This window comes from Vipera berus, assembly GCF_964194415.1.
Source record: "Vipera berus genome assembly, chromosome: Z".
Lineage (NCBI taxonomy): Eukaryota > Metazoa > Chordata > Lepidosauria > Squamata > Viperidae > Vipera > Vipera berus.
Window position 1 is genome coordinate 108,700,427 of NC_138205.1, and position 107,680 is coordinate 108,808,106.

The window sequence follows — 107,680 nt, forward strand, 5'->3', positions numbered from 1 at the left end:
TCATATTTCTTCCACTCCTTCAAAATACAAGTGTTAGTTTTCAAGCTCTAGATATACATTTAAAACCAGAAGTATGTCATTTTGCATTGTATGGTCACAAAGGAAACTTCTTGATCCATCACTTCATAGGGAAGATGATGGTGATAAAATTCTTGAAGTCATCACGCAAATACAGCTGTCAAGATTATAAAGTGCTCAGTTTAGCCAGCTGAAGGTAATAAGCAAAGAGAGCTGGAATGCAGAACCTGACTCAAAACAGATGTTTAATGTTAGTGATCCTTCTTAGGAAGTTAGCCTATCCTGTTTAATGTAAGAATGTGAATAGCATCTTCTGTACTTGCTAGTTCCTGCAAATACTGGTTGGGATGCTACTGGAGATAGCATGATAAAACAGATTGGCTCCACGCTGGCAAAGGAGTGAGAAAAAACTGTATCCTTCCCTTATTTATTGAACTGATCTGTGGAACATACTATATATTGCAGGAAGCTGGGAAAATAGTAAGAGGATTGCAACTTCTCACTTTTAGGATTGTTTCTCAACAATAAAGGAACCAGCAGCTAAGAAATACTTCTTAGCTAGCATTTGCTAGAGTAGCAATGAAGTCCTGAGAAAAGATGTGTATATCTAAATAATTAGAAATCTACAGACCATATTTTCTCTATAACACTCTATGGATGTGAAAGTTAGACTTTGAAGAAGCAAGAAGAAAATACTGTTGATGTTTTTGAACTTTGGTATTGGAGAAAATTCCTGAGAATATCATGATTAGGAAAAAAAATGGATCATGAAACTGATCAACATGGAATTCTTTCTCAAGGCACAAATAAATGATCAGGTTCAAATATCATACTTTGGGAACATTATATAAAAAACTTGTTCTCTGAAAAGGTCTATAAGGCTGGGAAAGGTAGAAGGAAGGAAGGGGATGGTGGTGGAATGTAGTCTAGATTCCCAGAAAGGAGGGGCTGCATTCCAGAAGGCAGAGAGTCAGCAAAGCACGGGAAGTTTGGTCAGGAGGAAGAGTTAAAACAGTTCCTCTCTAGCAATTCCCATGGTATATGCATGGTATGTAAATATTTGCTTCACTTTGGTAAGGTTTCTGCTTATAGGTGAGGCACAATAAAGGAAACTACTCAGAAGTTACTCCATGTATCTTTCTTGATCCTTGAGGACCTGACAAGGGCAACCAGCAGCAATCAAGATGTTTTCAGTTGCTGTGGCAATTAATGCACCTATGGAAGACCTGAAGGACTAAATTGGGGACAGATCATCCTGGTGAAAATCTATCTGTATGGTCGTTAACAGTCAGCCTAACTTAATGCCACATAACCCATCAATCAAATTAATTCAAGTAAGGTTCACTTTCGTATTTATACATGAGCTGTTCCTGCCTGTACATTGACTAGTGAATAATAAATTCCTTTTTCAGCCAGTAGTTGCTGATGTGTTCCTTGTTCCATGATTTTCCCTTTGTGGATTACAGCTATACTGTCAGCATTCTGCACTGTTGATAAGCGATGAGCTATTATAATGCAAGTACGACCTTCTCTGGCTTTATCCAAAGCCTCCTGGACAATCTATTGAAAAGAAAAAAAATGTATTTTAATATATGAAAAAAAAATCCTCTTCTATTCTCTAAGAACATGTACATTGTGACTAGGAGCTTAATGTACATCTAACTCTGAAACAGCTTCCTGCTTTAATTTGAGCTATTGTTAATTTTCTAGTTGTGAATCCTTTTGGAGACCTAGTAGCTTAGTTATTAGGGGGCTAGATGCCCAAGAATTCAAATCCTTTTACACTGAAGCAAACTATTAGTTCATTTGGCAGGATTGTCCATGCTAGCTAAAATTGGTTCTTGATATCTGTCTGTCCCAATAAGTCTGATAGGATAGATATTTTTTCGTCCCTGTTCCTTAAATGTTGCTGCAGTCAGTGTGCTTTTTCTCCAGCCATTCCACACCTATGCAATAGACTCCCACCAGAGATTGAAGAGGTCCATATCCTTTTAGCCTTCTGAAAGGCTGTGAAGATCTGCCTCTTCTGCCAAGCATTGAGTTAGGATGGGGGTTGAGTCAGGAGGCTAATAGTGTGGTTGCTGGGCACCAGATGAGATGGTTGTTTAGTTTTTATTATTTTTGCTGGTTGTTATGAATTGCCTAGCTTCCTTATATAAGATAGGCAGCCATATAATATATACATATGTAGATATAGGTATGGGTGTAGGTGTATGTATGTGTGTGTATACACATACACATGTATATAGCATGTATATATGTGTGTTATGTCTGCGTATTGGCAGATATATACATTCTTTTGAGAGCAGACAACAGATTTTCATTTTTAATGTGTGCCAGTGTACTCACATTAAAAAATGATAATAAAGATTATCTTGTCCGTCCTGTCCTGTCCTGTCCTGTCCTGTCGTGTCCTGTCCTATCCTATCCTATCCTATCCTATCCTATCCTACCCTAAGTTCTTTAAATAACATCAACAACAACTAGAAAAAGAAACATTTCCAGTTGAATAAAAATAGCCAGGGACTGAAATGGAGAGTTTTTTCCATGTACTTATACTATTTACGTATGGTCTGCCTCATATGATATCCTGTATTGTAAAATCTTCCCAATTGGAAGCTTATGTTTTCTGCATTGATAAAATAATTACCTTTTCACTTTCTGTGTCAAGGGCAGAAGTTGCTTCATCCAACAGCAGAATTTTTGGCTGGCGGAGGAGAGCACGGGCAATAGCGATGCGCTGCTTTTGGCCCCCAGAGAGTTGAGTTCCTTTGTCACCAACAGCAGTATTGTATTTCTATAAGTAATCGACATTATTTCAATAAATATTGGTGTAACAATTAATTTGATCATTTATGCCAATGCCCCCCAACCTTTTGGGCACCAGAGACTGATTCTGTGGAGAAAGGTTTCTCCGTGGAATGGAGGGGGCATGGTTTTGTGTGCTGCCTACATCGTGCAGATAAGGCTTTGCTTGTTTGGGTGGACCAGTTGCTGGCATGCCACAAACCGGTGCCAGTTCATGGGCTCCTGATCTATACCAATCAACAAGCTAGATTCTTTGGATGTAAAATTCCTTCTGTCTCTCTCTGTCTGTCTCTGTCTCTGTCTGTCTCTGTCTCTGTCTCTCTCTCTCTCATACTGTTCTTTCCTTTGGGGAGCATTTCAGTTAAAGTACAATCTCTTAGTAGACTGTCAATGCTCCAGGTTGAGCAAAATTGGAATTTATCAAGAGGTTAAAAGCTTAATTAATTAATTAATTAACCCTACTAATGTCATATAAACAGCCATATACCAAGGATACCATGTTTTCCCCCAAATAAGACCCACCCAGAAAATAACCCTTAGCCTGATTCTTTGGCCTGCGACTATAAGTCGTACCCCAAAAGTAAGCCCTAGTCCCACCATCTGGTTTCTCACTGCCACAATGGGGCATGAGTGCGTGCATCGCAACGGAGCTGCTGTCATTAGTTGAGATGAGGCAGGTGGGAGGATAGAGCTGCTCTACGTGTCCCGCACCTGCTTGCCTCAGGGCCCCCATAGCCAGGCCATTCCCCTCAGCAACCTCTCTCGCCTTACCCGGTCCCTCTCTGCTATTTCGGAGCCAGGGGAAGTGATGGCAAAAGACTCCACCACTGCTGCACTACAGTCGTGTCTGCCGCTATAGGGGCTTTCTTCAGTCCTGGTCACCCAGTTTCCCCCCACAGATCAACTGCCTGGCGGCACCTGCCGCCTCCTTCTCCCCCAACTCTCCTTTGGTTTGTGCCCTGACCAGGCAGTACAAGCTTCCCCTGCCAATCTCCTTCTGCCTGCCAGACATCCACTGAACCTGCCTGCCCGCTCACTCCCACCACCTGCTTGCCTGTGACTGCAACAGCTTACAGGGCTTCCTAAGGCAGATACCGCTGGAATGTGCCTTCAGAAGGGAGGTGGCAGAGTGAGCAGCTGGGTCACTGAACGGGTGGGAGGAGGTCACCTAGTGTGGAGTGGCCTGGCTGTGGGAGTCCTAAAATAAGCGGGTATGGGCGCATGTGGCAGCTCCACCCTCCCACCTGCCTCGCCTCATCTCGTGGCAGCAATGTGACACCTGCTCTTCTGCCCCGTTGCATCCGTGAGCAACCAGATGGTGGGATGGTGGGCTGCAAAGTCAGGCATTCCCCTGAAAAGAAGCCCTAATGGGCCTTTTGTTCCAAAAATGATGTTATTTTTGGGGAAACATGGTATATACCTCAATATCCAAGGCTATGTAGGTAGTGAGGGGACATTTCAATCATTTTATGGCAGTTGAAGAAAATGAAAGAATACTCCCAATTCAGCAGGCTGTTGTTAGTTGTAGTTCATAATAACCTTCTGCATATATTAAGTTCAAAGAACTCTAGATAAAATAGATTACAGATAATCCTTGACTTACAACAGATTGTTTAACAACCTTTTGAAGTTATGATGGCCTTGGGAAGCATTTCTGGCGTAAAATGCCCTCCCCCCCACCCAGGTACATGGTTACATGACTGCATTTCAGGTGTATGGCAATTGTCTTGCATTTATGACTTCTTGTAACATCCCTGGTGACATTTCTGAATATGCAACTTTTTGTAAGTTTCCAGTGGTTTTTGCCAGTTTCAGGCAAAAACACCCATTTGGGAGAATAGATGTGTTTAACAACCATTGTAAAATTGGGTGCCTTAACTTACAAATGCAATGACTTACTATTGAAATTCCTATCCCAGTTGAGGTTGTTAGTCAAGGACTATCTGTACAAGAATTCCTTTTGATTGGGGCTCAGGCTTAAGCATGAAATGAAAACTGCACTAGTTGCTGACATAGATGACTTATGACAGGACTTGTATGGGAGATATTTCTAAGATTTTTCAGAACTATAGTATCCTTGTATATTGCTTCCTAGTTGGGAATCAATAACACTATTCTGTAGTGGTTCTATTCCTTCTATTCCAATAAGTGTTGGTGGGGATGGACAGGCTGTCCCATTGTTATTTCCATGTGGGGTGCCTAGAATTTTTCATATTTTTATGGTAGGCGTGACCAGGGACATGTTCAGTCAACTGTGCAGTTGTGACCTTTCTTAAATCAGGAACCTGAACTTTTCATTATCTTTCAGATTACTGCAACTTGCCCTGCTACGTTACTGACCAGGGATAATTGGTACAGCAGGCATAGATGGAACTTTTAGCTTCAATTCAATTCCTTAAAATGAGGAACTGAAAACAGTTTCTAGGATGACCCAATAGGTTGGGCTGATTCAGATTTGAGTAAACAGCCCTGCAAGTACTTAAGTGCCAAGTATTAATGAATTGTTTTAGAATTGTAAGTTGTCTAGAACTTAAGTAGAAATATATTAACATTTGTGTAGAAATATTTAGGGAAAATATTAGTGTATATTAGTCCTTGACTTACAACCTTTTGTTTAGTGAACATTCAAAATTATAACAACACTGAAAAAGTGACTTGTGGTATTTTTCACACTTACAACCATTGCAGCATCCTATGGTCAGATGATCAAAATTTAACCACTTAACAACTGGCTTATATTTATAACAGTTGCAGTGTCCAAGGGTCACGTAATCAACTTTTGTGATGTTCTGACAAGCAAAATCAATGGGGAACTTAGATTCACTTTACAACCACGTTACTAACTTAACAACTGCAAAGATTCACTTAAACCTGTGGTAAGAAAAGCTGTAAAATTGACTAAAACTCACTTAACAAATGTTCGCTTAGCAACAGAAATTTTGGGCTCATAAGTCGAAGACTATCTCTATGCATATATAATTGCACATAAGGATTTAGAAGAGTGAACCAACCCTAGAGGGCTCCTCCACTATTAGGATGCAGATTTAATAGTGTGAAAATTCTTGTAGTAGAAACAATAATAAGTAATCTTAGGAATCACTTAGGCGAGATGAGTGATATAGAAATGTGATGAATAAATAAATTGCACATAAGAAATCATACAATTTAATTAGTATAATAAGAGATAATTCTAACCCTCTAATTTTAATTTGCTAAAAGTTTTTTAAACATAATTAATTAAGTGCTATCATGGATATGCAACCTGTTATTCTTTATGGCAACATTTTGTTTAATTTCCACATCAAGAAAAACTCCTTAACATTATACCATCAAGAAGAGTCTCTTTGCTACTGAGAAAGCACACCTAGGAATTCAATGAAAGACATGTTAGAAAAGGAACTTACTTCTGGTAAAGATTCAATGAAGGAATGTATATTGGCTGCTTTAGCTACTTCACGTATCTCATCAAATGATACCTCTCTACTGTTATCACCATAGGCAATATTTTCTGCAATACTGCAGCCAAATAGAGTTGGTTCTTGAGAAACAATTCCAATCTGAGACCGCAACCACTGAATATTTAACTGCTTTTCATTTTCACCATCCAAAAGCTGAAAAAAATAGTTATTGCAGTTTAGAGGCCGAGAATTTTGTGATGTACAATGCATATCATCAGTACGCTGATGATACCCAGCTTTTTATTTCAACCCCAAACCAACCCAGTGATGCCCTCGACGTGATGTCCCATTGCCTGGAGGCGGTTCGGGTCTGGATGGGGAGGAACAGGCTTCGACTCAACCCTGACAAGACTGAGTGGCTGTACGTGCCGGCATCTCAGGATATTCAGAATATTCCATCTCTTTCTATGGGGGTGAGCTATTACCCCCCGTAGATAGGGCTCGCAACTTGGGGGTCCTTCTAGATTCACGGCTCTCCTTAGAAGATCATATAGGAGCTGTGACTAGGGGGGCCTTCGCCCAGGTTCGCCTGGTGTGCCAGTTGCGGCCCTATCTAGACCGGGATGCCTTGCATACAGTCACTCATGCGCTCGTGACCTCTCGTTTGGACTACTGCAACGCTCTCTACATGGGGCTGCCCTTGAGGACCACCCGGAGGCTTCAACTGGTGCAGAATGCAGCCGCGCGAGTTGTGTTGGGGGTCTCCCGATACTCCCATGTTACACCTCTGCTCCGCGAGCTGCATTGGCTTCCAGTTGCCCTCCGGGTGAGATTCAAGGTGCTGGTTATGACCTACAAAGCCCTACGGCAGCACCTGCTGCCAGCATCAACTTCCCTCCGTCCAGTGCGCTCCCACAGAGTGGGCCTCCTCAGGGTGCCTCCAATCAGAGAATGTCGATTGGTGGCCCCCAGGGGGAGGACGTTCTCTGTGGGCGCGCCAGACCTGTGGAACCGCTTGCCGGTGGAGCTCCGGATGGCTCCCGACCTTCGCTCCTTCCAGCGCGATTTAAAAACTTATTTATTTGAACAATCTGGCCTGGTCTGATGGGTTTGGGGTTGGATTTAGTTTTAACACACTTTTAGTATTGTATTATATTGGGCATAATTATTTAATTCTTTTTAACTCTTTTTTAACTTTTGTATTTACATTTTGATATTTATTGCCCTGTACACCGCCCTGAGTCCTTCGGGAGAAGGGCGGTATAAAAATTTAATAAATAAATAAATAAATAAATAAATAAATAAATATTAGCCTTCAAAAATGTTATCAGACATACTTACAAAGAAGGAAGACGACAACCAGCTGGAAAGTGGCTGAACTCATTTATGGTGGCATTGAGTATATTGTAAGGATATTTGAAAGAATAGGCTAGGGATAGAGAAAAATCTATGTCTACAGTTGCTAAGAGTTGAAAATGGCTTGATGGCATCTAATCAATCAATCAGGCATTACAAAAAAAATGACAAAAAATCCCACAAGAAAGAAGATGAAAATATGATCAATTTAATGCATAATTTCAATGGAATGAATGAATGAATGAAATAGAAATGAAATGTTTAGATCGAATTTTACCTCATCCCAAGATGAGTTTATATCAAAAATGTTGCTGGATTAAGTTCCAGGCACATAATCAATATAAAGAAGAGGATGGAAGCTACAGTCCAACAACACCCAAAGGTTACAAGTTCCCCATTTCTTAAATTGCCCTAAATTATTCTTGACATGGAGGTAGCTCCTGAAGGACAATGATCCAGAGTAAGACATGGGACCTCACTTTTCATTTATATACCACAGCATGAATTCCAATAAGATCATTTTTTTCTAAAGGTGTTCAAAATTCCCAAAGAGGGAAAACAAAAAAAATATTTTTAAAAATAAAATGGTACCAGATTTTGGCAGCTAGGGTTCAATTCTGAGTAGGAATATTTTATTATCTAGCATTATATTATATTTTGAATTTTGAAAACAATATAAGCAAAATCCAAATGAGTTTACCACTTCTCCACTGAGGGGATCATAGAATCTTTCAAGCAACTGGACTAGCGTGCTTTTTCCACAGCCACTGCTTCCCACAAGCGCCACGGTTTGTCCCTTTTCTATAGCAATATTCAGACCTTGAAGCACTGGAACATCTGGCCGGGTTGGATAGTTGAAAACTACTTCCTTAAATGCTATATTGCTACTAAATGTTTCCTAGAATCCAAGCAACATCCATACAGTTAAGAAAAATGGTTGACAAATTCATAAAAGAGACATATCAAAAGTAAAGCAAGTAGTAGTGGTATTAGCCATCCAAATTATTTTGTAACTTTCCTTTGCTAAATCTAAAAGGTATCATTCTAATTAAAAAGCTATTTTAATGCCTTCTAAGACTGAAAGAGCTGTAATTTAATATTATAGCCTCAGAAGGCAGAAGGCACCGAGGAATGACTTCCAAATGAACATACTATTCTTGCACAACAAAGATGTGCTAAGTTTACAAGTCTAGATTTCTAGCTAGGAATTCTGATAATTGAACAATTTTAACAAAACCTGGACTAAACAAATCAACAAATTACAGAAATTAGTACAATAATGTGAACAATGCAGTATCTTGATTTTTGCACCATAATTGCTGAATCAATAGCACAATTCCATATGCCATTATTTACAATGAAATAGATAGTTGGGATTACCTGTGCCTGTGAAAAGAAAGGCTGATAATTTATTAGGTTGCATGTGTTGGAATAATATGGCACACATTAACCTTGTGAATCTACCAATCAATAGCTCATAAATTATAGTCCTCACAGTAGGTAAGTCAAGTGTTGAAAATATGTCCAAAAATCAACTTACAGGCTTCTTTCCTTCTTCACTGTAATTATCTATAGATGGGACTCTTTCAAATAACATGAACATATGAGCAGCAGATACTTTGGCTTTAGCATAATCTGGTGTGAATGAAAAGGTCTGCCCTACGGCCATGGCACCAAATACAATGCAGGAAAATACTCTGGAACAACAAAGTAACAAAACAGGACAACACATGTTACATTGCAGAAGAGCTGGGTACATGAACATTTTATTATTTTCTTTGTGGTTAATGAGAAATTATCATAATGACTGGGAAATCAGGGAATAACATTGCAAATGCATTTGGAAGAGACCAGTTTGTGAAAGATTGACAGTGCAGTAATGGCAAAACCTTTTGACTCACCATGTTAAAAATTCGGAAAATGCCTATCTTGACTTAGCTGGTGTGTCACTGCCCGCCCCCAACAAGAGAACAATTTTTAAATATTCGTTTTAAAAAATGCAGTCAATTATGTGTAGTGTTACGTATTATATAATAATTAATGGAATAAACTACGGTAAGTAAAACAAAATCATTTCCGGAGGGTCTGAAAGTTGCACAAGAGCACACCCCAGTCTCACACCCCATTCTCATGCAGCGTCTAAAAATCACACAAGAATAGGGAGTACTTTAGAAAATAATTGTTTTGGGGTGTTGGTAAATGCTGGCATCTACCCAAATTTTATAGAATGTCATCAGTTCATCATCACTGTCCTAATACTATAGATGCTTTACTATAGTATTCTATTCTGGAAAAAGCTGCATGTACAAAAATGTCAAATCAATCATGCAAAAAGAAATTTTAATATTGCGGTAGTTATCTGCCTTTTTATCACTGGAATTCATGAACTGTATGTATTTCCTATTTTAATTAAATGCTTAAACAATTGCTCTTTTGGAAAAAGCAATTAGTGCTACTTCTAGAGACATGGCTCACCAACTTTTAGATCACCATCTTAGTCAGACATGCCAAAGATTAATTTAAATTGATCAATATTGCTTTTCATCTCATGCTAACTCATTATTCGAGATGTCCAAATTTTATTTCTTATGTAGTAATGCTAATTTTTTTTTACTCTTAATCTTTGCTCTACTTAAGTAGTCAGTCAAGGTTAAGAAGACAAGAGTCTAGATCTTCATTTATTGTAAGAACTAAGTTAATTTTTGCTGCACATGGTTGCAGAATTTTTCTAAAATGCCTGGCAGATCATTCCTTCCACATAAATATTACTCTTCCTCCTGAAACTTTAACTGTCCTACCAGGCCACCCATTCTAGCATTTAGTTAATCACAATTTCTAGTATACTATGATGTAATTGGAGTAGTTTTTTAAAATATTGTAGTGTTACATACAAGAATACAGACTTAAAATCCATATATCCATTTGCAATAAGGTAGGCACCAAAACGAAAACAGGCTGCATAGCAGAAGTACAACATTGCTTGGGAAATGCCAAAAGTTAGTCCGTGAAGATGTGCTTTTTTTACAGAATTTCTGTAACAAAAATGGAAAAAAGTTGGGTTTTTTCATACTGATACATTCCTTGCATATTTATTAATAAAATAAAATCCATCAGAATTCTATATGGATAATTTATGCTAATCTTTCTTAATATAGTACAAATCTATATTTAGGGAACTCTAGAGGAAGGGGACGACAGAGAATGAGGTGGCTGGATGGAGTCAATGAAGCAGTAGGTGTGAGCTTAAATGGACTCCAGAAGATGGTAGAGGACAGGAAGGCCTGGAAGAACGTTGTCCATAGGGTTGTGATGGGTCGGACACGACTTCGCAGCTAACAACAACAACAAGAGGTTGATAAAAGTTGTAATTTGGTACAAGTAGAGGGCACTATACTGGAAAAGACTGTGATAAAATCTTCAATTTCTAATTCATTGTTTCCAAATGTTGCCAAAACATATTAATATTTCTTACTTGTAAGGTCCATTCAAATTTTCCCCATACATTTGTTCAAATTTTCTTTCTTCAGTGAGGGAAACTACAGTTCGAATATTTCCAATAGCTTCTGTTGCAATCTGTAAAATACAAAAAATGCAATCTGTAAAATGCAAAAAATACAGTAGTAACAGAAAATAATGAACTCTCCAAATTGAATTTTGCTTCAAAAAGCAAGATTTAGGTCAGCATTTACCAAATTGGCATTTTCTAATCCTAATACATTAGGATGATATTTTAAGACCATTACTCTTGAGGAAAAAATAACTTGGCAAAAGGTATAAAAACACTATATTCTGTCACTATGGCAAAATAGTTTTACATATTTGCCACCAAATTTTAATTTTGGAAACAGAGCATAGTTACTTCTTGTTATCTGCTGTAAGCATTGACAGAAGCACTACTTATCATACTAATTCATGGAAAAATAGGTATGCTTTATTGAATAAGCCACAAATATCATGTTTTCATTTATAACACTAAGCCAAAATTAAATATATCAGGTGTGGAGGTTTTTGAGGTGCAGGAAACTGCATTTTGATTTCCTGATCTTTTGAAGGGCTACAGGACAAAATCTGATATTGTTCTGATATCATCAATAGTTTTTATGGGCAGGATTGGGAGTCAGAAGAAAACTCATTTTCATTCTAATCCTGTGAAACCAGCCAGAATCACTAAAATCATTATGATGAAGGGAGAGATGTTAGTTGCAGCATTAAGTTCTAACATCAGCAACTGCAATATCTTTTGAAGTGGAAAACAATCTGGGAGAGAGGATGGATTTAATAACTGTCTTGAAGGTTTTCTTCCCAAATACAAGAAAAATGGAAACAACAGGTACTCAAATTAAATAAGATCTGATGCAAGATGCAATGTGCATTCCCAAACAGGAGTTTGCCAACTAATTAGTCCTCTGTTAGGATTCAATCTTCCCCAACTGACACCTTGATTTGTACTGGGACTCCAAGAACTCCTAGAAGCAAGCTTGGATTCTCGGAAGATGTAATCCTGAAATATCTGGAGAACAGCAAATTGAAAGAGGCTACTATAAATTGTAAGAGAATCAAGAAAAAAAATAGTTGTTGTCTTTTATATCTCACTGTGTTTCTTTCTTAGTTTCAATACAGCTTGTTCACCAGTATTTGGATTTGCTATTCGAGAGAATGATTGATCAAAAACGTACCTTCCCTGCACCTTGAAGTTCCTTTTTATCTTTCTCAGCATGTCCAGATAGCATTCTGATTTCAATGAGTCCTGCTACTGCAATGATTGGCATGAGAGCCAGAAGTAGAAGGGTCAACTGCCAGCCATACACAAATGATACAACAATTGCAGTCCCAAGATTAGCAATGTTTTGGGCAATCATACCTAACCTTTCCCCTGTAGCCTGAGAAAGGAGGGGAGAAAAAGAATATTAAAACCATTTAGTAGATGAACTCTTCATATAGAGACAAGAGTGGAAAACTACAGTGGAAGGCATTCAGAAGCATTTATTTTCTGCTTCCTGTCATTTCTCACCGATACAATCTAAAACAAAATCGCTGCATTCATTAGGAACTTCATATTTGCATGTTTGCTATAGTAAATAATTAATCCATGGTTGAATTTCTATTTTGGATAATACAGAAAAGCTCTTGGGAATAGATTAGAAATGTGTCATTACTTACACCTTTTACTTCAGAAGCATCGTTTGCAAGTCTTGTAGTTAGGGCTCCAGTACTGTTTTGGGGATTATCAAACCAACTGATATCCTATAAAAAACATTTCAAGTAACAATTTATGTTCAAAGAAAACTTTTCAAATCAGATTAAATAAAAGGTCAGAATTTAGACAGAATCTACGCTGCATTATAATTATCATAATTCCTTTTCATGAAATTATGAGGGTTCTTTTTTTGGGTAGACTTCTATTGAAAGATTAGGGTTTTTTAAAATAAACTATGTAAGATTTCTTCTTCTTTTCCCAATTACATACTTACGGATTTAAAGCAATAGCATCAATTTTCCATTTTTTTCTTTGTACCCTTTATTTCAAGTAATTAACATGATTTAGCTTTAGAACATATTAAACCTTTTGCTATGATAATGGTTTCACATGAGATTTTTTTTTCCCAGGAAGGAAGAAAACCATAAGAATAGAAATACCCCAAATGATGAAAAATGAATAAAAAAGTGGATTGTTATTAGCAAGAATTAAAAAGCAATTTTTAAAAATTATTGGAACACAGCATTAAATGTTTCAGAGAAGTAAGCTCCCTCCTATGGGGAACGTTTACAAAAAAATTACCAAACTGAATTAATTTTCTATTCCCCCTTCAAAAGATCTTTCAATACGCCCACTGAATGACATCAAAAGATGATTTTGCTGATTTGCATTGTTCATTTGTATATTCATTCAGTGTTTGTTATTTAGATTTATACATCATATTTCCTTGTAGGATTCAATACAAATTATATAATACTACCATTGTCACGATTCTGGCTGATGATCCCAACAAAGCAAGCACACCTGAGACAATGCAATCTCTAATGCCAGATTTATTTGGGAAATGCATACTAGCATCAATGAACAAAAAGTTAGTCCTGATTAAATAGGCACAAAAGCAGTATATTAAAAGTGTAGCAACTCCTCTCCCTGCCCCCCACAGTGCAGGTCACATTATCCAATTAAGCTCCAGACAACTATGAGAAAGACTGTTTTGGAAAGAGTTTTCCACAACAAACTTGTAGATGACCTTGCTGCACCAGCTTGCACTACACATTCCATTCTCCCCACTCTTTCCCTCCCCACTTCTCTAGACAAGCCCAGGGGAAAAAATATACGAAGTAGCATGAAGTTTTCCAGGCTTGCCAACCATAATTTTCCCCACAGCAAGAGTTTTACGAGATAGACTCAAATTTGCTGATGATTTTAAATCATCTAGGTTTAGATTTAAACTTGAATCTTTCCAAACCTAATCCAGCACCTAACCAATATTACGCACTGCTTCAATAACTGCTGTAGATTAGAAGTCCTATATAATAGTTAATTTCTAAAATCATGATAATAATAATTAATAACTGCTTGTAAGCTGCCCAGAACTTCTGTGAGTGGGTGGCCATATAAATTTCTCAAATAAAATGAAAATAAAACAAATACGAAACTTTCTAACTGTGGTGAATTTTGAGACTGTTTTAAACCAGAAGGTTGACATTTAAACTATTGTTTAACTTGCCTTTAGAAAAAACAAAGTGCATACTGTGGGATCTCTTACTTTAAAAATGATTTATTATACCATTATACCATAAGGAAAAGCATTGTTTAAGAAATACAATCTACATTACTCCTTGGATACATGTTTTGTATATTTGCATACATTTCGGAATGTACAACAAGCCATGACCAATTGAGCTGAAATGGTATAAAAGCAACAAAACAAATAGGGCACATTTCTTCTGCATACCTGTCTAAGTATTGCTTTGAATCCCATGTAACGTAGCTTCATTGTAAGAATCTCTCCAGATCTGCCAAAACTGAAACCCTAAAAGAGAAGATTATTGTAAATAATTGCCACAAATATAAAAGCAACACAAAGCCAAATGGAAGAGCACCACAGTGTTCTTTTCATAGGACAGAAAATAAAACACCTAGAAAACAAACATTCAGAGGGAATAGTAAAAAGAAAATCTAGATAATAGTCACAATGTTTTTTTATGTTCTGCTGGTTTTTATGAGCACCACATATAAAAAAAATAGGTGAAGATCCAATAGTACTATTGTGGCCACCATCTTGCTTTTCTGAACACATTCTGTGGTAAAGTATTATTACGGTTTATAAAACCCTAGTAAGGCCACACCTGGAATACTGCAGCCAATTTTGGTCACCATATCACAAAAAAGATGTTGAGAGTTTGGGAAAAATTCAGAGAAGAGCAACTAAGATGATCAAAGGCTTGGAGACTAAAACTAGAACGGCTAAGGGACTTGGGTTTGGCTAGTCTAAAGAAAAGAAGAAATAGGGGAGATATGATAGCAGTATTCCAGTATCTGAGGGGCTGCCACAAGGCAGAGGGGGCCAGGTTGTTCACCAAAGCACCAGATGGAAGGACAAGAAACAATGGTCGGAAACTGTTCAAAGAGAGAAGCAACCTGGAATTAAGGAGAAACTTCCTGACAGTGAAGACAATCAACCAGTGAAACAGCTTACCCCCAGAAATTGTGGGTGCTCCATCACTGGAGATTTTTAAGAAGAGACTAGATATTCACCTATCTGAGACAGTGTAGGTTCTCCTGTTTGAGCAGGGGGCTAGACTAAAGACCACCAAGGTCCCTTCCAGCTCTATTCTATTCTATTCTATTCTATTCTATTCTATTCTATTCTATTCTATTCTATTCTATTCTATTCTATTCTATTCTATTCTACTCTACTCTACTCTACTCTACTCTACTCTACTCTACTCTACTCTACCCATGCAAACAGTTGCTCCATCAAAGTCCAACACACTTTATATTTAGCTCTTTCCCTTTTGGACCATTTACTTTCTCTCTTAAATTGGTTTTCTAAAGTAAATATGATTAGAGACCATTAGTAGAATCTACATTTTAATTAGACTAATAGTGTGCCACATGGTTCAATTATTGTTAAATTATCATAAAGAATAATAATTTAAAATGTCAGTAGAATCATTTAAAATACACTACATTAAGACACAGGCATGATGTTTTCCTTTCCATAATTAAAGCATTAATTTTCCAAATAGCCACACAACCTCATGAGAAAAAATTTGTTTTTCCTGATTTAATAATAGCTCTAGAATGCCATAGCTCTGGAGATCATAGATGTCTGGAGCTGCCTATAAATTCGTAGAAATTCCTTGAGTTTTCTTCTTCCTAAATATTTTCAGAATCCATCTAAAAATGATAATAAAACAATGGAACTTACTTGAAGAAAAAAGGTAATGAAGGAAACAATGCCAATCCCTAAGAATAGCAGTGAATAGAGATTGCTCTTTTCACGCACAACTTTGGAATCTTGTATTGCAAAAACCTATGGAAACAATAATTTCAGCCTTAGTTTTATTTCATTTACTTCCAATGTGGTATTATACATTGTTTATATAATATAACTTTTTATGTTCCATACATCACAAAATCAAAATCTCTCTTAATAGTTTTTAAAAAGTTTCTCTTGTCTCAATTCTAGTCACTCTCAAGGCAACTTATACTAGTATTAACTCTGTTTTAGTTTTAAAGTAAAGCTAAATCTCTGTGGAGATTCTCAGTCACCCAGGTCATGGTTGTCCCAAAGATGCTTTTTCACAAGGCAATTGGACTTTTTTGTTTTTCTTTGAAACTCATCCAAAAAGAAGCTGAAGAAGCTTCCTGGATGAGAAGCGAAATATCTTCAAAGAAAAACAAGAAAGTCTTGAAAAAGCACCCTTGGGACAAGCATGACCTGAATGACTGAGAATCTCCATAGACTTTTAAAGTAAAGCTTTCTTTCTCCTCCCAATGTAATAATCCATAACACTTCACTGAAAATATTGGCTCAGTGGCTGAAATGTACCCAATTCTTCACGGTCATTTTCTCCTATGGCAGGCACATTGCTCTCCAGAGGCATTTTGGCAGATATTACAGGAAAGAACGAGATGCCTGTCCTTTATTTGCTTGCCTAATGCCTGCCTGGTGTTTTGGAAGGTACCGGGCAATCATTATGTGGGCTGTCTAAATACATGGGTGTTGGCCAGAAAGAAAAAAATTGGCTAATATGTGACCTTTGTTTTTTGGAGTGTTTTTATTTTTATTACAGGAGGTTCCACAACTATTTCTGCTCCGTAAGTGGCTAATCAAACATTCCCTCATCTCACAAGCCTTTATTAAAGTCTTTGACCAGCATTAAAGAAGATCATCATTGCCATAGAAAATAAAAATATGATCGAGAATAAATGGGTTTTACGTATAAAAGGTAAATTTTTGAAGAAAATGATTTAAAATAAAAAGTTCAGCTACCAACATTATAGCTAACAATTTAATAATAGTTACATTAAGAGAATACAATTTTATATTCATAGTACAACCCCAAGGAGGAATTAATATGTACTGGTAACCAACAAATCTCACATGCTGCTCTGCACAAAATTCTCTTATAAAAAATTACCATCTCTGTGAGTATATTTGTTTATATATGTGTGTGTTTGGGACTGGAAACTCCATTGTTAAGTGACACAATTGTTCAATCAAATTTGACCACACTGCTTAACAACAGCAGTTCTAGGAGTCCTAGTCACCATCATTAAACTAGGACCTCACAAGACCATGACTTGCAACTTCCTCATTGACACTGTGGGAAGCCAGCAGGGTGGGTCACAAATTGTAAGCACATGACTGCAGGGACACTGCAACAACTGTAAGATAGGTTGTAACTACCACTCATTTAATAATGTTGTAAGTTTGAACAGTCATTGAGTGAGTGGTCATTAAATAAGCACTAAAGCATGTGTATTCTTGTATATACAGATAATTTATATATAACTATACATCTACGTGTGTGTGTGTGTGTGTGTGTGTGTGTGTGTGTGTGTGTGTGTGTGTGTGTGATGTTATTAGGGTACATGTTAATCTGTATTTTATCCTCCATGCTTCTTGTCCTATTTGACAAGCCACTGACTTATAGAAGGACTGGTTTGAAGAAATGAAGGCTGGGCAATTCTTCTTCCACCATATGATTGTTGGACAATCTTCCAGAGGAAGACTAAATCCATGTTCAGAAATAGCCTGGAACTACCTTTGTGCTGGCAACTTTTCACCTGGATAAATTGAAGGTTAAGCTTATTTCAGACACAATAATTTCAGACTGCTTTGGCACACACAAAGGAGAATGATTGGTAACTTTTTCCTACCAGCAGATTCCTATCAGGAGAATCTCCAACTGTTGTATTAGTTGTGTAAAGATGTATAGACATTAGTAGTCCCTAGATTTGCAACTGAGGAACAAAATGGCTCAGCAGTTGAGGCAGTACTGATGCCTATATACATCTTTATACAACAAAGACAACAAAGACAAAATCTTGAAGGAGGGCATATTAGAGTAAGGTACTCTAATATGGCCACTCAGCTGTGCGTATAGTGAAACTCTTTATGATAATCATAACATGTTCAATGAAAAACGATTAAATCTTTCATCATTCATGTACAGGTAGGCCTCAGGTTACAATGGACAATGGGGGCAAAGTTTTCATCATTAAGTAATGCAGCTGTAGAGCGTAATGTCATGATATCAAATCACTTAGCAATGGCAATCTCATCCATCCTGGTTGCTGTAACCCAGGGGTGTCAAACTCAATTTCATTGAGGGATGCATCAGCATTGCAGTTGCCCTCAGGGGGCTGGGTGGGTGTGACCAGGGTGGGCATGGCCTACTGGGTGGGCATGGCTAGAGTGCATATGGCCTACTGGGTGGGCATGGCCAGCTCGACATCGTTCGCATCAAGGGTGCCTATGGGGGCCTGGGCAGGAGTGGGACAGATCTGAGGGCCTCTGGCAGAAGGAGATGGGACCGCAGCAAGTGCCAAGGCAGTGGGGGCCATTCCCTCACTGTTTCCAGGATGACTTTGCGGGCCACATGAAACCACTTCGCGGGCCGCATCCGGCCCCCGGGCCTTGTGTTTGACATGTCTGCTGTAACCTAATGTAAAACCAAACAGGTTGTTAAGTGGGCAGGAATCTCAAGCAAGAAGCACTGGGCAATGTGTGCATACACCAGGTGGTGGAGGTTACCAGGGGCAGGCACTATGGAATGCTGCGACACAAGTGCTGCAGAGAGAAAGGGTACCACAGATAGGCCTTGTGGAATGCAGGGTAGGGTTGCTGTGGGCAGGCAGTAGGGAAGATAAGCCTGCCAGCAGGAAAAACGGTCAAGTCAGCAGTGGCTAAGGGTACTGCAAGTTGGTGGGAGCTATGGGCAGGTGGTAAAGAGCTGGGGGCAGGTGCACAGTAAAGGACGCACGTGGGTGCTACCGGGTATGAGAAAGTGGGACTTCTTGGGAGAAGAAGCACTGGAAACAGGAGAAACTTGTAGAAGAAACTTGGAACCGTCTGCTTGCTCTTCCCTATTGACTTTGTTTGTGGAAAACTGGCATGGAAGGTTGAAAATTGAAATATAAACCACATACAATTTATTCTTAGTAATCCTGTGACATTGGCTTATGTCCATTGTATTTAGAAGCTCTCCTGAAGAAACAATGAAATTCTTTCTCTACAGATGGCTTTGTAGAACAAAGGTTTGCCACTGGCAACTGCTTGCTAATCTTAATTACAAAAAGGGCTAAGCAGGATTGGACTGATTTAGTACTTGCATGAGAGGCCAATAGGAAATCCAGTTTTTACAGGGAAAGATCTTGAAGGAGGACAATGGCAAGTTACTTCTGTAGCTTGATGCCAAGAACATTTTATAGATCTAGTCACATAGGAGCCGTGGTGGCGGAGTGGTTAGAATGTAGTACTGCAGGCTACTTCAGCTGACTGCCAGCTGCCAGAAGTTCGGCAGTTCGATTCTCATTGATTCAAGATTGAGTCAGCCTTCCATCCTTTCAAGGTCAGTAAAAAGAGTACCCAGATTTCTAGGGGCAAGATGCTGACTCTGTAAATGGAATATAACTCTAAGTGCTAGTGCTATAATTGCCAAAAGTCAAGCTCAATTTGAGGGAGACTTTATGAGTAAACCACTGGGACATATATTTTATATTAGCCAGCAGGCTATATGCATTTTATAAAGCTATTAATTCAATTTTAGGCACTTTCTCTCAAGAATTATCCCATATTTTTAAAGATTGAAATTTTTACTGATTGAAATCATGGGGTAGGAATGAATATTGAAAGCAGAACCTATCATATGATGACATGGGAATATTATAAAAAAATTGTTAAATATATGAAATACTCACACCTATGACTTCTGAGAATATTATTGCAAATGCAGGCTGCAATGCTCCATTGATCACAGCAGCAAATGTTCCCACTAAAAAGAAAGGCCATTCGGATAGATTTAACTTCATAATCTTAAAAAATGAAACTTTGGGAATATTTTCATCCTAGAATATGAAAAGAGATGAAACGTAATCCAGCATATTGTTCTCTGGTTTCTATACATGCATATACATATGTAAGCAAGTGCATATGTGCTGTCAGACACATAGATACAATTTTTAAAAATTAATATTATAGCGCTGATTCCTACCTCCCAAATTTCAAAGGTTTGTATGTGCCTAACAGTCTTTTGTCAGTGCCACCAGAATTTCTTGAAGACAAACTTGCAGCCTGCAGGCCTCATACTATTCTTTAGGTCATTTTGTGTGGCATGCATCACTGACATGCATATGTTTGGCTAAAAATGAAAGTAAAACTCCCTGTTTGGCTGGGATAAGACTATACTCTTAGCCCTGCATTGAGGCCCTGTCCCCTGTCACAGTACGGGACAGACAAAGCAGCAACACCATGCACAATGTCTACAAGAAATGCATCAAAAATTGTAAAAAGAAAAAAATATATCCATGAACGATGCTGATAAGCTAAGCATGCTTATTTGGAATGGCCATATGGGAAGACCAATGGTTTGATGGGAAAACCAGGCAGAGTACCTCAACTACTTGTTCTGTTGACTAACTGGAACATTAATAGGAATGTTCTTTAGTAGAACAATTTGTTGCAGATCCCAGCTGTAGAAACAAAATACAATTAATAACTTGTCCCCGAGATGCAAATCTCTAATCCCAAAAGACTTACAGGCTGAACTGTCTGGACCTCAAGGTTTTTTTCCTCCATTTCTGACTTTTTAATACTGCTGCGAGTAGAACGTCTCCTCAGCTTGTTTGAAAAAGCATCTTTGCTTATCTCTTCTGGGTTGTTTTTCAGATGGGATTCTTCTGCTGCTAAGTCTTCTGAGTCTTCAACCTCAGTGGAAACTGCCTGAACAAACATGTGTTTGTTGATGTGATAAAAAAGATTTCAGATCTCCAAATAATGCTCGGGATATAGAGTCCAGTTGAAATGCATTAATGCTATTTGTGATCATATCTGACTTTTGTGATAGAGGTAGGAATGATCACTGACAATATAAAATATGGAATGGGTCACTAGATTTATATATAGTTAATTGTATTTATGTTTGCTTTATTCTCAGAAATGCAGTAATGGATGATGATACTGTAAAACATTAATTATCCCTCCCCTCTCTGTCCCGCCCTCTCATTTACTTGTAATAAGTTCTGTCTCATTTTATTCTGCTATCTGTGAATAATATATCCTGTATTTCTGGGGAGACTTTCTTGAGACTACAGAAGGACCCTGGCTGTAAAATAGAACTACCATCACAGTAGGAAGCCAGCAACATCAAACTTTTGCCTGATTGATCAATTGCTGTTTGAAATCCTATGTGGAACCTATAATATTTTTTTGTAAATGAAAATGGTGGGTGGATTCAGCCCTGGATTACGTATGTTTCAAAGGGAGCCCACTCTTTCAGGAAAAACAAACAAAATTATAATGGAGTGCTTGAGCCCTAGAAAAGGCACTCAGGACTTTTTACAGTTTGCTTCTGATAAACATTATTTGAAACTTTCCCTATCACTGAATTAAAGAGGTAGCCATTCATCCTTGATCCAGAAGAAAAATAAATGGACCCAAAAATTCCTGCCTCATTATCCAGACTTAATTATATTAGCTCTGACCTGCTTTTGAATTCCTCCATCCTCTGTTTTAGAGGCAATGAGAAGGGTTCCATAACTATTTCACTGTTATTCTTTTCAATATTACATTGTTCTTCTGTTTTATTGGTCCAACCTTATACCAAGATTTATAGAGCTTGACTGAGTCTAGTAAACTGCATAATCTGGCAGACTCCTGGCTCAGTGTTGCTAATGTATATCCAGCTTTTTAAGGAAGCTATGGCAAAATGGAGGGAGACTAATAAAACAATGCCAATAAATACCATTCTGATCCTACCCTCTTCTGGTCAGTTGGTTTTGCTTCTAATATAACAGTATCGGATTTTACCCATGTTTCAGCTGCCTCCCAACCTAAATCTTAAAAGAGTTTCATCCTTGAGTTGGTTACAAAATGAAGGCATAATTATGGAGACATGGCAGGCAAAAAGATTTAGACAGGAAATATTGATAGTGTACACTGCAGAGGGGTTAAATTTTCAAATGAAAGAAAGGAAAAGAAAAACAATATGAAGAAATTGATGCCTACCTGCATATTGACAAGTTTGAAATAAATTCCTTTCTTTTGCATAAGCTCGTAATGGGTTCCTTGCTCTCTAATGACCCCATCTTCAAAAGCAACTATAACATCTGCATTTCGGACTGTAGACAAACGATGAGCTACTATAATTGTTGTACGGCCTTCTCTTGCCTGAAAGACATATCCAGATTCAATTAAAGCTGTCAGATGTTTATTTGCTTTATTTTCATATTTAATATAATTAGACTGAAGCCTTCATGCCTTTTTCCCTTTAACCTTTTGCAAATTGTTAAAGCAATGGCTATATATTTAACAAAATGAATAAACATTTGCACTAAGCAGAAAAGTGAATGATTTGTTCAAGATACTCAGAGAGAAGGATTTTAGGGCATAAAACTAAATCCAAATCTCTTAGACTGTATTCAAGCAGGTAATCTACCTCTTTGGGTGGAATCTATTTTTTATGAAAGTTTCCTTGGCTATATTTCAGGGGTGATGGCAATGAAAAAAAATGGCAAAAAAGAATTTATAGTTAGCTATCTTCATAGTTTTATTAACTTTTCATTTCTTTCTTGTCAAAATCTGTGTCATTATCCTGTGAAGGTATAATAATTCAGTTAACATATGACATTGGGAAGCTAATCAAGGGTAGATTTCATTAGTACCTGGATACATATCTGGGCTATAGATTAATCCAGGAAAAAATGCCAAATCACTTTTCTGTTTTTTTATATATATAAAAAAATCTGCATGAATGTGTCCATGAAGTCACTACAAACTGAACTTGACTTGAGGAGATCTTCTGTTAATCTGTGCCTAAAATTTGCTGCCAACAAAGACTTTGACCTGTTCTAAATCTCCCACCTCCAGATAATGTGCTAAACCTTTTTAGTCCCCAGCTTTTGGGGAAAAAACAACAACATATCAGCCATTCAATTCTTGAAATGTTTTTCCCCAGTATGGTGCTGTGCAAATCTGTAAATTTAATACTTCCATTGTGTTCAGGCAGCATTCCCCATTGATTTGGACAAATACTTCTTCAAATTCAATAAGTACTATTGATGTAATTTCCAAACAAGTCATAGTTTCTTTTAAGTACCTTTAAAGGAGGTATCAGTGAAATTGGGCTATAATGAGAACTAAAAGTCATGGGCACCTGATCTTCACACTATCTCTCTGCAGCCCAACTTTAGTTTCTACTGAATATTGCTAATTCTCAGCAGAAGGTTTCAAAGAGGCATAGGAGACTAAAGGGAAGATCGCATCGGGCAAATGAAATCCAGCAACTCACTGTTGATAGTCAGATCTTTTACCAGCTTCCCCCCACTGCCCTTTCCTTTAATACGTTAGGTTCAGTTTCATTTTTAAAAACCTTATCCAAAGCTGCCTGTACGATAGCTTCACTTTCTGTATCCAAAGCTGATGTAGCTTCATCCAGTAACAAAATTTTTGGGTTTCGCACAAGAGCCCGGGCAATCGCTATACGTTGCTTCTGTCCTCCACTTAGCTGAGCTCCTCTTTCACCAACCACAGTTTCAAACTTCTGCAGAGCAACAACAGAACACATTTGACTTTATAACTTAGAATCAATAGTAAAGTTGTCATCAAGGGTAGCATCAGTATAGGTGGTACAACATTTCATTTGAAAATAAGTAGCAAATCAATGAATAAGAAGCATCGGCCTATTTCTTCCGCAAATACACCCTACATTCAATAGCAAGAAAAGAAAAACTGAACAAAACATTGATATTTTAGGGAATGTATTCTCACCCCCATAATGCAAGGAACCTCATGGTCAATACTATCAATTGATTTATAAATCATTATTTGGTTGAACCTTGATTTGTTGAATAAACCTAATGGGCTTAATTCAGAACACTAATCCATAAACTGTAACTTACAAATCACAATAGCAAAACTCACATCACATTAAGCCATAAAAAAGTTTTTTTGCTTTTGGCTGAATGTGCTGCATGAAATCAACCCTATGGTATTAAAACATGCTTACTAATACAGAGCTTCTAACATCCCTGCAATGATCGGTGGAAATCTTAAAATGTCATGAGATTTAAGAATGCTTTTTATTTTTATTTTGTATGTCTATTTGGGACATTTTAGTGCACAAGTTGCTAATACATCATGTGTGACCTAGTGTGAAGCTTTTCAAACTTGTAACTTTAAGATGTGTGGACCAACTTCCATAATTCCCCAGTCACCAAGCTGACTGGGGAATTTTGAGAGTTGGTCCACACATTTTAAAGTTGTCAAGTTTGAAAAACAATGGCCTAGAGCAGGCATGTCAAACTGCTGGCCTGTGGGCCGGATGCGTCATGACGATACCACGCCCACCCCAATGCCGGCAATGGGGGAAAAGTCGCAATACGTCATGCGATATCACATGATGTTACAATTTTGACATGCCTGGTCTAGAGCATGGATGGGAACAATTTGAAGGGATGGGAAGCAGAACCTAGGGTTGTGATCTTCTGAAGAGCTGCAGCGGGATAGCCATTGATTTTTGCGATGTCATCATCTGAAATTGTTTAATTCATTTTTTAAATTTTTTGGGAATTATTAGGAGTAGAAGTGGGAACTAATCAAGGAGAGAAGCAACCTAGAACTAAGGAGAAACTTCCTGACAGTTAGAACAATTAACCAGTAGAACAACTTGCCTTCACTGGAAGTTTTTAAGAAGAGACTAGACTGCCATTTGTCTGAAATGGTATAGGGTTTCCTGCCTGAGCAGGGGGTTGGGCTAGATGACCTCCAAGGTCCCTTCCAACATCATCATTATTATTATTATTATTATTATTATTATTATTATTATTATTATTATTATTATTATTATTGTTGTTGTTGTTGTTGTTGTTGTTGTTGTTATTATTATTATTATTATTATTATTATTATTATTATTATTATTATTATCATTATTATTAATTATTCATCCTACCTGGCACCACAATGCAAAACATAGACTGAAAAAAGTAACCTTTATCATTCTGCAATTGAATTCTAATAGAATATTTATTTTATTTATATCCCTTCTTTCCTACAGGACTTTAATATGATATAGCAAATCTACCTCCTTCAATTCCCTCCTCCCCATAATTTTGTGAGATAAGGTAGGCTAAGAGAGTGTAACTGGCTGAAATTAGCAAGTTTCTTTATATATATATATATATATATATATGTTTTCGTAGATTCTCGCGGGTGTCTGTATGTGTAGATCTAGAGTCTCGGGTTTCTTCCCGCGTTCCTTTCATCTTCAGAAAGTTGTGGCGACGTTTCGACGAAATCCCATCCGTCATCATCAGGCCGGAGTGTTCCTCCTGCTGCTTCCAGGAGCAATGCGTGGTCTGGCTGTTCCTTTCCTTCCAACTGCCGGTGGGGCTGTGTTCTGACTGAGTGGAGGCGTGGCTGCTTTCTGATTGGGTGGGGGTGTCCTCCGATTGGGTGGAGGCGTGGTTGTCTTCTGATTGAGTGGAGGCGTGGCTGTCTTCTGATTGGGTGGATGCGTGGTTGTCTTCTGATTGGTTGGAGGCGTGGCTGTCTTCTGATTGGGTGGGGTGTGTTCTGAATGGGTGGGGTTTTTTGTTGTGTTGTAATATCCTGAGTGTTGTGATTTGGTGTCCTGAGGAGTGGGCTGTGTAGTGGCCTCCAGAGCTTTGGTTTGGCTCCGAGTTCGAGGACCTGCTATGTATCTCTGGTATGGGTCAGTCAGGTTCGTGTGTGCGTTCTTCTGCTTGGGTGGAAAACTGGAAAACCAGGGCATATACCAAATCCCATGCGCCTCCTGTCCAGCAACATACATCGGACAGACTAACAGAAGAATAGAGGTACGTGTAGAAGAACATAAGAACTCAGTACAGAAGAAAGATCACACATCTTCACTAGTACAACACATAAACACTACGGGACACAACATCAATTTTGAAGGTACAAAAACAATCGCCAAAATAGAACATCTCAATAGCAGAATAATCAGAGAAGCCATTGAAATAGAAAAACACCCAGACAGTATGAACAAGCGAGACGACACCTCCCGCCTACATGACATTTGGAAACCAGCATTGATAGAGAAACGAATTTCAGCAAACAAGGATTTAAAAAACCAACAAACAACCCCAAATGCCACCAGCCCCAGCAAGACTCATCCACACCCAGAACAAAAACTCTCCCACACAGAAGACAGAACAAGTCAAGCAAAAGTGCCATCACCCAAGCAGAAGAACGCACACACGAACCTGACTGACCCATACCAGAGATACATAGCAGGTCCTCGAACTCGGAGCCAAACCAAAGCTCTGGAGGCCACTACACAGCCCACTCCTCAGGACACCAAATCACAACACTCAGGATATTACAACACAACAAAAAACCCCACCCATTCAGAACACACCCCACCCAATCAGAAGACAGCCACGCCTCCAACCAATCAGAAGACAACCACGCATCCACCCAATCAGAAGACAGCCACGCCTCCACTCAATCAGAAGACAACCACGCCTCCACCCAATCGGAGGACACCCCCACCCAATCAGAAAGCAGCCACGCCTCCACTCAGTCAGAACACAGCCCCACCGGCAGTTGGAAGGAAAGGAACAGCCAGACCACGCATTGCTCCTGGAAGCAGCAGGAGGAACACTCCGGCCTGATGATGACGGATGGGATTTCGTCGAAACGTCGCCACAACTTTCTGAAGATGAAAGGAACGCGGGAAGAAACCCGAGACTCTAGATCTACACATACAGACACCCGCGAGAATCTACGAAAACAAATATCATACCTCTACGGGGAGGACATCTACCAACTAACCAGGACTTACGAAAAGTCAGAAGTACGAAGAGCAAGAATACTAAGTGACATACCTTTCCTATGCCAATGTCGAGACCAAAATATAAGACCAAATTGTTTCAAATTGAAATTCCACATCAATACCACTTCAACCAAACGCATTCTAAGAAGAACAGAAATGGCATTACTAAGAAATGAACTCCACAATAAAAGATTTCAATTAGACCAAACAAACAAGGACCTACTAACATTACATCTCAAACTCAGCAACATTATTCACCCGATACTATGGGACAAAGTGAAACAACTGGCGGTTTGGAGAGCAGAAACAGAGACCATCTATAAAAACAACAGACATTCAAAGAAACTCAAACAATTAGAGAACTACAACAACCAAACAACCACATCACAACAACATCTACAACAAGTAGTGCATAACATCTCCCACAGAAGACTAACAACAGCAGAAACAAACGTCCTAGCAAAAGGTTTCAACTTCGCTGTTGCACCAAAGAAAATTCCCACAGAAACCATCATATGTGGAGTTGAAACCAGCTTAACTAAACTCAATGCAGATGAAGCAGACCAAGTCAGACATGAAGTCACCCACATCCTATGCACAAGCAAACCACCCAAAAGCAACCTAACAAAAGAAGAACAAGTAGCATTGCAAAACCTAAGAAAAGACAACAGCATAATCATACTACCAGCAGATAAAGGCAATGCTACAGTGGTAATGGACACATCAGACTATGAAGAGAAACTGTCCAACTTACTCAAAGAAACTACATACAAACCTATATATACAGATCCCACAACCTATCTAGAAAAGACCACCAAGAAAAAGATAAAATCAACTTCTATAAGCCAAGAAATCCAACAAACAATCATTCCCAGGGAGAAGTCATCCAGATGCCCAAAACTATATGGCCTCCCCAAAATACACAAAGATGGAATCCCACTAAGACCCATAGTAAGTTCTATAGGCTCACCACTACAAAACTTAGCTAAATACCTAGCAAAACAACTACAACCTCAAGCAGAAATGGCAGCTTCATATGTCCAAAACTCATACCACTTTATAGAATTAGTGAAAAATCTACAGATAGACCAAAAAGACTTGCTAGTCAGCTTCGATGTGGTATCACTATTCACCCAGGTGCCAGTCCAAGAAGCTCTATCAACAATAAGAAGCAAATACCAACCACCAAACCATATTATAGAACTAGCAGAACACTGCTTATCAAACACATACTTCATACACAGAGGCCAGAGATACAAACAAATAGAAGGCGCACCAATGGGATCCCCTCTATCACCAGTTATCGCCAACCTTTTCATGGAAGAATTTGAAACTAACGCTCTGGAAAAGACTACAAACAAACCAAAACTGTGGCTCAGATATGTGGATGACACCTTCGTGATCTGGCCCCACGGAAGAAAGGAGCTAGAAAACTTCCTAACACACCTGAACAGCCTACATCCCAAAATAAAATTCACCATGGAGATTGAAACAAACAACCAGTTACCTTTCCTGGATGTACTTATATACAAAAAACAAAACGGCACCCTAGGACACACAGTCTACCGAAAGAAAACGCACACCAACCGTTACCTCAATGCGCAATCACATCATCACCCAGCACAAATAAATTCAGTAGCCAAAACACTAATAACAAGAACCAGACGCCTTGCAGATAAAACACATATACAAACAGAACTACACACCCTGACAGACATATTGACAGCAAACAAGTTCCAAAAAAACAAAATCACCAATATGATTCAGCAGGGGACTCCGAAACAGAAAAACATCCAAGAAGAAGAACAGAACAACGGACGAGCCATCTTGCCCTACATAAAAGGAACAACCGACAAAATCAGTAAAGTACTACGCAAACATAACATCAAAACCGCATTTAACACTGACAGAAAGATATCAACCATCCTGAGAAATCCCAAAGACAAAATAGAACTGGAAAACCAGGGCATATACCAAATCCCATGCGCCTCCTGTCCAGCAACATACATCGGACAGACTAACAGAAGAATAGAGGTACGTGTAGAAGAACATAAGAACTCAGTACAGAAGAAAGATCACACATCTTCACTAGTACAACACATAAACACTACGGGACACAACATCAATTTTGAAGGTACAAAAACAATCGCCAAAATAGAACATCTCAATAGCAGAATAATCAGAGAAGCCATTGAAATAGAAAAACACCCAGACAGTATGAACAAGCGAGACGACACCTCCCGCCTACATGACATTTGGAAACCAGCATTGATAGAGAAACGAATTTCAGCAAACAAGGATTTAAAAAACCAACAAACAACCCCAAATGCCACCAGCCCCAGCAAGACTCATCCACACCCAGAACAAAAACTCTCCCACACAGAAGACAGAACAAGTCAAGCAAAAGTGCCATCACCCAAGCAGAAGAACGCACACACGAACCTGACTGACCCATACCAGAGATACATAGCAGGTCCTCGAACTCGGAGCCAAACCAAAGCTCTGGAGGCCACTACACAGCCCACTCCTCAGGACACCAAATCACAACACTCAGGATATTACAACACAACAAAAAACCCCACCCATTCAGAACACACCCCACCCAATCAGAAGACAGCCACGCCTCCAACCAATCAGAAGACAACCACGCATCCACCCAATCAGAAGACAGCCACGCCTCCACTCAATCAGAAGACAACCACGCCTCCACCCAATCGGAGGACACCCCCACCCAATCAGAAAGCAGCCACGCCTCCACTCAGTCAGAACACAGCCCCACCGGCAGTTGGAAGGAAAGGAACAGCCAGACCACGCATTGCTCCTGGAAGCAGCAGGAGGAACACTCCGGCCTGATGATGACGGATGGGATTTCGTCGAAACGTCGCCACAACTTTCTGAAGATGAAAGGAACGCGGGAAGAAACCCGAGACTCTAGATCTACACATACAGACACCCGCGAGAATCTACGAAAACAAATATCATACCTCTACGGGGAGGACATCTACCAACTAACCAGGACTTACGAAAAGTCAGAAGTACGAAGAGCAAGAATACTAAGTGACATACCTTTCCTATGCCAATGTCGAGACCAAAATATAAGACCAAATTGTTTCAAATTGAAATTCCACATCAATACCACTTCAACCAAACGCATTCTAAGAAGAACAGAAATGGCATTACTAAGAAATGAACTCCACAATAAAAGATTTCAATTAGACCAAACAAACAAGGACCTACTAACATTACATCTCAAACTCAGCAACATTATTCACCCGATACTATGGGACAAAGTGAAACAACTGGCGGTTTGGAGAGCAGAAACAGAGACCATCTATAAAAACAACAGACATTCAAAGAAACTCAAACAATTAGAGAACTACAACAACCAAACAACCACATCACAACAACATCTACAACAAGTAGTGCATAACATCTCCCACAGAAGACTAACAACAGCAGAAACAAACGTCCTAGCAAAAGGTTTCAACTTCGCTGTTGCACCAAAGAAAATTCCCACAGAAACCATCATATGTGGAGTTGAAACCAGCTTAACTAAACTCAATGCAGATGAAGCAGACCAAGTCAGACATGAAGTCACCCACATCCTATGCACAAGCAAACCACCCAAAAGCAACCTAACAAAAGAAGAACAAGTAGCATTGCAAAACCTAAGAAAAGACAACAGCATAATCATACTACCAGCAGATAAAGGCAATGCTACAGTGGTAATGGACACATCAGACTATGAAGAGAAACTGTCCAACTTACTCAAAGAAACTACATACAAACCTATATATACAGATCCCACAACCTATCTAGAAAAGACCACCAAGAAAAAGATAAAATCAACTTCTATAAGCCAAGAAATCCAACAAACAATCATTCCCAGGGAGAAGTCATCCAGATGCCCAAAACTATATGGCCTCCCCAAAATACACAAAGATGGAATCCCACTAAGACCCATAGTAAGTTCTATAGGCTCACCACTACAAAACTTAGCTAAATACCTAGCAAAACAACTACAACCTCAAGCAGAAATGGCAGCTTCATATGTCCAAAACTCATACCACTTTATAGAATTAGTGAAAAATCTACAGATAGACCAAAAAGACTTGCTAGTCAGCTTCGATGTGGTATCACTATTCACCCAGGTGCCAGTCCAAGAAGCTCTATCAACAATAAGAAGCAAATACCAACCACCAAACCATATTATAGAACTAGCAGAACACTGCTTATCAAACACATACTTCATACACAGAGGCCAGAGATACAAACAAATAGAAGGCGCACCAATGGGATCCCCTCTATCACCAGTTATCGCCAACCTTTTCATGGAAGAATTTGAAACTAACGCTCTGGAAAAGACTACAAACAAACCAAAACTGTGGCTCAGATATGTGGATGACACCTTCGTGATCTGGCCCCACGGAAGAAAGGAGCTAGAAAACTTCCTAACACACCTGAACAGCCTACATCCCAAAATAAAATTCACCATGGAGATTGAAACAAACAACCAGTTACCTTTCCTGGATGTACTTATATACAAAAAACAAAACGGCACCCTAGGACACACAGTCTACCGAAAGAAAACGCACACCAACCGTTACCTCAATGCGCAATCACATCATCACCCAGCACAAATAAATTCAGTAGCCAAAACACTAATAACAAGAACCAGACGCCTTGCAGATAAAACACATATACAAACAGAACTACACACCCTGACAGACATATTGACAGCAAACAAGTTCCAAAAAAACAAAATCACCAATATGATTCAGCAGGGGACTCCGAAACAGAAAAACATCCAAGAAGAAGAACAGAACAACGGACGAGCCATCTTGCCCTACATAAAAGGAACAACCGACAAAATCAGTAAAGTACTACGCAAACATAACATCAAAACCGCATTTAACACTGACAGAAAGATATCAACCATCCTGAGAAATCCCAAAGACAAAATAGAACTGGAAAACCAGGGCATATACCAAATCCCATGCGCCTCCTGTCCAGCAACATACATCGGACAGACTAACAGAAGAATAGAGGTACGTGTAGAAGAACATAAGAACTCAGTACAGAAGAAAGATCACACATCTTCACTAGTACAACACATAAACACTACGGGACACAACATCAATTTTGAAGGTACAAAAACAATCGCCAAAATAGAACATCTCAATAGCAGAATAATCAGAGAAGCCATTGAAATAGAAAAACACCCAGACAGTATGAACAAGCGAGACGACACCTCCCGCCTACATGACATTTGGAAACCAGCATTGATAGAGAAACGAATTTCAGCAAACAAGGATTTAAAAAACCAACAAACAACCCCAAATGCCACCAGCCCCAGCAAGACTCATCCACACCCAGAACAAAAACTCTCCCACACAGAAGACAGAACAAGTCAAGCAAAAGTGCCATCACCCAAGCAGAAGAACGCACACACGAACCTGACTGACCCATACCAGAGATACATAGCAGGTCCTCGAACTCGGAGCCAAACCAAAGCTCTGGAGGCCACTACACAGCCCACTCCTCAGGACACCAAATCACAACACTCAGGATATTACAACACAACAAAAAACCCCACCCATTCAGAACACACCCCACCCAATCAGAAGACAGCCACGCCTCCAACCAATCAGAAGACAACCACGCATCCACCCAATCAGAAGACAGCCACGCCTCCACTCAATCAGAAGACAACCACGCCTCCACCCAATCGGAGGACACCCCCACCCAATCAGAAAGCAGCCACGCCTCCACTCAGTCAGAACACAGCCCCACCGGCAGTTGGAAGGAAAGGAACAGCCAGACCACGCATTGCTCCTGGAAGCAGCAGGAGGAACACTCCGGCCTGATGATGACGGATGGGATTTCGTCGAAACGTCGCCACAACTTTCTGAAGATGAAAGGAACGCGGGAAGAAACCCGAGACTCTAGATCTACATATATATATATATATATATATATATATATATATATATATATATATATATATATATATATATATATATATATATATATATATATATATATATATATATATATATATGTATGTATGTATATATGTGTGTGTGTGTGTATATATATATATATATATATATATATATATATATATATATATATACACACATACATACATACATACAATTGATTTTCTATTTTTACAATCAAGTGCCTAATTAAACAACGTGATGACTGAGTTCATTAGTAATTTTGTGGTACATGTAAGCTTCTTCAAACTTAATCCAATATTACAGCCACCAATACATTCTCTCTTCATCTTTTAATAGACATTTTTCCACACTAAGCAAAAACAATTCTTATTGTTGTAAGTAAATATACAAATGCCTATCAACATTTGTTATATTTTTCTAAAGGTATCAATAATGTCAGTTTAAAATATCTTTTAACCAAAGAATATCTTAACTGTATTTACATTCATTATCCATTTATTCAATCTATATCCTATTTTTGCTTTTTTCAGTTCTAATTCCCTTCTATTAATAGACATTTTTCCACACTAAGCAAATATAATTCTTATTATTGTAAGTATAGAATTGCCTATCGATATTTATTATATTTTTCTAAAAATGTCAATAATATCAGTTTAAAATCTTTTCTAACCAAAACATACCTTAATTGCATTTGCATTCAATATCCAATATTTACAATTTTAATTCCCCATTCATGTTCAAAATATCCCAATCATTTATCATTTCAAAACAAATTATATTTGGGTAACCAAAAGTTTCCCTTATTCAAAATTCTTAACATATTATTCTTTCCCTTTTTATACCAAGATATGATATTCTGATTACAAATCCTATCTATCTAAAATTAGGAAGTTTCCAATGTTGAGAGTAGACTTGAATCTAGGTCTCCCTAGTTCTAGTCCAATAACTTAACTGGTACTGGTTCTCTTGTGATACTGGGTAACCACATGCTGTCCATAGAATACCAATGTAGTGAGAACCTTACCATTTGGGCTTTTCAGTACTGAAACTAAAGCTAAAGGAAAACTGGATTAGCAGTCTTCCACAATCTGGTCAACATATCCATATCCATTGATTACAGTTCCCATAATTCTAGTTGGCCCAGCCATGGTGCTTAGAAATTACATCAGTTATAATCATCTGATGGCACCAAGAAACTTTGGAAAAACTGGGTTGGAGTACCATTTTCATTCCTGTGAAAGGTTTTCAAGGGCTCCATGTAATTTTACTGATGCTATTAGTGTATTATCTTAAATAAAGATGAAATAAATGAAAAATACACATGGCCTTAAGCTAATAAATCCCTGCCATTTGTCTTCCAGACAGTTTGGAATTATAACTACTTATTTTCTGGGAACTATAATGCTAATGTTATGCTTCTTTATGTTTCCTGCATCTCCACTGTAATTTAAAGCATTATAAAGCACTATAACTTAAGACCTTAGAATTATCAAAGGCAATAACCAATATATTTTCTCACATCAGGTAAATTCATGATGAAATCATAAGCATTGGCTTCTTTGGTAGCTTTTTCCATCTCTTCCATGGTGACATTTTCACGGCCATGTCTAATGTTTTCTGCAATTGTTGTGGCAAATAGTACAGGTTCCTGGTTTACAACACCAATAATTTCTCTCAGATATCTTAAATTCAGGCTTTTAATATTCTGTCCATCAATGGTAATCTAAAACAAGGCAAAAACTGTTTATTTAATTTTATCCTATTGTTGGTTATATTATATTAATTATTTTAATAGAATAGTTTTTATTGCATTCTTTATTTTACAAAAATGTGATTAAATATTACAAAACAGAAAGAAAAAATGTTCTGGTATTATTTACACTGATTATTGTATGATTCACAGAAATGTTTATTTTTTTATCTAAATTACTTTTGAGGATATAGCCACTCTTAAAGTGCTCTAGAAAACAAAACAATGCTTAATTTTTAATGTTTAACTGGAATGGCCAGATAATCAGCCATGAAAATTAGGATGCATTAATTCATTTCAATTGATATATCTTATTAGTACTAATCCATAACTTAAATTTCCCAAGAACACTGGATAAATATCATATTGAAGAAAGATTGAAATTAATGTTTAGGATTTCTCAATAATGAAAAAGTTTTCCATATGTTTTCCAAAGCGCTTCCTTTTTCATTGTCTTCCTACATTGTATACAAAATGGTTACCATATCAAACTGTTAAGATTTACAAGTAAAAACCCTTTAGAAGAATAGCATAGCACAGCACTGCATTGCACAGCACAGCACAGCATAACATAGAATAACTATACTTCATTGGTCAAGTATGATTGCACACACATGGCATTTGTGTGTTAAAAATCTCTTTAGCTATCATTCCAGCAATGTAAATGGTATATAGGTCTCTTCTTTCATCCTCATCTCCTACTCTTCCTGGAACTACCTGATATGATGAATTGGGTGAATAAAAAATCTCAAACACTATCAAGAGATTCTGATTATCTTACCTAATATCATTCCAAATCTTGCTTCCAATGTTGCCACCTGTTTGACTTCAAGAACTGTACTCATTCTCTACAAAGAATTTTTTTCCTGCCTGCGGAAAGTTATCTGATATATAATATAAAATATGTTCCAGATACCCTGAATGGCTTCAAATATCTTACCATGCCTTCCAAGGGATCATAAAACCTTTGTATCAATTGGACAGTTGTACTTTTCCCACAACCACTGCTGCCAACCAGGGCTATTGTTTGTCCACTATTGATCTGCAGATTCAGTCCATTTAATATCTGAATGAAAACAGAATAACATGTGCTGGATCACAAGTCACAATAAAATGGATTTTATTTCACAAAATAATGGCAGAAAGATATCCATGCTCCTAGATCAGGGCTTTTCAACTTTTTCACAAATTGTATCACTTTTAGGACATGACAATATTTGATACCACCAGTGCTTAGCAAGGTGTCAAAAACTTGATGACTAAAAAAAAAAGGGGGGGGGGATTTTGGGTTTTACTGACTAAATTCATTTGTTGTTATAAAAATGGCTAGTTTATAATATTATGGAAAAGTAAAATTTTGAGGTTCAATATTAATGCTTCCTTCTACTGCAACACAGGAAGTCTGTTCTTTTTCCCTTCTCCCCCTCTCTTTTTCCTCCCTACTGTGTCCTATTATTTGCTTATGTATTTTTGTATTTTATTCTATAATTAATAAAATATTACAAACTGTAGAAAAAAAGGAAAAAAGTACCAGTTTTAATTTATTCGGTGGCTATTCCTTTGCTGAATCACTTTCCCTTTGCACTGACAAATGTTTGATGAATTTATCCATGTTTATTAATATGCACCACTACCAGCTAGCTCAGGGGTCTTGAAACTTGGCACTTTTAAGACTTGTGGACTTCAACTCCCAGAATTCCTCAGCTATCATGGCTGGTTGAGGAATTCTGAGAGTTGAAGTCCACAGGTCTTAACGTTGCTAAGTTTGTAGACCCCTGAGCTAGCTGGTCAGCCCTTCGTTCTCTTCCACAGTGTAGTAAGAATGCACCCCCCAATTCCTTCCCTGTACCCTTAAAGACACAGGAATTAAGTGCAAAGCAAGAAAGGCTCACAAAATAAACACATAAACTCCGTTTTTTTCTTTAAGCTGCCTCAAGTGTGTCTCACGTCACAATGTTGCAACTCAAGACTGAAAGGCTCCAGCAATTGCAAAAAGCTTTAGCCTTAAATTAAGCCTGTTTACTTTCAAAGAAAACTTTCTAAAGCCATAGACAGACTCGAGATAAGGGAGTAAAACTAATTACATTTGTTTAAAAGGATTAAACCTATGGAAGTCAACACTTTGGACTCATTGCTAGCCTAAAATACAGACTAAAATATTCCAATAACCAAAGCATACAAACCGAGCCTCTGAATTACAAAACACTGTAAAAACTGTACAAAAATCCTTATGGTAACCCAATCAAGCTGCCAGCTTATCCAGAACTAAATAAACCCACCTCCTTTCCGACATGCTCGTCTGCCGGCTTTTCATTTCATCAGCGCTGATTGCATTCTCCTGGCAGAAAACGAACCAGGGGACCTTTTCTTCCAGCAACAGCTACTGCTTCTTCTCTGTCCCTGTTTCCTCCCTGCCTGCTGAGCTCTCTTCTCTTTCCCTGATGTCTTTTTTCCCCTTTCCTGCCCAAACTACCTCCTTTTATGGCCTATCCTCCCCCCTCCATTTTTCTTCAGTTCACCTCCAGCTCCATGCTGCTTCCGGAAACACCAATCCGCTGGAGCCCTGCTGAGCCCAGACAGTCCTGCAGCTGCAGCTGCCTCTCCCTCAGGCTTGGGTCGCTTTGGCTCATTCCCCTTCCCTGCTACCACCTGCCACATGCCAAGATACCACAGGTGGTATGCATACCACCGGTTGAAAAGCCCTGTCCTAGACCATGCAGCCCTAACAAGTAATATATGGCAATGAAATATATTTAAGGTTACTCTCAATAAATGTTATTGGCAAACAAATTTCTGAAGTTGCTTTGATGATACATTTATTATTGCTTTAACCTTCGGCATTTATTTATGTATAGGAAATTTTGTCTTTTTTTGAAAAAACAAAAACAAGGAATTGTAGAAGTGAACATTCAGGGCAAAACATCAATTACATAAAATTTTACATATTTTTACAGAAGACTTCTCTATTTTGGTGGTCTCCAAAGGTCTTGGGACTGTAACTTAGAATGCTCATGGTGGCTGAAAATTCAAATGTGATTCCAGCCCATTTGGAAGGGATCTGTAGGAAAATCTAATTTAAAGCAATAATATGGTGTTTATGCTATGAAGTCTTTTTAGAATTGGTTTAGTACATATGTTTGCACCACATTCTATTCCCTAGGCAGTTCTAAATAAAGCTATATAGTATTGAGATCTTCCTTTATTATTTGAAACTGATTAATTATAATTTAAATGGCAATAGTGAAAAATACTTCCTGGTTTAACTTATGATACCTTGACATCTGGCCTTGCTGGATAATTAAAATATACATTTTGGAAACTGAGATTTCCTGTCATTTTGTCAGGTTTATAGCCACTTTCTGAATAAATATCAATTTGCGGTTCCTACATAAAAGAAAATAACAAATTAAAACCAGTTAGTTTCATGCATTTGCAGATTGAAAACAAAAGAAAATGCAAGTTCTGTAACATGAAAGTTTACCTATAGGGTTTGCTATTTTTACATAGCCATAATTGTTTTTCACATTGGTTTGACGCAGCACACTACATACAATCTTCCTCAACCTGTGTACTATCCAGATCTGTGACCTTCAAGTTTCAGACTTGCAGGAAAGGCCATGCTGGTCAAGGAAAGTCCGAGAATTATATACATCTAGAGGGTATCTTGTTGGTGAAATCTTTGCTTAGCCACAGTATCATGGTTTTGTTTTAACATAAAATATGAATCTATGCATTGTGATTTATAAACAGTGGGTTATAGCTTGCTATGATTTATAAATCTAATTAATTCTGATTCTAGTTAAAACTATAATTAAATATACTTTGATTTACTACAATGTATGAACGTACATCTTTGTTTACAGCCAACTTAGATCTTTAGGAACTAGATTTTAGCATTGTTCCTTGTTACTAACCTACATTTCCCTTATCTTATAGGAACAGAAAAGTTCTCATTAAAAATATACTCAAAATAAATTTGACATTTTTTCCCCCTTCGTGTCCTTCAATACCCTCAACGTTTCAATTTCTGGTTTGGTTTCTTAGGCAATATCTTACAGGAGGTTATGTCATTGTTCAACTATGCTTGCTGGGGCATACAATTATCAACTCTACATTAACCTATCTACATTAACCATTTACAGAGTAAGTGCAAAACTTGACTTAATTTTATTTTCTTTGCTATTAGTTGTCACACTATACAGCTATTCTTGTATTCTGATCATTCATCTAGCCCCTCCTTTATTCAACTCCTAAAAATATATTATTATTTATTATTATTTATTTGATTTATATACCGCCCTTCTCCCAAAGGACTCAGGGCGGTGTACAGGGCAATAAAATACCAAAAAATACAATACAAAAATTAAAAACAGATTAAACAATTGTGCCCGAATATAATAAATTAGTTAAAATCAATAATTAAAACCCAAAACCCATCACCCATCAGACCAGGCCAGCTTGTTCAAATAAGTGAGTTTTTAGATCACGTCGGATCATCAATGAACTGAACTGATCATTTCACTGTAGTGAGAAATGCCACAATCTATTTTCTCTATTGATTTCTTAGCCAATGTTGAAATACAATCTTTTATCTTTTACTGTTACTATTAGTTTTATTATTAGAGATTTGCATGACTATTCAATAAAAAACAGAAAGATGCAATTAACAATATCTGTAATGGCTAAATTTGAAGAATTTACCTTAGGCATACATAGATTTGAAAACAAATCTGATATGTTTTCTACATGCCCAAAGCTACAAAATTCAGCCAATCAGTAAAGGGCAGCAAAAAGTCTTTTCTCTATCTAATGGCCATCTGGACTGTTGCACTATCCAATCAGACATAGTTCTCAAATTGCAACCAATTGCTTATTGACCATTTGAAGTTACAACAGATTCCACCCTCCCAAAGTTATTTATGACATGGTTCAGAAATCATGATGGCTGCCTGCTCTCTGCTCATGTGTGTGCATTTCAGACACTCTGCAATCAGTATCATGTAAGTCACGGACTATCTGTATTGTAGTTCAAATCATGCCAGGTGCAAAGGACCATACATTAAGTTGCAGTTCAGATTTATTGCTCAAGCTTATACATAAGAATCTAGTCAACTAAAATCCAATATTAAATTGATGCCAGGTAAGGGAATTCAAGAGAGGTCATACCTGGACCATTTGTGGGAATGTTATGAGTCTAAGCTGATGACATGCTTAAATCTGTCCCCAGTTCTATCTGCTCTTTTCCTACAAATCATGCCATTAGGGATCTAATGGCCTTGTCACCTGGTTTTCACCAATGATTATTAAAACCTTTAACTGATCTCCAACTCTTTGGCTCTTTTTGTTTGTAGGCATAGTTCCAAAAAGGATACTTACATTGTCTATGATTTTGAATATTGCATATGCAGCTCCTCTAGCACTAGCAAATGCTTGTAGGTTTGGAGAGACTTGGCCAATACTAAATGCTCCAATGATCACAGCAAAGAATACCTACACAAAAAGTGTTTCAGAACAGAAAGAAACATCCATTGTCAGCTGTATAGTTCCCACATACAATAATATAAAAATGATTGGCTGAAGTTCAGCAAGCAAAAAATGTCTACTGGAGGAAACAATGATGCTTGAATATTCTCAATATAGTGTTTGAATAACTTCATTCAGCATACAAAAGTAATGGTATAAGTAACCATTTCAAAATTTGCATTGTAAGAAAATATTGTCATTTTCACTGAGATGATGTTAAAATAATCTAACCAAATTCTAATCCTCTGCACTATCAAACTAAGCTTTTAAAAAGTAAATATGGATTTTTTAAATTGCAATATATATTTATTTTTTTATTTGTTATTTTTATTTATTTATTTAAAGAACTGTCCTGACTCTCAATGACTTTGGGTGGTTCACAAATATATTAAAAACAAAGAAAAAACTATAATACACAAAAAAGGAATAAAAGTAAAGTAAAATATAGTTAAATACACAACTAAAACAGAATTATGTGTATTAATGAAAGCTGGGCTGGTCTTTGGCTGGTCAATGCTTTCAGTTGACACAACAGACAGGAGGGGGTCCAAATACTGCCAGTTCATAACATGTTTAAGTAAGTAAAGAGACACACAAGATGGATGGTAATATAATTGCACCACTTGGGGATTTGGGGACTTAAGCTATTCCTACAAAGTTGGAGAGGACAGTAATAATATCAGGAAATGGGCCGAGGTTTGGGCAATAGCACAAAGTAGATACATCTGTGTTATAACACCAGCTCTTCAAGATAAACCAAACTAGGAAACCAAAGTCATGTAGACTAATGATACTTTTATCATAAGGTTATAATAACAGAATTCTGCAAGTCTGAATGTGCTCCCTGGTTCCCTTTATCTTCATGAGAAGTAGAAAGGGCCTTGTTTGAGATGCTTTCTCAGTTTATAGATCTGCCCTCACTCAGGTTCATCAAGATCATTCTTTCTATTCATTATATCTTTACCTTTTTTCATGTTTATGGAGATTCTTAGTCATCCAGGTCATGGTTGTCCCAAAGGCGCTTTCTCAGGAGGCAACTGGACTTTCGTATTTTTCTTTGAACATGTTTCGCTTCTCATCCAAGAAGCTTCTTCAGCTCTGACTAGATGGTGGGGAGTGGAAGGATTAATATTGCTTGCAGACAGCGCATTATTTTAGAGAGACATTGAGGCCACTTGGACATTTATCTGTGTCTTCAGGGTGTGAGATTAAGAATGGATTTCCAGAAAATATTGCAGACTACAGGAACCTTTTGTGTTTCAGTTTGAGATTCAGACACAGACTCATCCACAACAGCCGGTGTCTGATCTGCAGCCAAGAAGGCTCTACACGTGATTGCACTACTCAAGTGACCCTGAGGACACAGGTAAGCCCCAAATGGCTCCAATGACTCTCTGAAAGAATGCAAATGACCAGCTGTCTGCAAGCAGTATAAATCCTTCCACTCCCCACCATCTAGTCGGAGCTGAAGAAGCTTCTTGGATGAGAAGTGAAACGTTTTCAAAGAAAAAGTCCAGTTGCCTCCTGAAAAAGCACCTTTGGGTTTCCTTTTTTCAGTAGACTTTTTCCTTAGATTTTAAATAAAAGTTAATCCTAGTTTAGATCACATGGTATAGTTTTTAAAATACCATGAAACCAAAGGTCAAATTTACAAATGGCAGGTGAACAAATTTTTCAGGTTTTGACTTTTCTCTAAAAAGCTATGTTGTATAGAAGGAATTGTGAATCATAGTTTAGCCCATCCCTGCCAACCAGCATGAAAATTATTTTTGACATTTATTAGAATTACAATTTTGCTATGTGGTACATACAATTTACTTCAATGCATGCTCTAATATTTACTGAATTTGATAATTCAAAAATTCTGCTGCAAAACTATGCTTTTTTATTATCTTAAGCTGCAATACTATGCAGTGCTTGGAAAAACAGGGAAGCATTAAATATCTCTGTATCATTTCCTAAAAATACCTTAAAAACATCCTAGGTCAGAAAACCTACAAGCAAAATATATAATAGGCCTTTCCTATTTAAGAACTATGATTGCCTACAATACTTGGCAGGCAAAAAGAAAAAGATTAAAAATAAACATGGTCTATAAATAAATGCCCTTTCCCATTGGCAAACCACACTCTTTCCAGTTGGAAGGATTTGAAAGCAGAAAATATGCAGTGCCTCGCCAAACAATAATATATAGTTTTATTTGTCTTGTCTTATTTGTGTCCTAACCATTTGAATGACTGTGGAAACTGGACAAATAATCATGCTGGGCTGCACAATGAAAGGAAGCTAGTACATGTACTAAGGCACATTTCAGGTGGCAGCCTAGCTAATGGGAACTGAAGTGGGATGCTAAGGAAAGGGGAAGGAGATTAAGAATAACTAGAATCCAATGAACAATTCAATTACCAGCAGAACCTCAACAAAGGATATAATGGAGGAAGCAGAGAGAGAAAATAAACAGAATCAAAAGTGTATTCTTAAAGGGAAATCTAGCCTTGCCAAAGCAGCTTTGTCATGACATAAAGTGGAGCAAGGGTCCTCTTGCACAAGTTATTTCAACAGTTAGAAGAGGGAGCAACAGGAATGCTACTCTAATGGTTCAAATCAAGAAGAAGTTTAACTCCTTTGTCATTAAGCTGATGTTGCCAGGACATCCATAAGTGAGACAGGAAGTTGATAGCCATCTCTCATGAGAGCGCATATGAAATAAAATACCATATGGAGTCTCCTTCAAGTTAACCTCAACTTCACAAAAGTTTCTTGGCAATAGTACAGATATGAGTTTCAATTGCTTTCTTCCAAGATACCATTTGACCTTCCTATTCCTAGATCTATTGCCCTGGGACTTTGTGGTGATCTCATACATGCTTAGCTTTTCAAGATTAACCAAAACTCTGACTAACAAAATATTACATAGGATTTGTACATGTGTATTGCAAAGTTGTTTTCACACCATAAAGACCCAGCTTTGGAAATTGGTTATTATTATTGATTTTATTTTACTTTATTTTTGCAAAATAAAACTGTATAGCTAATTGCTAACACTTACTGTAAGGACTCCTCCAATACTGTATTTTTCCTCTATTATCAATGTAGTTCCATACCAGAAAGCCAATGCGTAGGAGGCATATATTATTAAGAAAGCAACTCCAAGGGAAATGCTGGTACTCATAGCCTTCCTTATCCCAATGTTTTTAGCCTCTTCTAAATTTTTATGATATCTGAAAGAAAAATGGCAAACTCAGTATATTATATAATTGCATTTGACATAAATGGGGTGGACAAGCTTATGCTTTAAATCCAAGAATACACTAAGGCAGAAGCTTGTCCACCCCAAGGATAAAACACCCAGACATAAACTAAGCAACATGGTATGTGCAATACAATGCAGTGAGACATGTGCAGATCTGTATATTGGGAAAATAAACAACCACTTCATAAATGCATGGCACAGCATAGGAGAACAAACCCATCAGGACAAGATGCAGTAGTCTATCTGCATTTAAAAGACAAAGACCACTCTTTAGAAGACAGCAAAGTCCACATTTTGGACAGAGAGGACTGCTAGTTTGAAAGAGGGATCAAAGACACCATCTATGTTAAAATTGAACAGCCCTCTCTAAACAGAGGGGAGGGATACGACACGATCTATCTTCAGTCTACAACACAGTACTTTCAACAGTTCCAAGAAGGCTCCATACAATTTGCACCACTCAGATGATCTTGAGGACACAGATAAACCTCTAAGTGGCCTCAATGACTCTCTAAAAGAATGCAAATGACCAGCTGTCTGCAAAGAATATAAATCCTTCTATTCCCCACCAACCAATCAGAACTAAAGAAACGTCTTGGATGAGAAGCAAAACGTCTTCAAAGAAAAAAACAAGAAAGTCCAGTTGCCTCTTTAAAAAGCACCCTTGGGACAACCGTGATAATAATAATAATAATAATTTAATTTCTATACCGCCCTTCTCCCAAAGGACTCATGATCTGGATGACTGAGAATCTCTATAGACTAGGGGTGTCAAACTCAATTTCATTGAGGGCCACATCAGCATTGCGGTTGCCCTCAGGGGGCCGGGTGGGTATGGCCAGGGTGGGCGTGGCCTACTGGGTGGGCATGGCTAGAGTGCGTATGGCCTACTGGGTGGGCGTGGCCAGCTCTACATCATTCGCATCGAGGGTGCCTATGGGGGCCTGGGCAGGAGTGGGACAGATCTGAGGGTCTCTGGCAAAAGGAGGGTCTCTGGGCCAGGGTGAAGACAGTGGGGGCCGTTCCCTCACTGTTTCCAGGGTGGCTTCGTGGGCCACATGAAACCACTTCGTGGGCCGGATCCAGCCCCCGGGCCTTGTGTTTGACATGTCTGCTATAGACATTCAGCATTCCATCCTTCCAAGGTGGGTAAAATGAGGACTCAGATTATTGGGGGCAATATGTTTACATTTGTAAACTGCTCACAGAGTGCTGTAAAGCACTGGAGAGTGATATATAAGTCTAAGTGATATTGCTATTGCCAAGTTCTATCAGTCTTTTTGGCCACAAAAAATATTTACTTTTGGCCAAAATTAGCTATTCTAATTATTCAGTTATTCCCTTCTACTTGCAGCTATACTGTCCTTTATGTAGCAGTTTGTGTATGTGTGCAACTCATATTCAAATTCATTTAATTTCCTTTTTTATCATGAACCCTTGAGATTTACGCTGGAAAGCTATTGCAAGTCCTGCATGAATGGATGAGAGGAATCAGTAAAAAAGAAACAGAATCAGACTATAGAGTACCCTTTTTCATTTCAATTGTAGAGCATCACTGAGAATCAAGCAGAAACATCCCAAATTTGCAGTTTTGAGGGAGTTTTTTATTTCAACTCTCTGCTTCTTGAAGACAATAGGAACTTTGGTCCAAAAGATCTAGAATGGCAACATTTTAACATGACTAAAATTTAGATCAGGGGTGTCAAATGCCAGCCCACAGGCCGGACACGTCACGAGGAAACCGCGCCCACCCCATTCCAGCAATGGGGAAAAAGCTTCGATACGTCATGTGACGTTGCGAGTTTAACATGTCTGATTTAGATCAACTTTTATGAACAAATATGGAAGAGTGTGGTGATGAATGTTACTGGTCTATCACTTACTTGTTTTTGGAAGAGTCAAATATACAGAATGAAATTAGCCAGGTATGTGGGCAGCCCCAGAGATTCTGTGTAAAATTAATAAATTTTCCTGACCTTTCAATTTCTTTCTTCTGTCCTCCAAAAGCTATCACTGTTCTGATAGCGCCTAGAACTTCCTCAGCAACTGAACCAGCTTTTGCGTATGCAGCAAGTTCCTGATTAGTGAATGCAGAAAGGATCTGTGCAAAAGAACAAAGTTTTGACTTTTCCATTTAAATCTAATACCAGCTTCATTTTCTTACATGAACATCTCCAGTGAAACATTGGAGATTAGACACTGCCTACCATCTAAAAAAGTCTACAATATGTTTATTCTTAAAATCAAGTAATTTCTACCTGGCCCATCTTTGTTCCCCTTTCCATGGCCAGAACTATCGCTTTCTCACCTTTCTCTCCTCTTCTTAATATGTTCTGGCATTTTTTTTCTTGTATAATGTGATTGTGCCTAATATGTTAAGGTTCTTTTGCAGCACCTTAGACTGTTTTGGAGAACCCAAAATGCTTGCTTTAACTTTATTCTTCAGGTAGCAAAATTCTACATAGCTATCAACAATGTTCCATCTTATCCTTTAGAGAAGTTTTACATCATTGGGCAAAGCTTTTTACTGTTGTATTTCACTCTTCCATTGGGCTGCCCTCAGCTTAAAAAGAGGCCACATACAGTCACAGACTGCATTGCCTGGTGTTTTCCCCCCCCACACCATGTTTTTTTCTCATGGCAATTGAAAACTAACTGCTGGAATGGAAGCATCACTGCTTTGGAAGCATCACTGCTTCAGATAAGAAGGCGGTGCAGAGAGTGGTGAAAAGATTATTGGCAGTTCCCTCCTTTCCATCCAGGACCTAGCACATAAGCATTGCTTGAGCAGGGTCTGCAGGATTGTCTGGGACACCACACATCTTCCACATGACCTGTTTTCCTTGTTACCTTCTGGGAGGAGGCTCCGTGGTATCCGAAGCAGAACATCCAGATTCAGTCACAGTTTTGTTCTATACAGTATCAACCTTGTGAACTCTAAAGCTTCCTCCTTCCATTATGTATTCAAGAGGGACAGTGATTAATATTATATGCTACTTATGTGTAAGGGTGTAGGTCTATACATATATTGTTTAGAGTATGTTTAAATGTGTGTTATGTATGTGTTGCTTTGAGCAAGCAACTAAATTTCATTTTTAATGTGTGCCATTGTGCCCACAGTAAAAAACTGACAATAAAGGTTATCTATCTATCTATCTATCTATCTATCTATCTATCTATCTATCTATCTATCTATCTGGAAGGATATGGAGGATGGGGAAGCTGGCAAAGGCACCATATTCTGTTGGCTATAGGACAGAATGGTTTAGAAGAAAAAGGATAACAGCTGAGATTCCCAAGAGCCAGATAAGCCTCAAATATGGAGACAAGCAGAGTGGTTTTTCCCAAGCATGAAAAAGCCCTCTCTTAAAGGACAGAGAACACTCTCAAATGCAGATACATTTTAGTGAGTCAGAAATGTTGAGTACAGAAGTGAAATCCCATAAGCCCCTCTCTACATAAAAGGAGAAAAAAAAGAAAAAAAGCATGCCTCTAGGGACATCTCACTGATCTCTTGTGGGACGGTTATGCTGTGTGTGTGTCTGTGTGTGTCTGTGTGTGTGTGTTTTCCTGTGGGTATACATCTGCACTAATGGCAACTTGCATGGAATTTCTTAAAGGGGTCAAAAAAGTGAAGATGTCAGTCATGACTGAATAATCTTTTTATGTATGACTTAATGTAGATATACCATTCAGGAAAATTTAGTACAGTTTTAGATTAGAATATACTGATCTGAAACCAAAACTAATCAATCAAGATCCAGCAATGAAATAATGTGTTTCTTCTTCTTTCCTAAAGAAGATATATATTACATCCACAACCACCCAGGACATTTTGCTAATGACATGCAGTCTCTGAACATACATATATAATCCCTACTATTATTTCAAGAAACACAGAAACAATCAAAACTCGATTTTAGAGGGAAACACAATGGCATTTTCATGACTGAAAGGAGTTTGTGTACTATACCATTATATTTCAGCAAAAGTATACCTGCCTTTGCCCAAATTGCAGCCGAGATTCCTAGAACAGGACTGATAGCAAGGATTACAAGAGTCAATTTCCATCCTTCAGTGAATCCGACTATAAATCCTGCTAGAAATGCTGATATTCCCTGAATCAGCATTCCAATTTTATCACCAATTCCTTCATTGATTTTGGATACATCACTGAAAATAAATTAGAGCAAACTTGTTGAGGCAATATTCAGTAAATGACTATCAAGATACTTTTTTGCTGGTTTTCTGACATACTTCAGTTGTATAAACACAGCACAGTTTGAGTGCATACATGGATATAGAATATATATTCCTCCTGCACAAAATACACAATTGTACCATGTATCCTGAATAAAGGGGAAAATTATAAAGGAGTGAGGTAAAAATGCAGTGAACTGGAAGAAGTACAATTTGTAAGTATTCTATATAAAAGCTAAATGTATTTAAGATAAGGCACTGGTGGTAACTTTTGTTCTGCTAAGCAATGAATGAATTTGATGGAGATTTCAGAATCAAAGATGCTTATCCATTTTAGTTTGGCAATTTCAAGCAGAAGTTTCCCTTCGACATGCTAATCTTGGAGACAATAGAAAGCAGAGGATCCTGATGTCCTCCAGTGCTATACACATACAGTACTTTTTCAGAGCTGAACTTTACTAACACAAACTAAGCAACTGAGATTACTGAAGAAAAAGCACGAAATGTGTACTCACTCTATAAGTCGTGTATTTAATTCTCCAGCATCATTTACATCAAACCATCCTACTTCTTGCCTCATAATGGCATGGAAAAATTGTTGCCTAATTCTTCTGACCTGGCGGCCAGCCGCAAGTGTCCAACATGCAATGTATGCATAGGCAGAGACAAGAACTCCAGCTCCTATACCTGAATACCAGTATGCATAGCTGAAATACAGTATTGTAGAGGTAAATTCAAGAAGGTAATCTATGTTTGTCTGTAGCATCATTATTAATCTTAAGAAAGGAATTGACCAATATACTCAATGTAAACAACTAAAAAACAAGAACTTGACAGATATGATCAAAAGAATATTTGTTCAGATTGTTTCATAGTTATTAGGGTCCTAAAAATATTATGAGTCAACACTGATGCAATTAGTCTTCCTATTCTTCTCAAGAAATTTGCATTCAGATGGCTGTATTACCCAACATACATAGCAAGGATGGCTATTTGTTCCTCTGCCCAGTGAATTATGAGGCTTCTAGTACTACACAGCATGAAGGCAGCAGCTTGGAGAGGTTTGTTGCATAAAACAAACTATTCAAAGCATTAAGCCATTATGACTTGATGAATACATTTATATTGCTTTAATCTGCTGAAAGATCCTTGTTGTAGACATAGGCATCTACATTTAGCCAAAATGATTTGTGACATCACAGTGGAAGCTCTGCCCTTTTATATTATCTTCCTTGACCCTCCTCTTCCTTTGCCTTTTCTGTCTACCACACTTAGTTGTAGGGTGGTAAATGCCTACATGTAAGGTACTGGGGGAAAATAGCAGGTTGGCAGAACCATTTTTAGCCTCTTTTCTCCCATTTTTGCGTAAATGCAGTTACCTGAAGTATAAAATTGCAGTCTTTCACCAATTTTCTAGATTCTGGGTTGTCGCCAACATCAGAATGCACACACGCATTATTCCCTAACCTGATGATTTCCAGATTTGTTGAAACAGAATTTCATGAGGCTGTATCTGAGTTGTAGTCCAACACATTGGTAGTCATCAGGCCCTTGAATGAGTGCCTCCCCAATCCAAACTACAACATTCATAATAATTGATGTACAACATAGCTCTTCTATTTGGGACAGATAACATGATTGCTCTGATCATACCTTTATATGTAGTCCTGGTATACTATTTTATGAACACCACAACTTGCTTTAATACCGCTAACTAAAGTGCATCTATTCAGATAAGGATTTCAGTACTACTGACATAATGATGCATCACTTTAATCAATTTTTTCTCATTTTTGTTGAATGTTATAATCAATAACTGATCTTGAGACTAACATGGCTTCTCTACCATAGGCAACTTCACTGTTTGCATTGTATCCAGACGTATAAACTTTATTATAGAAAGTTATTCAATCCTTGTTTAAAAATATTAATATCATTTATTACACACACACACACACACACACACACAAATTTAAGGTACCTTGTCATTGTTTCTTCTATATCCACAAAAGGTAAGCTCTGGGACTCATTTAAAAGTGGATTATCTAAGCAGAAGGAAGAAAAAATGGTTTAAATCAAGTAAAAAAATATTAAGGAGATATTAACAATATCCCCAGTCACAAGATTATCCCCAGTCACAAGATTATAAAGGTTTTTAAAACTGTATAAATTATCAAATGCCATCATTTGTTTATATCAAGACAATTGCCCCTGATAAGATTCCTTGTGGCTATTCCTCCAATTCTGTTCTTAATAAAGAAACATCTTTGTTTTTAGTGAGATTTTGAATGACTGTGCACATCATGATTTGAAAAAAAATATGGTAGGATATGTTATTCAAAAAAAGGTAGCAAACTGAAGAAGTGCCTGCTTGTGTTATCAATTTAGCTTGTGATTTCAGTCCTTGCTCTACAGATAGACCTCATTTACTGATTACCTCATGCAGTGATCATGTCAACTTTGTGACCAAGGTAAACATTTACTAACTGTACAGTTTCTGTCTCTATATCTCTCTGTTATATATTCGCCATTCCAATCAGTTAGTATACATTAGTAGTGTGCCTGACCCATTTTTCTTTCCCCCTTCAGAAAGTGGAGAGATTGGGAAGGAAGAGTTTACAAGAGTAAACATTCCCCATTATGTGCCTGCTTACTCTCTTGAAATCCCTTTCTCTCCAATCAATGTAAATAAACATTAATTCTCTTTTTCCTAACTATCCCAGCACTCCAAAAGTTGGGGGAATGGGAAAAAGCAACGCACGTTGCAACACGTTAACGTGTTTTCCCATTTAGTAACTGCTTTGCTTACAAATAAAGTTGTATGTCTCAACTGTGGTTGCTAAATGAGGACTACCTATAGCCATGTTATCCTAGAGAAAATAGGAGTATTGTAGTCATCTCTTGTATACACAGTTCTCTGTCGATAGCAGGTTCTGTTGGAGAGCATTTCGGACTTTCTGTTTAAGGAGTTAATTATCCTTGTTGTCATGGCTCCGTTAAAATGTTGTTGGATCTAAGGTTGTAAGACAATCTAAGGGCTAGACTATTATGTAGCCCTTAGAATCAACTCTGACTAAAATTGTCTTACATAGGTAGCATTATTTTTTGCCATTTGGTGGCAGAAAATATTAAAAATATAGTGTAAATTCTAAAATAGATTTATACTTTATAATACAAAGGAAAATGCTAAACTGTGGCAACATACAAGAAAAGTCTCCCAGATTATTTACAAAATGTTATCTTCTGTCCTTAAATGTATATATTTATTTTAATTAAATATTATTGTTATTTGAAAGTACTGGTCTTTTTTACAGTACTACTAAATGGGTCTGCATATGATTTTCAGTAGCTTACACAGCTATTTTTTATTTTGGTCCCACCAATTTTCAGAACATGGCCTTGTAGAAGAGGATTCCAAAGTTTAATTTGGCATAAGGCTGGTTTCCTATGTTTCTATCACTGCTTACATGCTCCAAAGATTATTCTTTACAGTCAGTCTAGTTTTGGCAAATGATTCTAATTTGTACATAAACAGTTATTATTGGTGTTAGGTATATTGATCTAAATATATTTATTGTGTTTATCAGATACATTTGTCTAGGTTTTTTCTCTTGCAGTATCAGTCTTACATGGATGACTATATACAGAACACAGAATAACAGAGTTGGAAAAAAACTTTGGAGGTCTTGCAGTCCAACCCTTTGCCCAATTAGCAGACCTTACACCATTCTGAAACTTTTGGCAATTTTCCTAGGGATTCACTGTAAATGATAAATGCTTCAACTCTCTCTGTCTTTGCATTCTTTTCATGAAATTATTGACTCCTTTTACCTAGAGGAAGACTTCCAGATCCAACAAAGGTATCTGTCATTTTTCCAAAAACAATCATCATAACTGGAAGGGAAGCCCCATGAAGGGCTGCAAAAATAGTGCCCACTATCATTAATAATTTATCCAGGGAATCGGAGTAACGAAACTGAAAAGCAAATTATCAACATGTGAAAAAATTGTCCACTTATTGATATCTGTCATACAACTAGAACACATACATCTATGAGATAATTCCACAATTAACAGACAACATTTACTGACTTTTCATTTTTTCATATTCTTGCATTAAATGAGGCAAACATAATAAAATATGGTTTATATCAATAATTTAAAGCACTGTTATCCAGTATCTTCTTTAAAAAATAGCTTGAATACAAATTATCAAATTGCATATAATATTCACAGAATGAATGTTCTTATTTAGTTTTATTGAACACACACACACACATTTTGAAAGTTTTGCTACTTTAATTTAAATTTTAAACTTTAATTTTAAAACAGAATCAATCTGTTAGAAATATGAGGCTGAGAGTTTTAATCCTGTCAAAGGATTATCTTAGGCCAATCAGCTCTAGGCAAACAACTTGTGAAATCTTGCCAAGAAAACTGCATGAATTAGTCCATGCAGACAGTAAAAATCAATACTGACCCCAGGGCACAAAAACAGAACAAAATAAAACAACCAACTTTTATAACTTACCACTGCAAATGGGCTGACCATACTAATTTTTTCTTTGATTTTTTTCTTTTCCCTATAAAATAATGTATAGTCAAATTTCATTTTTCTACAAAGAAAGAAACATATTTATACAATTCAAATAAATAAGAAATATAATTTGTACTTCTCATAATGAAAGTGCTAATGATCCTAACTGAGATGCTTTAAAGTCTGCACTATTCCATAATGTTAATTTAGCATGACAAAAAGAATCAAAATCCATTTTTTTCATAAATAGCATACTATATTTGAAACAGTGCAACAGTGTCAGTAATTATGTTTAATATGTTTTATTTTGAACTTCAAAATTGTTTAATTCTCAAGTCATTTTAATAATAATAACTATTATAGGATGATATTTTATTGTTTAGTTTTGAACTTTTTCTTTGCTTCTGGATTCTCTATTAATTGACCTAAATCAGAATTAATTCAAACAAATAATTACTTTTTAGTACATTAAATTATGATATGTATAAATGATTTATGTATATTATTTATTTATTAAATTTATTTGCTGTCCATTCCACCACAGGGTGACTTATGTATTCTTATTCCATGTAATATTTCTCAAATAATTACATAATATTTCTCAAACAATTACATCAAATATGGATGTTATGCATTCAGATTTCATTCAATATTGATATATGAGAATGCTGAAACTTGATCCTTTTCAATTTAATTGGTTTTTTTCATTTTGGGGGAATAAAACCATAAGTATCATTAAGTAGTTAGAACCCATTGAAATCAATGAGTTATCAAATAATTATAATTCCCTAAATCTTAAACTGATCCATAAACACTGTAAGCAGGAGTAAAGTATTTACGTTTTCCTATGATTTTGGTAACTGAATTCACCCACTCTGCCATAACTTGTTTTGCTTGGTTTTGTGCTGAGTGAATACAGCCACTGTGGTTTAATAGTAATAATAATAATAATAATAAAGTTGGAAGGGACCTTGGAGGTCATCTAGTCCAACCCCCTGCTCAGGCAGGAAACCTTATACCATTTCAGGCAAATGGCTGTCCAGTCTCTTCTTAAAAACCTCCAGTGTTGGAGCATTCACCACCTCTGGAGGCAGGTTGTTCCACTGGTTAATTGTTCTAACTGTCAGGAAGTTTCTCCTTAGTTCTAGGTTGCTTCTCTCTTTATAATCTAATTGCCTAGCATTATATGTCTACTAAGCCATTTTGACTTTCTGAGCCTGCTAGGATTTAAATGAACTACAGTTTATCAATCAATATGTGAATACGACAATGTAGGGATCCTGGAGTGTGTACTTTTGACAGAAGCGGACAACTTATTACAACCAAGGTTCTTATTTCCAGGAAGATAAACTGTACATGCAACTCAGGAGTATTTTGTCCTATCCCAGAGGGATATAAGAGGAAAAACAACAGCTGCTGAATCTGCCTATCTACAAATAGGGTCAATGGGGAAGAGGGACCGAAGTGGCAAAGTCGGATATGTTTGTCCCTCTGAATGTCCTCGGGTACCAAAAACAAACATGAACGCAATATAAATGGCCAATTATATTTATACACTTTCAACTGTTTGTCAGAAGGCAATGATGATGATGCAGAACATAAGTAACACAGGGTTTCCTTTAATGATATTTCATTTTTGAGAAAAATAATTCTCTTGTTGAAAATCTATAGGCAGGCAGTTTTCAACAAAGCTTTTGAAAAATGTAAAGGAAAAAAATAAACACAGCAAGATTGAAACAGAGAAAAAAGAAACAAAGTCACTGAACTCAAATGAAAGCTCAGGAAAGCCATAAAGGATCCCAATGTCCTTTTACAGCAGATGAATAACAAGGTATACTAAGAAATTTGCAACACTAAATATTAGAGTATATAAAGAATATAAGATTTAAGATTTACCGGGATGTAATTACCGTATATACTTGAGTATAAGCCGAATTTTTCAGCCCACTTTTTGGGCTGAAAAATTCCACTTCGGCTTATACTCCAGTCAACAAAAAAACTTACCGAGGACTTGTGCGCGGCCGAGGCTTTGGTGCTTCCGGGATCGCGCGCACCTCTCCCAAGCCACCGCCATCCGGAGACCTGCCGAAGTTTGGGGAGGTGCGCGCGCACCTCCCCAAACCTCCCCAAACGTCGGCAGGTCTCCGGACCTCCGCGCCTTGCCTGCCTGCTTCTTTCCGCAGCGGAAAGAAGCAGGCAGGCAGGGCGCGGAGGAACGGAGACCTGCCGACGTTTGGGGAGGTTTGGGCGCCTCCCCAAACGTCGGCAGGTCTCCGTTCCTCCTGCCGACGTTTGGGGAGGTTTGGGCGCCTCCCCAAACCTCCCCAAACGTCGGCAGGTCTCCGTTCCTCCGCGCAGACCTGCCGACGTTTGGGGAGGTTTGGGCGCCTCCCCAAACCTCCCCAAACGTCGGCAGGTCTCCGTTCCTCCTGCCGACGTTTGGGGAGGTTTGGGCGCCTCCCCAAACCTCCCCAAACGTCGGCAGGTCTCCGTTCCTCCGCGCAGACCTGCCGACGTTTGGGGAGGTTTGGGCGCCTCCCCAAACCTCGGCAGGTCTCCGTTCCTCCTGCCGACGTTTGGGGAGGTTTGGGCGCCTCCCCAAACGTCGGCAGGTCTCCGTTCCTCCGCGCAGACCTGCCGACGTTTGGGGAGGTTTGGGCGCCTCCCCAAACCTCCCCAAACGTCGGCAGGTCTCCGTTCCTCCTGCCGACGTTTGGGGAAGTTTGGGCGCCTCCCCAAACGTCGGCAGGTCTCCGTTCCTCCGCGCAGACCTGCCGACGTTTGGGGAGGTTTGGGCGCCTCCCCAAACCTCCCCAAACATCGGCAGGTCTCCGTTCCTCCTGCCGACGTTTGGGGAGGTTTGGGCGGAGGAACGGAGACCTGCCGACGTTTGGGGAGGCGCCCAAACCTCCCCAAACGTCGGCAGGAGGAACGGAGACCTGCCGAGGTTTGGGGAGGCGCCCAAACCTCCCCAAACGTCGGCAGGTCTGCGCGGAGGAACGGAGACCTGCCGACGTTTGGGGAGGTTTGGGGAGGCGCCCAAACCTCCCCAAACGGCGGCAGGAGGAACGGAGACCTGCCGACGTTTGGGGAGGCGCCCAAAGCTCCCCAAACGTCGGCAGGAGGAACGGAGACCTGCCGACGTTTGGGGAGGCGCCCAAAGCTCCCCAAACGTCGGCAGGTCTCCGTTCCTCCGCGCCCTGCCTGCCTGCTTCTTTCCGCTGCGGAAAGAAGCAGGCAGGCAGGGCGCGGAGGTCCGGAGACCTGCCGACGTTTGGGGAGGTTTGGGGAGGTGCGCGCACACCTCCCCAAACCTCCCCAAACTTCGGCAGGTCTCCGGACGGCAGCGGCTTGGGAGAGGTGCGTGCGATCCTGGAAGCACCGAAGCCTCGGCCGCGCGCAAGTCCTCGGTAAGCTCCGGGCGGTCACTTGCTTCGCGTCTCCTGAGGGAAGGGGGGGCGACTGGAGCGGGCGTGTTTCCTCACCTGCTGGGCGCCGCGATTTGCCCGGGGAACGCGCGGGCCCCGAATGGCAGCGTGGAGCGAGGAAGCGGACAGCCAGGGCTTCCCTGAGAGCCGCAGCCACACAGGGTATTCCTGTGTATTCAGGCTTGCAAAATGGCGGATCGAGCCTCTGCTGGCGGCAGAGGCTTGCAGAACGGCGGATCGGCTTATACTCGAGTCAATAACTTTTTCCAGTTTTTGGGGGTGAAATTGGGGGTCTCGGCTTATACTCGAGTAGGCTTATACTCAAGTATATACGGTATGTATAACTGCACAGGGGATTTCAATCCCCAGTTAGTTTATATGCATGTTTGTTAAGTATTTGTTTGTCCTTTTCCTTTTCTTTCTTAATTTGAAATGTATATACTTAGTGTGTATGTGTCTGTAAATATTTATAATAAACTTTAAATAAATAATAATAATAAAAAGAATATAGAGTCACCTCATATGGGCAACAAACAAATCTAATAATAATAAATAAAATATTGGTATTTAGCTTATAATCCATGGTGTGACAACAAATTTGTTGAATACAGAAGTTAGCTGTGAAAAGTGGTATATTTTGAATGGATATTTGGCCTCTATAGAGAAAGAATTGCGCAGGATAAATCAGATAAATGCATCAACTGAAAATGCAAAAAAGCAACCAACTAAAACCAAAAAACCTACTTTTGGCTTCCAGGTGCATCTTCAATAACAATATTCTCCTCATTCACATTTCCATTAAAATGTTTCTTTCCTTCCTTTTCAGAAACCATTTCTACCTATAGAAAAAATAAATTTCTCAGAAAATTAAATGATAAACCAATTTATTGTATATGTTGCCACTAAACTAAGAACAGAAACACACACAATTTTTTAGATTTTTTTTAAAACAATGGAAATAATATTAAAAACCACTATTTAGTAATTTGCTTGATTAAATAAATCTTGGATGCTTTTGCTCCAGTTATACATATATTTATACATTTTCTTTGCTTGGAACAATCCCAAGAGATCGGAATGTCAGATATTATTTCAGGAATTCACCTATACCCAAATTTATAATGATAGCAGGTGAGAGGGTGTTCTTTAGCTTAGTGGACAGTAGTTTACACAGAGGAAAAATAAGAAGTGATGCATAAAATAACATAAATAAATAAAAAGTGAAAGGCACCAGTAACAGCAAAGATGGAAACTTGTTTATAATCATATAATTCATAATTTCCAGCTAAGAGTTGACATTGCCATTGTTAATAGCTGTTACTGTTAACAAAATGACATTATCTGCTTAAACTTGACAAAAGTGTGATTCTTGACTTCTGAAAATTCAGCTGGGGAAACAACATCAAGGTCCTCTAAGGACAGCAGTTTTACTTAGATATCATAACTTTCCCCCTCTTTTTAAACACCATAGTTAAGTGCACAGTCTATATAATTCAGTGAAAAAGATAAAAGACAGACTTACTCTTTTGGATATACTGATTGCCTTTTGTCTTTAAATTATTCGGAGTCTAGGAGTTGAGGAGTGATGATGGACTGTAGATTGGTGGAAAGAATTTGTTCAGTAACAGCCAGCTGTTATAAAGCAACGGTTTATTGTGGCAGACAACTGTCAGCAGTAGCCCTTCCCCTTCATCCTTGTTCTGCCCTGGAAAGTTATATCCATGCTGATTGAACTCCACCTCTGCCATAACTAATATTTAACAAAGCTTGAAGTGAAGCTTATGAACTCTTGCCCTCTAACTCCTCCCTTAAAAAAAGCCCCTACCTTAAATTTATGCCTTTGAAGATCAGCATTTGTTTCTCCAAATAGTGATCCATGTCCTAATGTCTTGGGGTTTTTTGTGTGTATAGTAGGAGTGAAATGGAGCAATCCTTTTCAAGCATTTATATATATAATAGAGAACAAAAGAAGAATAAATATATGGAGGGAAAATAAAGCTAAGGGATAACATGAGATACGAAATTAATAAAAGAATAAAAAATAAGAAAAGTCAGAGAGAAAAGTGTTACAATGAAAGCCTTCCAAATTATTTCTTCAAACATTATTCTACATCTTTTAATAGGTACTTCCCATATTCAGTGGAAGTATTGCTAAATGGATGTCAATTTCCCTCCAAGTTACTGTTTGTTCTGTCCTTCATGCAATGTTGATGGCTTATTAGGAATATTTCTACCCACTCTAATACTATAAAACCAGTGGTGGGATTCAAATATGTGAACAACTGATTCTCTATGTGGATGCCGCTACCAGATGCCCATTCTGGGCCTGGACAACAAGAAATTAGCTACTGGTTCTGCTGAACTGGTGCGAATTGGCAGAATCCCACCACTGTATAAAACTCAAAGCAACATTTAACGAACTATAATGCCTAGGTTGGCACAATTGTCCCAGACATTTACATTCCAAGTTAGAAATATTTTCATTAATTTGTTAGACTATTACCAAATTTAACCCCTTTGTTAGGCACACAATCATACATCTAGGAGAGGTTTTTAATTGTCTGATTGATCCTTTCAATTCACTGAATACAACAGAATTCAGATAATGAGATCTTGGTCTTGGATTGTGACTTTCTTGTATTTGCCAGCTGCTATTCTGTTTTTCCTCCAGAAAATATATGAAAGGAATAGAAAGGAGTATTGTGCAATATTTTTGGTATGGGATCATTCCAAATGTATATTTCAGTTCCTGTTTTTTAATCTTACTAAGACTGTAGTCAGTAGAAGTGTTCCAGTGTTCACTTGATTAATTAAATAATTGGTGCTGTGGTGGTGCAGTGGTTAGAATGCAGAATTGCAGGCAAACTCTGCTCAGCCTGGAGTTCTATTCTGACTGGTTCAAGGTTCACTCAGCCTTCCATCCTTCCAAGTTGGGTAAAATGAGGACCCAGATTGTTGGGGGCAATATGCTGACTCTGTAAACGCTTAGAGAGGGCTGTAAAGCACTGTGAAGTGGTTGTTGTTGTTGTTAGTTGTGAAGTTGTGTCCAACCCATCGTGACCCCATGGACAACATTCCTCCAGGCCTTCCTGTCCTCTACCATCTTCTGGAGTTCATTTAGGCTCACACCTATTGCTTCAGTGACTCCATCCAGACACCTCATTCTCTGTCATCCCATTCTTCTATTGCTCTCAATCTTTCCCAGCATTAGGTTCTTCTCCAATGAGTCCTTCCTTCTCATTAGGTGGCCAAACTATTTGAGTTTCAACTTCAGGATCTGGCCTTCTAAAGAGCAGTCAGGATTGATCTCCTCTAGGACTGACCGGTTTGATCGCCTTGCAGTCCAAGGGATATAAGTACATATATGTATATAAGTCTAAGTACTAAGTGCTATTGCTAATTAACTAAAATAAATTAAAATAACTTCTTGTATAGATATTGTATTAAACATTACCTTACTTCTACTCCAGGCTGAGCAGAGTTTGCCTGCAATTCTGCATCCTAACCACTGCACCACCACAGCACCAATTATTTAATTAATCAAGTGAACACTGGAACACTTCTACTGACTACAGTCTTAGTAAGATAAATCTATACCATAATGAGAATTATAGTGTATTGTAGTGTAGAAATGTTGTTATGGCTATCAATCAGATTCAACAAAAGATGAAACAAAATAACAAAATAAAACAGCATAGTTTATGGAAAGGTCATTGATGCAATTCAAGTGTATCTGGTTTTTCAAATAGTGTAGCAAAATTCATAAAAACTACAACAAATTGGATTAACAGCTTTTATACAGGATAAATTAGAATTGCCTTAGCACTTTGCTAAATAAAAAGTTTTAATTGCTACATTAAAAGCTGTAGAACCTATGAGAAACTATATCAAATCAGTCCACCTAGGTTTGTCACAAACATTCAGTGGAATTTACTGCAACATAATAAATCTTTCAATATCATTATTTTGTACAATTATGCAATACTGTTGCGTAATAACACTGCCAGTCCTAAATTCATAGTGAAGAGAGTATATCATCTTGAATAAGATGGGACATGTAAGAATAAAACTGAGTATTCTTTAAAGAAGTTATTTCTTGATAGATCAGACTACAATATGTTTAGTCCAATATTGGAATGAAATGGATTTGAAAACCTGTGATTTTCAAAATGTTGAAAACAAAAGCTCCCAATATCTCTTTCATTAGTTATTTTTCTGGGAAATTAATTCTTATGGAATTATGTAATCCTTTAAAACTCTGAATTCTAGGCTGAATATTAGGACGGCTTCCCCTCCTTTTCTGTATAAATATTAATCAATAGCTGTTATGAAATACATGATTAAACAGGCTTCTTTTATTATCCCATATAATATGTAACAGGATATGAATCATTTGATGTTAAGTAATATCAACCTCTCGGATGGTTAGGTAATTAGATAATCTTAGAACTTTTATCAGTTAAGGGAAGAAAGGTGAATCAACATACGATCTTTTTAATGAGGCTACGCAAGCCGAGAATTGTGTCTTCTCCTAAAATGGTGCCCGCTTTTGGGACGGCACCATGCAATATCCATAAAGGAGGGCCATGTGGAGGATTGATTGTTCTTTTTGGAAGCAATTTTCAAAAAACTGAAGTGAAACATGATGAGGGGTGTGTGTGTGTGTATGCGGGGAGAATGTGGGACTTAGCAGGCAGGAAGCAGATCCAAGGCCTATGGATCCCAGCCAGATGGTCCCAAGAGACCAGCAGGCTGGAATAGGTAAAAAGATAGACGGGTGCTGCAACATCCCTGTGGTTGGTTGTAAGGGAAAATAGATTGCAAAGCACCCAAATTTTGTTCACATAATGGTGAGGACACTACAGTAGCCATAATTTCCATGTACAGGTTGTAAGCATATATCCACATATATTATATGACACAAAGAAACAGTCTAGTTCGGGTTATGCATACATGTGCACGGCGAGAAAAACAAACCTTGTGAGTTTACCAGATGGACGGCATAGGGAACAAAGCTATTACAGAATCGGGTAGTCCTGTTAGAAATACTTCAAAACCTCCTCCCAGAGGGGAGCAACAGAAATAGACTGTAAGTTGGGTGTGTGGGGTCTCTAACAATGCTTTGAGCTCTAAGCACATAGCACTTATAAGCAGCATCCTGAGTATCAGGAAGCAAGCTTCCTATGATCTTCTCAGCTGTCCTTATCATTCTCAGTATGGACTTTCCATCTGAGGCACTGCTGCCACCAAACCAGACAGTGATGTAGTTTATTAAAATTTATTTATTTATTTATTTATTTTTGGGACTTATATGCCGCCCTATCTCCCGAAGGACTCAGGGCGGCTAACAACAATAAAAAACAACAATACAAAAATTAAAAAAGAATTAAATAGCCCCAAAATAAATTAACTACACAGTTAAAAATTAAAACATATTTAAAAACCCATCATCAATCCAGGTCAGCCTGATGGGAGAAGAAAGTTTTGAGGTCGCGGCGAAAGGACCGGAGGTCCGGGGCCATCCAAAGCTCAAGGGGGAGTTGGTTCCAAAGGGCTGGTGCTCCCACAGAGAAGGCCCTCCCCCTGGGGGTCGCCAGCCGACATTGTCTGGCCGACGGCACCCTAAGGAGGCCCTCTCTGTGTGAGTGCACTGGGCGATGGGAAGTCGTCCCCGGTAGCAGACGGTCCTGCAAATATCCCGGGCCTAAGCCATGTAGGGCTTTAAAGGTAAGTACCAGCACCTTAAATCTCGCCCGGAAGACAACTGGTAGCCAATGCAGCTCACGCAGGAGGGGTGTAATATGTGAGTATCGGGATGCTCCCATCACTACCCGCGCGGCCGCATTCTGCACCAGCTGAAGCCTCCGGGTGGTCTTCAAGGGCAGCCCCATGTAGAGAACATTGCAGTAATCTATCTGAGAGGTAACGAGTGCATGAGTGACCATACGTAGGGCATCTCGGTCCAGAGAGGGGCGCAATTGGCGCACCAGGCGAACCTGGGCAAATGCCCCCCTGGCCACGACTCCAATATGATCTTCAAAACTGAGTCGTGAGTCCAGGAGGACGCCTAAATTGTGCGCCCTATCAACGGGAGGCAACACTTCTCCTCCCATAACCAAAGATGGAACCTCTTGGACAAGTCGAGATGCCGGTACGTAGAGCCACTCAGTAAATGCTCTCTATTGTGCCTCTGTAAAAAGTGACCAGGGAGAAGGGGAAGGAGAAAGATGTGCTCTCCTCATCCAAGGCAGGAAATGCAAACGCTTGTTTGCACGCTTCACTAAGGATGATGTGTAGAGAGACCAATTCAGATTGTTAGTTATCTGCACCCCAAGATACGTAATACTGTTGACCACCTCTACAGCTGTACCTCTACAGATACTGAGTGGAGTATGACTATGCCGGCTCTTTCTAAAATCTACAGTGATCTTTATTTTATCAACATTTAGAACCAGATTACTTTTATTGCACCAGTTCACCAGAGCCTTCACCTCTTCCCTATAAGCATCTTCATTGTCATCCCGGATAAGACCCACCACTGGGTCTTCACAATATGATTCATAGCAGATTTGGCACAGCAGTTGTGGGTCATCAAGTAGTGGACTCAGGATACTGCCCTGTGGAGAACCTGTATTCAAGGAGATGGAACTGGAAACTTTCTTTCCAACTTGAACAAGCTGGGGCCTATCAATAAGGACTATCTGTACCAATATTTATTACTGTATACAGTTGAAATTATTTATCAGTGAAGATTCCTATTTAATTTTACTACCTTAAAAGAAAATGTGTATAGCATCCACTGAATAAAATTGGCTATAATATTTCAAAAACTGAATCCTGAATTATTGGAGTGGGCATATAATGATTTTCAATGTTCAGATTTGTTGAAACTAGCCATACAAAAATGGCGTATGACTGTGTTTTATACTAAATTGCTTGCACTTTGGGATCTTTTTTAGCCCATGAATGGAGTGGACAATTTTTAATATATAAATAAATATGTTACTGAATGTAGGGCATTGTTTTTAGATACACCACCTGCTAGGACCAGCATGTGTTGCTTCCATGTATTTTTCAATAGTTCTTGTTGAGATTGTAGATAATTGTCAAGGAGGAAATATGACTGCAGTCACATAGGCTTTCATATTTGGCACAGGGTTTAACTAGCTTCCACCTTGTCTCTTACAAGTGCTTGTTTCTTGTAATATGGGAAATCTGTTTCTGATTATTTGCTTTTAAATGTTGGAATTCATTGTTAAAAGTCACTGAGAAATCAAAAGCCTGGGGCTAAAAAATATATCTTTCAAGTTTTTGTCTCATTTCTTCAAGACGTTCTTTAAAGTTGGGTGTTTCAGGAGCTATAACAAAGCTTACTTTATAAAACTAGGAACATGAAAAATTGAAACAAGCCTTTCTTTGAGTACTCTTCCAATCTCAGATCTGCAGGAAAGCAAGTGCAAATGTTGCACTAAGCCATAGCTTGTTTAATGATTGTATAAAGACTTCTCATTCCCATCACCAGGCCTCTTATATCTGACTAGGCCGCCCTAGAATAAAGCTCAGGGTGATAGTTGTCAGTAGTACTAACTGCCATCGTGGTCCCTTCCCCACTTCTCTAACACCATGTGAATAGAAGCAAGCTGAAAAGTTGGCAAATGCCTTCCCCTTTCTATTACTGAAAAAAAGCACAAGAAAACTGAAGCCCAACAACCGGTAGCCAGTTTACAAAAGGTTTTTTTTTCTTAAATGGCACTGAGAAGGCAGCACCATTCTAGAGCTCTTTGTCACAATGCAATCCTCATCGGTAGATCCTTAAGAAGTAAAAGATTCCCAAAGGATGAACCTGTTGTAGTTTATTGAATTTCTGATGCTCTGTTTGACTTGAAGTAGAAAGACTGGGTAGCTGTAAAAAAATGGTATATGAAGAAAGGAGAAAAGAAGGGAAGAATGGAAAAGTCCAGGTTTAGAAGTAAAGAAGTAGTACTTCTCACTCTTATTGTATCACACAATGTCATCTGATGGTAGTCCTCAGTCCCCTAGGCTCAAGGTTCTCCCCCTGAGCCATTTAATGATTTTGCTGGAAAAGATGCTGACATTCCTCTGGCCTGCTCCGTTTGCTACAATGGCAGCAGAAAGTCTTGTAATGTCAGCTGGGATATGTCTAAACCTAAGGATTCCAAAAGGGGAAATATTCCCCTTGCCTACCTGAATATAGGTTGCCATATTCATATTTGAGTGCTGCAACCTATAAATTCAGAGGGCCAAGGATGGTGTGCTTGTTTCTTTTGCCTTAACAAAGGTGCAAGTCATTTGCTATGTTAGACAGTTTTTGCCTGGTTTCCAATCTTTTTGGTTTAGGAAAGAATTTTTTGTACAAAGTTCTGGGACATTATAGAGAATCTTTTTTTTATTGAAAAGTTTTACAGTACATTTTTTAAAAAAACAAAACCCCTCCCAACCCCCTCCCCTCTCCCCAAACCTCCCCAACTCTTCCCTCCCCTCCCCCTCCCCCCTCCCCGACTTCCCAAAGCTAAATACAGGGTATAAAAATACAAACAAACATAATCTACAATATGCAAAAGACAATAAAATATTAAATTCTATCGCACTTTAACTCTTAATAAAATAACTACAAGCAATTTATATATCACATAAATCCAATACTTATTCAAATGCTAGGTGAAACTTTTTAGTCCCATATTTATTCTGGATGTAATCAATCCATCTTCACCACTCCACAATATAGAGAATCTTAACATTGCATTTCAGTCTTTTCCCATCAGATTTCAAACTGGCCTTAACTGAGATTTCGGTAATGGGAATAAGATGTACCTGATACTATAAAACCACTCATGCTTAAACTATGTGACTATTGTATTAATTGATCCATTAAGAGCAATACTGGAGTGCATACTTTATCCTCTGGGAAAACATTTATTAGAAATATCTATCAAACTGTGAAATAAAAATATAGTGTAATCATCTTGAACTATCTGAGTTACAAGTACAACAAGTAATTGTAAAGAAGCACTTTTTTCATTTTTGGCTGACTTGTGATAAAACAAAGAAACATTGGGGCCATATTTATGTTTTAATTCAGAAGATTCTTAATCTCTCTGATAGATAGATAGATAGATAGATAGATAGATAGATAGATAGATAGATAGATAGATAGATAGATAGATAGATAGATAGACAGACAGACAGACAGACAGACTATTGGACAAAGAACTTGGAAAATGGAATTTTTTATTTTATATGTAAAATAAAAACTTAAAGTTGTAACTATATTTTGTATTTATTGCATGGAAAAAAGTTGGAAGTCACTGCTTTTCTTTCTTGCCCTCTTACCTTTTACCTTATTCCCATTTCTTTTCCCTTCTGTATTCCCTTATCTTAGTTTTATGTGTATATATTATAATAAACTTTAATTTAAAATGATATAATCTGAATAACCCATGAAAAGCAAAGTGGAACTAATAAACTAAATGAATTATCATGTTTAAAAGAGCCTTGGTGGAGCAGTGGGCTAATGCCTCCTTAAGTAACACCAGCTGCCTGCAATTAGTGCAGGTTCGCATCCCACCAGGCTCAAGGTTGACTCAGCCTTCCATCCTTCCGAGGTAGGTAAAATGAGGACCCAGATTGTTGGGGGCAATTAAGCTGACTTTGTAATAATGCCGCTTGGGGTGTGTGTGAAAGCCCTAATAAGCAGGCATATACATAGAATGAAGGCTACTGCTAAGCTTGTAAGCTGCCCTGAGTCTTCGGAGAAGGGCGGGATATAAATGGAATTAAAATAAAAATAAAATAAATAAAAAAGACAATTTCTGAGTTGAAAATACCAAGTGATGCTAACACCATATTAGATATGTTGAAGCCAAAGCATTCTGTACATATTCAAAGCATGGTGCAAAAATAAATAAATGCTAAACCTTGGAAATAAAAATTGGCCAGGAGCTAAAGGCTACAAGTATGGAGTACTATGGTTCCTGTTTCAATAAGCGATATAGGATACATCAAAGGTAGAGCCTCAGTATAGGGTCTCTGGCTAAGACTTTAATCTTAAAAAAGAAATTGTTCCTTCTGTGGGCTGGAAGAGTATAATTTGCAAATAAGTCCTTTTTTAATACTGCTTTTTCTGCTTTTTCTTTTATTTTCCTTTATTTTTCTTTCACAAGTTATTATGCAAGCAGAAAAAAGTCAAGGAAAATCTGATGTTACTTAATACTTTGTAGCAAGATTAGCCAAACACCTTGGCTAATGTGAACTTCACAGACCTGTACATTAACTTCAGTGAACCTTGTTCATTGTACTTGAAAATGAACTTGAAAAGAAATATAGTGGCACTAAATCTTTGTTAACCTTTAACCAAGATGGCAATAAACATCAATTCTAATTATACTCTTTCCCCATAGATTGTGTTCATCACCGAAAGAACATTTATAAAACCTTGTGCCTACATAAATATTTTTAATCAGAAAATATTTTTAAAGATAGTACTCGCTTACTAACCACTTGTTCATCTACTGTTCAGAGTTATGACAGCCCTGAAAAAAGAGGTTTATGACTCAAAGTTGTGGTTGTCCTGGCATGGAGGCCTCCATGCCTGGATTGTAAGCTAGCAGAAGAACAAAGAGAGAGCAAGCAAGCATAGCATAGCTGGACTAGACTAGACAAAGAGCAGCCCCTTGAGCAGAGGTATTTATGGGGGGTCTCAGCCCCTCCCTTACCATAAAACTCTCTCGCCAATGGGGTTGCAGGGGACGGGGACCCCTGACCCACCAGTGGAAGCAAAGAAGCCTCTTTGCTCCCATCTGATGACCTTTTTGGGGAACTGCCAATGGCTGGCACAAAACATCTAACACCGGTCATGTGATTGTGATTCATGCACTTGGCAATCAGTGCACATTTCTAATAATTGAAGTGTCCTGAAGTCACATGATTTTCATTTGCAACCTTCATAGTCAGTTTCCAACAAAGAAAGTCAGTGGGAAGCTGGTGGAAAGCTTTATGGTGATTTGCTTAACTGCAGCTGGAACTGATGTCATAAATTAGTACAGTCAGAGGACATTTCAGTTTATAATCACAATGTTTAGTGACAGAATTGCCAATAAAATTGTGGTCAGTAAATGAAGATTACTTGGATTTACATTTTACCATTAATGATGAAATAATATTCCCATCTAAATGAGAGATGTTATCTTAGTGACAGTCAAATTATAAGATACTGTTTGTCATGAGTCTTGCAAAGGTTTATTACTTCATCTTTGGTGGTAAATTAGGGACTTTCTAAGCCAACCTATAGAATGGGTTGCATTAGTCTTGCTCTCTCAAGCATGCATTAGTCTTGCTCTCTTAAATCTGTGTCCTTACTTTGTTGAATAGGAAGAATTTTAGAGAACTTTTTCTAAGTAAGCTAAGATGGACTCCCCATAGTGTATATATATATATGTTCCCCAGCCAGGGGATGTTTGTATTTATGTATGTATGTATGTAGTTTGTATGTATACATGTGTGTATATACAGTATATGTATAATTGTTGTAAGTTTAATTATTCAGTAATAACGTAGTTGGTGATTTTTAAAAAAAGAAATAGTATTTTGCTAATAGATTTATTATTATTCCACAGTAAACTAGAACCTACATGCTAGCTGGGAAATTCTGGGAGTTGAAGTCCACCAACTTGTGAAGGTTCAGAAACACTGTCTAAATAATTAATATCTCAAACCATTTTGTATTAAATATATATAATTCGTTATCTAAAGCTCCTTTAAAGTTTAAGGGCAATGAAAACTGGTGAAATTAAAGTACTTTAGTTAAATTAATGTTTGAATTATTGAACTATAATGTATCTTTGTAGTTTTTAGCATGCCTAAATTCCCAACACTTCACAATATAATATCAAAACAGGGCATTCCACAAAGCACAGGATATCTGGTAATTGTATAACGTACCTTCCCCACCCTTCAGCACTTTCTACAAAGGATAAACCGTCTTACATCTGCAATTTTTAGCTTAAAGCTTAAAAAGGGAATAATTGTTACCTAGAAAAATTAGGTACCACAGCTTCTGCAAAAACTATTGATAAGCACTTAAAGATGCTGCTTTAGGAATAACAAACAGGGATTATATCAGTAGAAAAACTGGAGTGAAAATAAATACATTTTTGATAGAAATTTAAAATGTTTTTTTTCCAGTGTCAAATTGTAGAATGAGAGGAGGGGAAACATATATAAAAAAGAAAACCATGTGTTTTTATCAAGAATTAATAATTCCTCTAACAGAATAATGAAACAATACTTATTCAAATATTTCATACTTCTTTATTTAATCTTTAATGTCTTTGTACATATTCTATTCTTTTAATTTACAATGTATAATAACATTTTTGCCTTCTGACTTTTTAATGACTCATTACTGAATCTGAACTGATTAATCTGTAACTTCAGAATCTCACAGCTTCAATACAGTCATGACAAGCTTTGTTAATCATACATCTTCTCACGCCACAGCTGGGGTGTTAAAATCCAGTGCAAAAATTGTATTCAACTTTTCATTAGCTTAGTGCATTTGCTTATATATTCCTCTATTTCCTTATAATATTTACACTATCCCTTCTTTTTAAATCTTTCCTTTATGTCAAGAGAAAATAATTTAGCTAACTGGGACATGATCTTTTAGTGTCATTGCTGTGTGGCCATAATCACAAATATTACAAAATCCATACTTATTATGTAATTAAACATGGAACTAACTACAGGAATCTAAAACAAAAACCAACAACATTTTGATTTAGCATTTTCATTTATTTTGCCAAGTCTGCACTCCATTCAACTTTTAAAATGAAAAATTGTTGAAGAAATATACGGTAAATATTCTGACATAAAAATCTGTAGTGATAATACAGATTGTGACTTTAACAAAAGGCTACTATTTCAACTAATTAATATATATTTCATTCTCTCTTTTCTATTTGAATTTCTATTGTTTTGATGATTGAGAACAACTGAAAAGAAAATACATGATATTTCTTATATATAGCTTTTAGAAGTCTCTAACTTACCAATAGATTCCCAAATAAATACATTATAGCAGTAGCAATGATAAAAATAATAAATTTGAAGTCTGACTCAATTGAGGAGGTTTACATTACTTCCAACTAGCATGACTTGCAAAAAACATTGTTACCACTAGAGGAAGCTCGTGTATGAACAAAATATCATTACAGCTCATTTAAGTTGACCTCTTTTATTATATTATGATGTGCATTTGTATTACTCAATTTGCAAACAATGTGGATCTTCTAAATAAGTAAAACAATTACAGTGGCCCCAACAAAGTATGCTTTTTGAATACTGTAATATATTGCTATGGTATATTCTTGTGAAATTCTTAAATTGTACTGTAGTACAGGTGAATGAAGGCAAATATACGTGTCAGGATTAATACAGCTAGCCTCTGACTTACAAGCACAATTGAAAAACGGAACTTGCTAAATGATATAATGATTGAGTTGTGTCTGACTTTGGAATCTTTTGTTACTGCAGTTGTTCAACTAATCATGTAGTTGTTAAACAAATTCTCCTTCCCTCATTGCATTTGCTTGTCAAAAGCCACCAGGGAAGGTCATAAATGGAGATCACATGATCCAGGACCCTGCAGCCATTGAAAATACATGTGAGTTGCCAAATGCCAAATTTTTGATCATGTGATAACAGGGATGTTTAGATGCAAGGACTAATTTGAGAGAGAAAAATATGAGCTCAAGCAGATCTTATACCATTTCAAATAAGTGACTGTCCAGTCTCTTCTTAAAAACCTCCAATGATGAAGCACCCACTGTTATGTATGGGGGTTTAAGAGATACAGTAAGCCGCGGCATAGCCGATACCACCAAGTGGCGCTGTACCAAAACTGCTGTGGCTGGTTAGTTTCGGTGGGAAACTAAGGTTTAAACTGATTGGCTGAGGGCGTACCTGGCCAGGTATATAAGGGTACAGGTAACCCCTATTTTCTCAGTACAGTTTCTACCACCAATAAAGAGCCGCTATGCTGAACTCATCGGCCTGGCGTCTTTCCTGCGTTCTAGAACCCACTACTCAATAGTGGCAACGAGGGTGGGATCCTGCTTCACCTAAGAGCTGAATTCACTGTGGGACGGCATCGCTTGCTGAAGGAAAGAGGCATCTTTCCCTCCCCATCAACGACCGGCTAGTCACCACACTAGCGGTCACCTCCGAAGCAGGACTCCTGACACAGCAGAATGGCACAGATCGACCAAATCCACGAATTCGACATCCGCCACTCCGAACGATGGGCCTCACACCTGGGGCAGGTCGATGGCTTCCTCTGAGCCAACCGGATCACAAAAGACGGCCAGAAAGCAGCGGCCCTGCTCTGCATGAGTGGCCCCACAACCTACGATTTGGCCGTCAGCCTGTTCATGCCAACACCGATAGAGACCGTCGCATACTGAGACCTAGCCAAGAAGCTGAATGCTCACTTCTGGCCACGAATGTCCGAGCTGGCCTGGCGGGGCCAGTTCGAAATGTGGTTTCAATGGCTGGGTGAGTCACCGTCAGAATTCATCACGGCCTTGCAAGAGGCCGCACGCCTGTGCAAGTTCAGCAACCTGGACAAGAGGCTGTGCGACCAGCTCATGTGCGGCCTACGCGACAAGCGCCTACAACAGCGACTGTTTGCGAGGCCCAACTTGACCCTCCAAGATGCGCAGGACAAGGTCTTGGCAAACGAGGCGGCTGGCGGGGCAGTACACGCGGTCCAACCCCGACCCAGCAGCCCAGGATCCATTCACCTGGCAAATGCTGTGTACAATAGGAGCAGCGAAACAGATGGGGAGGCTGAAATCGACGTTGTTCACCAGAGGCCAGAGCAACCACAGCAACGTCACGGCAACCAGGGGGCCCAGTGGAAGCCAGCAACCTTCCCCAAGTGTGCCGGCTGCGGCGCAACCTCCCCCAAGTGTGCCGGTTGCGGTGGGAACCACGCGAGGGTGACCTGCAAGTTCCGGACGGCCACGTGTTGGGCCTGCGGGAAGACAGGCCACATTGCAGCGATCTGCTGTAACCATTCCCAAGACGGCCTACACGAGCTCCATCCAGAGGATGCATCGCTGAAAGGTACTGGGGCCCATCAGCGCACTACCATAGACTATTTCAAAAGCCGGAGGGCCATCTGCAACACAGGGGTCCCCCGGCTGCTCATCCCCAAAATTAAACTGGACATCCATTTGCAAGGCATTCCCTGCAAAATGGAGCTTGACTCCAGATCTGCAGTCTCAGTAATTTAACATGAGACTTTTAAACTTGTGTGCAGTCGGAGCAAGCGGTAGGCCAAACTGAGGCCTTCCAGCATAACCTTAACTGATTTCCAATATACCCCCGTAAAAATCAGGGGGAGGCCACCCTTTCAGTGCGGTTCAAGAACTTCCAAGGGCACTTGGATATTCTCGTGGTCGAGGGCCGGAGGACTAGCCTAGTCGGGTTGGATATGGTTTAAGGCCCTAGGCATAGGGATCTCAGGCATCCACAGTACCCAGGCCAACAGCACCAAAGCCGTCTGCAAAGCGTTTGCAAGATGTACTCAATGACAAATTAGGCAGGTACACCGGGGCCCCCATCTCCTTTAAACTGAACCCCAACATCCTACCCGTGAGGATCAAACCCCAGAGAGTCCCCTTTGCGCTCAAACATAAGATTGAGAGCGAACTAGATAAGCTAGTGGAACAGGGGGTTTTACAGCTGGTAGAAGGGGGAGAGTGGGAGACTCCCATAGTTACCCCCCTCAAATCCAATGAGGAAGTGAGAATCTGCGCTGATTATAAGTGCACAATAAATCGGGCCCTTAATCAGCATGCTTACCCGGTTCCAACGGTCAGCCACGTTCTTGCTTCCCTCCAAGGCGGCACCATCTTTGCAAAGCTGGATGTCGCGCAGGCGTACCAGCAGCTGCCAGTTACCCAGGAAACGGCAGACGCCCAAACAATAGTCACGCACAGAGGAGCCTTCAGCGTTAACCGTTTGCAGTTCGGTTTCAGTGTAGCTCCAGGAATATTCCAGGAGGTAATGGAACGGACTCTAAAGGGCATTTCAGGGGTATGCCCTTACTTTGATGATGTCCTCATCACAGGGGACACAGAAGAGGTGTTGGCTGAGAGATTGCAGGCAGTTTTCGGTAGGTTTCACTCTGCAGGTCTCAAATTAAAAAGAGACAAGTGCAGCATTGGCGTTAAAGCCACAGAATTTTTAGGTTTTAAAATTGATGCCAAAGGGATTCACCCTGCAGAATCCAAGGTGAGGGCAATCAAAATGGCCCCCACCCCCAAGAACAAGGCGGAACTGCAAGCCTTCCTTGGGCTCCTAAACTTCTACCACTCTTTCCTCCCCCACAAGGCAGCGATAGCTGATCCCTTGCACAGGCTCCTAGACAAGAAGGCTGCATGGAACTGGACCAAGGTCCATGAAAAAAGTTTTCAAAATTTAAAACAATTACTGTCCAGCAAATCTACAGTCACACACTTCATTGAGTCAAAGCCCATCTGCATCGCTTGCGATGCCTCCCTCTATGGAGTAGGCGCAGTGGTGAGTCACCTAGAAGGAAATGGGGAACAGGTGCCCATCGCATACTATTCCAGAACATTGTCAGGGGCAGAAAGGAATTATGCCCAGATAGACAAGGAAGCCCTGGCAATAGTGGCTGGGGTCAAAAAATTCCATGACTACCTCTATGGCAGGGAGTTCACCATATTCACTGATCATAAGCCTCTATTGGGGTTGTTCACTACAGACAAACAAACCCCCCAAATTCTATCCCCAAGGATGCTCAGGTGGTCCATATTCCTATCTGCATACACCTATAAACTGGTTCACAAACCAGGCAAAGAAATGGGCCATGCAGATGGGTTAAGTAGGTTACCCCTAGCAAACGCAGAACCCGATCCAGCGCCGGCAGCCCAAATACTGGCCATCCAGGACCTACCCGAATGCCCCCTACATGCAAAGGACACAGCTGCTGAGACAACATCAGACAGAATCCTGAGCAGGGTTCAGTCTTGGGTAGTCACGGGGTGGCAAGAGAAGAGTCCAGGCCCGGAATTCCAGGCTTACTTCACAAGGAGGCATGAATTGTCTGCCCACAAGGGATGCCTGTTGTGGGGTAGTAGGGTCATCATTCCGGAGACACTGAGGGACAGAGTCATACAGTCATTACACAAAGGGCACCCAGGCATAGTTAGGATGAAGGCGTTAGCTAGGAGTTACCTGTGGTGGCCAGGTCTAGACAAAACAATAGAGGAACGGGTACACAGTTGCTACACCTGCCAAAGGTCCAGGCCGGAGCTGCCTGTGCCTGTCCACAAATGGGAGGCAAGACACACACCCTGGTCCAGGGTCCACATTGATTACGCTGGTCCTTTCCAAGGACAGCTATTCCTAGTAGTGGTAGACAGCCACTCCAAATGGCTAGAGGTAGTGCCAGTCACTAATATGACCACAGCCAAAACAATCCAAGTGCTCAGGCGGCTCTTTGCCACACACGGCCTCCCTGACATGTTGGTCTCAGATAACGGGCCTCAATTCACCTCTGCTGATTTCCAAGCATTCACGAAAGCCAACTTGATTAGGCACGTCACAGCCGCGCCCTTCCACCCCTCAACCAATGGACAAGCAGAGTGCATGGTGTGAACGACCAAGGACGCGTTGAGGCGCATCATCAGTGGTGACTGGCATCACAGGTTGGCACAATTCCTGTTAGCACAACACACCACACCATGCACAGCCACAGGGAAGAGCCCAGCAGAACTTCGTTGGGGCAGACACCTCATCACCAAATTGGACAGGCTCCACTCCGACAGAGTGGCTGCGGAAACTGAGCAACCCAACCCCCCTAGGGAGCCGATGACTTGGTTTGGCCCAGGAACTATGGTCTGGGACTGTTGTGATTCAGGGTCAGCCTGTGGATTCGGCAGTTGGGTCGGATGACTCGGATGACTCAGATGAGGGGGAGGAGGGGGGTGTTGAAGAAGAACTTGCTGATGATGGCTTGGAGGCTCCGCAGAGCCCCCAGCCAGGCCCCTCTTACTTGGTGGAGACCCAGCTGTGCGAGCCCGACAGTGTGGATGAAGATGACCCACAGCTGGCCCTGTTCAAGGACGCCCGACGCAGGAGGCAGTCAAGTAGGAGCAAGCAGAGAAAGGCTGTGGGACTTCTCGGAAGGAGGCAAAGAGAGGCCACGCCCTGAACTCTAATAAAGGGAGTGTTTGGGGGAGGGCTGGTTTGCTGAAAGCAACCGCTCCGATAGAGGATCAAAGCTCCGGTATCTTGTTTCATGTTTTGTTTGTTTGTGTAATAAATTTGGCAGACGGATTCCAGCCTCTGCCGTTTGTACAGGGGTTGCCTTTCTGCAAGGCCGGTAGCAGGCTGGTACAGAACAGGGACATGCGTGGATTCCGGGGGTGGTGGTTGACAGAACCGGGCCTTTATCATTGTAGGGGTGGAGGGGGGCCGACAGATCAGACGACACATAGACCAAGTCAGGAAACGGGCTCCTGAAGGGTCACAGAACAACCAACCGGAGGACCACAAATCATCACTATCAACCCTACCAACAGACAACTGGACCTGAGCCTGAGGAGGACCTCATGGACCCACTACTGTTGCCAGAGAGCCCTGCCCGGCCCGGGCAACAGCCGGCCCAGGGCCATCATGACAACCCGGCCACAGGGTCAGACTCTGGGGTGGGTCAACCAGAAACGGCCAGCCAGGACTCAGCCACTGACTCTGCTGTCCAGGACAGGGGGGAACCCCTAAGACGGTCATCCAGGACTCATAGACCACCCCCCTATCTCGCCAAATATGGGCGGACATGAGGGGAGGCCGAAGGGCATGGTATTACGGCGTGTCGTTGTTAAGGCTGTTGTTACTGTATTGTAGTTATTTGCTGTTCACTCTATTGAAAGTATTGTTTGTTCTTAAAGGGGTTAGGGGTGTTATGTATGGGGGTTTAAGAGATACAGTAAGCCGCAGCATAGCCGATACCACCAGGTGGCGCTGTACCAAAACTGCTGTGGCCGGTTAGTTTCAGCGGGAAACTAAGATTTAAACTGATTGGCTGAGGGCGTACCTGGCCAGGTATATAAGGGTACAGGTAACCCCTATTTTCTCAGTACAGTTTCTACCACCAATAAAGAGCCACTATGCTGAACTCATTGGCCTGGCATCTTTCCTGCATTCCAGAACCCATTACACAATACCCACAATGTCTGAAGGCAAGCTATTCCACTGATTAACTGTCCTTGCTGTTAGGAAGTTTCTCCTTAATTCCAGGCTACTTCTCTCCTTGATTAACCCATTGTTTCTTGTCCTGCCCTTAGTGCTTTGGAAAATAAATTGAACCCTTCCTCTTTGTAACAGCCTCTCAAATACTGGAATACTGCTATCATGTGCCCTCTAGTCCTTTTCTTTAGACTAAAACCCAAATCCTGAAACCGTTCTTCATATGTTTTAGTCTCCAGATCTTTAATCATCTTAGTTGTTCTTCTTTGCACTTTTTCCAAAGTCCCAACATCTTTTTTGTAACATGGTGACCAAAACTGGATGCAGTATTCTAGGTGTGGTCTTACTAAGACTTTATAAAGCAGTACTAATACTTCACGTGATTTTGATTCTATGTCTCTGTTTATGCAACCAAGGATTGTACTAGCTGTTTTGGCTGCTGCTGCACACTGCTGACTCATGTTTAAGTGATTGTCGACTATGACTTCAGAATCAAATATAATCTTGTTAATTTCTGATATCAAGTAAATCAAATAAACAGTAAAAAGCAAGCTAAGAAAGATATGGGTTCATAAATGCATGTGATTCTGCTTTGGATTTTAGCACTATCATATAATACACTCACAGTTCATGATATAGCATGATAGTAGAGAGCAAACCTAAACATTGCAGCCATAATTCAGCAAGCCATGAGGTAACATGAAAGTGTAACCAAATTATGCATTCAAAGGTACTGGAAAAGTGATCTACAATGTTATTTTCAGTGATCATTATGTTATTTATTTATTATTTATTAGTTGAATTTATATACCGCTCTATTCCCGAAGGACTCATATTCATAGTATGTTATAAAAACTCAAATATCTAATTGTTGTTCTAAGCAGTTTAGGTGAATACTTGATGAGTATAATTGTTTTATTTCTTTCATATGCCAGATGTTTAGTTTTTAATGATGACTAGAATGAACCTATGGAAAGGAGTACTAAAATATCATTAAAATGAATTTCTATAGCTTCTAGGGCTAAAATGGAAATGAAATGTATTTTTTTCAATGAAGTCAGGCTTTAAACTCCAAAATGGATTTCTTGATCAAGAGTGATTACTCTAAATAAATGTGATATGTAGTTCTTAATTGGATGTAAATTCACTGACATAGTTGATTAAACAAAAGAAACACTATCCAATTTCACCTTAGATACCGTGTTTCCCTGAAATTAAGACCAGGGTAAAATACACACACACACACACACCCTCTAAAAGATGTACGAGGTCTTATTTTTGGGGAATTCTCCTCTGTCTCACTCACAGTGGCGGTACCGACAGCCCCATCCAGCTGGCTCACTTCTTAAGTGGCCGCTTGCGCGCATCACCCCCAGCCTCTGTTTTGCCATTAGAGGCCTTCAGGAGAGACCTCTGCAGCTGAAAATGGAGCTCTGGATTTATGCGCACAGCACTCCCCCCAGCCTCCATTTTGCTATCAGAGGCCTTCCGGAAAGGCCTCTGCAGCCAAGAACCGATCTGCAGAAGTCCTTCCTGAAGGCCTCTGATGGTGAAATGGAGGCTGAGGGTGATGTGCGCAAGCAGCGGCAAGCGGCCACAGAAGAAGTGGACCGGCGAGGTGAGGCAGGTGTCAGGGAATGGGAGGCCTGGCTACAATGGTAAGCACCACCACCCCTACCCCCGCCCCAGCTTGATTTTTAGGTGTGCTCCTCCTCACCCCAAAACTAGGGCTTATTTTTGGGATAGAGCTTATATTAGCCCCACCAAAAAAAAACAAGCCAGGGTTTATTTTCAGGGTAAGTTTTATTTTTGGGGAAACATGGTAGGTAAGCAAATTGCTTGTTTTATTTTATTTCTTGTATGATTTATCAACAGGCCTCATCACATAGTTTATAGAACAAGAAAATACATATAACATAACTAGGTGCCATAACAGTTTATAGTCTATCTAAAAGGTAGATTGTACATAGTTGTTAAATGAGGACAAATCAAAGAGAAATAGATACTAGTGCTTAAATGATTATGTTATGCTATAAATGTGTAATGCTTGTTGTTGTTAGAAGACAAACAACTTAGCAGATGGTGATGTACTTTAATCTGGAGTTGAAGTTCAAGTCCATGGAACACCCCAAATTCATCATGAATTGCATGGTTACCAATAGGCTTTTGGGTACAATTCAAGGTATTGATTGTCATCTACAAGCCCTACATGATATAAGACCTACTGATATGAGGGATCATATTACTCCCATCATTTTGCCCATCCCATAAGATCTAACAGTTGGTGGGCTCTGGAAGCTAAAAGACATGCCTTTTCTGCCAAGGTATTTGCTTTTTGGAACAGCATCTTCCCAGAGGTTTAAATAGGCCCCTGCTTCCTTCACTTTCTTCCTTTTAGTGATCTTGGAATATCAGGCTGTCTACCTAAGCCTTGGGCTAGGTGTGGGATACATTCTACAAGGCAGTGTCTTATTTATTATAAAACTTATATGTTTCCCAACCATAGCCCTTTTCAGGTGCATCAAATTCCAGAATTCTATTGCCAGTATGCTCATGGCTAAAAATTCTAGGACTTTATGCCTGCCACAGCCATCAAAATTGATTCTATGAGTTTGGACAAATCACTCTCTCACAACTAGGATGAGTAGACATCTGGACAGGCAAAGGAGTACACCAACAATTGGGAAGGGAATAAATGAGAGGAACAGGAGTAAATATACTGCTAATGTACTTGACAAAATTACAGCAAAAAACTACAAAAAATATACTTAGGCCCACATGTACTGTATATGACATTAGTTTTCTAGCATCAGAAAACTAGGTTTTTTCAATCATAGCATTTTTCCAACTGTAAGGAGTCAGCAAACCCCTCCCCCCTCTGAGAATGAAATATTTTGGGGAATATTAAAAAAAAGGCAGGATAGAATATTTCCCCTGAAGGAGAAAGGAAGGGGGAAAAAAAATCTTAGGCTGAAACAGCCCAGTCTTCCTTTCCCCAAGCAGAAATCTCTTTAGAAATGCAGATTTTCTAATCCATTCAGGAACACTGGAGCCATGAAGGCTGGAACTGATGGGATTAGAAAAACAAAGGCTCCTAAAATATACATCCCCCCACCTAGCTCCAAGGACAGGACAGGACAGGACCTCTAGGACATAATAAGATTAACCCACCACCATTAGAATACCAAAAGGGCACACTCAAGTTCAGGTCAAAGTACATTGCACAGAATAGACACCTCAAATACAAAGCCCAAAGAAGGTATAAAAACCCACCCACTCTCAACTCCATGTGGTCAGCTGTCCCAGAACTGATAACCTTTATTGTCATTTTTTTTTACTGTGGGCACAATGGCACACATTAAAAAATGTTGTTGCATTTTGTTATTGCTGTTGTGGTTCTGCTCATCAATAAACGGGAACCTTCTTTCCTAAGCAACCTCCATTTTTATTTCCAGTGTCTTAGCCTCCATTTTATTTACTCACAGCTTGGAACTGGACCTAGGTTTTATTTCAACACAACAAATCTTTATTTTCAAGAACCAAAGCTAGTGATAATATAGAATCAACAACCACACACTTTTCAAATTTCACTATAGAAACATAAATATATTACATATGATGATTCAGAAGATCTATAGGCTACAGTGATCCTAGGTTTGAAGGGGTTGAATTGAAGCCAGTTGCTGGAATTAGGAAATAAATAATATAAAGCTAGGCAGTGGCGTCAGTTATCTGAAGAAGGAAAGATACAAATGTTAAAGCTTTTTTGCAGCAGAAAAATCGGTTGGGGTTGACTAATGCCTTGTATCTCTCTGTGTATGCATGTAGGTAAAATGAGGACCCAGATTGTTGGGGGCAATTAAGCTGACTTTGTAATAATGCCGCTTGGGGGGTGTATGAAAGCCCTAATAAGCAGGCATATACATAGAATGAAGGCTACTGCTAAGCTTGTAAGCTGCCCTGAGTCTTCGGAGAAGGGCGGGATATAAATGGAATTAAAATAAAATAAATAAATAATTAGGCAGGCTTCTTGTCCACAAATGATATGCAAGAATAAATATGGTTAATGCTTTGAGGGTCTGGGATCTCAGTGTGTTTTTTAAATAACCTAAATCTCTTACAGTACGTAACCCATTGGCTGGAAAACAAGAAAAGGATAAAAAGAGAAATAGAAAAAAGAAAACCCCCCAAAGAGGAATTGGGTAATACTTGATTGAGAGACCACCAAGAGATCTCAGGCTGAAGATTGGAATTTTTAAAAAAATCGCAGAAGACGACTACCTAGGAATCCTTGTAAGGCAGAAGTGAGAGGGTTTTCATTTTTTCCTACGTATACAGCCTTGCAATACTGGCTTGCAATTATGGCCATACGCAGAAAGCTGTAGAGATAACCGTATTACTTATGCATATTTTTTTTACTCTCCCGGCGGCTTTTCCGCGCTGAAAACCATCAAGCAGAATATCTTTGGGCTTCCTCGGGTCTCTCTGTGTGTTTGATGGATTTTTGCTGCTTTGCCCTCGTCACAGATTTTCCGAAACAATGAGTCAGGGAATAATAGATCCGTTCTCTACAAACCCCAGGCGCGAGGAGAAGAGGCAAGCTCAGTTAGAGGCAAATTACCTTCGTTCCGGTGACAACCGCGCAACGCTGGCCCCGCCCACTCGCCAATCTGAAGACCCCACAAGCACCTTCGCTTTCTGCTTACCTGACAGGCGCATCCGTTGCAGGAGAAGTCGTGAGCTTGTCCTTAAGAAACGCATCCCAGTTTAAGGCCCGCCCTTTCGCCCTCCGGATTGGCTGGCGAGGCCGGTGCTCTGCGGTCTCTGTTATTGCTGCTGTGCTGCTGTCGTTGCTGCAACGAATTTTGTGGTCCCCGGCTGGGAGCAAATCCTTAAAACAGGAGGGGGGGCGGTTGAGCGACCCCCGCGGAACTCCGTGACTCGCTGCGTAAAAAAAAAAGTTATCCATCTCCTCGCGAAGTGGCAGCTGGGGCTGAAAAGAAGCGGTGGCGGCCGTGTAAGCCCCCCTCCCTCCCGCCTTCTCCTCTGGAACAAAGGCGCCGACAGTCTGCTTTGCCCTCGCCGGAGAGATGGCGTCGTTCAACTTCGGGGGGCTCAACGCTGCTTCTCGGAGGAAGAGCATTTATTCCCGCAACGCAGCCGTCGAGAGACGGAATCTCATTACCGTCTGCAGGTAAGTTGGGCTCCCTGTCTGGCTCCATTTGGCATTAGCTGCAGACGTATTAATGAATCTCTCTCTCTCTGTGTATGTATATGTATATGCACACACAGAGAGAGAGAGAAACACACAGAAACACACCCAACACCCCTACCTTCTTTTTGGCCTTTTAGCTGTAAATAAAATTGATTGATATATATATTCCCTGAAGTTTGCTTCTGGTTGAAAAAGGTAAGCAGAGTTGAACATAATTCATACTTATGGTCTAGTGTTTATGTGTGTGTCTGTGTATATACCCAGATGAACACAATAATACAGAGGGAACTGATGGCTAAATATGACTCTTTTAGGCTCGTGCCTCAGCATGCATATTTTCTAATGAGACAAACTGAGACAGGAAGATCATTTTATTACAATTTATAAGAATATTCAGACAAAAGGGATTCTTCTCATTTAAAGAGGGAACCCCAATCTTTAGCTTACAACACCTTTTATAGTTAGCATAACAAAGAAACATCCAAGAGGAAAGTTGATTGGATAGGACAGGGGTCTGCAACCTGAAAAAGGAAAAGAGCCACTGGGAACCGGTTCCATCACACATAAAAAAGTGGGAGCCGTGTGTGTGCGTCCATGCATGCGCATGCAAAAAAAATGTTTTGCGCATGCGCAAAACGGATTTTTCTTGCGCATGCACGGACACGCACGGTTGCCTTTTTTTTATGTGTGATGGAACCGGTTCCCGGTTGCACGATGGCGACGGCCCGTCTGCAAAGCTGCCGCTTTCGGCAGCCTGCAAACGTGCCGCAGCAGCTTTCGCAAGAAGCGGCGCTGCTACCCATTCCGAGAGATGCACGCGCACCTCTCCGAACGACCGTAGGTGCGCGCGCACCTCCCCAAACCTCCCCAAACGTCGGCAGGTCTCCGTACCTCTGCGCGAACGGGCAGCGACCCCGCTTCTTGGGAAAGCTGCCGTGGCCCATCTGCAAAGCTGCTGAAAGCGGCAGCTTTGCAGACGGGCCGCGGCAGCTTTCCCAAGAAGCGTCGCCGCTACCCATTGCGAGAGATGCGCGCGCACCTCTCCGAACGACCGTACGTGCGCGCGCACCTCCCCAAACCTCCCCAAACGGCAGGTCTCCGGACGGCGCCGGCTTGGGAGAGGTGCGCGCGCACTCTCCAAACCGCCGCCATCCCATTTGCACAGCTGCCGTGTTCGTCAATGTTTGATGAACGCGGCAGGTCTCTGGATGGGATGGCGGCAGTTTGGCGAGTGCGCGCGCACTCTCCAAACCGCCGCCATCCCGTTTGCACAGCTGCCGTGTTCGTCAATGTTTGATGAACGCGGCAGGTCTCCGGACGGGATGGCGGCGGTTTGGCGAGTGCGCGCGCACTCTCCAAACCGCCGCCAACCCGTTTGCACAGCTGCCGTGTTCGTCAATGTTTGACGAACGCGGCAGGTCTCCGGACGGGACGGCGGCGGCTTGGAGAGGTGCGCGTGCACCTCCGCCCTTCGGAAAGGTGCGCGTGCACCTCTCGGAACAGGCGGTGCCACTCTCCATTTGGAGAGGTGCGCACGCACCACTGCCCATTCGAAGAGGTGCGCGCGCACCAGGCGGCTGGGAGCCGAAGGAGACGGCTCAAAGAGCCGCATGCGGCTCCGGAGCCGCGGGTTGCCGACCCGTGGGATAGGATAACAGTAACCTCCCCCTTGCATAGGAAATCAGTTACATGTGGTTAACCATGTTACACATTTGCATCCCCTAACATCACACATATTCATTAAATGAGGCCTGACATCAGAAGAGACGTAAATTGTAAGGAAAAAAGTTGTTTGGAGTTCACTGAAGAGATAAACCAGACCCCAGTTTGTACTAACAAACTTTTTCTTATCTTCAGCTTGTTTATCTCTTCAATTTCAGAATGTTAAAAGCTATTACTAAATTCCTGTCTGTATTGTACCTGAACAGAGAAAATAATCAATCTGAAGATTTATCTTTTCAATTTAGGAATGTTAAAAGCTACCTAACCCATCCATACAGTTATCCTATATTCCAATCTGTAATGAACCAACAGTATTTTAAAAGAGAAAAAATACATCAAATTAAAATACAAAATAACTTTGTTAGTTAACAAATTACAAAACCCATGTCATTTGTCCTTCAGAACACTGTTAACTTCCCAGTGAATTGGTATATGCATTTACATGCTTGCAAACTGCTAGGTGGGCAGGAGCTGGGGCAAAGAACTGGAGCTTACCCTATCTCACGGCACTTGGGTCTCAAACCCTGGCTGTGAGCTTTCCAGCTCACAAAATCAGTGGGTGGATGGATGGGTATACACTTACATATATGTAAATATGTGTATGTATATATATTCCCTGAAGCTTGACTTGTGTTTGAAAAGCTCAGCTGAGTTGAACATAATTCATACTTGGTTGGGTGACCACCCGAAAATACATGGAGAGATTAAAAAATGCATCCTGGAAAAAAGGTATTAATGCATTTCTGCCATGAAAAATGCCTGAGCATCCCATTCTGTCCATGTTTTCTGCAGTTTGTGTATCCCGAGTTCTGTTGTCAGGATTTTCCTGTAAAGTGAATATGCATAATATTACTGCCTGTTGGTGACTGGAATGATTATTTTGCAACTTTCTGGTTTTTTAGCTACTAATATGTTTTCCAGCTTTTGCCATAGGAGTTATTCACCATGTGCTATGAAAGCAGCGTTGTTGCAAATGTTAAAAATGCTAATGGGGTAATCAAATTTTATAAAACTTTTGTGTATACTCTTCTAAGGAATTTCTTGTTTCTCTTCTTTACCACTGCACTTTCTTCATTCTGCCTCTCAATTCTTTCCCATTTATATCTTCTTAAATCTGAAAACAGATAAAATGACAAGTATTCCACTTTCTTGCATTGGAGTAAGATTTATGTCCAGAATTTGTCATGTTGGTTAACATTATTGTGTTTTTCTTCTCTTGTGTTTTTGTATACTCAAAATATCATTTCAGAAATATTCCTGTAGTAAATCATCTTTTTTCTATATGTCCTGCTGACTAAAAATAAGGGCCTCATGCGTTACTATAAGTAGTTATATCTCAATTAGGTTTTTTTTCTTAGGAGTCTGTAGCGAAGCTCATTGTATTTTAAATCTAATTATGTAGTTTTCATTGCAACAATGAGCTGGTGGCCTGCCTTTCCTTTTTTCCAGTACGATATTTCTTTTTAGTGTAGAACTGTGGGATTCCTTAGTGCTCTCCCATTAGTATTAATGAGGCCCAATAATGCTTAGGTTTCCATATTCCTTAGGTGTTGCCATTGTAGCATGCTAGGATGCTAAATCCTGAGTCCAGTAGTAATCCAGAAAAGAGGCTAAACTTTTGTAGATTATTATTAAAATAATTATACTGGTGATGAATTTCCATTACTCAGAAAAAAACAGCATTTGCCTTGTACTTCTCATCACTGAATCTACGAATCCAGGTTTATTATGGTAATCTAGTGTAACTGAAAAAGTTGATTGAATAAATAACCATTTATGAGGATATTATGCAAATACAGCTTGATGCATCCTTGGTTTATTTTCTGTATAAAGTAAGGCTGACATTTATTTGAGATGGAGAGATAAAAGCCTCCATTTAAAGCAAGACAAAATGGATGGCACAGAGTATTTTCTGTGATGAAGGTAAAAATGAATAGCATAGTTTCTAGTGACAATGATATATGTCATGAATGTTATAGCATTTAACTAGAAATCCTAACAACACATAGGCCCTTGTTTTCATCATCAAGCTCTGTTTCTCATAGTGATGGATATTTTCTTTATCAGCTACTTCTAAGTATCTCATTTTCCCAATATTACTATCACTATTTCCTGAGCGCTTCCAGGCAGAGACCTTTTAGAACAGTACTATGATTTAAAAGCTATTGCAGATCTATTCCAATTACACCTATTTAATGGATTTTCTTTAGAGAAGCAGTACAATAATTAATGGAAAAATATATGCCTGGTCAGTGCTTTTTTTGTCATAGAACTCACCGGAACGGAGTTCCGGCACCTTTTTTCAATGGATTTTTCCACGTTTTAAAAGTAACTTTTGAAAATTTGATGTTTGGTCCACATGGACCTGAATCTCCCTGTTGAGTGTAGCAGGTTGGCGGCAAAATCATTAAAATGGTGGATGCAGGCTGCTTGTGTGTCGAGTCTGATGCATGCGTACTTTGTCCACACTACTTGTGATAGTGCTGCTCAGCTTGTAATTGGTTGTGTGGTCGCGCACTGAGTGCTTACTGCGGGCAGTGACTGTTATGTTTTGTTACACAACTGACGTGTGGGTATGTGTACAGTAATTGACTACATGCAAAAGGTAAATAATTTCTTATTTTAAAAAATTGTTGGTGAATTGAAAATCTTTTTAAAAAATTTAGTGTAAAAGTGTGACCCCAAGTTTAAAAATTAAAAAAAAAATACTTCTCAAGCACCGGTTCTGCTAAGAATTAAATATATAATTTTTTAAATAAAAGATTAACAAGATGTGAGTTCCAACACCTTTTTTCTTACAAAAAGCGCACTGTTCCTGGTTAAAAATAAAAGATAATACTGCCTGGATTGCCTGAAAAAATCCAGGCATGGTGATTGCATAATAAAGGCCGTATCTGACAGCATATATTCTTTGTAAAGCTTTATTTACTCCGTTTAGCTGGTTCACTTAGCATTATGATGCTTTTGATATGCAGAAATAAAATATGTAGATTATTATGCAGTATGTACTTTAGGGAAGAATAATAAACTTACTTTCAGTGTTAGGGTAAAAGCTAGGAGAAAGTTATGTTTAGGAAAAATACCAAAATGTTGAAAAGCAAATTTCAGTATTAAGTTGCCTTAATACTGTACAAAATTTGATACAGTTGCAAGAAAAAGTATGTGAACCCTTTGGGATTACGTGGAGTTTTGCATGAATTGGCCATAAAATGCGCTCTAAACGTCATGTAAGTCACAACAATAGAAAAACACAGTCTGCTTAAAATAATACTACACAAACAGCTGTTGCCATGTTTTAATTGAACATAAGATGGAAACATTCACAGTGCAGGGTGGAAAAAGTATGTGAACCTTTGGACTTAATAACTGGTTGACCCTCCTTTGGCAGCAATAACCTCAACCAAACGTTTCCTGTAGTTGCAGATCAGACCTGCACAACGGAGTAATTTTGGACCACTCCTCTTCACAAAACTGTTTCAGTGTAGCAATATTCTTGGGATGTCTGGTGTGAATCGCTCTCTTAAGGTCATGCCACAGCATTTCAATCGGGTTGAGGTCAGGACTCTGACTGGGCCACTCCAGAAGGCGTATTCTGTTCTGTTGAAGCCATTGTTTTGTTGAATTACTTGTATGCTTTGGGTCATTGTCCTGTTGCATCACCCATCCTCTGCGGAGCTTCAGTTGGCGGACAGATGGTCGTACGTTTTCCTGCAAAATGTCCTGATAAACTATGGAATTCATTTTCCCATCAATGACAACAATCCGTCCAGGCCCTGAGGCAGCAAAGCAGCCCCAAACCATGATGTTCCCTCCGCCATGTTTTACAGTGGGGATGAGGTTTTGATGTTGGTGTGCTGTGCCTTTTTTTCTCCACACATAGTGTTGTGTGTTTTTCCCAAACAACTCAATTTTGGTTTCATCTGTCCACAGTATATTTTGTCAGTAGTTCTGTGGAACATCCAGGTGCTCTTTTGCAAACGTGCTGCAATATTTTTTTTGGACAACAATGGCTTCCTCCGTGGTGTCCTCCCATGTACTCCATTCTTGTTTAATGTTTTCCTTATTGTAGATGTGTCAACAAAAATGTTAGCATGTACCAGAGATTTCTGTAGGTCTTTAGCTGACACTCTAGAATTCTTCTTTACCTCATTAAGCATTATGCGCTGTGCTCTTGCAGTCATTTTTACAGGATGACCACTCCTAGGGAGAGTAGCAACAGTGCTAAACTTTCTCCATTTGTAGACAGTCTGTCTTACCGTGGACACATGAACATCAAGGCTTTTGGAGATACTTTTGTAACCCTTTCCAGCTTCATGCAAGTCAACAATTCTTGATCGTAGGTCTTCTGAGAGCTCTTTTCTGCGAGGCATGGTTCACATCAGACAGTGCTTCTTGAGACCAGTAAACCCAAAACAGGTGTGTGTTTTTAAAGGGCAGGACAGAGGTCAGCAACACATCCAATATCATCACACTGATTGGAGTCAAGGTTGGCTCATTCCTGGCTCCAATTAGCTCTTGGAGAAGTCGTTAGGCTAGGGCAGGGGTCTTCAAACTTGGCTCTTTTATGACTTGTGGACTTCAACTCCCAGAATTCCTCAGCCAGCATGCCTGGCTGAGGAATTCTGGGAGTTGAAGTCCAGAACTCATAAAAGGGCCAAGTTTGAAGACCCCTGGGCTAGGGGTTCACATACTTTTTTCACCCTGCACTGTGAATGTTTCCATCTTATGTTCAATTAAAACATGACAACAGCTAATGTTTGTGTAGTATTATTTTAAACAGACTGTGTTTTTCTATTGTTGTGACTTACATGACGTTTAGAGTGCATTTTATGGCCAATTCATGCAAAACTTCACGTAATCCCAAAGGGTTCACATACTTTTTCTTGCAACTGTATGGTTGAGTGGGAAGACAACTGTAATAAAATACTTTAATTTTCAAATTTGTATGTAATCTTTAGCCATTGAAGTATGTTAATATTTTACCTATACTATATTCTAGTAATTTCACAGTTAATTGCTACAGTTCTTATATATATCATATGGTTGCTTCCATTTTTGTTTCTAAAAGTTTGCTATCTGGCTGCTAAGTACTGAAAAAAATGTCTGTTTTGCCAAAACATATTTATTTTGATAAAGTAATGTACTAATTTAACCTTACCTGTTAAATTTGGTAGATATCTGGTATGGTCGTTTGTACATGGAATTTGTAGAGATGAAATAGTATATTCACATACTATTTAAATTAGAGGTATAAAATAGTGGCATAATTAATATATCTTCCTTCAGTTTTTGAATACTCTCAATTTACCTCCGAGCTTTAGAAACTTGTTATAAGAGATCCTTGTAAATTATATGCCATTTCCAATAATATATTTCATATTCAAGTCCACTTTATGATTTATTGTTGTATGACAAAATGAAGCTATTTCTCCTTTTTCCTTCCCCTTTACATTGTGGAAAGGGAAGGAAGGAAGGAAGGAAGGTGATTGGTTGATTAATAGATAACATTTATTGTCATTTTTTACTGTGGGCACAATGGCACATTAAAAATGAAATTTAGTTGCTTGCTCTCAAAGTGTACACATATGTAACACACATTTAAACGTACTCTAAACAATATGTGTATAGACCTACACCCTTACATATAAATAGCATATAAATATTAATCACTGTCCATTTTGAATACATAACAGAAAGAGAAGCTTTAGAGTTCACAAGGTTAATACTGTATGGAACAAAACTGTGAATGAATCTGGATGTTCTGCTTCAGATACCATACCATACTTGTCACAGAAGGTAACAAGGAAAACAGGTCATGAAGAGGATTGTAGAGTCCTAGACAATCTTGAGTACCCTGCTCAAGCAATGCTTATATGCTATGTCCTGGATGGAAGGGAGGGAACTGCCAATAATTTTTTCAGCCATCCTCACCACTCTGCACCGCCTTCCTGTCTGAAGCAATGATGCTTCCAAACCAGACTGTGATGTTGTATGACAAGATGCTCTTGATCGCCCCTCTGTAGAAAGTGGTAAGGATGGAAAGAAGGAAGGAAGGAAAAAAAGCGAAAGAAGATGGGCAAATGAAGATAATACTTTATGCTTTGTTCCCATAAAGTCATCTATTCCTATTAGTTGTATGGAAAGAATCTGGATTATTTAAATTTTGTTTTTATTTTACTAATATACTTCCTTGAAAATATCTTATTGAAAATATCTTCAGTAAGAAACTACAAATAGTAGTAAATAAATCCTGAGATGAGCAAGAGTATCATGGTTAATTTCAAAAAAGAAAAAAAATAGATCCAGAAAACTACAGACCTATCAGACTGACCTCAATACCTGAGAAGAGTCTGGAAAAGATAATCAAGCAATGAATCTGTGAACACCTAGAGGCAAACCAAGTCATAACCAAAAGCCAGCATGGGTTTGTCAAAAACAGATCATGCCAGACAAATCTTATTTTATTCTTTGACAAAGTGACAAAATTAGTGGACCAGAGAAATGCTGTGGATATAATTTACTTGGACTTCAGTAAGGCATTTGATAAAGTAGAACATAACTTACCGGTAATACTTGACAAGATAGGAAAATGTGGATTAGATAGCATTACCACCAGATGGATTCGTAGCTGGCTGACAGGCCGTACTCAGCGTGTGGTCCTCAATGGAACCACATCTACATGGAAGGAAGTGTGTAGTGGGGTGCCCCAGGGCTCTGTTCTGGGCCCAGTGCTCTTCAATATCTTCATTAATGATTTGGATGAGGGGATAGATGGGGAACTCATCAAATTTGCAGACGACACCAATAGCCAATACTCCAGAAGATAGGCTTAAGATACAGAAGGATCTGGACAGACTCGAACACTGGGCACTATCTAACAAAATGAAATTCAATGATTTTGATTTCCACCAGTTCATTATCAGGCAGATAAAGAATTCAACTCCATAGTTACCCTCTTCAGGAATGGTCAAAGAAACATGATCATACCAAGAGTGAGGTGTATTATCCTCTAGGAGGTCTCAAAAATTCCAGGGTAATGTCTAAGGAGCTATATGGAAGAGTGTTTTGTGGATGGATAATACAAAATAGAACTTTTTGGCTTGAATGAAAATAGTGCATTTTAGCATAAGAACCTTATCTCATATGTGAAATATGGTGGTGACAGTATCATGGTTTGAGTCTGTTTTGCAGGCTCTGGACCATGACAGTTTGCCATCACTGATGGAACTAAATTCTGCAGTAAAATGTCCGGGCAAATGTCTAAATTGAAGCTCAAAAGACAGTGAAAAGTAGGCAAGTCTTATCACCAAAAGTCAAAGTCCTAACTTTAATTCTATAGAAATATTATGGAAAGATCTGAAGTGAGGAGTACATGCAAGGAAAACCATAAGCTGTTCTATGAGATGAAAAGGGCCACAATTCTTTCAAACTGCTTTGGAGAACTGATCAAAGGTTAGCAGAAATATTTATGTACAGTTACTGCAAATAAATATCTCACTGTGGGTCATTTTCAGCAAAATTGTTCATAAAATAAATCAATGAACAAGTATATTTTTCATGATGAAAGTGAATACTTTGATTTTTTAAAATTTGATTTTCTTTATCTTAAGGTGTGAAGAATGAATCACATTTTAGGTCATATTTCTATAGCAATGCAAAAAATTTAAAACTTCATAAACTTTTAACATTTCAAAAGAATATAAATTTTTCTGCATAATGTAGTAAACCTAGGCCATGGCTCTTTCAGCCTTCTCCTGCGGTTCCCAGTCGTCCTCTGCCATTTGCAGAGAGAGAGAGACAGAGAAAGGCACTTGCGCGCCTCTCTCTCTCTCTCTCTCTCTCTCTCTCTCTCTCTCTCTCTCTCTCTCTCTCTCTCTCTCTCTCTCTCTCTCGTGTGTGTGTGTGTGTGTGTGTGTGTGTGTGTGTAAAAAAGAGAGTGGCCTCACGCTGTTCTCCAACAAGCTGACAAGATTATTGGGTGGGGCTCGTGCCTTTGCTGCGGCTCTGCAGGAAGCAGCAGAAAGCAGAACCTCTCTCACATACGTGTTCTCTCTCTCTCTCTCTCTCTCTCTCTCTCTCTCTCACACACACACACACACACACACACACACACACACACTCTGAGTGGGGGAAAAGGACTGGCAGACCAAGGGCAGGAGAGTCAGCCCAATAAGAATGTGTGTCAGCTTGTTGGAGAACAGCCAGGTGAGCAGAAGATTGGAGAGAGGGAGAGAGAGGGGGGGAGAGAGGAATGGAGAGAAAGAGAGGGAGAGAGGGAGGGAGAGATCATGCACAGTAGCGTCTATTTCTTTTCTTTTCTCTGGGAAACAGGTCCATGTGGTTCTTTGTGTGTTTAAGGTTGGCGACTCCTGACCTAGGCCAATAGGAAAAATACTGGGCAATCCTATTCATATCTATTCATGAGTATGTCTTGGTGCCAGGTGTGACTTTAGAAAAACAATTTAAATTTGAAATAGGTTTTTCATATAGCACGTTTAATAAGTAGAAGGTGCAAACACTTGAAAGTCTCTGGAGTTTCATTCATTCTTATTTTCATTTTTTTCATTATGATAAAATAAAAGTCAGTATTATAGATTATGAATGAAATAAAGGATAGAAATACTGTAAGTTCTATAGGAATCAATATATATATACTCTTATATATCACTTGGAAATTATTTGGTACCCAGACTAACCTAATCATATTTCCAATCAATATGATGAAAAGCTTTAATTTCAAACAATTCTAGCTTAAAACATTTCATATCTTTACAGTAGTGTAAATATTTTAATAAAAAATTATACAGCTCTGAAAATACATTTTAGCTTACAATAGGGCAAAAACAATCTTACTACAACCATGCAAAAAAAATAATAATCTTCACTTTTGTTTAATCTTGATCCGTTTGTTTTTAGAAACTGAGCACTGAGATTTTTGATGTTTTGATGTTGAGATTTGAGTATTAGATTAGTTCAACTAAAACTAAGAATAATCAATATTGCATTTTTAAAATATTAAATGCCACTATTTAAAAGGTTGTTTATGCTTAAAACATTTAAACTTAGACAGAGATTGTTGTATTTTATTATTATATTTGAAAAATCATAGGTCACCTTTCTTATAAATGTGTCACTTTTCACCTTTATCCACTTTATCCCCAACCTTTTTTAATGTTATATTTTGTTTGTATTATATGTGTGTGTGTGTGTGTATAAAAATTATGCTAATTTTTGTAGGTTTTCTATCAAGACACTGATTGACCGTTCATGCTTTGAAACTATTGATGATTCCTATCCTGAATTCAATAATTTTGCAGCTATTTTGGAACAAATTCTAAGCCATCGGCTCAAAGGTACATAAAATCTGATTTATATGTTTTGTGGAAAAGACCAACTTCTAGAATATACTTTATTTTTATAAATATAATGTGATTTAGGTTGGCATAATTATTATATCTGTATTATAAATTCTAGGATTTTCAATTAGTCTTTACATTGAAGTTAAAATTCTATTGCCAGATAAACATATTTAGGTTGCTAACAAGTTTTGAAAAATTATTAGAAAATAAAAATAATAGTAAGCTATGGACTAATGCTGTCTTTAGTAGTGTGCCCACAAGCAAATCAAAACCATAAAAATACTCTTGAGAATCTTGAGGAATGTGGCAGTCTAACAATTTGCTTTCTTGTACATGGCTGGTGTTCCCACAATATTCCATTTGTTAAGAGTGATTTATCATAATTTCAAAATTCTAAATTCTTATTAACACCCCAAAGTTGGAGATTTCAATGTTGTTTAAAGGCAGTTGTTTTATACATCTAGTTTTTTTATAATTCTTCAAAGAATCACAGCATATCATTTATAAATATTTTATCATATGCACACACTATATTTTAGTGATTAATCATCTATTCCCTGATTTTTTAGGTCAAATCACTTGGTTTGGGTATGAAAGCCCTCGAACCTTCTGGGATTATATTAAGGTGGCTTGTCGCAAGGTCTCATATAACTGCATCTGTAGCATTGAGAATATGGAAAATGTTGCCTCTTCAAGAGCTAGGGTGAGAGTTTTAACATTCCTCTTGCTATGTGTTTTGTATTGTTAAATTTAGAATAGGAATTAGAATAGAATAGAATAGAATAGAATAGAATAGAATAGAATAGAATAGAATAGAATAGAATAGAATAGAATAGAATAGAATAGAATAGAATAGAATAGAATAGAATAGAATTCTTTATTGGCCAAGTGTGATCAGACATTCAAGGAATTTAAGTACAATTTTTCCATTTTTGATCATCTGACGAAAGTTACAAGAATAAACCCTCTTTATATGTGCACAATTTAAATCTCTAATTTGTTTTACTAAGTTTTCATCTATAGTTGTGATGCCAACCTTCTGATCCAGCTTCCACCTAGCTTTCAATTGGGTATATTGAAACCAAGAGTAACTTATGTTTTCTTGTAGTGAAGACTTTTGACTAGTTTGATTAAGGGTATACATGTGTTATATTTTTGATTTCCCCACCTCCACTTTTCTTTTTTATTATTATGATTATTAATTTTGATAATACATTATGTTAACGTCTATCTTTTTCTTGTTAGTTCTGTAATGAAATAAAACATAAAAATAAGTTTTAAAATATGTTCTCTATTCTCTGAATGATACAATCTATTCTAATATTTCATTCAAATATCTGCCTCAGAATGACAGAATAATAGAATAACAGAATTGGAAGGGACATTCTTCTAGTCCAACTCCCTGCTCAAGCAGGAAACTCTATACCTGGGGTAGGCGACCTTGGCTCTTTTATGACTCATGGACTTCAACTCCCAGAATTCCTGAGCCAGCTATGCTTCAGAAAAACTCAGGTATGCTGGCTCAGGAATTCTGGGAGTTGAAGTCCATGAGTCATAAAAGAGCCAAGATTGCCTACCCCTGCTCTATACCATTTCAGACAAATGATTGCCCAATCTCTTCATAAAAACTTCCAATTTTGGAGCACTCACAACTTCTAGAGGCAAGTTGTTCCATTTGCCTGATTTGAAATAGATATGTGAATATATTTTCTATACAGAATATATTTTCTATACATAATTCTATATAGAAATCTGTATAAAAGTAAACAAAATAGTGGAAATTTGGCAATTACAATAAAAGTCAAGCCATTGTGACTATGAATAAATATGAGGAGGATGAAGTATAACTTTGTTATTCTGTTTGGGTTTCAGAGATTGAATGACTGGACCAGATTTCTGTTTAATAATATTTATGTCATGACTTTTGGATTTCAGGGAAGGGCTTGGATTAGAGTAGCACTTATGGAAAAACATTTGTCTGAATATATTTCGGCAGCTTTGAGGGACTTCAAAACAACCAGGTATTAAATATTTTGTTAAATAAAGTAGATTTTATGTTTTCTATGATACTTTACAACTACTATTTCAAATTCCCAATTCTTATTCTTTATCAAATTTAGTCAGGAAATGATAACTTGCATGGAAGTAAGTAAGGTGAAAGCATGTATGTATTAATATACAGGGTTAAACCTTCGTATGTTATTTAAAATATTTTGTCATTGCACTTGGTAGTATATTTACTTATGACTGTTGGCTTTCAGGAGAAAGATTCATTATGCAATCTTTGTCCCTTTTTTTATTTGTATTATTGCATATAGTACATTTATGTAAAGTGTAAAGGTTATACTGAAACACTTATTCTGTAATTTTGTTGAAATCATCAGATTCTTGGATGCTACTGTCTAATCCTAGTTTTGTACAAGAAATTAGAATGAATCAATGATTCCTTAAGTTAAATAATCAAACATATATCCTAAATTGGGAGATTTAAACATAAATGTCCAGAAAGCCAGTAACAGCACTGTTGTGTACTGGGTTCTTTGCAGCAAGCAGGAGATGAGGCAAGAGAGTTCAGGCAGGAACATACTTTATTGAATGCAGGAACTGAACTGTTAATCAAGGCTTCTACGCAGCTATTTATACTATGGCCACTAGGCGGCAGCCAATAGGTTTGAAGGAGCCTATTGCCGCCTTAGAGCCAACCAATGGTGGTCCTGGAGACCGCCTGTCTGAGGAGCCAGCGACCGTTATCCAACTCCCTGATTAAGCAATCTCAACAGCATTCAAAACCCACGTGGTACAGTTCAAGTAAAACAAGCCCAATACATTACACCCCTCCCCCCTAGAATGTACACACATAATAATAAAACAATAGTTGAGAATGAAGTACAGCAGTGTAAAATATTTGCAGTAGTACAGATACTTTTCCTGAACAGGAGATAAAGTACAGTAGTTATACAAGCACTTACAATAAAGCAATTACTTTAGAACAAAATCCTGCAAATAAGCTGGAGGCTTACGTGACCTTGCATATCGCCTGGGAGATCCAGGCAACTCTCAGTCTTCCAGCTTGCCTGCCGGGCTGGGTAGACCAGGACTCATGAGTCCACGAGAGTCAGACTCTTGAGTCCCTCTGGCTGGCCATTCCAGGTCGGCCCAAACCAGAGTCCATAGTTGGAGCAGAGTCAGCACAGCGGCTGTCTTGATCGGGTTGACTTTTCCTGTCAGGGGACCCATGTTGCACTCCTGGGCTTTGCCCATCTATGACCACCTCCCTGTTGTACTGACTGCTAGAGTCCTCAGGGCATGTGAATTGCCCCACTTGGCTGCCAATTAATGGCTCTAGGAGCGGATCCTCGCTTTGTGGCCGTTCTGGGAACCACTTCCGCAGCTGATCAATATGGTGGCGAATGACTCACCCACCATCCAGAGCCACCTCATACGAGAGGGGGGCCGCACCTTTAGCAATTTTACCTGGCACCCACAAGTTCCCATGCCCATAGTTTCGGGCCCACACTCCATCACCCACTTGCAACCCCCTTGGAGGCTTTGTGTGAGAGGTGTCTGCTGCCACCCTGTCTGGATGCAGCCTGTCCAGGTTAGTGATGAGTCTTCATCCCCAGAGAAGCTCTGCTGGGCTCTTGCCTGTTGCTGTGCAAGGCGTAGTGTGCTGGCAAAGCAAAAAATCAGCCAGCCTGTGGTGCCAATCCTCAGTCACTATGCGCTTGAGTGACTCCTTTGTGGTGAGCACCATCTGTTCGGCCTGCCCGTTAGTTGAGGGGTGAAAGGGAGCCGATGTAGCATGCCTTATGAGGTTAGTCCTCAAGAAGGCTTGAAACTCTGCCACTGTGAACTGGGCCCTGTTATCGGATACTACAACGTTCGGCAGCCCATGTGTTGCAAAAAGCTTCGTAAGAACCTGGATGGTCCTAGCAGTAGTCATACTTGCGATTGGAATAACTTCCAGCCATTTAGAGTGGCTGTCGACCACTATCAAAAATTGCTGTCCCTGAAAGGGCCCAACGAAGTCCATGTGAATCCTTGACCAAGGATTATGTGTCTCCTCCCATCTGTGGACAAGAGCGTGTGTCATTTCTGGCCTGGACTGTTGACATGTGTAACACCTGTGTACTTGAGCCCCGATAGCCTTATCCCAGGCCACCATAGGTAGCTTCGTGCCAATGCTTTCATCCGGACGATGCCCGGATGTCCCATGCAAAGATTGAAGTACCCTATCTCTTAATGAACTGGGGACAATGATCCTGCTCCCCCATAAAATACAACAAAGCTCGTGTCTATGTGTGAAGTAGCTCTGGAACTCGGGCCCAGGACTGTTTTTGAGCCACCCTGTGTGAATCCAGGATAGCACCCTGCTTAAAACCTTGTCTGCAGCAGTTTCTGCAGCCAAATCCCTAGCATGGAGGGGAAACTCAGGCAAATCCTGAATGGACAAAATGCGAGCTGCTGGAGCCCGATCTGGCTGTATCTGTGGCAATGGCAACCGGCTAAGGTCGTCTGCGTGGCCCATGTCTTTGCCAGGTTTGTGAACCAGCCTGAAGCTGTAGGCTGACAAGAAGATGGACCATCTCAACATTCTCGGGGACAGAATTTGGAGTGTCTGCCTATCTGTAGTAAATAACCCCAACAGTGGCTTATGGTCTGTGAAGACCGTGAATTCCCTGCCATACAAGTAATCATGGAATTTCTTCACCTCGGCTACAATGGCCAAGGCCTCTTTGTCAATTTGTGCGTAATTGCGCTCAGCAGAGGACAATGTCCTTGAGTAATAGGCAATTGGGACTTGAGTTCCATCACTTTCCAAATGACTTAAAACAGCCCCCACTCCATATGGGGATGTGTCACACGCTAGGCATACAGGCAATGATTCTTTAAAGTGAGTGAGCACTGAATTGGAAGATAGTAGTAACTTTACTGCCTTAAAACTGCTTTCGTGAACCCTGGTCCAGTTCCATGGGGTGTTTTCTGCCACTGTGGCTTTGTTAGGAAGGAACGCACAGTAAAAATTAAGGAGGCCCAGGAATGCCTAAAGCAATCCTTTGGACCTGGGGCTAGGTGCCAGCTGAATGGCCTTCAGCTTGGACTCAGCAGGGTGGATGCCTTCAGCATCAATACGGAAACCCAGGAACTCAGTTGAGGGGACCCCTATGCTACACTTATTCTTTCTAAGTTTAAGGCCTGCTTCAATGAACCATTGAATGATGGCCTTGAGCCTCCTTCCAAGCACCTCAGTGGACTCACCGGCAATGTAGGGGTAGACCCCTGGAATGCCCTTGAGCATACGCTCCATAACACCTTGAAAAGCCCCCCTGTGTGTCACAATGGTTTGTGCAGCGGCTGTGGCCTCGTCCACAGGTAGCTGCTGATGAGCCTGTGCAAAATAACTTCGCAAAAACCGTACCCCCTTGCAGTGATGCCAAGATGTGGCTAACGACTGGCACTGGGTGCGCATGCTGCTTAAGTGCCCGATTAATGGTGCACTTGTAATCAGCGCAAATCCTGACTTCCCCGTTGGCTTTAAGTGGAGTGACAATTGGGGTTTCCCATTCACCCCCATCTACGTGGCTGTAGTACCCCTGTTCAACTAGTTTATCCAGCTCAGCATCTATCTTATGTTTTAGCGCAAATGGCACTCTGCAGGGTTTGATCCTGATAGGCATTACGGTAGGATCAAGTTTAAAGGCTATCGGAGGGCCCTTGTACGTTCCAAGGCTCATGTCAAAAACATCTGCAAACTCCTCGTATACTGACGCTAAGTTCGCCGTTTGTGTTCGGTGGGTTCCGGTGACCTGGATGCCCAGGGCATCAAACCAATCAAGCCCTATCAAGCTCATTCGCTGACGCTCTACTACAATAACGTCCAGAGGCCCTGAAAACCCCTTGAACTTGATGGCCAGTGTGGCCTCGCCCTTGACAGCGACTCGAGAGTTCTGGAAGTCGGTCAGGATAATGTTGGATGGCCTAAGCTTGGCCCACCTCTTGCTGCGGTTGCAGACAAAATGGACGGTTTCGAGTGAAATGATGGACACGGCTGACTCAGTGTCCAGTTCCATCCTGCAAGCTTGACCTGAAGTCAGAATTTGGGCTTAAGAGGGCAGTGAGCTCGTGTGTGGCAAATGCTCCGGTGACTGGAGCAAAATCCTACGCTAAATTGCCCTAGGGCCCCGGTACCTCTCCTGATCGGAATGTCCAATTGGCAGTCCGTCAACCTCTGCAGACTGAAGCGATGTGGCCGGTCTTCCTGCAGGCCCGACATGTGGCTGTCCGGAACCTGCAGTCCATGCAGTAGTGGCAGCCGCCACAACCCGGACACCGAGAGAAGGGAATTGCCTTGTAAGAAGTCCTTTGTTGTTGGTTGTTGTGCCATTGTTGGTCGTTGTGCCCTTGAAGCTTGTCCACTTCATGGTTGCTGTCAATGTCTTCTGTAAGTTCGGCGTCCTCGTGGTGAAAGGCCTCCTCGTGTTGAGTGCTTTTGGTGGGACACATGGCTTTCACGGCCCTGTCGGTGGCTTCATCCACCATGATCTCTTTCAAGGCTTCCTGGAGCAAGAGAGTCTCTTTGGCGAAGAGTTTCTGCTGCAACTCTCTGCTCCGAAGTCCACAGACCAGTCAGTCTCGAAGCCTTTCTTCTAAATCGGTGAATTGGCACAGACGTGAAGCGTGTCTCAATGCTGCAATGAATTCTATTGCAGCTATTTATACTCTGGCCACTAGGCAGTGGCCAATAGGTTTGAAGGAGCCTATTGCCGCCTTAGAGCCAACCAATGGAGACTGCCTGTCTGAGGAGCCGGCGACCGTTACCCAACTCCCTGATTAAGCAATCTCAACAGCATTCAAAACCCACGTGGTACAGTTCAAGTAAAACAGGCCCAATACATTACAAGCACTTTAAATCCTTTGTTAAACATTTATAACAAATAACAAATATGAATTACTTCATATTCCATGAACTCAACAGTTTCAGCATAATGGTAAGGAGAAAGTAGTAGAACAAGAAGCCATTCAATGAAGCTATTAGGGGAAAAAAAGCAAACACTTCTTTACAGATCACAAAATGAATTTGTAGAATTCATTATCACAAGACATGATGTTACTACCAAATTTAATGGCTTTAAATGGAAGTAGATTAATTCATGGAGAACAGGGTTATCACGCTTATTGGTCTTGAAGACTCTGTTTGGACCTTCAATACCAGTGGCAGTGAATAATGGTGGGAGAGATGTCGCTTTCCACAAGCAACTATAGAGGCATCTGTAGGCTTATGTGAAAAGGAAAATGCAACACTAAGATGGCTATTGGCCTGATCAAGCAGGCAGCGCTGTTCTTACTCTCTGAATAACAATGTCTACAATATTTTTTAGTTATGATTTTAAAAATAGTTCTTTTCTATCCCAGTAGCAGCCTGATATTTTCAAGAAAGTATGTAATGGTTAAGTTTTATCATAAAAATATGCAGACATCTTTATTCTGAATAATTTATTATTTACAAATAGGCCCTTAAATACGTGAAATCCAAATGCTTCCATAGCATCCTTGATATGTATAAGTAGAACAGGTCACTTAAATTACTGTACAAATTAATAGTTTTCTTAACAATATAAATTAAAATGTGGTAGCTGTTGGCATTAACTACCATCAATAATTTGGGTAATTGGCATGTTATTTAAATAATTGAGAATATAATAATTATAATTTAATATTTTTGTAGAAGATTCTATGAAGATGGAGCAATTGTATTGGGAGAAGAAGCGAACATGCTAGCTGGTATGCTGCTCGGTCTCAATGCTATTGATTTCAGGTATGCATTCTTGTGAAAGTGAAATTAAATCATTTTATTTAGTAAAAGGTTGATTTTCAATTAACTCATTATAGGTTTTGTCAAAATGTCATTTTTAAAAAAATATTTATTTATTTGATAGAAGTAAAATTTTCTGCAAGTTAAGCTTGACTGCTTATGATGATATAGACAAATCCATGCTTTATTCTGGGTAATATCACAAAACTAGTTTTCCATTTATTTCTTCTAGAATTTTGTTAATTATTTCTATATCTAACCTATAGTTCTGGTATTTCCTGATTGTCTCCTGTCCATCATCAATCAATTCTGATCCTGCTTATCTTTCTAGATCTCACCCAATGCTTGTTCATGTAGAGCATTATACATTATAATTACATTTTAAAATTATTCTGTATGAAGATTTCAATCTGAGATTAAAAGGCACTTTGTTTTATATATGCTGTGGCTACTTAGTGATAAGGAGATAGATCCTTTTGCGTTCCTCAAAACTTTGTATGAATTCTGCTTCAGTACATATAAAATCATATAATAATAATACTTGGAAAAGGTGTTTTTTAAAAACCCCAGAATGACATGTCAATTGCTGGTGAAATGGTGGATATGTAAGAATCTACATTTAAAGTTGAATTTTTTCATGTTAAAACTTGTTCTTACATATCTTTTGCATTGATTATGTGAAAAAAATGAATTATGTGCTGAGATTATTCAATATCAATATGTTTTAATGTTCTTAATTTCTGATTTCTCATTCTATGTCAGCTTCTGCCTCAAAGGTGAAGCTTTGGATGGCAACTATCCAGCTGTAGTAGATTATACACCATATCTGAAATTTACCCAAAGGTATCTGTTTGTGCTTTAAAAATAATAATAATATATTTTCGTATTATTTTTATTTCACATATTGTTCTCAATAGTTCATGATACTGGGAAGGGAAAGAATGAAAGAGGAGTTCCAAATGCCATTGAAAATGTTTTTATTGGAATATGGCATGTATGACAAATGAATTATTTTCTCGTGGCCAGCCATAGAATACAGTGGTTGAAGGACTGCCTCCTCATAGACATTTCCCTGTGGCCATTGTATTTGTTATAAGTGTAAATTAGGTTTTTTCACCAATTCTGTAGATAAACAAGAGACATTCTTTGCAAGGATAAACCGCATGCAAGGACACGCTGTAAGACCAGCATGTGTTATGTATGATATAGAGTGCTTCTTTCTTAATATGTAGCAGGCAAAACTGTAAGAGCTCTTTCTCTATTTTCCATTTTTCTATTTTATGATCACATAAATATGTTTTCCTTTACTTAAATTACTATAGAAGAAAATATTTACTTGAGCTACTAAGCTAAAATGAATAAAAAACTTGATTTATTTTAGGATATATATCTTTTACATACAAAAAGAGCAAGCTTTGCATGAATAGTAATGGAACCCAACTTTACCTGAATAAAACTGCTAAACATGCTTAGTTTAATATAGTAAACAAGTTGACAGAAGTTAGAAAGAAAAGTGATACATTGATCATAGATATAGTGAAAGAAGATATAGGGAGTGATAATTATATACAAGTTGTAAATAAAGGGAAGCATCCAGAATCTGCACAATATGAGAATCTGTTCTGGATCATAGAATGATGTCCTTACACCTTACACTTACATGACAGAAATATGTGAACAAGCTTAAACCATCTTTAGCTATACTGGGATTAAAGTACCGTATATACTTGAGTATAAGCCGAATTTTTCAGCCCACTTTTTGGGCTGAAAAATTCCACTTCGGCTTATACTCCAGTCAACAAAAAAACTTACCGAGGACTTGTGCGCGGCCGAGGCTTTGGTGCTTCCGGGATCGCCCGCACCTCTCCCAAGCCACCGCCGTCCGAGACCTGCCGAAGTTTGGGGAGGTTTGGGGAGGTGCGCGCGCACCTCCCCAAACTCCGCGCCTTGCCTGCCTGCTTCTTTCCGCAGCGGAAAGAAGCAGGCAGGCAGGGCGCGGAGGAACGGAGACTTGCCGACGTTTGGGGAGGTTTGGGCGCCTCCCCAAACCTCGGCAGGTCTCCGTTCCTCCGCGCAGACCTGCCGACGTTTGGGGAGGTTTGGGCGCCTCCCCAAACCTCCCCAAACCTCGGCAGGTCTCCGTTCCTCCTGCCGACCTTTGGGGAGGTTTGGGCGCCTCCCCAAACCTCGGCAGGTCTCCGTTCCTCCTGCCGACCTTTGGGGAGGTTTGGGCGCCTCCCCAAACCTCCCCAAACCTCGGCAGGTCTCCGTTCCTCCTGCCGACCTTTGGGGAGGTTTGGGCGCCTCCCCAAACCTCGGCAGGTCTCCGTTCCTCCGCGCAGACCTGCCGACGTTTGGGGAGGTTTGGGCGCCTCCCCAAACCTCCCCAAACCTTGGCAGGTCTCCGTTCCTGTTTGGGGAGGTTTGGGCGCCTCCCCAAACCTCCCCAAACCTCGGCAGGTCTCCGTTCTTCCTGCCGACCTTTGGGGAGGTTTGGGCGCCTCCCCAAACCTCCCCAAACCTCGGCAGGTCTCCGTTCCTCCGCGCAGACCTGCCGACCTTTGGGGAGGTTTGGGCGCCTCCCCAAACGTCCCCAAACCTCGGCAGGTCTCCGTTCCTGTTTGGGGAGGTTTGGGCGCCTCCCCAAACCTCCCCAAACCTCGGCAGGTCTCCATTCCTCCGCGCAGACCTGCCGACCTTTGGGGAGGTTTGGGCGCCTCCCCAAACGTCCCCAAACCTCGGCAGGTCTCCGTTCCTGTTTGGGGAGGTTTGGGCGCCTCCCCAAACCTCCCCAAACCTCGGCAGGTCTCCGTTCCTCCGCGCAGACCTGCCGACCTTTGGGGAGGTTTGGGCGCCTCCCCAAACCTCCCCAAACCTCGGCAGGTCTCCGTTCCTGTTTGGGGAGGTTTGGGCGCCTCCCCAAACCTCCCCAAACCTCGGCAGGTCTCCGTTTCTCCGCGCAGACCTGCCGACCTTTGGGGAGGTTTGGGCGCCTCCCCAAACGTCCCCAAACCTCGGCAGGTCTCCGTTCCTGTTTGGGGAGGTTTGGGCGCCTCCCCAAACCTCCCCAAACCTCGGCAGGTCTCCGTTCCTCCGCGCAGACCTGCCGACCTTTGGGGAGGTTTGGGCGCCTCCCCAAACCTCCCCAAACCTCGGCAGGTCTCCGTTCCTCCGCGCAGACCTGCCGACGTTTGGGGAGGTTTGGGCGCCTCCCCAAACCTCCCCAAACCTCGGCAGGTCTCCGTTCCTGTTTGGGGAGGTTTGGGCACCTCCCCAAACCTCCCCAAACCTCGGCAGGTCTCCGTTCCTCCGCGCAGACCTGCCGACCTTTGGGGAGGTTTGGGCGCCTCCCCAAACGTCCCCAAACCTCGGCAGGTCTCCGTTCCTGTTTGGGCAGGTTTGGGCGCCTCCCCAAACCTCCCCAAACCTCGGCAGGTCTCCGTTCCTCCGCGCAGACCTGCCGACCTTTGGGGAGGTTTGGGCGCCTCCCCAAACGTCCCCAAACCTCGGCAGGTCTCCGTTCCTGTTTGGGGAGGTTTGGGCGCCTCCCCAAACCTCCCCAAACCTCGGCAGGTCTCCGTTCCTCCGCGCAGACCTGCCGACCTTTGGGGAGGTTTGGGCGCCTCCCCAAACCTCCCCAAACCTCGGCAGGTCTCCGTTCCTGTTTGGGGAGGTTTGGGCGCCTCCCCAAACCTCCCCAAACCTCGGCAGGTCTCCGTTCCTCCGCGCAGACCTGCCGACCTTTGGGGAGGTTTGGGCGCCTCCCCAAACGTCCCCAAACCTCGGCAGGTCTCCGTTCCTGTTTGGGGAGGTTTGGGCGCCTCCCCAAACCTCCCCAAACCTCGGCAGGTCTCCGTTCCTCCGCGCAGACCTGCCGACCTTTGGGGAGGTTTGGGCGCCTCCCCAAACCTCGGCAGGTCTCCGTTCCTCCGCGCAGACCTGCCGACGTTTGGGGAGGTTTGGGCGCCTCCCCAAACCTCGGCAGGTCTCCGTTCCTCCGCACAGACCTGCCGACGTTTGGGGAGGTTTGGGCGCCTCCCCAAACCTCCCCAAACCTCGGCAGGTCTCCGTTCCTGTTTGGGGAGGTTTGGGCGCCTCCCCAAACCTCCCCAAACCTCGGCAGGTCTCCGTTCTTCCTGCCGACCTTTGGGGAGGTTTGGGCGCCTCCCCAAACCTCCCCAAACGTCGGCAGGTCTGCGCGGAGGAACGGAGACCTGCCGAGGTTTGGGGAGGCGCCCAAACCTCCCCAAACAGGAACGGAGACCTGCCGAGGTTTGGGGAGGTTTGGGGAGGCGCCCAAACCTCCCCAAAGGTCGGCAGGTCTGCGCGGAGGAACGGAGACCTGCCGAGGTTTGGGGAGGCGCCCAAACCTCCCCAAAGGTCGGCAGGAAGAACGGAGACCTGCCGAGGTTTGGGGAGGCTTGGGGAGGCGCCCAAACCTCCCCAAAGGTCGGCAGGAGGAACGGAGACCTGCCGAGGTTTGGGGAGGTTTGGGGAGGCGCCCAAACCTCCCCAAAGGTCGGCAGGAGGAACGGAGACCTGCCGAGGTTTGGGGAGGCGCCCAAACCTCCCCAAAGGTCGGCAGGAGGAACGGAGACCTGCCGACGAGCCGCGGCCACACAGGGTATTCCTGTGTATTCAGGCTTGCAAAATGGCGGATCGAGCCTCTGCTGGCGGCAGAGGCTTGCAGAACGGCGGATCGGCTTATACTCGAGTCAATAACTTTTTCCAGTTTTTGGGGGTGAAATTGGGGGTCTCGGCTTATACTCGAGTCGGCTTATACTCAAGTATATACGGTAGTATTTCTTTTTTTCTTTCAACACTATCTTAGAGTACTGGAAGGTATGTAAAATCTAACATCTGTTAGATTTTACATAATCTGCCTGATAGCAGTTACTAGAAACAGGAGTCATAGAGGCAGAATTGGACTCAACAATGGGGAGAAGAAATTTCATTCAGTTTTTTCCATTTAAATTTTGTAAGTTATTGTTCTTAGCTTTTGAGTTTGATTTCTCAGTTCTGACAGCATCAGTAGTGATGAGGAAGAGCTAAGAACACTGGGCAGTAGTGGTAGTGAAAGCAGTACTCCCGAAAACATTGGTCCTCCTTTCAGCATGGATGAGAATAGCTGGTACAACAAGTGCAAACGGGTTGAACAGAAATACCACCTTACTCTGGAACAAAAGGTAAACATTAATTGGCTGAATATATTTGGTATATTACAATTATTACAATAACAATTAAAAGATTTAATTTTAAAAATATTCTTAAAAAATGAAAAATATTATTTATTTTATGCATTTTTATTGTATGTATTTATTAGTTAGCTATAGTTCTGATAATAGAAAAACTGTTTTTGGCCACACAAGACCTGCTGCTTGGTTAGATAATATTCCTTAACTTATTGCATCTATTGAAGCTGAGATGCAGCCAGAAGTTGTTCTTTTTCTTCCATCTTTTTTTTCCTTCAAATTCAATCTCTTGCTCTGAAAGCAAGAAAAAGCACAAGCAAAACTTGCTAAATTTGTTTTTCAGTAAAGTCTTTAATCATTGATAGCAGAGATAAAAAAATTATGCTCTATCTTGCAAATTTGTATTGTGCTTTTGAAAGCGTGCCTTTGTGATATAGGGAAGAGGCATGTATACAGGAAATATGAAGTATCTCAGTTTTTATTAAATATATAGACAAAAATACAGTAAAAGTCATAATTATTGATCACAATTCAGCAATTTAATTTCTCCCTAAAGTGGTATTCTTTTTCTAGTTTATAAAAAATATACCAAAAGTTTTTCCTACTGAGTGTGCTTCACTTTTTTTACTTTGTAGTGAAACTTCTATTCTCAAAGATAGTTGCCTTTGTTCTACAGGGACTGTTTCAATATTATAGACAATTTCTGAGGGATACTTGCAGATCTCTACTATTTTCTGTTCTTTGGCATTTTTGAACCTCTATCAGTAAGCTTGTTAATTAACTCATATAAAAGACTGGAGAGAGATAATAATACTCTTACAATAAGGTTTTAGATGGGCATCTGTAAATTTCTCTCAGTTGTAAGTGCTGTTATGCCTTATTTTTAGTTCTGCTTTAGTTTTCTATAACTGATATTCTTGAGTTTCAGCTGAGAGGGAAATTAAGCATCCCTCCCATTTATTTCTTGAAATTTAAATGCTACCTGTTTGCAAATTATTCTGGATGGCTTACAGTGTACACAATGAACAATAAAATAAGATCAATGATCACCTTCTCCTAAGGCCTAAGAAGACAGTCAGATTATCAGTGCATACATACTATTCATATGGCTATCTAGGCCTTAAATAGACAAAGAAACTATGTATGTAACTAGCAAATAACTTCAATATCTGCAATTAAAATGTAAACAGTGATATAGTCCATTTGAATTATTATTTTTTATGTTATATATCATCCAGCCCTGGTATCAAAGCAAACATATCGTCAAAGTACTTTTAAAACTAAAAGTTCATGAAAGACATGTGTTTCTAGGGTTATCTAGAAGAACTAGTGCGACTCAGAGAGACTCAGCTGGCTGAATCCATCTCTCAGAAGAAGGCATTGCAACAGAAGATAGAATCTATGAATCTGGCCCATAAAATAGAAAAGGAACAACTTGAGTACATCATTGTGGAACTGCAGGATCAGCTGTAAGTTGGTTATGGTATAGATGTTTCTCTAGATATGCTCTTGACTAAGAGATTTTTTTTGTCTTTATACGGAAAAGTACAGTTAATATGTTGAGAAGTATTAATGTTGCTCAGTTACTAAAATTAACATTTTTCTTTACAAAAGATAGGCTGTAAGTTGTATCCCAGTTTTTTTAAGTCACCTCTTATTCAAATGTTTAATTTTCAAATATTATAAATATTATATAACATATTAAGGATCATCAATTCCAGTAAGTTGATTCAACATTCATCTTTTAGTGCCATCTAATCATTTCAACACCTAATTACTATGTTAACCGAACTAACATCACTACACAAAATAGAAGCATTGGTATCTTTTCTAACTGAAATATTCATCTCAAGGCACAACTAAATAATCTTTATTGCTTCAGTGAAATTGTACATCTTAATTTTGAAAGCTTTGAGAGTTCTAAGCACCAATCATTTCCCCTTTTCTTTAGAAATTGTTGATTTATATTTTTTTGGGGGGAGCAGTTATGCTGAGGACAGAAAATGGCATTTTTTTCTTTTTCATTACTTAAAAAACACTTTAGAATGTGTCCCAAATATGCTTTTTAAAAGTCACCTGGACTTTATTTTTTTGCTTGAAAACATTTTGCTTCTTATCCAAAAAGTGTCTTTAGTTCTGGACTGAAGAACATTCAATGAGAAGCAAAATGTTTTCAAAGGATAAAAAAACCAAGAAAGTCCAGTTGCCTTTTGGAAAGCACACTTAGGACAACCATGACCTAGATAATGAGAATCTCCATAGAAACTCTAGAATGTGTTCTTTTCAGATGTTTCACTAAATAATATCTTGGGATAAGAATGAGCTGTTCTCTTTATGAAAAAAAAGTTTTCCAATTTTCAGATATAAGTATCTAGAAAGGCACACATAATTTAACACATTTTCTTTATAGTTTATGAAGAAAACTGGATGATTGAAACTATTTTAGTACTATTCTTAGTAAAATACAATGTAGTTTTTAATCTTGACAACTGCCACAAATGTTGAAGTTGTGACTGTACGTTTTGAAAAATTAAGAGTGTAACGATACCACATTACATATTCAGCAGTAAAGATTGGCTGACTTCATTTAGTAACTTGGTACAACCAAAGAATAAACCTACACATGATAATATAAATTAACACAAACTAACCCAAACTCTAAAGTTAAAAACAATGAGGACCCAGATTGTTGGGGGCAATAAGTTAACTTTTTAATAATGCCGCTTGGGGGGCCCCGAAAGCCCTAATAAGCAGGCATATACATAGAATGAAGGCTATTGCTAAGCACATTGGTTTGTGCTTTAAATTGTAAGCCGCCCTGAGTCTTCGGAGAAGGGCGGGATATAAATGGGATTTTTTAAAAAAAGTTAAAAACAAATTGTAGAGTTTATTTCATGTTCGCAATAAAAAAGAAATTAAGAAAGCTACTTTGCATCCATCTTTCATCAACATTTTTTTTCTTCTCTCACTCTTGGCTTGTACCCAAATTTGCCCACCTTTAATTATGTTTCTAGGTATGACCTATCAAGCAAAAAACTGATTTGCAATTCCTTTTGATAATATTATGGTGGATCTTAGAAATAAGATTTTAAGAAAGTGTCATACTATCCACCTTTTAAAAAGATAAGTTCCATTCATTCAACTTTCCCAGAACTCTTTTATATTATATTATTATATTATATATAAGTTGTATAGAGATAGATATATATATATCTATAATTATATTATAGATATAATTCTATAATGTGAAAGTTTTATACATACATACATACATACATACATACATACATACATACGTAGAAATGACTAGGGAGGAGT

At 39.7% G+C, this 107,680-nt stretch overlaps 2 protein-coding genes across 2 annotated transcripts; one reads left to right on the plus strand and one right to left on the minus strand.

Moving 5' to 3' along the window:
• Positions 1 to 613: 613 nt before the first annotated feature.
• On the minus strand, positions 614 to 57,359 carry ABCB1 (ATP binding cassette subfamily B member 1). Its single transcript, XM_081345582.1, has 27 exons — positions 57,288 to 57,359; positions 56,510 to 56,604; positions 52,332 to 52,383; positions 51,632 to 51,776; positions 48,316 to 48,547; positions 47,602 to 47,773; positions 45,577 to 45,701; positions 43,397 to 43,568; positions 40,201 to 40,314; positions 38,098 to 38,208; positions 35,765 to 35,890; positions 34,594 to 34,797; positions 23,664 to 23,834; positions 22,301 to 22,462; positions 20,834 to 21,016; positions 19,996 to 20,142; positions 15,995 to 16,099; positions 14,516 to 14,593; positions 12,741 to 12,824; positions 12,257 to 12,460; positions 11,053 to 11,153; positions 10,472 to 10,612; positions 9,121 to 9,277; positions 8,281 to 8,478; positions 6,231 to 6,437; positions 2,669 to 2,815; positions 614 to 1,578 (listed from the first exon to the last, which is right to left on the minus strand). Exons 2-27 carry the CDS (start codon positions 56,596 to 56,598, stop codon positions 1,372 to 1,374), a joined length of 3,834 nt encoding a protein of 1,277 aa, XP_081201708.1. The 5' UTR covers positions 56,599 to 56,604; positions 57,288 to 57,359; the 3' UTR covers positions 614 to 1,371.
• A 22,792-nt stretch (positions 57,360 to 80,151) lies between these two features.
• Positions 80,152 to 105,835, plus strand: RUNDC3B (RUN domain containing 3B; the record flags this gene model as incomplete). Its single annotated transcript, XM_081343060.1, has 8 exons — positions 80,152 to 80,255; positions 91,236 to 91,351; positions 91,927 to 92,060; positions 93,293 to 93,378; positions 99,084 to 99,173; positions 99,933 to 100,013; positions 104,188 to 104,356; positions 105,674 to 105,835. The coding sequence occupies 8 exons, from the start codon at positions 80,152 to 80,154 to the stop codon at positions 105,833 to 105,835; spliced, it is 942 nt and encodes a 313-aa protein (XP_081199186.1).
• Between the last annotated feature and the right edge of the window lie 1,845 nt (positions 105,836 to 107,680).

Coding starts and splice junctions, on each gene's coding strand:
- ABCB1 (XM_081345582.1), bottom strand. CDS start 56,598: ATGGTTTCTGAAAAGGAAGGAAAGAAACATTTTAATGGAAATGTGAAT. Junction 40,315..43,396: donor GTATTGGAGGAGTCCTTACA/GTAAGTGTTAGC, acceptor CTTTTTGTGTAG/GTATTCTTTGCTGTGATCAT. Junction 12,825..14,515: donor TCAAAGCAATACTTAGACAG/GTATGCAGAAGA, acceptor TGTTTTTTATAG/GATATCAGTTGGTTTGATAA.